Source organism: Melanerpes formicivorus, unplaced genomic scaffold (assembly GCF_026170545.1).
Source record: "Melanerpes formicivorus ecotype bairdi unplaced genomic scaffold, bMelFor1.0.p_v2 SCAF_116, whole genome shotgun sequence".
In the NCBI taxonomy this organism is placed as follows: Eukaryota; Metazoa; Chordata; class Aves; order Piciformes; family Picidae; genus Melanerpes; species Melanerpes formicivorus.
In genome coordinates, this window is record NW_027142468.1 from 1,444,545 (window position 1) to 1,551,689 (window position 107,145).

Here is a 107,145-nt window from a genome sequence, read left to right on the forward strand (position 1 = left end):
GGCTGCTGCTGGAGCAGGGCTGCTGCTGGGGCAGGGCTGCTGCTGGGGCAGGGCTGCTGCTGGGGCAGGGCTGCTGCTGGAGCAAGGCTGCTGCTGGAGCAAGGCTGCTGCTGGGGCAGGGCTGCTGCTGGGGCAGGGCTGCTGCTGGAGCAAGGCTGCTGCTGGAGCAAGGCTGCTGCTGGAGCAAGGCTGCTGCTGGGGCAGGGCTGCTGCTGGAGCAAGGCTGCTGTTGGGGCAGGGCTGCTGCTGGAGCAAGGCTGCTGTTGGGGCAGGGCTGCTGCTGGAGCAGGGCTGCTGCTGGAGCAAGGCTGCTGCTGGAGCAAGGCTGCTGCTGGGGCAGGGCTGCTGCTGGAGCAAGGCTGCTGTTGGGGCAGGGCTGCTGCTGGAGCAGGGCTGCTGCTGGAGCAAGGCTGCTGCTGGAGCAAGGCTGCTGTTGGGGCAGGGCTGCTGCTGGAGCAAGGCTGCTGTTGGGGCAGGGCTGCTGCTGGAGCAAGGCTGCTGCTGGAGCAAGGCTGCTGCTGGAGCAAGGCTGCTGCTGGGGCAGGGCTGCTGCTGGAGCAGGGCTGCTGCTGGAGCAGGGCTGCTGCTGGGGCAGGGCTGCTGCTGGAGCAAGGCTGCTGTTGGGGCAGGGCTGCTGCTGGGGCAGGGCTGCTGCTGGGGCAGGGCTGCTGCTGGAGCAAGGCTGCTGCTGGAGCAAGGCTGCTGCTGGAGCAAGGCTGCTGCTGGAGCAAGGCTGCTGCTGGGGCAGGGCTGCTGCTGGGGCAGGGCTGCTGTTGGAGCAGGGCTGCTGCTGGAGCAAGGCTGCTGCTGGGGCAGGGCTGCTGTTGGAGCAGGGCTGCTGCTGGGGCAAGGCTGCTGCTGGGGCAGGGCTGCTGCTGGAGCAAGGCTGCTGCTGGGGCAGGGCTGCTGCTGGAGCAAGGCTGCTGCTGGGGCAGGGCTGCTGCTGGGGCAGGGCTGCTGCTGGAGCAAGGCTGCTGCTGGGGCAGGGCTGCTGCTGGGGCAGGGCTGCTGCTGGGGCAGGGCTGCTGCTGGGGCAGGGCTGCTGCTGGGGCAGGGCTGCTGCTGGAGCAAGGCTGCTGCTGGGGCAAGGCTGCTGCTGGAGCAAGGCTGCTGCTGGAGCAGGGCTGCTGCTGGGGCAAGGCTGCTGCTGGAGCAAGGCTGCTGCTGGGGCAGGGCTGCTGCTGGGGCAGGGCTGCTGCTGGAGCAGGGCTGCTGCTGGAGCAGGGCTGCTGCTGGAGCAGGGCTGCTGTTGGGGCAGGGCTGCTGTTGGGGCAGGGCTGCTGCTGGGGCAGGGCTGCTGCTGGAGCAAGGCTGCTGCTGGGGCAGGGCTGCTGCTGGGGCAGGGCTGCTGCTGGGGCAGGGCTGCTGCTGGAGCAGGGCTGCTGCTGGAGCAAGGCTGCTGCTGGGGCAGGGCTGCTGTTGGGGCAGGGCTGCTGCTGGGGCAGGGCTGCTGCTGGAGCAAGGCTGCTGCTGGGGCAGGGCTGCTGCTGGAGCAAGGCTGCTGCTGGGGCAGGGCTGCTGCTGGAGCAGGGCTGCTGTTGGGGCAGGGCTGCTGTTGGGGCAGGGCTGCTGCTGGAGCAGGGCTGCTGCTGGGGCAGGGCTGCTGCTGGGGCAAGGCTGCTGCTGGGGCAGGGCTGCTGCTGGGGCAGGGCTGCTGCTGGAGCAGGGCTGCTGCTGGGGCAGGGCTGCTGCTGGAGCTCAGGCAGGACACTGAGGGCAGGCCCTGGGGCACAAGAGCCTGCAGAAGGACCTTCAGGGAGAGCTCTTCCATGGGAGGGCTGCCAGGCTGCAGCAGGGGAGGAACTGGGGGAGCAGGGGAGGAGGAAGGAGCAGCAGGGACACCAGAGACTGGAGAGGGCCTGGCTGCAGCCCCCAGGCCCTGCCCCTCTGCACTGCTGGTGGGGAGGGGGCAGCAGAGCTGGGCTGGGCAGAGGGGAGGGGGAGGGGGATTCTGTTGGGTTGTGTTTTCTGCTCTCCCTCTCTGCTGCAGTGTTGTTGGAATTAAATCATTTCCTCAAGCCACCTCTTGCCTCCTGCCCCTGCCTGCAGCTGGGCCCTGAGCCCCTCCCTGCCCCTTCTCTCAGCCCCTCCCCAGCCACTTGGAGGGGAGCATTGGAGGGGTGGGAGAAGCCCTCTGAGCTCACCCAGGCCAACCCCAACCCAACCCCCCCATGGCCCCAGTGCCATGGCAACAGCTTGCTGCAACCCCTCCAGCCATGGGGACTCCACCACCCCCCTGGGCAGCCTCTGCCAGGCCCTGACCACTCCTCCAGCAAAGACATTTTGCCTCCTCTCCAGCCTCAGCCTCCCCTGGCACAATCTCAGGCCAGTTCCTCTCCTTCTCTCACCTGAGAGCAGGGAGCAGAGCCCAGCCCCCAGCTCCCTGCAGCCTCCTCCCAGGGAGAGCAATGAGGCAGGGCAGGGATGGTGCCCCTGGGCTGGGCACTGCTGAGGCCACAGCCTGAATCCTGGGCTCAGTTCTGGGCTCCTCACTCCCAGAAGGACATTGAGGGCTGGGGCAGGGCCAGAGAAGGGCAACCAAGCTGGGGCAGGGTCTGGAGAAGAGGGCTGGGGAGCAGCAGCTGAGGGAGCTGGGGGGGTTGGTATGGAGCAGAGGAGGCTGAGGGAGACCTCATTGCTCTCTGCAGCTCCCTGAGAGGAGGCTGCAGGGAGCTGGGGGCTGGGCTCTGCTCCCTGCTCTCAGGTGAGAGAAGGAGAGGAACTGGCCTGAGATTGTGCCAGGGGAGGCTGAGGTTGGAGAGGAGGAGGAATTCCTTTGCTGCAGAGTGGTGAGGGCCTGGCAGAGGCTGCCCAGGGAGGTGGTGGAGTCCTCATGGCTGGAGGGGTTCCAGAGCCCTGTGGCCATGGTGGGGCTGGGCTGATGTTGGCCTGGGTGACCTTGGAGGCCTTTGCCACCACAAAGAGTTCTCTGGCTCTACAAAAGGAGCTGGGCTAAGGGCAGGCAGCAAGCCTCAGTCTCAGTGGCCAGCCTGAAGCCTCCCAAAGCCTCCTGCTCTGCTGTGGGGGGGACAGCCCCCAGCACTCCCTGTGCTCCCTCCTGCCTTTCCCTGGGCACACAAACACTGTGGTGGGAGCACTGTGTCCATGAGGGCCACAGGGCTGATCAGAGCTCTGGCAGCCCTCTGCCCTGTGAGGAGAGGCTGAGAGCTGGGGTTGTTCAGCCTGGAGAAGAGAAGGCTCAGGGGAGACCTTGGCACCATGGAGCAGGCCGTACAGGGAGGCTCCCAGGAGGATGGAGATTCCCCCTTGACAAGGAGTGCCATGCAGAAGCCAAGGGGTGATGGGAACAAGGTACTGCTGGGGTCATTCCCAGGGCACTCCAGAGGGAAATGTTTGCCCCTGAGCACTGCCAGGCACTGGAATCCTCTCCCAAGGGCAGCAGTGCAGTGCCCTGCACTGGGCAGGTGGAAGGCTCAGCCTGGCAGGGTGCTGGGCAGCTCAGTTCAGCTCTGCTGTCACCCAGAGAGGTTGGAGGAGGTGAGCCTTGGGGTCCCTTCCCCGCTGGCCCTCTGGGATCCTGTGAATGACTCCTCCTTGGTTTTGCAGATGGGAGCTTTGGGGAGAGCCTTCCTGCCTTGTGCTGCACTTCCACTTCTTGGTGCTCTTTTCTGCCTGGGGCTGCTGACTTCCTGCAGAGGCTCTCAGGGGGTTTGCAGCAAGGACATTCTGCAGCCCTTGGTCTCCTGAGCTGCTGGCAGCATCCAAACCACTCACTAGGAGGAGAATCAGTGAGCAGCTTGACCCTGAAGGGGAGTTTGGTGTCCCCTTGCTGGGAGCCCTCCTCCCGTGGTGCTCCCCAGCAGCCAGCAGGGCTCCCTCCCCTGCCAGGCAGTTTGGCTCCTGAGGGTCACAAGACTCAGAGGCCACCCTCTGGGTGCTGCTGCTTCCCCTTTGGCCGCTGGAGCTGCTCCCAAGGCAGCCACAGGGTCACGTCCCAGGCACTGGACAGACCACAACCCCTCCCCCCTGCACACACAGCAGTCCCCTGGCAGGGGAGGGAGCTGGGGCTCTTTCCACCCCTGCTTTGGCTCAGTCTGACTGGAAAGCCCTCAGCCAGCTCTGTACACTCCCTGCCAGCTGGGCAGGGTGTTCAGGGGCAGCAGCATGGCACAGCGAGGCAGCCCTGGGGGGTGCAAGGGTGCCTGGGCCTGCCGGGGGCCAGGGGGCAGCCCAGAGCCCCAGGGATGGGCAGGAGCCCCGGGGATGGGCAGGAGCCCTGGGGGTGAGCAGGAGCCCCGGGGATGGGCAGGAGCCCCGGGGATGGGCAGGAGCCCCGGGGATGAGCAGGAGCCCCGGGGATGGGCAGGAGCCCCGGGGGTGGGCAGGAGCCCCGGGGGTGGGCAGGAGCCCCGGGGATGGGCAGGAGCCCCGGGGATGGGCAGGAGCCCCGGGGGTGGGCAGGAGCCCCGGGGGTGGGCAGGAGCCCCGGGGGTGAGCAGGAGCCCCTCCTGTCACGTAGCACCCCAGGCAGAGCACCTCCCTTGCAAAACATCTCTCAGTTGCACAAGAGGAGCTGGGGAAGACATTTCCTGATCAAGTGACCAGAGCCAAGAAAGAGAAACAAAAAGCCTCAGCAGCTCTCTCCTCAGCTCTGCAGCACCCCCGGGAGCAGGGGCTCAGGGGCTGCCCTGCCCCGGGCACGGACCTGGGCACCCTGCTGCCCTGCACCCGCAGGAAGCAAAGCCCTGGGACAGAAGGTGGCTTGTGGCAGGCCAGGACTCAGGGAAGGCAGCAAGATGCTCAGTGCCTGCCTCTGAAGCAGCCCTGCTGGAGCTGAGGACAGAGGGGCCAGGATGCTGTGGGTGGCTCTCCTGCTGGCCTCTGGTAAGTGCCAGGAGCTGCTGCTGCAGCTGGGGAAGGCTCTGCTGAGCTGGGGAGAAGAAGCAGAGGTTTGGCTTTTCCAGAGGATTCAGCCCAGGGGGCTGGGGAGGGACTGGAGGGTGTCAGGGAGGGATAGGACTGGGGGGGATGGAGCAGCACTAGGAGTGGGGAGATTGAGCTTGGCTGTGAGGAAGAAGTTGTTGCCCAGGAGGGTGGTGAGAGCCTGGCACAGGTTGCCCAGGAAGGTGGTGGAAGCCTCCTGCCTGGAGGTGTTTGCAGCCAGGCTGGAGGTGGCTGTGAGCAACCTGCTGTGGTGTGAGGTGTCCCTGCCCATGGCAGGGGGTTGGAGCTGGCTGAGCCTTGAGCTCCCTTCCAGCCCTGGCAGCTCTGTGACTATTTGCACTGGTGTGAGCAGGGCTGGGCCAGGGGGAGCTGCCATTGACTGATTAAAAGGCACTGAGCCTTAGCAGCTCAGAGAGAGGAGAAGACATCACCATGCAGCCTGGAAGCTGCAGTCCAGGCTGCTCAGAGAAGGGCCTGGGCCAGAGCAATCCTCACTGCCAGTACAGCCTGGGGGAGGAGGTGATGGAAGCAGCCCTGGGGAGAAGGCCTTGGGGGTGCTGGTGGGGGAGAAGCTGCCCAGGAGCAGGCAGGGAGAGACTGCAGCACAGGAGGCCAAGGGCAGCCTGGGCTGCAGCCAGAGCAGTGTGGCCAGAGCTGGGGAGAGAGGATCCTGCCCCTCTGCTCTGCTCTGGGGAGACCTCACCTGCAGGGCTGTGTGCAGGGCTGGAGCCCTCAGCACAGGAAGGACCTGGAGCTGATGGAGAGGCTCCAGAGGAGGCCATGAGAATGCTCAGGGAGTTGGAGCAGCTCTGCTGTGGGGACAGGCTGAGGGGGCTGGGGGTGTTCAGCCTGGAGAGGAGAAGGCTCCAGGGAGACCTCAGAGCTGCCTGCCAGGACCTGAAGGGGCTCCAGGAAGGCTGCAGAGGGACTGCTCCCAAAGGCCTGCAGGGACAGGCCCAGGGGCAATGGCTTCAGAGCAGAGCAGAGCAGATTGAGCTTGGATGTGAGGAACAAGTTCTGCCCCAGGAGGCTGCTGGAACACTGCAGCAGGCTGCCCAGGGAGGTGGCTGAGGCTCCATGCCTGGAGCTATTCCAGGTGAGGCTGGAGAGGGCTCTGGGCAGCCTGCTCCAGGGGAGGATGTCCCTGCTGGGGGCAGGGCTGGGACTGGGTGAGCTGTGGAGCTCCCTTCCAGCCCAGAGCACTCTGTGGCTCTGTGACTTTGGGCTCTCTCCCTCCCCTGCTCCAGGGGGCACAGCACAGCCAACAAGGAGGAGATCTCCAAGCCCAAGCATCCTTCCTCAGAGCCAAACTGTCCTGGGGGTGCTGATGTAGCTCCTCACTTGCTCTCTCTCCCTCTCCCTTCTTCTGTTCCTTTGACTTTATTCTGTTAATAAACAGCCTCAGGGCCTTTGGATGTTTGGCCTCCTGTGTGCCTTTAATTTCACAGCAGGTTCCAAACAGAACAGAGTCTCTGTGCCCCTCCAGCCTGAGGCACTTTGGTTCTGCAAATGGCTGCAGAGCTGAGGAACACAGAGTGCTTTTTCCTCTTTTCTGCTGCTGCTTTTCCTCTCTCTCTGGTCTCTGGTCTCTGACCTTGGTTGCTTGGTCTGATCCTTCTTGTTCAGGCTGTGGTAAGGACAGATGGGGCAGAGCTAACTTCTTAGCTGCAACAGCAGCCCTCTGGGCTGCCCAGGGGGTGTGAGTCTGTACAAGGAGGGCACCAGGGTGCTGGGGGCTGGAAGGGACCTCTGGAGAGCTTCCAGTGCAAGCCCCTGCCAGAGCAGGAGCAGAGAATCCAGCACAGGTCACACAGGAACACATCCAGACAGGGCTGGGAAGGCTCCAGAGCAGGAGACTCCACAACCTCTCTGGGCAGCCTGCTCCAGGCCTCTGGGAGCCTCACAGTGCAGAAGTTCCTCCTGATGCTGAGGTGGGCTGGAGCTGGATGAGCCCTGAGGTCCCCTCCAGCCCTGGCAGTTCTATGTCACACAGCTGCTTTCTCTCACAGGTGCTTGGCTGGTGGCACAGAGCAAGGCTGCACCAAGTGAGTATCACCAGGAGGCAGTCAGGGAGCTTGAGCACCCCTCTGGTGTCCTCTCCCCATCCCAGGGCTCTTCCCCATCTCATCCTTGTATGGAGCTGGAGCCTGGAGCTGGGGCCTGGAGCTGGGGCCTGGAGCCGGCTCCACGCTGGCTGCAGGGCGGCTGGGTGCTGGGGACTGTCTGTCTGTCTGTCTGTCCCTGTGCAGGTGCCCCCACAGTCTCCATCTTCCTGAAGCCACCCGGGGTGATCCCACCAGGAGGCTCCACCACCATCTGCTGCAGCTGCCAGTGTGCCACAGGGCACTTGGTGCTCCTCAAGGACGGGCACCGGCTGCACGCCCTGGCGCTGCGCGGCGGCAGGGCAGAGTTCTCCATCTCCAATGCCACCCACAGGGATGCAGGAGTCTACAGGTGCCAGCACCAGGCTGGGGACACCCTGCTGGCTCACAGTGAAGACCTGCATGTGATGGTACAAGGTAAGGGGGACACAGCCTGGCATGGGGGCAGATGCCACATGGGCAGAGCAGGCTGAACACAGCCCCTTGGCTTTGCCATCCAGGGGATGGGCAGGAGGGGTTCTCCCCTTCCCTGGCTTGGGGAGGTTGGCACCACCTGGAGCCAGGGCAGAGGAGGGCAAGGAAGCTGGGAAGGGCCTGGAGAAGCAATCTGGTGAAGAGCAACTGAAGGAGCTGGGGCTGGTTAGTGTGAAGAGAAGAGGCTGAGGGGAGACCTCCTGGCTGCCTACAGCTGCCTGCAAGGAGGCTGTGGAGAGGCTGCTGCTGGTCTCTGCTCACAGGGAATCAGTGACAGGACAAGAGGCAATGGCCTCAAGCTGCAGCAGGGGACATTAGGGAAAGTTCTTTCCCATCAGGAGTGGTCAGAGACTGGCAGAGGCTGCCCAGGGGGGTGGTGGAGTCACCACCCCTGGAGGTGTTTGGAGGTGGTTTGGATGTGGTGCTTGGGGCTGTGGGTCAGGGGTGAGCCTGGCAGAGCAGGGTCAGTGCTTGGCCTTGGGGGTCCTGAGGCTCTTTTCCAGCCTGAATGCTTCTGTGGCTCTGTGGAATAAAACCTGCCCTGGAGGAAGGGACCTGGGGAGCAGGTGGTGCTTGGGAGCCCAGGGTGCAGGGCTGCTGGAGAGGGCTGTGAGCCAGGCTGTGGGGAGCTGGCCTGGGCCAGCTCTGCTGCAGCTCTGCCTCCTGCAGCATGGCTCCTGTGTGGGCACGGTGCTGGAGATGCTGCCAGCGGCTCCTGGCATCACACCAAGGCCCCCCTGCACCTTGCCATGCCCTCTCCTCTCTCCTCCCCACAGAGTTCCATCTCCCCACACCTGTCCTCTGGGTGCTGCCTGGGCAGGAGGTGACTGTGGGAGCGGCAGTGAGCCTGCGCTGCAGCACTGCACACCCCGCTGCCCGCTGCCTGCTCTACCTGCAGGGCCAGCTGGCAGCCCTGGCAGTGCTCTCCAAGCAGCAAGAGGACTTCAACATCTCCCACGTGCAGGAGGCCAATGGAGGCCACTACAGCTGCCAGTGCTTCAACAAGGATGCTTCCTTCAGCTGGTCTGCTGCCAGTGAGCCCCTGCAGCTGGTGGTGAGAGGTGAGACACTCCCCTGGGCCCCTCCTGCTCTTCTCTTCCTCCCTGGCATCTGCCACATCTTGGTGGAACAAGGCAATGGGATGTAGGGGCAGGGAGGAGCTGCAGTAGGGGTGATGCAGCTTCCTTCAGATGTGTTTGAGCCTTGCCAGCTCCTCAAGAGGCTTTGCAGAGGACCTGCAGACCCTACTGCCCCAGGCTGACATTTGGGAACAAGGGCCAGGGGGTGCCTGAGCCTGCACCTACCAGCTCTGGTTGTGCATCTCTGCTGTGCTCTGCTGAGGCCACAGCTGGAATCTTGTGTCCAGCTCTGGGCTCTCAGCTCAGGAAGGACCTCAGGGAACTGCCTGAGAGAGTCCAGCACAGAGCCACAGAGATGCTGCAGGCAGTGGGAGATCTTCCTCAGGAGGAGAGCCTGAGGGAGCTGAGGGCTCTGGAGCCTGGAGAGGAGCAGCCTGAGGGTGAGCTCCTGGCTGGGGCTAAAGCTGTGCAGGGTGATGCCCAGAGGCTGGAGCCAGGCTCTGCTGGGGGATGCCCAGTGCCAGCCCAAGGGGCAGTGGTGGAAGCTGAGGCAGAGGAAGTGCCATGGGCACAGGAGGAAGCATTGGTGCCCTGTGAGGATGAGAGAGGCCTGGAGCAGGCTGCCCAGGGGGGCTGTGGAGTCTCCCTCTCTGGAGAGATTCCAACCCCCCCTGGCTGTGTTCCTGTGTGCCCTGCCCTGGGTGCTCTGCTCTGGCAGGGGCTTGGGCTGGGTGAGCTCTGGAGTGCCAGCCCCTGGCACTCTGTGAGTCTGGGGTCCCATGGCAGCCCAGTGATGCTGCCTGGCAGTGGCAGGTGAGGGCCAGGGCTGTGTTCCTGTCCTCCTCCCTGGCTTTGGTGCCACTGGGTGGGGATCCAGAGCCTGTCCCAGCTGGCAGGGATGTGGGAGCCATGGGATGTGGCCCTGGCACTTTGGGACATGGCCCAGTGGCCACGGTGGGCTTGGGTTGATGTTTGGACCCAGCGATCTCCGAGGTCTTTTCCCACCAAAGCAATTCCTGCAGGAGTCCCTGAGCCTCCCTTTGCTCCCCAGGAACTGCCCTTCAGCCCTCACCAGCCCAGGAGAGCCCCAGGGCCAGCAGCTGGCCCTTAGGAGCCCCAGGTGTACCCTGGCTGTGCCCTTGGGTCCCTTCTTGGGCTGCCAGCTCCTGGGGGCTTCTGGCAGAGCTCCCCAGCCGCTGTCCCTTCCTGTCCCCCACAGATTACACCTTGAGCAACACGGTGCACCTGGCCCTGGGGGCTGGGGTCCTGCTGCTGCTGGGGCTGGTCCTGGCCGAGGCCACACACAGCAGCTGGAGGGGACAGCAGCAGCAGCCCTGCCCATGACTGGCACCAGAGGGGGGTCGCTGGGGCTCCCCCCCGGGGCCTCGCCGCGGGAGCAGGCCAGGAACCACCACAGCCCTTGGGGGGCTTCGGGGTGGCCTCCAGGGCAGGGAGCTCTGGCTTTGGGAGGGGACACAGCAGTGCCACCCTCCCCTCCCCCCTTTTGTGTCCCTGTCCTCCTGTCCCCAGCAGGGCCAGGCCCTCGCTGTGAGGCTCTGCCTGATGTACTCAGAGCAGCCCAGATTGAGGACAAAGAGATTTAGCAGTGGACACAGACTAAGAAGAGAGAAATTCACCTGCTGAATGTCTTCTGTAGCACAGAGAGTTTTTCCTCCCAGCATGAGGAGGAACTTCTGCGCTGGGAGGCTCCCAGAGCCCTGGAGCAGGCTGCCCAGAGAGGTTGTGGAGTCTCCTGCTCTGGAGCCTTCCCAGCCCTGTCTGGATGTGTTCCTGTGTGCCCCGTGCTGGATTCTGTGCTCCTGCTCTGGCAGGGGTTGGACTGGAAGCTCTCCAGAGGTCCCTTCCACCCCCTCACACCCTCTGAGCTGTGATCTTCTCCTCTGGGCTGCTCTTGCTCTGTCCTCCCTTTTGGCTGTGCAGGGTGCAGGGCAGAGGGAGAGGCAGGAGCCTGCAGTCAGCACAGCTCCCAGGGTCCTGTGTCCAGGGGGGGTTGGGGGTGGAGCTGGTATTGAGCTGCTGTTGAACTGTGAAATATTGGTAAGTGTGCCTTGGAGATGTTTGTGGCAATAAAAGATTTGGTCTTGGTTGGTAAATCAAATCTCATTTTGCTTCTGAAACCCTGAGCAGAGTGTGGGAAATGCACTGGGGGAGGGGGGAGCAGTGTGGCACTTTGGAGGGTGTCAGGGAGGGATAGGACTGGGGGGGATGGAGCAGCACTAGAAGTGGGGAGATTGAGCTTGGCTGTGAGGAAGAAGTTGTTGCCCAGGAGGGTGGTGAGAGCCTGGCACAGGCTGCCCAGGGAGGTGGTGGAAGCCTCCTGCCTGGAGGTGTTTGCAGCCAGGCTGGAGGTGGCTGTGAGCAACCTGCTGTGGTGTGAGGTGTCCCTGCCCATGGCAGGGGGTTGGGGCTGGCTGAGCCTTGAGCTCCCTTCCAGCCCTGAGAGTTCTGTGCCTCTATGAGAGCAGCACACTCTGTGCTTCCTGGGCACAGCCACTGCCTGGGAAGCTGCCCAGCCTCAATCAAGTGAGGCTGCATCCTGGCCTGCAGCAGGAAGAGTGTGGCCAGCAGGAGCAGGGAGCTCATCCTGCCCTGTGCTCAGCACTGCTCAGGCCACACCTGCAGTCCTGTGTCCAGCTCTGGGCTCCTCAGGTCAGGAAAGCTGCTGGAAGGTGTCCAGAGAAGGGCAACAAAGCTGGGGAGGGGTCTGGGGCACAGCCCTGTGAGGAGAGGCTGAGGGAGCTGGGGTTGCTTAGCCTGGAGAAGAGGAGGCTCAGGGGAGACCTTCTTGCTCTCTGCAACTCCCTGCAGGGAGGTTGGAGCCAGGTGGGGGTTGGGCTCTTCTCCCAGGCAGCCAGCAGCAGAACAAGAGGACACAGTCTCAAGCTGTGCCAGGGGAGGTTCAGGCTGGAGGTGAGGAGAAAGTTCTTCCCAGCCAGAGAGATTGGCCCTGGGGATGTGCTGCCCAGGCAGGTGGTGGAGTCCCTGTGCCTGGAGGTGTTCAAGAGGGCATTGGATGTGGCACTTGGTACCATGGTTTAGCTGTCAGGAGGTGTTGGGTGATAGGTTGGACTTGATGATCTCTGAGGTCTCTTCCACCCTTGGTGATTCTGTGACACTGTGAAGTGCCACAGATGATGGCAGGGAAGAGGCCAGGGGATACCCACAGCACTGCCTCACCACTGTCCCTTCCAGCCCTGACAGCTCTGTCAGCAGAATGCCTCTGCTGGTGCTGAGCTGATCCACCCAACACAGTGCAGAGGCCCAGGAGAATCTCCTGCTGCCATTGCTTGGTGAGCTGTGGCTGCTGGGCACCTGGGGCTTTGCTCCCTGCTATGGCATGCACAAGGCTGGCAGGACTCTGAGGTCAGTGTTTCAGCCAGGTCAGGCTCATGGACAGTTCCATCTGCTGCAGACAGGCAGTGCTGAGCAGAAGGCAGCACTGCTCTCAGCACCTGCACTGCCAGCCCCCCTCAGTGAATGCTTCAGAAGCATCTCTGCTGCTTGCTCCAGAGCTGCTTTGCAAACTGGCTGCACAGCAGGGCTCAGAGGGCTGCCAGCAGTGGCACAGAGGCAGCTTGGAGGCCTGTGGCCAGTGCTGCTCCCCAGGGATCAGCTCTGGGCCCACTTGTGCTCAACAGCTCTCCCAAGCACCTGGCTGAGGGCACTGAGGGCTCCCTCAGCAAGCTCTGCTGCTCCCAAGCTGGGGGGGGGCTGACAGCCCTCAGGCTGTGCTGCCATCCAAGCAGAGCTGGGCAGGCTGAGAGCTGGCTGCAGGCAAAGCTCCTGAAGGGCAAGGAGGGCAAGAGCAGGGTCCTGCAGCTGGGCAGGAATAGCAGCAGGCAGCAGGGCAGGTTGGAGGCTGCCCTGCTGCAGAGCAGCTGCATGGAGCAAGAGCTTGGGGTGCTGGTGGGCAGCAAGTTCTGCATGGGGCAGCAATGTGCCCTGGGGGCCAAGAGAGCCAAGGGCATCCTGGGGGGCAGCAAGAAGCTGGGGAGGTTCTGCTGCCCCTCTGCTCTGCCCTGCTGAGAGCACTGCTGGAGTATTGTGTCCAGTGCTGGGCTCCCCAGCTCAAGGGAGACAGAGAGCTGCTGGGGGGAGTCCAAGGGAGAGCCAGGAGGAGGCTTTGGGTTGTGCAGCTGGGGAGGAACAGCAGCAGGCACAGCTGGCACTGGAGGATCCTGGAGGCCCTTTCCAACCCTAACCCTCCTGTGACCCTGCAGGGGCAGCCTGTTGGGGTGCAGCCCCCCCCTGCAGGCCTGGCTGGGGCTGAATGAGGAGGTGCAGCAGCCCTGGGCTCCATCCATCGCTCACAGTCGTTTATTGGGTCAAACACTGACAGGTACAGCACAGCAGGGCCTCCATGGAGATCCAACTTCAATACAGAGAGAGATTTATATATACCCAACCTTCCAGCCTCTGCAGACTCAGGACACAACGTTCCAGGAGAGCTTCACAGCCCACAGGAGCAGCTCAGGGGTGGCCTGGTGGTCCCTGTGGCGTGATGCAAACAGAAAGGGGAGTCCATGGCCAGCCCAAGGCTGATGGGGACCAAAAGGAGAGCAAAAAACAAGGAATCAAAGTGCAAAAAAGCTTCAGTGGACTCCCTCTGCTCCCCAGCCCCCTCCTCCCCCCCAGGGCAAGGCAGCCTCTGGCCCCAGGGGAAGGAGTGAGGCAGGCAGGCAGCCTGCAGCCCTTGGGCCTCTCCCCACCTCCCCCCCGGGGGTCCAGGCGTGAGGAAGGGAGGAGCAGAGGTGGCCAAGTCCCTGCCCTTGCTCCCTCCCACCCTGCCCCCCTCATTGCACTCATGTCCCCGGATTTGCCTCCCCAGGCAGGAGCTGCCCCAAGCCCCCAGCCCCCCCGGCCCCGGGGAGGGCTTCCTGCTTCTCAAAGTGCTTCTGTGGTGGCCCTGGAAGCGCTGGGGGGAGGCAGGGGCAGGCTGGCATGGTGCCCCCCCCCCCCAGCTGAGCCTCCCCTGGCCTGCAGGCTGCCCCTGTCCACACCTCCCTGAGAGGCTCCACCTGCTGCCCCACACCCCCAGAGTCACTCGCAGACCCCCCCCCAAGACATCTCCTGGGGCAGGGGCTGAGGCATCCCCCAGGGCTCCAGCCAAGCCCTGCCAGCAGCACCTGCAGGGGCAGGAGGGAGGGCAGCAGAGGCTGGGGGCCTCCACCCCAACCCCATCTGACCTGGAACATTCCAGATGGGCACAGAAATGTTGGCTACAGCCTGAGAGAGCCTTCAGGGAGGAAGCTGCAGGCCTGACCCCAGCCCACCCCTCCCTCCTGGCCAGCAGCAGGGGAAGGGGAGGGAGAAACTTTGGTGCTTCAGTCTGGGTCACAGCTGCCCTCAGTGCCCTCTGAAGCAGGACTCTGTGGCCCTGCCAAGGTGCTCTGGGCACAGAGCCTGCCCCTTCCACAGCACAAGAGGCCACCACATGCAACCAGTGCCACAGCCACAGCAGGGGCAGTGGTGCCACACACACTCACACCATGCTTTGGGTTTGCTGCAGTTTGGTTGGACAGCCAGGGAGAAGGCTCAGCCCTGGCACAGGAAATAGCCCTTGGCCACCTGCAGACCCCTGACTCACCCCCAGGAGCCCACAGGCTTTGCACCCAAAGGGCTGAGCCAGCTGAGAGGCTGAGGAGCTGCTGCTCGGCACAGCAGCTGTGTGATGGAGCCCCACAGCTGGCATCACCCCTTCAGCCCCCTGAGAGCTGCCCAGGATGGAGCCCCACAGCTGGCATCACCCCTCCAGCCCCCTGAGAGCTGCCCAGGATGGAGCCCCACAGCTGGCATCACCCCTCCAGCCCCCTGGGAGCTGCCCAGGATGGAGCCCCACAGCTGGCATCACCCCTCCAGCCCCCTGAGAGCTGCCCAGGATGGAGCCCCACAGCTGGCATCACCCCTCCAGCCCCCTGAGAGCTGCCCAGGATGGAGCCCCACAGCTGGCATCACCCCTCCAGCCCCCTGAGAGCTGCCCAGGATGGAGCCCCACAGCTGGCATCACCCCTCCAGCCCCCTGAGAGCTGCCCAGGATGGAGCCCCACAGCTGGCATCACCCCTCCAGCCCCCTGGGAGCTGCCCAGGATGGAGCCCCACAGCTGGCATCACCCCTCCAGCCCCCTGGGAGCTGCCCAGGATGGAGCCCCACAGCTGGCATCACCCCTCCAGCCCCCTGGGAGCTGCCCAGGATGGAGCCCCACAGCTGGCATCACCCCTCCAGCCCCCTGAGAGCTGCCCAGGATGGAGCCCCACAGCTGGCATCACCCCTCCAGCCCCCTGAGAGCTGCCCAGGATGGAGCCCCACAGCTGGCATCACCCTTCCAGCCCCCTGAGAGCTGCCCAGGATGGAGCCCCACAGCTGGCATCACCCTTCCAGCCCCCTGGAAGCTGCTCCTGAGCAGAGCTCAGAGCCAGCAGAACCTGAGCCCCAGCTGTGCAGCCAGGCCCCAGTGCCAGTGGGGAGCACCTTGGCAGTGCTGCCCCTGCTGAGCCTGCTCTCCAAGGTGAGGTGATGCCCCTGGCCAGCAGAGCCTGGTGCCCAGGCAGAGCACCCCCCAGGTCAGAGCAGGAGCTGCTGCTGGTGCTGATGGTTGTACCCAGCCTTGGCCAGCCATAGCTTGCCTTGGTTCCTCTGCCCCTGCAGCAGGGATCTTCTGACTGCTGCTCTCCAGACAAGCTTCTCCCTCCTCCATGCTGGGTGCAGGTCTGACACCAGGGGCAGCCCCCAGGGCCAGTGCTCAGCCCCTCCCCAACAGGAGGTCTGCCTTCCCCCCGAGGAGCAGAGCAGGGGGGAGCAGGAGGCCTTCATCAGCCCTTTCCTGAGCAGCTCAGGAACCAGGTCCTGTGCAAGGCAGCCTGGAGAGGCCTCAGCACTGCTCACAGGCACTCTCGCAGCCGAAGGTCCCAGGGCTCCTCCTCTTCTACCCCAGCAGGAGACTCTCCCTCAGCTGGAGAGAGCAGCTTCAGGAGCACTTGCTGCAGATCAGGGGGGACTGGGGAGTGACTGTGGCCCCCAGGGAGAGGGCAGCTCCTTGCCCTCCCTCTCTCCACAGCTGGCCAGGCTGCAGTGCATACAGAGATGAAAGGAAACCAAAGAGGAGAGGGAGGCTTGCCTAAACCAAACCCAAGCACCGACAGAACAAACACAGGGACAGAGTTGCACGTCCTGCACGGGGAGCAAGCAGCCAGAGCAGGCCAAAGGTGACCCCAAGTGGCCACTAACAAAGAGTCCAAATGCTACATCTCCCTGGCAGCCCAGGAGAGGCAGGACAGCAGCTCCAGGGCTGTGCTGGTTGCTGGTGCACTTGCTAAGGGCCCTTTCTTCCCCTGGGAAAGGGGGGGATGCTCTGTTAGCTGTGTCACCCCTGGGAATGGGAAAGGAAGTGCCCTGGGACTCAGCTCCCAGCACTGCAGAGCCCTGAGGGCTGCACTGCCACCCCACTGCTGCAGTGACACCACAGCAGCTCTGCACAGGTGGGTGACAGGGCATGGGGAGGGCAGTGTGGGCAACTCCAGGGCACACAGAGGCTACCAGAAGCTGCCTGGGACTCTGCCAGGACCACCTGGCTCTGGAGTTGTAGCCTGCTCAGCCTCTCCTCCCCCAGAAGGGGAGGCACAGGCTGCACCCAACCGGCTGCAGCCCTGCTGGAGCTCGTTCAGCTCTGCAGAGAAGCAGCTGAGGGCCAGCAGAAGATCCTGCTCCTCAGACCTGGGGAGCTTGCAAGGGCAGGCAAGGGGCAGAAGGCAGCTTGGCAGGATTGTGTCAGCCCACTCAGCAATGCCCTCAGGAGCCAGGGGCTCTGCCTCTGGAGCCATGGATGGTTCTTGTCCTCAGCAGCTGGCTCTGCTCTAAGACATCAATCAGAGGGCCCAGCCCTGCTTTGCAGGGGCTTTTGAACTGCTGCAAGGGGGAACAAGCTCAGCAAGCATCCCTCCAGCCAGGGGCATGCTGTCCAAGACAGCCTGAAGCACAAGAAAGAGCTGGAGCTTGTGCTGCAGCCAGCCAGCCCTGGGCCTGCTGCCTCCCGGCACAGGGAACGAGGCAGCGCTGCTGGGTGGGGGCAGAGCAGCAGGCAGGGCAGGCTGCTCCCTGGGAGGAGCAGGGAGTGGGCCACCGATCCCCAGCACAGTGAAGGGGCAAAGCAAAGTCATCATCTGGCCTTCAAAGGGCAAGTCCAAAGACCTCAGAGCAAAAGGCCAAGGGAGCAGAAGCTCCTGGAGGCCATCCCCGGGGAGCGAGGCGAGCAGGGGGGCCCGAGGGAGCACCCCCAGGAGCAGGACCAAAGCCTCTCAGCTGCTGAGCCCAGCCAGGAGCAGCCCCCCAAGGGGTGCAGGCAGGAATGCAGGCAGGCAGGCAGTGCCTGCCCTCCTCCTGGTCACTTAGAGCGGCGGTGGCAGGCCCCAGCTGCCACATCCCCACACCGCTGCCAGGGCCTGGGGGCAGCTCTCACAGCGCCACAGCTGAGCCCAGCACCCACCCCCCAGCCCGGCCCCCAGGGCAGCGGCAGGAGGGGGGTGGGAGCAGGGCCGGGGGCAGAGCAGAGGGGTGGCATCCACGGGGACGAGGGCAGGAGGTGAGGAGCTGCAGGCGGCCGCGGGGGGGCACTGCCCTGGCCGGGCGGTTGGCAGCCCCAGCGCTGGGGCAGGCAGCAGCCCCTCAGGCCCGCAGCAGTCACTTCAAGCTGTCATCAGCGTTCTTGAACATGAGGATGGCATTGTAGATCTTGAGAGCAGGGCCCAGCTTGACACTCATTATCTTGACGATGTCAGCCTGGGTCAGCAGCAGGAAGGCCTCACCGTCGATCATCTGCGGGGCACAGAGAGAGGGCTGGAGCTGCTCTGCTGGGAGCACAGCCTGAGGGGGCTGGGATTCAGCAGCCAGCTTGGGTCTGCCCTGAAGGGAAGGCCTGGGGGGGCTGGGGGAGGAGAAGCTCAGCAGGAGCCAGCAGGGAGCACTTGCAGCCCAGAGAGCCAAGCAGAGCCTGGGCTGCAGCAAGAGAAGTGTGGCCAGCAGGGCCAGGCAGGGGATTCTGCCCCTCTGCTCCACTCTGCTGAGACCACAGCTGCAGCTCTGGGGCCAGTGCTGGAGCCTCTGTGCCAGGAAGGATCTGGAGGTGCTGGAAGGTGTCCAGAGAAGGGCCAGGAGGAGGAGCAGAGGGCTGGAGCTGCTCTGCTCTGGAGGCAGCCTGAGAGAGTTGGGGTTGTGCAGGCTGGAGAGGAGAAGGCTCCCAGGAGACCTTCTGGTGGCCTCCCAGGATCTGCAGGGGGCTGCAAGAGAGCTGGGGAGGGACTTTGGAGGGGGTCAGGGAGGGACTTTGGAGGGGGTCAGGGAGGGATAGGACTGGGGGGGGATGGAGCAGCACTAGAAGTGGGGAGACTGAGCTTGGCTGTGAGGAAGAAGTTGTTGCCCAGGAGGGTGGTGAGAGCCTGGCACAGGCTGCCCAGGGAGGTGGTGGAAGCCTCCTGCCTGGAGGTGTTTGCAGCCAGGCTGGAGGTGGCTGTGAGCAGCCTGCTGTGGTGTGAGGTGTCCCTGCCCATGGCAGGGGGTTGGAGCTGGCTGAGCCTTGAGCTCCCTTCCAGCCCTGCCAGCTCTGTGCCTCTATGACAGCAGCACACTCTGTGCTTCCTGGGCACAGCCACTGCCTGGGAAGGTGCCCAGCCTCACCCCAGTGGCACAGGTGATGGCAGGGAACAGGCCAGGGGATACCCACAGCACTCCCCCACCACCCCAGACCAGCCAGAGCTGGGAGCTCAGGACCTGAGTGCAGAAGGGCAAAGGCTCTTCCATGGAGCTCCCAGGGCAGCTGCACCAGAGGGCACAGCACAGAGCCAGCAGGCAGCCTGCTGGGGGCAAACACCTGCCCATGCCCTGCTCCAGGTCCTGCTGGGCATGCAGCATGCCCAGCTCATGCCCATGCAGCTCAGCTCTGTGTGCCTGAGCACCCTCAGAGCACAGAGGCCATCTGCTAACAGGCTGGGCCCTCGCTGCCCTCCCTGGCTGTGCTGCTGCAGCCCTGCTGCTGCCACACAGGGCCCAGCTCACAGGCTGCAGTGCCACCAACCTGCCCTGCTGGGCAGGGGATGCAGGCAGGGAGGGGTGAATGGGTGAGGGGGGAGCAGCTTCCCCCAGGGGGTGATGGTGCTGTTCAGGCTGCAGCACCATCTGCACAGAGCCACAGAATGGTAGGGGCTGGAAGTGCCCTCTGGAGCTGGAGTCCAATCCTCCTGCCAGGGCAGGTCTCACAGGAGCACAGCCAGGGGGGGCTTGGAAGGAGTGCAGAGCTGGAGACTCCAGCAGCTCTCTGGGCAGCCTGCTCCAGGGCTCTGCCACCCTTAAATTGAAGAAGTTCCTCCTCCTGTTCAGATGGAACTTCTGGTGTTCAGGTTTGTCCCTGTTGCCCCTTGTGCTGCCACTGGGCACCACTGAGCAGAGCCTGGTGCCACCCCCTGGCATCCTCCCCCTGAGCATTGCTCAGCAGGGATGAGATCCCCCCCAGGCTGAACAGCCACAACTCTCTCAGCCTTTCCCCACAGAGCTGTTCCAGGCCCCTCAGCAGCTCTGCAGCCCTCTGCTGTGCCCTCTCCAGCAGCTCCCTGTCCTTCCTGAACTGGGGAGCCCAGACCTGGACCTCCTTCTACTCCCTGCTCCCAGTCTTCTCACAGGGCCCTTCCTCACCCATGCCAGGAGGACAGAGCAGCACAGCCCCCTGGGGGTCAGCATCTCTCCTCCTGCCACCACAGCTGCACACTGCCCTGCAGTGGGGCTGCTGCCCCCAGGCCTGCAGAGTGGGATCCTCTGAGGTGCTCTCAGCAGCAGTTTGGTGCAGGAAGGCCACTGGCCAGTGCCTCCCTGCCCTGTCCCTGGCTCCCTGCCCTGTCCCTGGCTCCCTGCCCTCCCAGCCCTTCTCACCTCATCCTTGAAGAGCTTGGCTTGGTCCTCACACCCTGTCAGAGTCTGAACAAAGCTAAAGACCTTGAGAGAAAAGGAGGCAAACATCAGGGCAGAAGCAAAGTTCCTGGCTGGAGACACCCCAGGAGCCACCTCCTCACCTCCACAGAGGCATTTTGTGCCCTGCTGGCACCAGCTGGCTCTCAGGGCAAAGGCTGCAGCTGCAGCACCCCCACAGTGCTTAGTGCTCACCCCTGGAGCAGGGCACAGCTGCTGGCCTCCCCCCAGCAGCAAATGGCACAGCCAGGGCACTGCCAGCCAGGGGTGCTGCAGGAGAAGGGCAGAGCAGGGCAGTGAGGGCAGCAGGCAGGGCTGGCTGCTGAGGCTGCCCAGGCCCTGAGAGGGGCTAGCACTGATGCCCAGGGCAGAGAGGAAAGGTGAGGCTGAAGAGCCTGAGGCCAAGATTGCATTCTCAGGGGCACAGGGAAATGGCCTCTGGCCTGCACAGGCTGGGGCTTCCTGCAGGATCCTAGAACCAGCAGGGCTGGAGAAGACCTCTGAGACCACCCAGTCCAAGCCCCCAGCCAGTGCCTCCATCCCACCCAACACTCTGCTTCTACCTTGGCAAAGGGGGAGCTGATTTCTTTGGAAAGCCCTTAACATCCTGGCTTCAGAGGCTGCTGTCTGCCTTCAGCAGCCTGCCCTGCACTAGGGTCACACTCAGACCTAGTGAGAGGCTGGGAGCTCTGCATCTGCTCCCCAGAAGCTGCCACTGGGGCTCAGGCCTGGCAGCTTTCAACACATGTGGTAGAAGCAGAGGCAATGGCCTGGAGTTGTGCCAGGGGAGGCTGAGGTTGGAGGCTGGGAAACAGATCTTAGCTGCAAGAGTGGTCAGGGACTGGCAGAGGCTGCCCAGGGAGGTGGTGGAGTCCCCATCCCTGGGGGTGTGCAGGAACCCTGTGGCCATGGCACTTAGGGCCCTGGTGGGGTGGGGTTGAGGTTGGACTGGGTGATCTCAGAGGGCTTTGCCAACCACAGCTCTCTGGTTCCCTGATTCTTACATCCAGTGGATGTCCTTTGGTCCTCCTGCCCTGAGGAACTGGATGGTTACTCTCTACAGCTCCCTGACAGGAGGCTGCAGTGAGCTGGGGGTGGTCTCTTCTAGTCTCAGGTGATGGGGAGGAAATGTCCTGAAGCTGTGCCAGGGGAGGCTGAGGTTGGAGAGGAGGACAGATGTCTTTGCTGGAGGAGTGGCCAGGGACTGGCAGAGGCTGCCCAGGGAGGTGGTGGAGTCCCCAGTGGAAGCAGCACTGTGCCTGGGGCAATGCCCCCCGGCGCTGCCCAGCCAGGCAGAGTGCCCCCAGCCCTGGCAGTGGGAGCCCAGCAGCCTCCAGAGCAGCTTACCTCATCGATGGTCCACTTGGCCACGGTGGTTGCTGTGATGCCAGCCACCCCTGGCAGCAGCTTGCAGTGCTGCTCCCAGCAGAGCGCCAGGGAGCGGTCAGGGTGGGCAGAGAGGGCAGACATGAAGAGGGACTGGTGCATGTTGTCTGAAGCAATGGCTGGCAAGGCAAAGGCAAGAGGTCTGACAAGGCAGGAGGAGGGCAGCCCAGCCCAGCCCAGCCTGCAGGCCTCCCCAGCAGGGGAGGGCCCAGGGCTGGCAGCAGAGGGTCTGCTGGGTCCAGCTCTCAGGCTGTCCCCTGGCTCAACAGGCTATGAGGTACCCAAGTGGTCAGGGTGCCGGGACTGGGGATGGTGTGGGGAGAGGTTTAGGGACAAGCTTGGCTCTGCCTTGTTCTCCCCACCTTCATTCTCTACCCTGAACTAGGTCCCAGTGCCAGATTTCCCACCAGGATGCCAGCCCAGGCTGCCCAGCTCATTCCACGTGCTTAACAGTGCCACAGTGTCACCCAGGTTGGAAGAGACCTCAGAGGTCATCCAGTCCAACCTGGCACCACAGACCTCAGGCCATGGCACCAAGTGCCACATCCAGTCCCCTCTTGAACACCTCCACATAGCTCTTCCCTTGCTCCCTGCTCCAGGGAGTCAGGGATGGCTTCCAGGGGGGGATCCTCCTCACTCAGCCCCAGTGCTGGGGCAGGCAGCAGGGCAGCCCCTGGGGACAGCAGCTAGGCTGAACGTCAGGCACTGCCCTGGGGACAGCAGCTAGGCTGAACCTCAGGCACTGCCCTGGGGACAGCAGCTAGGCTGAACCTCAGGCACTGCCCTGGGGACAGCAGCTAGGCTGAACCTCAGGCACTGCCCTGGGGGCTCAGCAGCTAGGCTGAACGTCAGGCACTGCCCTGGGGGCTCAGCAGCTAGGCTGAACGTCAGGCACTGCCCTGGGGGCTCAGCAGCTAGGCTGAACGTCAGGCACTGCCCTGGGCTGGGTCTGGGGGCTCAGCAGCTAGGCCAAACCTCAGGCACTGCCCTGGGCTGGGTCTGGGGGCTCAGCAGCTAGGCTGAACCTCAGGCACTGCCCTGGGGGCTCAGCAGCTAGGCTGAACGTCAGGCACTGCCCTGGGGGCTCAGCAGCTAGGCTGAACCTCAGGCACTGCCTGGGCTGGGTCTGGGGGCTCAGCAGCTAGGCTGAACGTCAGGCACTGCCTGGGCTGGGTCTGGGGGCTCAGCAGCTAGGCTGAACGTCAGGCACTGCCCTGGGCTGGGTCTGGGGGCTCAGCAGCTAGGCTGAACCTCAGGCACTGCCTGGGCTGGGTCTGGGGGCTCAGCAGCTAGGCTGAACGTCAGGCACTGCCCTGGGCTGGGTCTGGGGGCTCAGCAGCTAGGCCAAACCTCAGGCACTGCCCTGGGCTGGGCCTGGGGGCTCAGCAGCTAGGCTGAACCTCAGGCACTGCCTGGGCTGGGTCTGGGGGCTCAGCAGCTAGGCTGAACGTCAGGCACTGCCCTGGGGGCTCAGCAGCTAGGCTGAACCTCAGGCACTGCCCTGGGCTGGGTCTGGGGGCTCAGCAGCTAGGCTGAACCTCAGGCACTGCCCTGGGCTGGGTCTGGGGGCTCAGCAGCTAGGCTGAACGTCAGGCACTGCCTGGGCTGGGTCTGGGGGCTCAGCAGCTAGGCTGAACGTCAGGCACTGCCCTGGGCTGGGTCTGGGGGCTCAGCAGCTAGGCTGAACCTCAGGCACTGCCCTGGGCTGGGTCTGGGGGCTCAGCAGCTAGGCTGAACCTCAGGCACTGCCCTGGGGGCTCAGCAGCTAGGCTGAACGTCAGGCACTGCCTGGGCTGGGTCTGGGGGCTCAGCAGCTAGGCTGAACGTCAGGCACTGCCTGGGCTGGGTCTGGGGGCTCAGCAGCTAGGCCAAACCTCAGGCACTGCCCTGGGCTGGGCCTGGGGGCTCAGCAGCTAGGCTGAACCTCAGGCACTGCCTGGGCTGGGTCTGGGGGCTCAGCAGCTAGGCTGAACGTCAGGCACTGCCCTGGGGGCTCAGCAGCTAGGCTGAACCTCAGGCACTGCCCTGGGCTGGGTCTGGGGGCTCAGCAGCTAGGCTGAACCTCAGGCACTGCCCTGGGGGCTCAGCAGCTAGGCTGAACCTCAGGCACTGCCCTGGGCTGGGTCTGGGGGCTCAGCAGCTAGGCTGAACGTCAGGCACTGCCTGGGCTGGGTCTGGGGGCTCAGCAGCTAGGCTGAACGTCAGGCACTGCCCTGGGGGCTCAGCAGCTAGGCTGAACCTCAGGCACTGCCTGGGCTGGGTCTGGGGGCTCAGCAGCTAGGCTGAACGTCAGGCACTGCCCTGGGGGCTCAGCAGCTAGGCTGAACCTCAGGCACTGCCTGGGCTGGGTCTGGGGGCTCAGCAGCTAGGCTGAACGTCAGGCACTGCCTGGGCTGGGTCTGGGGGCTCAGCAGCTAGGCTGAACCTCAGGCACTGCCTGGGCTGGGTCTGGGGGCTCAGCAGCTAGGCTGAACGTCAGGCACTGCCTGGGCTGGGTCTGGGGGCTCAGCAGCTAGGCTGAACGTCAGGCACTGCCCTGGGGGCTCAGCAGCTAGGCTGAACGTCAGGCACTGCCCTGGGGGCTCAGCAGCTAGGCTGAACCTCAGGCACTGCCTGGGCTGGGTCTGGGGGCTCAGCAGCTAGGCTGAACCTCAGGCACTGCCTGGGCTGGGTCTGGGGGCTCAGCAGCTAGGCTGAACCTCAGGCACTGCCTGGGCTGGGCCTGGGGGCTCAGCAGCTAGGCTGAACCTCAGGCACTGCCTGGGCTGGGTCTGGGGGCTCAGCAGCTAGGCTGAACCTCAGGCACTGCCCTGGGCTGGGTCTGGGGGCTCAGCAGCTAGGCTGAACCTCAGGCACTGCCTGGGCTGGGCCTGGGGGCTCAGCAGCTAGGCTGAACCTCAGGCACTGCCCTGGGCTGGGTCTGGGGGCTCAGCAGCTAGGCTGAACCTCAGGCACTGCCTGGGCTGGGCCTGGGGGCTCAGCAGCTAGGCTGAACCTCAGGCACTGCCCTGGGCTGGGTCTGGGGGCTCAGCAGCTAGGCTGAACCTCAGGCACTGCCCTGGGCTGGGTCTGGGGGCTCAGCAGCTAGGCTGAACCTCAGGCACTGCCTGGGCTGGGTCTGGGGGCTCAGCAGCTAGGCTGAACCTCAGGCACTGCCTGGGCTGGGTCTGGGGGCTCAGCAGCTAGGCTGAACATCAGGCACTGCCTGGGCTGGGTCTGGGGGCTCAGCAGCTAGGCTGAACCTCAGGCACTGCCTGGGCTGGGCCTGGGGGCTCAGCTAAGTCAGTCCCTGGGCTGCAGCAACCGCCGGGCACTGCACTCCCACACTGAAACTCCTGGGCACAGAGCCACAGGAGGAAGGCTCAGCACCACTGCCTGGAGGGGACTCAGCATCACTGCCTGGAGGGGACTCAGCATCACTGCATGGAGGGGACTCAGCACCCCTGTCTGAAATGGGACTCAGCACCCCTGTCTGAAATGGGACTCAGCACCCCTGTCTGTAGGGGACTCAGCACCACTGCCTGGAGGGGACTCAGCATCACTGCATGGAGGGGACTCAGCACCCCTGTCTGAAATGGGACACAGCACCACTGTCTGGAGGGGACACAGCACCCCTGTCTGAAATGGGACTCAGCACCCCTGTCTGGAGGGGACTCAGCACCCCTGTTTGGAGGGGACTCAGCACCACTGCCTGGAGGGGACTCAGCACCCCTGTTTGGAGGGGACTCAGCACCCCTGCCTGGAGGGGACTCAGCACCACTGTCTGGAGGGGGCACAGTGGCAGGGCAGATGCACTGCCATGGAGAGGGGATCCTGATTCCCTGCCCTGGAGCATTCAGAGCAGCAGGCAGGCAGGGGCCCTGGCAGACTGTGGCAGGGGGCAGGGACATTTCTGCTGTCATGGTCAGCTTCAGCAGCTGCTCACAAGGTGCTCACTGGTGCCAAGGGAGCCCTGCTTCCCCAGCCCCCCCCAGCCCCCCCCAGCTCCCTGCACCCTGTGCCCAGGCTGCTGCCACTTACTCTGGAAGTCTTCCTGCTGGATCTTCCGGTACTTTGGGGGTCGCCCTCTGGAGAGACAGAAGACTGATTGGCACCGGGGCTGGGGCCGGCCCCAGGGCTCCCTGCACAGCGCCCGGGGCAAAGCCTCGGCAGCAGGAGCAGGGGCAGCCTCCTGCCCCCTGCCCCGGGGGGCTGACGGCTACAGACACAGGAGGTGTGGAGAGGAACAGAGGGCAGAGCAGGGAGCTGCCCGCGGGGCCGGGGGGCGGCAGCATCCCCGGGGCTCACCTGCCGTGGTGCCGAGACTTCTTGCGCTGCGGGAAGCCCAGCAGGTTCCGCTTGCGGCCGGGGGCCTCGCTGTCAGACAGCTCTGCCTTCAGCCTGCTCTGGTTCTTCTCGGCCAGGGGGCAGCCCGACAGGCAGTAGTGGGCTGTGAACCTGCCCGTGACGTGCCCCGACCCGTCGCAGCCCGGCGTGGGGCACTTCCTGGGGAGCAGAGCAGCAGGGCTGGAGCCGGCTCGGGGCACGGCAGCAGGGCAGGGCTGCAGGGCAGGGCAGCAGGGTAGGGCTGCAGGGCAGGGCAGGGCAGCAGGGCAGGGCTGCAGGGCAGGGCAGGGCTGCAGGGCAGGGCTGCAGGGCAGGGTAGGGCTGCAGGGCAGGGCAGGGCAGCAGGGCAGGGCAGCAGGGCAGGGCTGCAGGGCAGGGTAGGGCTGCAGGGCAGGGCAGGGCTGCAGGGCAGGGCAGCAGGGCAGGGCTGCAGGGCAGCAGGGCAGGGCAGCAGGGTAGGGCTGCAGGGCAGGGCAGCAGGGCTGGGCAGGGCAGGGCTGCAGGGCAGGGCAGGGCTGAAGGACAGGGCAGCAGGGCAGGGCAGGGCAGCAGGGCAGGGCTGAAGGACAGGGCAGGGCAGGGCAGGGCAGCAGGGCAGGGCTGAAGGACAGGGCAGGGCAGGGCAGGGCAGCAGGGCAGGGCTGCAGGGCAGGGCTGAAGGACAGGGCAGCAGGGCTGGGCAGGGCAGGGCAGGGCTGCAAGGCAGGGCTGCAGGGCAGGGCAGCAGGGCAGGGCAGCAGGGCAGGGCAGGGCAGCAGGGCAGGGCAGGGCTGCAGGGCAGGGCTGCAGGGCAGGGCTGAAGGACAGGGCAGCAGGGCAGGGCTGCAGGGCAGGGCAGGGCTGCAAGGCAGGGCTGCAGGGCAGGGCAGCAGGGCAGGGCAGCAGGGCAGGGCAGGGCAGCAGGGCAGGGCAGGGCTGCAGGGCAGGGCTGCAGGGCAGGGCTGCAGGGCAGGGCAGGGCTGCAGGGCAGGGCTGCAGGGCAGGGCTGCAGGGCAGGGCTGCAGGGCAGGGCAGGGCTGCAGGGCAGGGCAGGGCAGGGCAGGGCTGCAGGGCAGGGCTGCAGGGCAGGGCAGGGCTGCAGGGCAGGGCAGGGCAGCAGGGTAGAGCTGCAGGGCAGCAGGGCAGGGCTGCAGGGCAGGGCAGGGCAGCAGGGTAGAGCTGCAGGGCAGCAGGGCAGGGCTGCAGGGCTCCCTCTGCCCCCCTGAGCCTGGCAGCCACAGCCCTGCACAGCAAAACCCTGCTGAGCAGAGCCCCAGGGAGGGGCAGCTGGCAGCTGCTTTGTGCCCCCAGGTGGAAGCAGCCACACCACCTCACATCACACAGGAGCACCAAGGTTGGAAGAGACCTCAAAGATCATAGAGTCCAAGCTGGCACCACAGGCCTCATGGCTAAAGTTTTGCTGAGCCCCACAGAGCCACATCTGCTGCCTGCCCTGGGCCAGCTCCATGGCTGACCTTGGCACAGAACACTCACAGAACCAACCAGGCTGGAAAAGACCTCAGAGATCACCAAGTCCAACCTAGCACCCAACACCTCCTGACACCCAAACCATGGCTCCGAGTGCCACATCCAATCCCCTCTTGAACACCTCCAGGGATGGGGACTCCACCACCTCCCTGGGCAGCACATCCCAATGGCTAACAACTCTCTCTGGGAAGAACTTTCTCCTCACCTCCAGTCTCAACCTCCCCTGGCACAGCCTGAGACTGTGTCCTCTTGTTCTGCTGCTGGCTGCCTGGCAGAAGAGCCCAACCCCCACCTGGCTACAACCTCCCTGCAGGGAGTTGCAGAGAGCAATGAGGTCTCCCCTGAGCCTCCTCTTCTCCAGGCTAAGCAACCCCAGCTCCCTCAGCCTCTCCTCACAGGGCTGTGCCCCAGACCCCTCCCCAGCTTTGTTGCCCTTCTCTGGACACCTTCCAGCAGCTCAACCTCTTTCCTGACCTGAGGAGCCCAGAGCTGGACACAGGACTGCAGGTGTGGCCTGAGCAGTGCTGAGCACAGGGCAGGATGAGCTCCCTGCTCCTGCTGGCCACACTCTTCCTGCTGCAGGCCAGGATGCCCTTGGCCTTCTTGGTCCCCTGGGCACACTGCTGGCTCATGTTCAGCTGCTATCCACCAGTTACTCTGACCTCAGGCTCTGGGCTGCCCTGGGGCCTGGCTTGAGGAGAGCAGAGGCTGCCCCTGAGCAGGGGGCAGAGGCAGGTGTGGCTGCAGGGAAGGGCTGGTTGCTGGGGGGGTGGCAGGTTGTGAGGTTGTGGAGGAAGGGCTGGCAGGGGCTGTGCCCTGGAGCCCCTCTGGAAGCTCACCTGTGGTGAAAGCTGTACTTGGAGCTCTTGGTGTGAGGGATGCTCTTGCAGCCCAGTGTTGGGCAGCCCCCATGGGCAGAGGAGGCTGCTTCCTTGGGCCCTGCACCAGGAGGAGAGAGAAGGGAGGCTGTCACAGCCCAGCCCCAGGCAGTGCCAGGCCTCTGGGCTCCCTGCCTGTGCTGCACAGGGAGGGCTTTCCCAGCTGGCAGCTCCAGAGCCAAGCCCTGCCTCCCTGCCCATCCTCAGCCAGCCCCTGCCCTCCCACTGCTGTGCCTGGGTGGCTGTGAGGCTCTGGCAGCTTCCAGGCTATGCCTAGCAAGATTTTCCCCAGCCCTTGAGGAGAAGGTGGCAGTATGTGAATAAATCACCAGTGGGTGCCAGAAGGAAGAGCAGGACCAGCCCTAAGCAAGCCACTGGGCAGGCAGCAGACACACAGCTCAGCTCTTTCTCTCTTTGGGCTTCCTCACTCTGGCTGAGGCTCCTGCTGCCTCCTGGCTGACCTGGGCTGTGCTCCTTGGTTTGCTAACAAAACAATTCTCTGCCTTTCCTCTTCTCCCTTTGCTGTGCAGGGGGTTAAGGAGGGGAGCAGGGAAGGGGAAGCTGTTGGCAGCTCCCCTGGGTTTCTCCAGGGGGGTTCCTGTGCTGTTTCTCAGTAGTGAACACCAGCAGACCCCTGTGACTGCTCTGCCTTCTGTACCTGCTCCTTGCCTTTCATTCTAGATGGCAGTGCAGCTTCATCTGCCTCCAGCTGGGCTGCTCTGCCTCATTTACTGGTGGGGGGGAATCTTCAAGCCACCAGAGGGGCCCTGGCATGCTTGGGGTGAGGCAGGGGTGGCACTCACTGAGAGGGGGCTGCAGTGGGTGCCCTGTTTTTGAGCACCAGCCTATGGGGTGGATGTCTGGGTGATCCACGTCGATCCAGAAGTCATAGATGTGGCTCCAGCCATCAAAGTGGATCTGGGGGAGACAAGGAGAGAGCTCAGCCCTCAGAGAGCTCTGCAGCCCCCCCAGTCTGCAGGTAGATCATAGAGCTGGCAGGGCTGGAAGGGAGCTCAAGGCTCAGCCAGCCCCAACCCCCTGCCATGGGCAGGGACACCTCACACCACAGCAGGTTGCTCACAGCCACCTCCAGCCTGGCTGCAAACACCTCCAGGCAGGAGGCTTCCACCACCTCCCTGGGCAGCCTGTGCCAGGCTCTCACCACCCTCCTGGGCAACAACTTCTTCCTCACAGCCAAGCTCAATCTCCCCACTTCTAGTGCTGCTCCATCCCCCCCAGTCCTATCCCTCCCTGACACCCCAGAGCAGAGGGGCAGGATCCTCTCCCTCCACCTCTGCCAATGGGCACTGGCAGCTGAGCTGCCCTTGGCCTTCTGGGCTGCCAGTGCCCATTGCTGACTCCCTGTCCCAGGCCTGATTCCTGCCCCCCTCAGAGGTGTCCCAGACCCCTATCCCTCCCTGACCCCCTCCAAAGTCCCTCCCCAGCTCTCTTGCAGCCCCCTGCAGATCCTGGAAGGCCACCAGAAGGTCTCCTGGGAGCCTTCTCCTCTCCAGCCTGCACAACCCCAACTCTCTCAGGCTGGCTCCAGAGCAGAGCAGCTCCAGCCCTCTGCTCCTCCTCCTGGCCCTGCTCTGGACACCTTCCAGCCCCTCCAGAGCCTTCCTGGCACAGAGGCTGCAGAGCTGGCCCCAGAGCTGCAGCTGTGGGCTCAGCAGAGTGGAGCAGAGGGGCAGAATCCCCTCCCTGGCCCTGCTGGCCACACTTCTCTTGCTGCAGCCCAGGCTCTGCTTGGCTCTCTGGGCTGCAAGTGCTCCCTGCTGGCTCCTGCTGAGCTTCTCCTCCCCCAGCACCCCCAAGGCCTTCTCTTCAGGGCAGATCCAAACTGCAGCACAAGGCTCTGCTGGAGCCAGGCACTCTGCACAGGGTGCTTCCACACAGCTCAGCACTGCAGCTGGCAGTGAGCTGGGAAGGTAAGGAGCAAGGCAGCCCAGTGGCTGCCCACAGGCCCAGCCCTGGGGCTCCAGCACCTACCTTGATCCTGTGGTCTTCCACGTCCTCCACGCTGGCCACGCGGATGAAGGACGGCGTCCTCCTGTCCACGGCCTCCAGCTTCATGTTCACCAGGAAGCCGTGGGGTGGGCGCTGGGGGCCAGAAGCAGCCAGCTCAGCAGGGGGCAGGGCTGTGCTCTGGGCCCCTCTGGCACCCCCAGCCCTCGAGGGCAGCTCCCAGCACTGGCCTGTCCCAGGGGGAGCCGTCCCAGGGGCCAGGCTGCCCAGAGCTGAGCTGGGCTTTGCCGAGCCGAGGAAGCTGCACTGGAGGGAAGGAGGCCTCCAGGAGGCACATTTGGAGGTCTCTCTTGCAGCCACACCTGGCTGGACACAGCTGCTGGTGCTGCAGCTGCAGACAACTGTCAGGCAAGCCTGAATGCTCCCCCAAGGCTCAGCTGCTGCCTAGCTGAGGGCTTGGTCACACTTCCCATTCTGCCCAGCTTTTTATTTACAATAAACCAAACCAGGTTGGAAGAGACCTTCAAGGTCATCACATCCAACCCATCAACCAGTCCAACCCACCCAAACAGCTAACCCATGGCACCAAGCACCCCATCAAGTCTCCTCCTGAACACCTCCAGGGATGGAGACTCCACCACCTCCCTGGGCAGCACATTCCAATGGGCAATCACTCTCTGTGTAGAACTTCCTCCTGACCTCCAGCCTCAACCTCCCCTGGCACAGCTTGAGACTGTGTCCTCTTGTTCTGCTGCTGGCTGCCTGGCAGAAGAGCCCAACCCCCACCTGGCTACAACCTCCCTGCAGGGAGTTGCAGAGAGCAAGAAGGTCTCCCCTGAGCCTCCTCTTCTCCAGGCTAAGCAACCCCAGCTCCCTCAGCCTCTCCTCACAGGGCTGTGCCCCAGACCCCTCCCCAGCTTTGTTGCCCTTCTCTGGACACCTTCCAGCAGCTCAACCTCTTTCCTAACCTGAGGAGCCCAGAGCTGGACTCAGGACTGCAGGTGTGGCCTGAGCAGTGCTGAGCACAGGGCAGGATGAGCTCCCTGCTCCTGCTGGCCACACTCTTCCTGCTGCAGGCCAGGATGCCCTTGGCCTTCTTGGCCCCCTGGGCACACTGCTGGCTCATGTTCAGCCTACCATCAACCAGCACCCCCAGCTCCCTCTCTGCCTGGCTGCTCTCAGCCACTCTGCCCCCAGCCTGTAGCTCTGCCTGGGGTTGCTGTGGCCAAAGTGCAGCCCCTGGCACTTGGACTTGTTGAATGCCATCCTGTTGGCCTCTGCCCATCTGCCCAGCCTGGCAAGGTCCCTCTGCAGAGCCTCTCTACCCTCCAGCAGATCAACTCCTGCCCCCAGCTTGCTGTCAGCTGCACATTTGCTGCTGACTGACTCAATGCCCTCCTCCAGATCATCACTGAAGATGTTAAAGAGCACAGGGCCCAGCACTGCTCCCTGGGGCACAGCACTGGGGCCTGGCTGCCAGCTGGCTGTGGCACCATTCACCACCACTCTCTGGGCTCAGCCTCCAGCCACTTCCTAACCCAGCTCAGAGCTGCTGGCCAAGCCAGGGGCTGACAGCTTGGCCAGGAGCTTGCTGTGGGGGATGGTGGCAAAGGCCTTGCTGCAGCCCAGGCAGACTCCATCCACAGCCTGCCCCACAGCCACCAGGCAGTGCCCTGGGCATGGAAGGAGCTCAGGTTGGTCAGGCAGGACCTGCCCTTCCTAACCCCATGCTGGCTGGGCCTGAGCCCTTGGCCGTGCTGTGAGTGCTGTGTGATTGCACTCAGGATGCCCTGTGCCATGATCTTGCCTGGCACTGAGGTCAGGCTGCCAGGCCTGGAGTTCCCTGGCTCATCCAACCTGCCCTGCTTGTGGATGGGCATCACCCTGGCAGCTTCCAGTCCTCTGGGACCTCTCCAGTGAGCCAGGACTGGTGGAAAATGATGGAGAGTGGCTTGGCCAGCTCCTCTGACAGCTCTCAGCACCCTAGGATGGATCCCATCTGGTCCCAGCTGTCTGCCCAGCACAGCCCTGGCTTCTGAGCCAGGAGTGCAGGCCTGGAGGCCAGGTCTGTGGCAGGAGCACAGTGACCATCACCTGGCAAGCCAAGACTTGAGCCACTTGAGCCCAGGTAGAGCAGAGCAGAGCAGAGGAGGGGCACTCACCACTTTGAAGGCCCAGGCTGGCACAGCAGATGCTCCTGTCTCCTTCAAGTACTTTTCCCAGGTGAAGTTGTCAGGGTCAGGATAATCTAGAAGGGGGAAGATGCAGAAAGTGGACTGGAAAGTGCCCCAGAACATCCTGCTGCCTTGAAGGCCCAAGCAAGTCTGTGCTAGGCACAGGGGAACCTGAGAGGCAGCAGGGAGGGCTGTTACTGGCTCATGGGCTGTGACATCCAGGTCACAAGGGGGCAGGAAGAGCTGGGCCTGCAGAGACAGCTTGGGTCCCCCTTGTGCCTCCACCCAGCCCAACACAGCCACTGTGCTCCAGCTGGACACAAGCACAGGAGCCCTGGCAGGGGCAGGCCACCATCCTGCCTGGGCTTGCAGACAAGCAAGAGCCATGGGGTCTGCACCCCCAGGCCCCCCAGTGCCACCCTGGGAAGGCTGCCCCACGGGGATGTGCCAGGTGAAGGCTGTGCCCCCCTGCTGCCGACTCACCTTGAGGAGGTGTGAGGGGTTTGCCATGCTCCTGACACCATCCCACTGGGTGGATGTATGGGCTGCTGGGGTCACACCTGGAAAACACAGCCAAGTCTTACCCAGGGCTGAGAGATCCAGCTTGTCACCAGCAGGCAGCACAGGCAGCACCCCCAGGCCTGCACCCCCCTCAGCAGCACCCCCAGGCCTGCACCCCCCCGTCCCTGGGTGACTGAGGGAGCCACAGAGCCTGCTGAGCAAAGGGCTAGGGCAGGGGGCTCCAGCCCAGAGGGGCAGGACAGGTACATGCCCCAGGTGCCAGCCCTGCAGCAGAGCTGCCCAGGGAGCAGCAGGCAGGGAGCTGCTGTGCAGGGCATGGCTGCCAGCAGCTCACAGCACCCTCAAGTGCTGCTGCTCTGCAGGTCTGCCCTGTGCCAGAGCAGTTGGCTGCCCAGCAGCAGCAAGGGAGGAGCAGCCAGGGGCACAACCTGCCCCACAGCTCCTCAGAGCACAAAGTAAGAGAAGGTCACAGTGTCACAGTGTCACAGAATCACCAAGGTTGGAAGAGACCTCGAGGATCATGGAGTCCAAGCTGGCACCACAGACCTCATGACAATTAAACCATGGCTCCAAGTGCCACATCCAATCCCCTCTTGAACACCTCCAGGGATGGGGACTCCACCACCTCCCTGGGCAGCACATCCCAATGGCTAACAACTCTCTCTGGGAAGAACTTTCTCCTCACCTCCAGCCTAAACCTCCCCTGGCACAGCTTGAGACTGTGTCCTCTTGTTCTGCTGCTGGCTGCCTGGGAGCAGAGCCCAACCCCCACCTGGCTCCAACCTCCCTGCAGGGAGTTGCAGAGAGCAAGAAGGTCTCCCCTGAGCCTCCTCTTCTCCAGGCTAAGCAACCCCAGCTCCCTCAGCCTCTCCTCACAGGGCTGTGCCCCAGACCCCTCCCCAGCTTTGTTGCCCTTCTCTGGACACCTTCCAGCAGCTCAACCTCTTTCCTGACCTGAGGAGCCCAGAGCTGGACACAGGACTGCAGGTGTGGCCTGAGCAGTGCTGAGCACAGGGCAGGATGAGCTCCCTGCTCCTGCTGGCCACACTCTTCCTGCTGCAGGCCAGGATGCCCTTGGCCTTCTTGGCCCCCTGGGCACACTGCTGGCTCCTGTTCAGGCAGCTGTCAACCAGCACCCCCAGGTCCCTCTCTGCCTGGCTGCTCTCAGCCACTCTGCCCCCAGCCTGTAGCTCTGCCTGGGGTTGCTGTGGCCAAAGTGCAGCCCCTGGCACTTGGACTTGTTGAATGCCATCCTGTTGGGCTCTGCCCATCTGCCCAGCCTGGCCAGGTCCCTCTGCAGAGCCCTTCTGCCCTCTGACTGACCAACATCTGCTCCCAGCTTGCTGTCAGCTGCACATTTGCTGCTGACTGACTCAATGCCCTCCTCCAGATCATCAATGAAGATGTTAAAGAGCACAGGGCCCAGCACTGCTCCCTGGGGCACAGCACTGGGGCCTGGCTGCCAGCTGGCTGTGGCACCATTCACCTCCACTCTCTGCGCTCAGCCTCCAGCCACTTCCTAACCCAGCTCAGAGTTGCTGCTGGCCAAGCCAGGGGCTGACAGCTTGGCCAGGAGCTTGCTGTGGGGGATGGTGGCAAAGGCCTTGCTGCAGCCCAGGCAGACTCCATCCACAGCCTGCCCCACAGCCACCAGGCAGTGCCCTGGGCATGGAAGGAGCTCAGGTTGGTCAGGCAGGACCTGCTCTTCCTAACTCCATGCTGGCTGGGCCTGAGCCCTTGGCCATCCTTCAGGTGCAGTGATTGCCCCCAGGATAATCTGCTCCATCACTTTCCCTGGCACTGAGCTCAGGCTGCCAGGCCTGGGGCTTCCAGGTTCCTCCACCCAACCCTTCCTGTGGATGGGGACCACCTTGGCAGCTTCCAGTCACCTGGGACCTCTCTGGTGAGCCAGGGCTGGAGGAAAATGATGGATAGTGGCTTGGAGCTCATCTGCCAGCTCTCTCAGCACCCTAGGATGGATCCCATCCGGCCCCATGGACTTGTGAGTGTCCAAGTGGCTCAGCAGGTCCCCAGCCCAGTGCGCTGGGGCTGTGCCTCGTTCCCCTGAGCAGCACAGCCCCCAGAGGGGCAGCAGCAGAGGCAGGGGCAGCAGCAGAGGCAGGGCAGCAGCAGAGGCAGGGGCAGCAGCAGAGGCAGGGCAGCAGCAGAGGCAGGGGCAGCAGCAGAGGCAGGGCAGCAGCAGAGGCAGGGGCAGCAGCAGAGGCAGGGGCAGCAGCAGAGGCAGGGCAGCAGCAGAGGCAGGGGCAGCAGCAGAAGCAGGGCAGCAGCAGAGGCAGGGCAGCAGCAGAAGCAGGGCAGCAGCAGAGGCAGGGGCAGCAGCAGAGGCAGGGCAGCAGCAGAAGCAGGGGCAGCAGAAGAAGCAGGGCAGCAGCAGAGGCAGGGCAGCAGCAGAGGCAGGGGCAGCAGCAGAGGCAGGGCAGCAGCAGAGGCAGGGGGAGCAGCAGAGGCAGGGCAGCAGCAGAGGCAGGGCAGCAGCAGAGGCAGGGGCAGCAGCAGAGGCAGGGGCAGCAGAAGAAGCAGGGCAGCAGCAGAAGCAGGGGCAGCAGCAGAGGCAGGGCAGCAGCAGAGGCAGGGGCAGCAGCAGAGGCAGGGCAGCAGCAGAGGCAGGGGCAGCAGCAGAGGCAGGGCAGCAGCAGAGGCAGGGCAGCAGCAGAGGCAGGGGCAGCAGCAGAGGCAGGGGGAGCAGCAGAAGCAGGGCAGCAGCAGAGGCAGGGCAGCAGCAGAGGCAGGGGCAGCAGAAGAAGCAGGGGCAGCAGAAGAAGCAGGGCAGCAGCAGAAGCAGGGCAGCAGCAGAGGCAGGGGCAGCAGAAGAAGCAGGGCAGCAGCAGAGGCAGGGGCAGCAGCAGAGGCAGGGGCAGCAGAAGAAGCAGGGCAGCAGCAGAAGCAGGGCAGCAGCAGAGGCAGGGGCAGCAGCAGAAGCAGGGCAGCAGCAGAAGCAGGGCAGCAGCAGAAGCAGGGGGAGCAGCAGAAGCAGGGGCAGCAGCAGAAGCAGGGCAGCAGCAGAGGCAGGGCAGCAGCAGAAGCAGGGCAGCAGCAGAAGCAGGGCAGCAGCAGAGGCAGGGGCAGCAGCAGAAGCAGGGCAGCAGCAGAGGCAGGGGGAGCAGCAGAAGCAGGGGCAGCAGAAGAAGCAGGGCAGCAGCAGAGGCAGGGGCAGCAGCAGAAGCAGGGCAGCAGCAGAAGCAGGGCAGCAGCAGAAGCAGGGCAGCAGCAGAGGCAGGGGGAGCAGCAGAGGCAGGGCAGCAGCAGAAGCAGGGGCAGCAGCAGAAGCAGGGCAGCAGCAGAAGCAGGGGCAGCAGCAGAAGCAGGGCAGCAGCAGAAGCAGGGGCAGCAGCAGAAGCAGGGCAGCAGCAGAAGCAGGGCAGCAGCAGAGGCAGGGGCAGCAGAAGAAGCAGGGGCAGCAGCAGAGGCAGGGCAGCAGCAGAGGCAGGGGCAGCAGCAGAAGCAGGGCAGCAGCAGAAGCAGGGGCAGCAGAAGAAGCAGGGCAGCAGCAGAGGCAGGGCAGCAGCAGAGGCAGGGGCAGCAGCAGAGGCAGGGGCAGCAGCAGAAGCAGGGCAGCAGCAGAGGCAGGGGCAGCAGCAGAGGCAGGGCAGCAGCAGAGGCAGGGGGAGCAGCAGAGGCAGGGCAGCAGCAGAGGCAGGGCAGCAGCAGAAGCAGGGGCAGCAGAAGAAGCAGGGCAGCAGCAGAGGCAGGGCAGCAGCAGAGGCAGGGGCAGCAGAAGAAGCAGGGCAGCAGCAGAGGCAGGGGCAGCAGCAGAGGCAGGGCAGCAGCAGAAGCAGGGCAGCAGCAGAGGCAGGGCAGCAGCAGAGGCAGGGGCAGCAGCAGAGGCAGGGGGAGCAGCAGAGGCAGCAGCAGAGGCAGGGGGAGCAGCAGAAGCAGGGCAGCAGCAGAGGCAGGGGCAGCAGCAGAGGCAGGGGCAGCAGCAGAAGCAGGGCAGCAGCAGAAGCAGGGGCAGCAGCAGAAGCAGGGCAGCAGCAGAAGCAGGGCAGCAGCAGAAGCAGGGGCAGCAGCAGAAGCAGGGCAGCAGCAGAAGCAGGGCAGCAGCAGAAGCAGGGGCAGCAGCAGAAGCAGGGCAGCAGCAGAAGCAGGGCAGCAGCAGAGGCAGGGGCAGCAGAAGAAGCAGGGGCAGCAGCAGAGGCAGGGCAGCAGCAGAGGCAGGGGCAGCAGCAGAAGCAGGGCAGCAGCAGAAGCAGGGGCAGCAGAAGAAGCAGGGCAGCAGCAGAGGCAGGGCAGCAGCAGAGGCAGGGGCAGCAGCAGAGGCAGGGGCAGCAGCAGAAGCAGGGCAGCAGCAGAGGCAGGGGCAGCAGCAGAGGCAGGGCAGCAGCAGAGGCAGGGGGAGCAGCAGAGGCAGGGCAGCAGCAGAGGCAGGGCAGCAGCAGAAGCAGGGGCAGCAGAAGAAGCAGGGCAGCAGCAGAGGCAGGGCAGCAGCAGAGGCAGGGGCAGCAGAAGAAGCAGGGCAGCAGCAGAGGCAGGGGCAGCAGCAGAGGCAGGGCAGCAGCAGAAGCAGGGCAGCAGCAGAGGCAGGGCAGCAGCAGAGGCAGGGGCAGCAGCAGAGGCAGGGGGAGCAGCAGAGGCAGCAGCAGAGGCAGGGGGAGCAGCAGAAGCAGGGCAGCAGCAGAGGCAGGGGCAGCAGCAGAGGCAGGGGGAGCAGCAGAGGCAGGGCAGCAGCAGAGGCAGGGGGAGCAGCAGAGGCAGGGCAGCAGCAGAAGCAGGGGCAGCAGCAGAGGCAGGGGCAGCAGCAGAAGCAGGGGCAACAGCAGAGGCAGGGCAGCAGCAGAGGCAGGGGCAGTGCCAGGGGGCTGGCTGCACCCACCAGTAGTCATAGGTGTCGTCCCAGTTGTCGAAGTGCACCAGGAAGCGGTTCTGCACCACGTCGGTCACCGTGGCCACGCAGATCAGCGAGGGGTTCATGCGGTCCACGGCCTCCAGCTTCATCCCCACCTCGAAGCCTGGGGACACCTCGTGCTGCCAGGAGAGAGGGGCAGCTTGCTGCCGGGGCTGTGCTTCCCTCACCTGCCCAAACCCTCCCAAAACCAGACCCTCCCTGGCCTCCAGGCAGGCCCAGCCCCACCTAGGCCCCCAGAGAGGCAGTGCCCTGCTACACAGGGCAGTAACTCAGCCTGGCCAGGGGAAGAAAGAGGAAGAGAGAGCCTCAGAGCCTCAGGATCTCCTCTAAGCTGTGACCCCTAGGAGAAAAGCTGCTGCAGCCACAGCTCTGAGGGCAGCTGCTGGACCCATGCAGGTTAAGTTTCTCTCATCCCACTGGACTGCAGCACTTCCCTCCCTCCTGAGCTGGGGAGCCCAGAGCTGGATGCAGTATTCCAGGTGAGGTCTCAGCAGGGCAGAGCAGAGGGGGAGGAGAAGCTCCCTGGCTCTGCTGGCCACACTCCTCTGATGCAGCTCAGGACCCCCTTGGCCTTCTTGGCCCCCAGGGCTCATTGCTGTCCCAGGCAGACCTTGCTGCCCAGCAGCACTCCCAGCTCCTTCTCCCCAGGGCTGCTCTGCAGCAGGTCCCTTCCTAACCTCTTCTGGAGCAGGCCTCCCCCAGGGGCAGCTGCAGTGCTGCTGGGAACTTGGTGGTGCTGGTGTAGGGCTCTGCTTAGCTCTGAACAGGGATTTCCAGAGGGCTGGGGGGTAGGGGCTGGGGGGTAGGGGCTGGGCAGTCCCTAGGGGCTGGGCAGTCCTTAGGGGCTGGCCCCTTGCAGGTAAGGCTCTCTCATCCCACTGGACTGCAGCACTTCCTGGGCTGTGCAGCAGAGCTCTGGGTTTGCTCTCTCTCTCTGGGCTGCCTCCTGCTTGCTCCTTGCTTCTCTCTCCTGCCTGCTGCAGCCACTGCTCTGAGGGCAGCTGCTGCATGCCTGCAGGGTGCAGGGTTCCTTAGCTGACCAATTCCTTGGCTGCCCAGAGGAAAACAACCACACTCCAGGTGTGCCAGGAGCAACAGGCTCCCCTTGGCACCCTGGGGTGGCACAGGCTGCAGCAGCCACCCCCTTGACATGCTGGCAGCTCTCATGGGGACAGGATTTGAGCTGAGCTGTGTGCTTGGGGGTTACTGGGGAAGGGATTGAGAACCAAGAGGACAGAAACAGCCACTCTGAGCAACACTCACTGGGCTTAGGGACTTAGGAGCAGCCTGGGGGGGTTGGGGCTGCTAGGGACTTCTGCTGCTGGTGGTTGGCTTTGTCTGCTGAGGGCTTTGGTGTGGGGATGCTGCTGGGGACATGCTCAGGACTGCTGTGAGCTGCTTTGTCTCTGAAGGGCTTCTGGGAATACTTCTCTGAGTGGGACTCTGGGACTCTGCTGCTGGGGATTCTGTGCTGCAGCAATGAAGGACTTCTGGGAGGCCTTCTGAGGCTCCCTGCCCTCTGCACTTCTGGAGCCCCACTGCTGTATGGCAGTGGGGTTGGTGCCTTCGTTCCTCACCCACTGGCACCTCCCCTCCAGACCAGGGGAGCAATAGAAACCAGCCTCAGGCTTAGGCTGGCTCAGATGCTGTCACAGAAGAGTTGTGCTCACACTCCTTCAGGGTCAGCAGCAACCAGTTGTGGCCTTCCAGGATCTGCAGGGGGCTGCAAGCAAGCTGGGGAGGGACTTTGGAGGGGGTCAGGGAGGGATAGGGGTCTGGAACACCTCTGAGGGGGGCAGGAATCAGGCCTGGGACAGAAAGGCAGCAATGGGCACTGGCAGCCCAGAAGGCCAAGGGCAGCTTGAGCTGCCCTTGGCCTTCTGGGCTGCCAGTGCCTATTGCCAGAGGTGGAAGGAGAGGATCCAGAGGTGGCAGCCTCCTGCCTGGAGGTGTTTGCAGCCAGGCTGGAGGTGGCTGTGAGCAACCTGCTGTGGTGTGAGGTGTCCCTGCCCGTGGCAGGGGGGTTGGGACTGGCTGAGCCTTGAGCTCCCTTCCAGCCCTGACAACTCAATGCTTCTATGATTCTACAGTCCCCTCAGCCTGGCAGCCTTGGTGCCCTCCACCCTACCTTGCCTCTACTCCATGGCTGCAAACTGTGTGCAAATCCCCTGTGCCACACACTGCAGGGGCTGTGGCAGCACTGAACAGGAGGCTTTAGGTGCAAGAAGTACCTTTGAGAGGCTACTTAGCAGGAGGCTGAGTTTCCTCTGCAGGGTTTTGCCCCATGCCATGTCCCTGCTCCCCTTCCCCTTGGCACTACACCAAAAGCAAAGGCAGGAACAGCAGCAATGAAGACACAAACCAGACAACTGAATTGTCACAGAGGTTGGAAGGGACCTCCAGAGATCACCCAGCCCACCCCCCCTGCCAGAAGCAGGTTTCCCCTAGGGTAGTCTGCACAGGAATGCATCCAGGTGGGTTTGGAAGCCTCCAGAGCCCTCAGCCTGCTCCAGGCCTCCAGCAGCCTCACACCAAAGAAGTTTCTACTCATGTTGAGATGAAACCTTCTCTGTACAAGCTTGTACCTCTTGTTTCTTGCCTCAATTTACTGTGCCCCACTCAAAGAGCCTGGCCCCCTCCTCCTGCCCCCCAGCCCTCAGCTATTGATAGCCATTGATCAGATCCCTCTCAGCCTTCTCCTCTCCAGACTCAACAGCCCCAGGGCTCTCAGCCTCTCTCCACAGGGGAGATGCTCAAGTCCCCAAAGCCTCCTCCTGGCCCTCCCTTGGACTCCCCCCAGCAGCTCTCTGTCTCTCTTGAGCTGGGGAGCCCAGCCCTGGACACAATACTCCAGCAGTGCTCTCAGCAGGGCAGAGCAGAGGGGCAGCAGAACCTCCCCAGCTTCTTGCTGCCCCCCAGGATGCCCTTGGCTCTCTTGGCCCCCAGGGCACATTGCTGCCCCATGCAGAACTTGCTGCCCACCAGCACCCCAAGCTCTTGCTCCATGCAGCTGCTCTGCAGCAGGGCAGCCTCCAACCTGCCCTGCTGCCTGCTGCTATTCCTGCCCAGCTGCAGGACCCTGCTCTTGCCCTCCTTGCCCTTCAGGAGCTTTGCCTGCAGCCAGCTCTCAGCCTGCCCAGCTCTGCTTGGATGGCAGCACAGCCTGAGGGCTGTCAGCCCCCCCCCCAGCTTGGGAGCAGCAGAGCTTGCTGAGGGAGCCCTCAGTGCCCTCAGCCAGGTGCTTGGGAGAGCTGTTGAGCACAAGTGGGCCCAGAGCTGATCCCTGGGGAGCAGCACTGGCCACAGGCCTCCAAGCTGCCTCTGTGCCACTGCTGGCAGCCCTCTGAGCCCTGCTGTGCAGCCAGTTTGCAAAGCAGCTCTGGAGCAAGCAGCAGAGATGCTTCTGAAGCATTCACTGAGGGGGGCTGGCAGTGCAGGTGCTGAGAGCAGTGCTGCCTTCTGCTCAGCACTGCCTGTCTGCAGCAGATGGAACTGTCCATGAGCCTGACCTGGCTGAAACACTGACCTCAGAGTCCTGCCAGCCTTGTGCATGCCATAGCAGGGAGCAAAGCCCCAGGTGCCCAGCAGCCACAGCTCACCAAGCAATGGCAGCAGGAGATTCTCCTGGGCCTCTGCACTGTGTTGGGTGGATCAGCTCAGCACCAGCAGAGGCATTCTGCTGAGAGAGCTGTCAGGGCTGGAAGGGACAGTGGTGAGGCAGTGCTGTGGGTATCCCCTGGCCTCTTCCCTGCCATCATCTGTGGCACTTGGGTGAGGCTGGGCAGCTTCCCAGGCTGTGCTGGCTGTGCCCAGGAAGCACAGAGTGTGCTGCTGTCATAGAGGCACAGAGCTGGCAGGGCTGGAAGGGAGCTCAAGGCTCAGCCAGTCCCAACCCCTTGCCATGCCCAGGGACACCTCACACCACAGCAGGTTGCTCACAGCCACCTCCAGCCTGGCTGCAAACACCTCCAGGCAGGAGGCTTCCACCACCTCCCTGGGCAGCCTGTGCCAGGCTCTCACCACCCTCCTGGGCAACAACTTCTTCCTCACAGCCAAGCTCAATCTCCCCACTTCTAGTGCTGCTCCATCCCCCCCAGTCCTATCCCTCCCTGACCCCCTCCAAAGTCCCTCCCCAGCTCTCTTGCAGCCCCCTGCAGATCCTGGAAGGCCACCAGAAGGTCTCCTGGGAGCCTTCTCCTCTCCAGCCTGCACAACCCCAGCTCTCTCAGGCTGGCTCCAGAGCAGAGCAGCTCCAGCCCTCTGCTCCTCCTCCTGGCCCTGCTCTGGACACCTTCCAGCCCCTCCAGAGCCTTCCTGGCACAGAGGCTCCAGAGCTGCTGTGCTGGAGGGGAAGCAGTCCCAGCTGGCAGGGAGGACACGAGCTGCTACTCACCGTGTTTCGGACCACAAAGAGATGCTTAGGAGCTGCCTGAGCCTTTGTTATCTTCAGGTAGTTTGTCCAGCTGAATTCTTCTTCCTTATAACCTACAACCCCTCAGGAAAAGAAAGCAGAGCAGCAAGGTCACAGAGAGCAGCCAGGAGGTGGTGTGGCCAAGCCCAGGCACCCCCAGCCGGCTCTCCTGGCCCCACCGCGCCACCGAGTCCCCCCTGCCAGCAGCAGGGTTGGGCAGCCACTATTTGTCCCCCCTCCCCCAACAGGAGCCACCAACTGAGGCTGGCTAACTGCTTACCTTTTGGGGGCTGGAGTTTGTGCCCTGTCTCCTCAAACCAGCCAGCAGGGTGGATGTCAGGGGAGTCAGCATTGAGCCAGAAGTCGTGGCACTCGGAGTAGCCGTCGAAGTGGAGGCGCATCCGGTAGCCACACACCTGCCAGAGGGGGAGGGGGGGAGGAGGAGAGGGCCATGGAGACCTCCTGCTCCCTTTGCCTGGGCACTGCATGCACCTGCCCTCCCACACAGTCCCAGCAGAGCCACTCACAGGCCACTCAGTGCCCAAGCAGGTGCCAGCCCCAAGAGGTGCCCAGCACAGCAGCGCAAGGCCGGCCCAGGCCAGCCCCGGGACACCTGGGGACCCTTCCCGGGTCCAGCAGGAGCAAGGATGCCCTTTGCTGCCCCAGGGGAGATGCTGGCACAGGGGCTTGGGGTGAATGGCAATGCTGCTTTAGTGAGACCCTGCCAGCAGGCAGAACAGCAGCCCCTGCAGGCTGTGTGACCAGCCTGGCTGCCCCAGGGGCACTGCAAGCCAAGGCTGCTTCAGCTGCCTCACAGATCACAGAGCTAGCAGGGCTGGAAGGGAGCTCAAGGCTCAGCCAGTCCCAACCCCTTGCCATGCCCAGGGACACCTCACACCACAGCAGGTTGCTCACAGCCACCTCCAGCCTGGCTGCAAACACCTCCAGGCAGGAGGCTTCCACCACCTCCCTGGGCAGCCTGTGCCAGGCTCTCACCACCCTCCTGGGCAACAACTTCTTCCTCACAGCCAAGCTCAATCTCCCCACTTCTAGTGCTGCTCCATCCCCCCCAGTCCTATCCCTCCCTGACACCCCAGAGCAGAGGGGCAGGATCCTCTCCCTCCACCTCTGCCAATGGGCACTGGCAGCTCAGCTGCCCTTGGCCTTCTGGGCTGCCAGTGCCCATTGCTGACTCCCTGTCCCAGGCCTGATTCCTGCCCCCCTCAGAGGTGTCCCAGACCCCTATCCCTCCCTGACCCCCTCCATAGTCCCTCCCTGACCCCCTCCAAAGTCCCTCCCCAGCTCTCTTGCAGCCCCCTGCAGATCCTGGAAGGCCACCAGAAGGTCTCCTGGGAGCCTTCTCCTCTCCAGCCTGCACAACCCCAACTCTCTCAGGCTGGCTCCAGAGCAGAGCAGCTCCAGCCCTCTGCTCCTCCTCCTGGCCCTGCTCTGGACACCTTCCAGCCCCTCCAGAGCCTTCCTGGCACAGAGGCTGCAGAGCTGGCCCCAGAGCTGCAGCTGTGGGCTCAGCAGAGTGGAGCAGAGGGGCAGAATCCCCTCCCTGGCCCTGCTGGCCACACTTCTCTTGCTGCAGCCCAGGCTCTGCTTGGCTCTCTGGGCTGCAAGTGCTCCCTGCTGGCTCCTGCTGAGCTTCTCCTCCCCCAGCACCCCCAAGGCCTTTTCTCCAGGGCTGCTCTCCAGCCAGTCCCTGCCCAGCCTCTAGCAGTGCCTGGGATTGCCCTGCCCCAGCTGCAGGACCTTGCCCTTGGCCTTGTTGAACCTCCTGAGGTTGTCCTGGGCTCAGCTCTGCAGCCTGCCCAGGTCCCTCTGGATGGATCCTTCCCTCCAGCTGTCAGCTGCAGTACACAGCTTGGTGCTGAGGGAGCCTCAGTGCCTCTGTCCATGGCACCAACAGGGATGTTAACCAAGCCTGGTGCCAGCACTGAGCCCTGGGGCACTCCACTTGGCCATGGGCCATTGGCAGCCACTCTGGGTGCAGCCATCAAGCCAGCTCTGCACCCTCTGAGTTCTCCATCCATGGAGCCCATCCTGCACCAGCCTGGAGCCCAAGGATGTGCTGCAGGACAGTGGCAAAGGCTTTGCTCAGGTATGGCACAGCAGCTCCTGTGCACTGGGAGCACACTCCCCATCTGCCTGCCTGAGCTGCTCATCTCATGCAGCACCATGCAGCTGAGGGGCCAAAGCCCACCTCCCTCCAGGGGCCAGCCTGCAGCACCTCCCCACTCAGAGCCTCCTGCTGCACAGCTGTGAGCAGGAACCAAGGCACTGGCACAGGCTGCCCAGGGAGGAGGTGGAAGCCTCCTGCCTGGAGGTGTTTGCAGCCAGGCTGGAGGTGGCTGTGAGCAAGCTGCTGTGGTGTGAGGTGTCCCTGCCCATGGCAGGGGGTTGGGACTGGCTGAGCCTTGAGCTCCCTTCCAGCCCTGACAGCTCTGTGATCCCATGAGATGAGAACCTTACCTCAGCCACTGTCAGGATGAAGTACATGGATGGGTGCTGTGGATCAATCCCCTCCAGCTTCATCCCCACTTTGAAGCCATTCTTGTGCTGGGAAGCTACTTGGTGCTGGAAACCAGAATGAAACCACAATGTGAAAAATGGCAGAGCTGGGCCTAGAAGCATCCCAGGGAGCAGCCAGCAGGCAGTGGGAGCTGCTGGCACCAGGAGACTGTGGGCCACAGGTGCTGCTGTCATCCAACTGTTACTTCTCTTCACACATTCTCCCACCTCCTGGTGGGTTTGGGTCTCTTGCTACTGGCAGGGCAGGATGTCCCCAGGCTAAGAGCTGCAGCCAGGGTGAGTGGGGCACAGGCCTGGCTTCTCTTGCCCTCTGGCCCTCAGGGAGCAGGGGTGCAGCCCAGCAACTGGGAGAGCCCACCTCTGGCTTTGAAGAAGGGCAGGAAAGGCTCAGCCACCCAGACAGAGGCACAGGGGTGCCCTAGGTGAATGTGGAGGGTGTGCTGGGGAGGAGGAGCATGGGCAGATCAAACCTGGAGGTCAGCTGGTCACCCCCAGGTGAAGCTGGGAGCTGGCTTAGCACTCAGAGTCCCACAGACCGGGGAGGCAAGGAGGACAGGAGGAGGAGGAGGAGGAGGGGAGGGGGGGGGGAAAAAAGGGAAAGAAAAAACAGATGAAAGAGGGAAAACAAAGAGAGGAAAATCCCAACTCACATCCTGGAAGAGATCTAAAGGGGCAGCCACAGCTTTCTGCTCCTCCAGGTAGGACGCCCAAGACCAGCCTTCTTTCTTCTCCTCACTGGCACCTGAGCGCAGCACAAACGCACACACAAGAGCTCTGCTGAGGGCCAGCCCCAGCCCCTGCCTGCCCTGGCCGCTCTGCAGGGCACACTCCTGCTCCCTGCCAAGCTCAGCACCCTCCTACCACGGCCCCTTCCCCAGCAGACCTGGGCTGGCTGAGGAGGGGCAGAGCCGAGGGGGTCCTGTGACCCAAGCGTCCTCTGGCGCCGTGCGGTGCTCCAGGAGGGCACCAGCAGGGCCTGGGGGCCAAGCCAGCCTGTGCCAAGCACCAGGGCACCTCTGCAACCAGCCCTGCTCCAGCCAGCACTTCCACAAGGGCCTCAGCACTGATGGACTGGGGACAGCCAGGAGGCTCCATCCGGAGGTGTGGGAATCAGTCCCAGCTGCGAAGGGCTCCCAGCCAGCCAAAGCAGCAGTGGGCTCCCCTCCTGCTGCCACTCCAGAGCCCAGCTCTGCCATCCTCTGCTCTCAGACAACCAGCTGAGCCCCCCTCAGCACACCAGGACCACCCTGATGCCCTAGAGATCCATTTACTCCTATGCTAGTCAAGAGAAGAAGCCAGCACTCCCTGGTCATGGGCAGGGAGGAGGTGCTCCAGGCCTTTGACCCCCACAGAGGCCTTGCCTGAGGCACACCAAACATAACCCAAGCCCCTTGCTCTCAGCCACTTTCTGTCCCTGCTTTGTAGCACCTGAAGGGCCTCCAGGAGGGCTGTGGCTATTCCAGCACTGAGTAATTCCCAACTACAGCCAGCAGTAGAGGAAACCCAAACCAACTCCTTGGCTTCAGGGGAATTGGAGATGTCTAAACTAAGAACTTGCAGAGGGGTCCCTGGAGGTGTTTGCAGCCAGGCTGGGTGGGGGTCTGAGCAGCCTGCTGTGGTGTGAGGTGTCCCTGTCCATGGCAGGGGGGTTGGAACTGGCTGAACCTTGAGCTCCCTTCCAGCCCTGACAGCTCTGTGACTCTGTGAGTCTGAATTAAAGCTGAGCTTCAGTCAAGAAGGTGACAGAGTCCAAATGCTTTGTGAATGCTTAGCAGTGACAAAAACCTTCATTGTCTTTTAGGACATATTAAACTAAAAAAAATGGCAGGCAGGGTTGGGAACTCCCTGAGTAGAAGCTGTGCAGCTCTGGAGAACAACAACCCCACCTGGAGACAGAGCACAGAAGCATCCAGGCATGGATTTCTGTTTGTGAGGGGGCCAAGAAGGCCAAGGGCATCCTGGCCTGCAGCAGGAAGAGTGTGACCAGCAGGAGCAGGGAGCTCATCCTGCCCTGTGCTCAGCACTGCTCAGGCCACACCTGCAGTCCTGTGTCCAGCTCTGGGCTCCTCAGGTCAGGAAAGAGGTTGAGCTGCTGGAAGGTGTCCAGAGAAGGGCAAGAAAGCTGGGGAGGGGTCTGGGGCACAGCCCTGTGAGGAGAGGCTGAGGGAGCTGGGGTTGCTTAGCCTGGAGAAGAGGAGGCTCAGGGGAGACCTTCTTGCTCTCTGCAACTCCCTGCAGGGAGGTTGGAGCCAGGTGGGGGTTGGGCTCTTCTCCCAGGCACCCAGCACCAGAACAAGAGGACACAGTCTCAGGCTGTGCCAGGGGAGGTTCAGGCTGGAGGTGAGGAAGAAATTCTTCCCAGCAAGAGAGATTGGCCCTGGGGATGTGCTGCCCAGGGAGGTGGTGGAGTCCCCATCCCTGTTCAAGAGGGGATTGGATGTGGCACTTGCAGCCATGGTTTAGCTGTCAGGAGGTGTTGGGTGCTAGGTTGGACTGGATGATCTCTGAGGTCTTTTCCAACCTGGTTGATTCTGTGATTCTAAGGTAGGAGACACCAAAAATGCTGAAAGGAGAAGGCTCAGCACTGCTCTCTTGTGTGCTGCAGGGAAGGTTACAAGATCAGGGCTCAGAGTGTAGAGAAGAGGACCTGGCAAATGAGTATGAGATCCCTTTTGGATGCTGCCTGTCCCAGTGTCCCATCAGGCAGTAACAACACCTGGCCCCTGCTGCTGTGCCTGGGTTTGGCTGTGGAGAGCAGCCTGAAGCTGGAACAGTTTCCTTTTCAGAGTACTTTGAGTCTGACCTTCAAAGGCTTCCCAGAAATGGTTATTTTCAGGGTTTTTTCCCCCCCCAAATTTTCCTTCCCCCTCACCAGATAGCAGGGGAGGACCACAAGCAAACCCTGCAGCACTCAGGGGGCTTCCTCTCCCCCTGTGTCAACAGCTCTGTATCCAAGACCTCCTCTGAGAAGGTCCAGCAAGAGATCCCCATGATGGGTGGGAGGCAGAGGAAGTTCCATGGAAACAGGAGGAGGAATTATTTCCCTGTGAGGGTGACAGAGGCCTGGAGCAGGCTGCCCAGGGGGGCTGTGGAGTCTCCCTCTCTGGAGATACTCCAGAGCTGCCTGGATGAGTTCCTGTGTGAGCTGGTGTAGGTGATCCTGCTCTGGCAGGGGGGTTGTCCTGGATGATCTCTCAGGGTCCCTTCCAGCCCCTGACAGTCTGTGATTCTGTGACATGAGACAACCCCAACTCCCTGAGCTTCAGAGGCACCACCAGACCTACAGGAGCAGCTCCAAACCTGTCAGCTCCTCATCAGGGGAGGCAAGTTCCCACTGAGACCATCAGGTGTCTGGGAGCAAAGCCATGTGTCTGACTGCCCAGGGCAGTGCCTCTCAGGGCAAGCATGGCATCCACCAGCAAGTCACAAACCCTGCTCCCAAGGGCAGGGACCAGAAAGGACTCTGCAGAGCAGCCCAATGCCCGAGGGAGCCACAGCCACATCCAGAAGAGTGCACAGTTCCCAGGGAGAGAAAGAGAGGAAAGGAGAGAAGTGGAAGGAGACAGGGAGCAGGATCAAGCAAGCAGAGGAGCTCAGGAGCCTTCAGGAACTTGTGCCCCTGCAGTGATGGCACTGGGGGTCTGGCTCCAGTGGAGCACCAAGGTGTTGGCTCAGCCCTGCCAAGGGACCCCAGCCCCATGGCAGAAGCACTCAGCCCCCTGGCTGCCCTCCGTACCGTGCTGGCTCCCATTCCATGCCTCGGGCTCGGGGTTGCTGAGGGCAGAGTCTCCTGCTGAGGTCTTCCTCTCCTCCTGTTTTTCCTCCTAGACATGAGAGCAAACAAAACAGAAGCCCATGGTGCTGGAGGCTGAGGTGCAAAGGGCCCCACTGAGCTGCTGCAGTGTCCATGACTTGACCAGCACTTGGCCCGGAGGACCTGACGGTGGGAGCCCGGGAGGGGGTTTGGTGCTGAGTGGTCACTCCTGGAGTGGATCTGCTCCAGGCAGGGCTGGCAAGCAGAGCTTCCTTGCCATGGCAAAGCCATTCTCATGCAGGCAAGACACTCTCTTCCTTCAACACTTTGCTGGCCCAGACCCCCAAAAGCAGTTGGGAGTGCTTCATGCCTCCAGTCCAATCAAGACAGCACAAGAGGCAATGGGCACAAACTCAAACACCAGAAGCTCCATCTAAACAGGAAGAGGAACTTCTCTAAGGGTGATGGAGCCCTGCAGCAGGCTGCCCAGAGAGGTGGTGGAGTCTCCATCTCTGGAGACATCTAGAACCTGCCTGAATGTGTTCCTGTGTGAGCTCCTCTGGGTGATGCTGCCTTGCAAGGAGGGCTGGACATAGAAAGCTGGGGAGGGGTCTGGAGCACAGCCCTGAGAGGAGAGGCTGAGGGAGCTGGGGTTGCTTAGCCTGGAGAAGAGGAGGCTCAGGGGAGACCTTCTTGCTCTCTGCAACTCCCTGAAAGGAGGCTGTAGCCAGGTGGGAGTTGGTCTCCTCTCCCAGGCAGCCAGCAGCAGAACAAGAGGACACAGGCTCAAGCTGTGCCAGGGGAGGTTCAGGCTGGAGGTGAGGAAGAAATTCTTCCCAGCAAGAGAGATTGGCCCTGGGGATGTGCTGCCCAGGGAGGTGGTGGAGTCCCCATCCCTGGAGGTGTTTAGGCAGAGCCTGGATGAGGCCCTTGGTGCCATGGTTGAGCTGATCAGATGGTGCTGGGGGAGAGGTTGGACTGGGTGATCTCAAAGCTCTTTTCCAACCTGGTTAATTCTGTACTCTGTATCTCCAGAGGTGCCTTCCAACCCCTCCCATCCCCACCCCTCCCATTCTGCCAGGCTGTGTCTACCATTGCCCAAGCCAAGCAGCCAGCCACGTGTCCAGAAGCCCTGCTGCTCCACACACCCAAGGCTTTTTGGCCTGAGCAGCCAAGGGCTGGCAGGGCAGCGGGAGGCAGGGCTGGGAACCGTGCCGTGCCCCCGGGGCGGCCCCCCGCCTGCCCTCGCCGTCGGGCAGCTGCCCTCCCTGCCCCCTTCCTACCATCTGCTCAGATTCATATTCCTCCTCTGAGGGGCTCTGGTAGTCCTTCCTCTTTCGTTTCTTCACTGGCTTGAGGATCTCAGTGGCAATGGTGCTGCTGGCAGAGTTCTCCACGATGACAGACCTGCAGGGAGCAAGGGAGGCTGAGCCGCCGGGGCCTGGCCATGGAGCAGCTGGGTGCCAGTGAGCAGTGGCTGCTGCAGCGTCCCTCTCCCTCCCCTCTGCCTCACCTGCTCCCATCCCTCCCGACTAAGCTCTGCACAAGTTGGCAGGAGGTCAGAAGCAGGGTGCAGACCAGAGTCACCTTCACACACTTGGGTGTCAGAGACCTGAGCCCAGGGATGGATCAAAAGCTACCTGGCTTCAGAGCAGGGCTCAGAGCTGCCTCAGAGTCCTGCACAGGCACGGGAAAACAAGCCCCAGGAGTCACACACCAGCAAGCAGAGGGGCTGGAAACACCCCTGTGACCCACAGCTCCCACTGCTACTCAGCCTGGAAGCATCCACTGCCCCAGCAGGGAGATGTTTCTTCCAGGATCTGCAGGGGGCTCCAGGAAGGCTGGGGAGGGACTGCTCAGGATCTCAGGCAGTGATAGGACTAGGGGGAATGGAATGAAGCTGGAGGTGGGGAGATTGAGGCTGGAGGGGAGGAGGAAGTTCTTCCCCATGAGAGTGGTGAAGCCCTGGAATGGGTTGTGCAGGGAGGTGGCTGGGGCCCTGTCCCTGGAGGTGTTTAAGGCCAGGCTGGCTGAGGCTGTGGCCAGGCTGATCTAGTGTGGGGTGTCCCTGCCCATGGCAGGGGGGTTGGAACTGGATGATCCTTGTGGTCCCTTCCAACCCTGACTGATTCTATGATGATACTATGATACTATGATACTATGATACTATGTTTGTGAGGCCAGAGGCTGGGCAAGGAGGAAACCTGGCTCCTGCGCTTCCTGCTGGCCCCTGGGACAAGTCTCCATCCCCAGGGCACTCTGCCTACAAGAAAGAGGGAAAGGTGTGGGGTCCTCAGCACCTGGAGCACGGCCCAGGGGAGGGAGGACAGACAGACAGACAGAGGGCCGTGGCTGTGCAGGGAGCAGGCTCCCCTGGCCTCACCTCTCCTTGAACTGCTGGTGGCAGTGCTCGCTGCAGAAGCCTCTGCCCTCCCGCGCCACGTCCAGCACGTGTCTGCGCCCGCAGGTGTCACAGTGGCACAGCCCTTCTGCTGCGGGCACCTTGCTCTGCTCTGGCACATCTGGGGCAGAGAGGAGAGCAGCACTGAGCTGCCAGGCACAGCACAGGAGAGAGAGCAGCAAGCAGGAGACCGCTAGCTCACCCAGGGCCTGCACCAGGCAGTGCCCACAGGAGGATGGCTCCCACCCCAGACGTGCTGCCACGGTGCCCTTACCCTGAGCCACAGAGGGATTGTCCCTGCTGCTGGGTGCCACCTCTGAGTCCTCATCTTTCTCCCTGTGAACTTCCTTTAGAGCTTCCACTGGAGGCATCTTGTCAGCACTCACCACCTTCAGCGTCCCATACTCATTGATTCGGAACTGGGGCATGGAGCCAGAGCACAAGGAGAGAGAGTTAGAGAGGGAGAGGGGAGGGGATGGGAGAGGGGAGGAGGGGGGGGGAGAGGAGGGGAGGAGGGGGGGGGAGAGGGAGTGAAAGAGTTAGAGAGAGTGAGAGGGAGGGAGAGGGAGCGAGAGGGAGCAAGAGAGTGAGAGAGAGAGAGTGAGAGTGAGAGTGAGAGAGGGAAAGAGAGGGAGGGAGGGAGAGGGAGGGAAGGAGGGGAAAGGAGAGGGAAGGAGGGGGAAGGAGGGGGAAGGAGGGGGAAGGAGGGGGAAGGAGAGGGAAGGAGAGGGAAGGAGGGGGAAGAAGGGGAAAGGAGGGGAAAGGAGGGGAAAAGAGAGGGAAGGAGGGGGAAGGAGAGGGAGGGAGGGGGAGGGAGGGAGGGGGAAAGAGGGAGAGGGAGGGGGAGGGGAGGGGGAAGGAGGGAGAGGGAGCAAAAGAGTTATAGAGAGATAGTGAGAGAGAGGGAGGGAGAGGGAGCAAAAGAGAGAGAGTAAGAGTGAGAGAGAGAGAGGAAGGGAGAGGGAGGGGGAGGGGGGGAAAGGAAGGGAGAGGGAGAGAGAGAGAGAGAGGGCTAGAGGGAGAAAGAGCTAGAGAGAGCTAGAGAGAGTTAGTGAGCTAGAGTTAGAGAGAGCTCGAGTTAGAGAGAGCTAGGGAGAGGCAGGGAGAGCTAGAGTTAGAAAGAGTTACAAGGGGTTAGGAAGAGATAGGAAGAGCTAGAGAGAGGCAGAGTCAGAGGTAGAGATAGGGATAGGAAGAGTTAGAGCTAGAGAGAGTTGGGAAGAGTTGGGGAGAGTTGAGCTAGAGAGACTTAGAGCTAGGAAGAGTCAGAGAGAGAGAGAGAGTTACAAGGAGTTAGAAAGAGTTAGCGCTAGAGGGAGTTGGGAAGAGCTGGGAAGAGTTGGGATGAGTTGGGAAGAGTTGAGCTAGAGAGACCTAGAGAGAGCTAGAAAGAGTCAGAGAGAGAGAGTTACAAGGAGATAGAAAGAGAAAAGAGCTTTAAAGTTAGTTAGAAAGAGCTGGAAAGAGTTAAGAGGAATTAAAAGGAGTCAGAGGGAGTCAGAGGGAGTCAGAGGGAGTCAAAACACAGTTTAAGAGAGTTAGTTAAAAAGAGCTAGAAACAGTTCCCAAAGAGCAGAGGGGTGCAGGGGGTGTGTGAGCTCTGAGCTGCAGGGCCATGGGCACTGTGTCTAACACCAGGAGAGCTGTTATGAGCACAGCACCGAAGCCCCCAGGCCCCCTGGCTGCCTGCCCTCGGGCAAGGCCAGCACCGGTGGGCACCAGGAGCAGCAGGGAGCTGGCTGCAGGCTGTGGAGCTCTGAGGCTGAGAAACTGGGGCTTTGGGGGACAGAGGAAGGCACTCACTGTCTGAGGAGTGCAAGGCCACCGTTTCCAGGGGGAGGGCAGCAGTTTGGTGAGAGCCAGCCCCAGGGCACAGCTTGGAACCAAGGATGCCCTGCACAGCACTCCCTGTGCAGGGCAGCCCTGCTGCAGCCAGTCCCCCCAGGCACCAGGGGGGTGTGCTCCCTCTGCCAAGCTCACAGGAGGAGGGGCATTGGGGTGGGGGCACCAGAAGAGCCTCCCAGAGCTGGAAGAGCTTGGGCATGGGTGCTGCCAAGTGCTGTGTCACATCCTGGGCACTGCCACTTCCAAGGTGTGCTGGGTTGAAATTTCCCCCCCCCCCCAGCATTAACTTTGCCAGCCCAGCCCAGCAGGAAGCAAATGCAGGCTGTGGCTGCAGGCAAACTCCAACCTCCAGTGGAGTATGGACAAAACACCCAGGAGGTACAATGTTCACAGGGATCTACAGTTAACAAACAGCACAAGAACCTCCTGGCCAGAGACCAGGGGAAGCTCCTGGCTTCTCCTCCCCAGCCCCCACTGTACAAGAGGGAGAAAGGAGCAGAGAAGTTGCTGCCAAAAGAATGCAGCCAAGGTCAAGCAGAAGCAAGTTAGGATCTCTCCAGAGCCACAAAGGGAGAGGAGAGGAGAGGAGAGGTTCGGAGAGGAGAGGTTCGGAGAGGAGAGGTTCGGAGAGGAGAGGTTCGGAGAGGTTCGGAGAGGAGAGGAGAGGTTCGGAGAGGAGAGGTTCGGAGAGGAGAGGTTCGGAGAGGAGAGGTTCGGAGAGGAGAGGAGAGGAGAGGAGAGGAGAGGAGAGGAGAGGAGAGGAGAGGAGAGGAGAGGAGAGGAGAGGAGAGGAGAGGAGAGGAGGGGAGAGGAGGGGAGAGGAGAGGAGAGGAGAGGAGAGGAGAGGAGAGGAGAGGAGAGGAGAGGAGAGGAGAGGAGAGGAGAGGTTCGGAGAGGAGAGGAGAGGAGAGGTTCAGAGAGGAGAGGAGAGGAGAGGAGAGGAGAGGAGAGGTTCGGAGAGGAGCGGTTCGGAGAGGAGAGGTGAGGAGAGGAGAGGAGAGGAGAGGAGGGGAGAGGAGGGGAGAGGAGGGGAGAGGAGGGGAGAGGAGGGGAGAGGAGGGGAGAGGAGGGGAGAGGAGAGGAGAGGAGAGGAGAGGAGAGGAGAGGAGAGGAGAGGAGAGGAGAGGAGAGGAGAGGAGAGGAGAGGAGAGGAGAGGAGAGGAGAGGAGAGGAGAGGAGAGGAGAGGAGAGGAGAGGAGAGGAGAGGAGAGGAGAGGAGAGGAGAGGAGAGGAGAGGAGAGAATTGTGTGGGTACAACCAGCCTGCTGGCACAGATCTCTCCAGTGGCATTGGTTAGAGTTATCCTTGTTCTCCTTTTTACACCCAAGAGTCATTTATTGACACTCTGCCACTCTTCTGTTCAAGATCTGCCTAAAATTCCCCCACAAGGGCAAGCATCTGAGCTGGGGGTGTTCAGCCTGGAGAAGAGGAGGCTCAGGGGAGACCTCATTGCTGTCTACAACTACCTGAAGGGCATCAGCAGAGCACACACTCCCCAGCTTGTCCCAGGCAGTGTGCCCAGGGGGCCAAGAAGGCCAAGGGCATCCTGGCCTGCATCAGGAAGTGTGGCCAGCAGGAGCAGGGAGCTCATCCTGCCCTGTGCTCAGCACTGCTCAGGCCACACCTGCAGTCCTGTGTCCAGCTCTGGGCTCCTCAGGTCAGGAAAGAGGTTGAGCTGCTGGAAGGTGTCCAGAGAAGGGCAAGAAAGCTGGGGAGGGGTCTGGGGCACAGCCCTGTGAGGAGAGGCTGAGGGAGCTGGGGTTGCTTAGCCTGGAGAAGAGGAGGCTCAGGGGAGACCTTCTTGCTCTCTGCAACTCCCTGCAGGGAGGTTGGAGCCAGGTGGGGGTTGGGCTCTGCTCCCAGGCAGCCAGCAGCAGAACAAGAGGACACAGTCTCAAGCTGTGCCAGGGGAGGTTCAGGCTGGAGGTGAGGAGAAAGTTCTTCCCATCAAGAGAGATTGGCCCTGGGGATGTGCTGCCCAGGGAGGTGGTGGAGTCCCCATCCCTGGAGGTGTTCAGGAGGGGATTGGATGTGGCACTTGGAGCCAGGGTTTGGGTGTCAGGAGGGATTAGGGATTAGGGAACAGGTTGGACTGGATGATCTCTGAGGTCTTTTCCAGCCTTGTTGATTCTGTGACTGTTCTATGCCAAGGTCCCCCATGGAGCTGCCCATGTGTTAGGGATTAGGGAACAGGTTGGACTGGATGATCTCTGAGGTCTTTTCCAGCCTGGTTCAACTCTGTGAGGGCACAGACAGCAGCCCAGGGCTGCCCTTACCCGCAGGTTGCTGCCGGGCAGCGTAGCCACCCCGTCCTTCCACTCCAGCACACGGACAGTGCTGCAGGCCTGCACCCCACTGATCTGGGGGATGACAGCAGCTGTGATGGGCTCAGCCCCTGCTCCCCTCTCAGGCCTCTCAGCCCCTGTGCTCCGCTGTGCCTCGCGGGGGAAGCGCTGGATCTCCAGGGTGCTGCTGGGAAGGTTGATGGTTGTGGCGTTTGCTGGAGAAGGCAAGAAAGGAAACAAACAACCAGAGGCATGCACACAGCACTGCCTCCTGCTGCTGCTGCTGCTGCTGCTGCTGCTGCTGCTGCTGCTGCTGCTGCTGCTGCTGCTGCTGCTGCAAACCAGCCTCCATGCAGCACACAGTGACAGCAAGCACGCAGCTCCCCCCCCAACCCCCCGGTGAGGGCTCAGTGCTGCAGGGTAAAGCACCCAGGGGCAGGCAGTGTGAGCCAGCAAGCTCTGCAGGCAGCAGAGGGCTGGGCTGGGGCACTGCCCACAGTCAAGAGCTCTGCTTCAGAGGAGGCTGGAGCCAGAGGGGTTTGGTCTCCTCTCACAGGCAACAAGTGAGAGGAGGAGGGGAAATGGCCTCAAGCTGTGCCAGGGGAGGCTCAGGTTGGAGCTCAGGAACAATCTCTTCCCAGAAGGGCTCTCAGGCACTGTCCCAGGCTGCCCAGGGCAGTGGCAGTGAATCAGCAGCAAGAGAGATTGACCATTGGGATGTGCTGCCCAGGGAGGTGGTGGAGTCCCCAGCCCTGGAGGTGTTTCAAAGCTGCCTGGATGTGGTGCTGAGGGCTGGGGGGCAGTGGCAGTGGCTCAGCACCAGTGGTGGCTCAGCAGGAGTGAGCTCTGGGTGAGGGAGTGGACTTGAAGGCAGGTTGTAGCCAGCTGGGGGTTGGTCTCTTGTGCCAGGCAACCAGCAGCAGAGCAAGAGGACACAGTCTCAAGCTGTGCCAGGGGAAGTTCAGGCTGGAGGTAAGGAGAAAGTTCTTCCCAGCAAGAGAGATTGGCCCTGGGGATGTGCTGCCCAGGGAGGTGGTGGAGTCCCCATCCCTGAAGGTGTTCAAGAGGGGATTGGAGCCCTGGTTTGGGTGTCAGGAGGTGTTGGGTGCTAGGTTGGACTTGGTGATCTCTGAGGTCTTTTCCAGCCTGGTTGGTTCTGTGAGTGTTCTGTGCCAAGGTCACCATGGAGCTGGCCCAGGGGAGGCAGCAGATGTGGCTCTGGAGCTCAGCAAAACTTTGAGCACTGTGTGCCACACTCTCCCTCTGGACAAATCATCCAGCCAGATCAATCCAGAGGACAGGGGGGTGAGCACCTGGCTGATGGGCCAGGCTCAAAAAGCACATGGGGATGCCCCAGGCTGTTGCTCCATCTCACAGCCAGTGCTCTGACAAAGGCTCCTATAAAGGATCTGGGTGCTGGAGGTGAAGGTACACAGAGGCAGTGTGCTGCTGAGGCTGCCTCAGGAGGGGCTCTGGGTAGAGCAGAGAGCTGGGCAGCCACCAGGAGTGTGACATACATCCAGGGCAAGTGGCAGATTCTGCAGCTGGCACAGCTCAGACAGGAGGCTGCAGAGCAGCCCCACAGAGAGAGAGCAGGCTGTGGGGTGCTGGCAAGGTGAGCAGCAGTCAGCAGGCTGCCCTGTCCTGGGGGGCATCCAGCACAGCACAGGGAGCCAGGCCAGGAGGGTGATTGTCCCTCTCTGCACAGCACTGCTGTGGCCTCACCAGGAGTGCTAGGAGCAGGTTTGGGCACCAACACACAAAGGACAGTCAGTGGCCAGAGGAGGGAGACCGAGGTCAGGACAAGACTTACAAGGAGCAGCTGAGGTCATTTGGCTTCTTCAGCTGGGAGAAGAGAAGGCTGAGGGAGACCTCCTGGCAGGCTGCAGCTCCCTGAAGTGGGGCAGTGGAGGGGGAGGTGCTGAGCTCCTCTGGTGCCCAGCAACAGGACCCAGGAAAGGGAGTGAAGCTGCCTCTGGGCAAGTGCAGGTTGGGCATTAGGAGGCTCTGGGTGGTAGGTCCCTGGAGCAGGGAACAGGCTCCCCAGGGAAGTGGTGGAGGCACCAATCCTGTCAGAGACCAAGCGGCATCTGGGTGATGCTCCTAGTCCCATAGCTGAGGTCTGGGCAACCCTGCAAGGAGCAGGGACTTGGACCTGATGATCCTGTTGGGTCCCTTCCACCTGGAGATGTTCTGTGGTTCTGGGAGGATGTGGCAAGTCAAGAAGCCACAAGCTCTGCAGAGCTGGCACCCAGCTGACTGTGCAGTGCTGGCATCCAGCTGACTGTGCAGGGCTGGCACCCAGCTCACTGTGTAGGGCTGGCACCCAGCTCACTGTGTAGAGCAGGCACCCAGCTCACTGTGCAGGGCTGGCACCCAGCTCACTGTGCAGAGCAGGCACCCAGCTCACTGTGCAGGGCTGGCACCCAGCTCACTGTGCAGTGCAGGCACCCAGCTCACTGTACAGGGCTGGCACCCAGCTCACTGTGCAGAGCAGGCACCCAGCTCACTGTGCAGTGCAGGCACCCAGCTCACTGTACAGAGCTGGCACCCAGCTCACTGTACAGGGCTGGCACCCAGCTCACTGTGCAGGGCTGGCACCCAGCTCACTGTGCAGAGCAGGCACCCAGCTCACTGGGCAGGGCTGGCACCCAGCTCACTGTACAGGGCTGGCACCCAGCTCACTGTGCAGAGCAGGCACCCAGCTCACTGTGCAGTGCAGGCACCCAGCTCACTGTACAGAGCTGGCACCCAGCTCACTGTACAGGGCTGGCACCCAGCTCACTGTGCAGGGCTGGCACCCAGCTCACTGGGCAGGGCTGGCACTCAGCTCACTGTACAGGGCTGGCACCCAGCTCACTGTGCAGAGCAGGCACCCAGCTCACTGTGCAGTGCAGGCACCCAGCTCACTGTACAGAGCTGGCACCCAGCTCACTGTACAGGGCTGGCACCCAGCTCACTGTGCAGGGCTGGCACCCAGCTCACTGTGTAGAGCAGGCACCCAGCTCACTGTGCAGGGCTGGCACCCAGCTCACTGTGCAGAGCAGGCACCCAGCTCACTGTGCAGGGCTGGCACCCAGCTCACTGTACAGGGCTGGCACCCAGCTCACTGTGCAGGGCTGGCACCCAGCTCACTGTGCAGAGCAGGCACCCAGCTCACTGGGCAGTGCAGGCACCCAGCTCACTGTACAGAGCTGGCACCCAGCTCACTGTACAGGGCTGGCACCCAGCTCACTGTGCAGGGCTGGCACCCAGCTCACTGTGCAGAGCAGGCACCCAGCTCACTGGGCAGGGCTGGCACCCAGCTCACTGTACAGGGCTGGCACCCAGCTCACTGTGCAGAGCAGGCACCCAGCTCACTGTGCAGTGCAGGCACCCAGCTCACTGTACAGAGCTGGCACCCAGCTCACTGTACAGGGCTGGCACCCAGCTCACTGTGCAGGGCTGGCACCCAGCTCACTGGGCAGGGCTGGCACTCAGCTCACTGTACAGGGCTGGCACCCAGCTCACTGTGCAGAGCAGGCACCCAGCTCACTGTGCAGTGCAGGCACCCAGCTCACTGTACAGAGCTGGCACCCAGCTCACTGTACAGGGCTGGCACCCAGCTCACTGTGCAGGGCTGGCACCCAGCTCACTGTGCAGAGCAGGCACCCAGCTCACTGGGCAGGGCTGGCACCCAGCTCACTGTACAGGGCTGGCACCCAGCTCACTCTGCAGAGCAGGCAACCAGCTCACTGTGCAGAGCTGGCACCCAGCTCACTGTACAGGGCTGGCACCCAGCTCACTGTGCAGAGCAGGCACCCAGTTCACTGTGCAGAGCTGGCACCCAGCTCACTGTGCAGGGCTGGCACCCAGGTGACTGTGCAGGGCTGGCACCCAGCTCACTGTGCAGAGCTGGCACCCAGCTGACTGTGCAGGGCTGGCACCCAGCTCACTGTGTAGGGCTGGCACCCAGCTCACTGTGTAGAGCGGGCACCCAGCTCATTGTGCAGTGCAGGCACCCAGCTCACTGTGCAGGGCTGGCACCCAGGTGACTGTGCACGGCTGGCACCCAGCTCACTGTACAGGGCTGGCACCCAGCTCACTGTGCAGTGCAGGCACTCAGTTCACTGTGCAGTGCTGGCACCCAGCTCACTGTGCAGTGCTGGCACTCAGCTCACTGTGCAGAGCAGTCACCAGCTCACTGTGCAGTGCTGGCACCCAGCTGACTGTGCAGGGCTGGCACCCAGCTCACTCTGCAGGGCTGGCACCCAGCTCACTGTGCAGTGCAGGCACTCAGCTCACTGTGCAGGGCTGGCACCCAGCTCACTGTGCAGAGCAGGCACCCAGCTCACTGTGCAGGGCTGGCACCCAGGTGACTGTGCAGTGCTGGCACCCAGCTCACTGTGCAGAGCAGGCACCCAGCTCACTGTGCAGAGCAGGCACTCAGCTCACTGTGCAGGGCTGGCACCCAGCTCACTGTGCAGAGCAGGCACTCAGCTCACTGTGCAGGGCTGGCACCCAGCTCACTGTGCTGAGCAGGCACAGGGCTTTGGTTTAAAACTCAAGATGTCTGATCAGCCACAAACCACCCCAAGTGATGTGGGCTGGCCAGAGGCAACCTCTAAGACAGCAAGGGCCAAGTGTCCCCAGGTTTGGGAGGAGCAAAGGTCCCCAAGGATGTGTCAGTGTGGAGGGGGAAGGCTGGGGGGCCCCAGCTAGGCAGGACAGCTGCCCATACCTGGTATGATGAAGGCAGTTGTTGGCAAGTGGGTGCTCTGCACAGTGCTCTCAGTGGTGACCACATGGACGCTGACCTCCCCAGGGGCACTCCCCTTGGTGCTCCTCACAACCTCCATCTCTGCTCTGCTGTCCATCACCTTGCCTGGGCACACAGCACCACACTGGAAGACAGCAAGAGAGAAAATGAGTCAGGAAGAAGTACAAACAGGGCAGGGGGAAAGAGTGAGAAAGAGGCTGTGGAGGACAGTCCCTTCCTGCCCCATCTCAGAGTCTCACAGTGTCACAGAATTACCAAGGTTGGAAGAGACCTCAAGGATCATCAAGTCCAACCTGGCACCACAGACCTCATGGCTAGAACATGACACCAAGTGCCACATCCAATCCCCTCTGGAACACCTCCAGGGATGGGGACTCCACCACCTCCCTGGGCAGCACATCCCCAGGGCCAATCTCTCTTGATGGGAAGAATTTCTTCCTCACCTCCAGCCTGAACCTCCCCTGGCACAGCTTGAGACTGTGTCCTCTTGTTCTGCTGCTGGGGGCCTGGGAGAAGAGCCCAACCCCCACCTGGCTCCAACCTCCCTGCAGGGAGTTGCAGAGAGCAAGAAGGTCTCCCCTGAGCCTCCTCTTCTCCAGGCTAAGCAACCCCAGCTCCCTCAGCCTCTCCTCACAGGGCTGTGCCCCAGACCCCTCCCCAGCTCTGTTGCCCTTCTCTGGACACCTTCCAGCAGCTCAACCTCTTTCCTAAGCTGAGGAGCCCAGAGCTGGACACAGGACTGCAGGTGTGGCCTGAGCAGTGCTGAGCACAGGGCAGGATGAGCTCCCTGCTCCTGCTGGCCACACTCTTCCTGCTGCAGGCCAGGATGCCCTTGGCCTCCTTGGCCCCCTGGGCACACTGCTGGCTCCTGTTCAGGCAGCTGCCAATCAGCACCCCCAGGTCCCTCTCTGCCTGGCTGCTCTCAGCCACTCTGCCCCCAGCCTGTAGCTCTGCCTGGGGTTGCTGTGGCCAAAGTGCAGCCCCTGGCACTGGGACTTGTTGAATGCCATCCTGTTGGGCTCTGCCCATCTGCCCAGCCTGTCCAGGTCCCTCTGCAGAGCCCTTCTGCCCTCTGACTGACCAACATCTGCTCCCAGCTTGCTGTCAGCTGCACATTTGCTGCTGACTGTCTCAATGCCCTCCTCCAGATCATCACTGAAGATGTTAAAGAGCACAGGGCCCAGCACTGCTCCCTGGGGCACACCACTGGGGCCTGGCTGCCAGCTGGCTGTGGCACCATTCACCACCACTCTCTGGGCTCAGCCTCCAGCCACTTCCTAACCCAGCTCAGAGTTGCTGCTGGCCAAGCCAGGGGCTGACAGCTTGGCCAGGAGCTTGCTGTGGGGGATGGTGGCAAAGGCCTTGCTGCAGCCCAGGAAGACTCCATCCACAGCCTGCCCCACAGCCACCAGGCAGTGCCCTGGGCACGGAAGGAGCTCAGGTTGGTCAGGCAGGCCCTGCCCTTCCTAACCCCATGCTGGCTGGGCCTGAGCCCTTGGCCATCCTTCAGGTGCAGTGATTGCTCCCAGGATAATCTGCTCCATCACTTTCCCTGGCACTGAGCTCAGGCTGCCAGGCCTGGAGACTCCAGGTTCCTCCATGGGACCCTTCCTGTGGATGGGGACCACATTGGCCAGTTTCAGTCACCTGGGACCTCTCTGGTGAGCCAGGACTGGAGGAAAATGATGGAGAGGGGCTTGGCAGCTCATCTGCCAGCTCTCTCACATCTCCCTCTGCAAGACTCATTCCAGCCCCACTGGACTCAACAGAGGGCAGCATGAAGGTCCCAGCTGGCACCAACACGACCTAGCAAAGCCCCTGCTGCAAGCTCCCAGCTCAGAGCCTGCAGACCATGAGAGTCTTTTCTTACCTGGCACCACCATGAAGGTCCCAGCTGGCACCAACACGACCTAGCAAAGCCCCTGCTGCAAGCTCCCAGCTCAGAGCCTGCAGACCATGAGAGTCTTTTCTTACCTGGCACCACCATGAGATGGTAGAAGCACAGCAGGTCCACCCCAAGCTGTGACTGCTCCTGGCTCCTGCTGAGGCCTACAGCACTCTGAGGCAGGCTGCAACTGAGGGCTGGCAGATCCTACCCTGGAGATGAAGGAGGTCCCTGAGGCTGCCCTGCCAGGTCCCCTGTTGAGCTGAGATCCTTGATCCTCTGGCTGCCTGCAAGAGAGAATTTCACAAGTGGCAGGAGCTCACTGGGGAGAGCACTTGAGTTCCTCACAGCCCTGGTGATGCTCAACCTCTTTAACCATGAATCTCAAGGAGCAGATAAGGTGTGGGGGCCCTGAGGGCACTTCTGGACCTTACTGGCCATGACCAGCCTGCCCTTGAACCCCCCCCATGGGCCCAGGGGCTCCATGGCAGCCACTGCAGCAGTATTGGTCTCCAGCAGCTGTCTGGCAGCAGTGGGACCTGCCCTGCTGGCTGCCATCCTGGCTTGGTCTCAGACCTGGTGACTGAGCTGGACCTGGCCAGAGGGGCTGCTCCAGCTGCCTGCCACAGCTCCCTGGCCCTGGAGCAGCAGCTGGCCCCTGCTGTGCCCCAGCAGGCAGGACAGCACCTACAAGAGGATGTCCTCACAGCAGGACCTGCCTCCAAGCAGGAGGCAGAGCATCACTGCCTGCTGGGGCCCAGGCAAGGGAGGCCTCTCCTGCCCCAGGGACAAACAGAATGGGCACAGGGAGCTGAGCACAAAAGCAGCAGCAGGGATGAGGTCAGGGCAGGCAGATCTCTGTGTGCCTGCTGCTAGCCATGGTCTCAGTGACCCAGAGACTGGAGTCTGAGGTCTGCAAGAAAGATGGGGAGGGACTCTGGCCAAGGGCTGGGAGGGACAGGCTGAGGAACAATGGCTTTGAGCTGGGAGAGGAGAGACTGAGAGTGGAGAGGAGGAAGAAATTGGTGAGGGTGAGGGTGGGGAGAGCCTGGCACAGGCTGCCCAGGGAGATTGTGGCTGCCTCCTGCCTGGAGGTGTTCAGGACCAGGCTGGATGAGGCCTTGAGCAGCCTGTGCTGGTGGGAGGGGTCCCTGCCCATGGCAGGGGGCTGGAGCTGGATGAGCTTTAGGCTTCTTTTCAACCCAAACCACTCTTGGATCCTCTGACCCTGGGCTGGGGAAGGCTTTTGGCTCTGCCCCATTCCCCACATCCTCCTCAGAGCAGCTGATGCTGGCCTGGAGGCAGGGCTGCTGTGGGGCTAAGCAGGGGACACTGTGCTCATGCCTTGGCTGCTTTTGATGCATCCTGAGCTGCAAGAGAAGAGAGCCACGTGGAGAAGAGGCTGACTGCTTCAGGCAAGCCCAGTTAAGGAAGGCCCTGGCAAGGAAGGCTGAAGTCTGGGGTTTGAAACCCTGAGACATCAGAAGTGTTACAGCCAGAGAGGAAGGAGTGTGGAGAGAGCTGCTGCTTCCTCTCTCAGCTGTGCCATCAGAGGCAGCTGATGTCCAGCTGCCAGGGGGGGACCCTTGATCCATCACTCAGGGCAGAGGGTTCAAAGACAATTACTGACTCAGAAGAAGAGTGAAGAGGTGACTGGGAACAGTCAGCATGGCTTCACCCAGGGCAAATCCTGCCTGACCAACCTGGTGGCCTTCTCTGCACAGGTGACAACATCAATAGCTGAGGGGAGAGCAACTGATGTCCTTTGCCTGGGCCTGAGCACAGCCTTCAGCACTGTCCCCACCACATCCTGGTCTCCAGGCTGGTGACACATGGGTGTGATGGGTGACCACCAGATGGATAAGGAACTGGCTTGATGGCTGCACCCAAAGAGTGGCTGTCAATGGCTCCATGTCCCAGTGGAGGCCAGGGACAAGCAGAGTCCCTCAGGGATCAGTCCTGGGACCAGGCTTGTTCAACATCTCTGTGGGTGCCAGGGACAGTGGCACTGAGTGCACCCTCAGCAAGTTTGCTGATGACACCAAGCTGTGTGGTGCAGCAGAGAGCTGGAGGGAAGGGATCCATCCAGAGGGACCTGGACAGGCTGGAGGGAAGGGATCCAGCCAGAGGGACCTGGAGAGGCTGGAGGGAAGGGATCCAGCCAGAGGGACCTGGACAGGCTGGAGGGAAGGGATCCAGCCAGGGGGACCTGGACAGGCTGCAGAGCTGGGCACAAGCCAACCTCAGGAGGTTCAACAAGACCAAGGGCAGGGTCCTGCAGCTGGCTGGAGGCAATCCCAGGCACAAATGCAGGCTGGGCAGGGACTGGCTGGAAAGCAGCCCTGAGGAGAGAGCCTTGGGGGTGCTGGGGGAGGAGAAGCTCACCAGGAGCTCTCAGTGTGCACTTGCAGCCCAGAAAGCCAACCAGAGCCTGGGCTGCAGCAGGAGAAGTGTGGCCAGCAGGGCAAGGGAGGTGATTCTCCCCCTCTGCTCAGTCTGGGGAGACCCCACCTGGAGTACTGCCTCCAGCTCTGGAGCCCCTATGACAAGAGGGATCTGGAGGGGCTGGAAGGTGTCCAGAGCAGGGCCAGGAGGATGAGCAGAGGGCTGGAGCACCTCTCCTGTGAGGACAGACTGAAGGAGTTGGGGCTGTTCAGTCTGCAGAAGAGAAGGCTCCCAGGTGACCTCATTGTGGCCTTCCAGGATCTGCAGGGGGCTCCAGGAAGGCTGGGGAGGGACTGCTCAGGATCTCAGGCAGTGATAGGACTAGGGGGAATGGAATGAAGCTGGAGGTGGGGAGATTCAGGCTGGAGGGGAGGAGGAAGTTCTTCCCCATGAGAGTGGTGAAGCCCTGGAATGGGTTGTGCAGGGAGGTGGTTGGGGCCCTGTCCCTGGGGGTGTTTAAGGCCAGGCTGGATGAGGCTGTGGCCAGGCTGATCTAGTGTGGGGTGTCCCTGCCCATGGCAGGGGGGTTGGAACTGGATGATCCTTGTGGTCCCTTCCAGCCCTGACTGATACTGTGATACTGTGACACAATTTCCTTCCTCTCAGTCAGCTGTAGGCTTGCTCAGTGTCACCACAGCCTGGGACAGGAAATGCCTGGGAAAGGAAACAAGAAGAACCAGTGCCCAAGCTGGGTGATGCTCCAGCTGCCCTCTCGGCAGCAGCCCCTGCTATGAACAGAGGAGCAAGCAGGGCACAGGACACCATCAGCATGGGCCAAACCCCCTCCAAATCCCTGGGGATGCTGCCAAGCCTGTGCCCGAGAAGCTCAGAGCTCATGTGGGTAATAGATCATGGTGCTGCTCCTGAAACAGGAAGAACTAAACTGAGGCTTTACCTCCAGGCAGCCCTTCCTCCAACAACCTCCTGGGAAGGCCCCACTGAAGCAAAGGAGCTGTCCCCCAGCACAGCACTGCTGGGCAGCCCAGCCCACAGAATCAGAGCTCTTCAAAGCCTTGGGGGTTGTCCACACAGACCTGCAAAAGGCCTTTGCCACCCACAGAGCTCTTGTGGACAGCCTGGCTGCTGCTCAGGGCTTGGCTGAGCAATGCTCTGCTGCACACAGCCCTGGCACACACAGTGCTGCTCCATGGAGTCAAACTGTAGTGATAGGACCAGGGGGAATGGAATGAAGCTGGAGGTGGGGAGATTCAGGCTGGAGGGGAGGAGGAAGTTCTTCCCCATGAGAGTGGTGAAGCCCTGGCATGGGTTGTGCAGGGAGGTGGTTGGGGCCCTGTCCCTGGAGGTGTTTAAGGCCAGGCTGGATGAGGCTCTGGCCAGGCTGATCTAGTGTGGGGTGTCCCTGCCCATGGCAGGGGGGTTGGAACTGGATGATCCTTGTGGTCCCTTCCAACCCTGAATGATACTATGATACTATGAAACCCAGCTGGCAGCTGGGCACCAGAGGTGCTCCTCAGGGCTCAGTGCTGGGACTACTTCTCTTTGACATCTTTGTGATGACGGCACAGAGTGTGTCAGCAGGGAGTTCACAGAGAGCACCAAGCTGGGGGGCAGTGCTGGTCTGCACCAGGGCAGGGAGGCTCTGCAGAGGGGCTTGGATAGGTTGGGTCCATGGTCAGTGCTACCAGGAGGAGCTTCAACCAGGCCAAGTGCCAGGTCCTGCACTTGGGGCACAGCAACCCCAAGCAGTGCTCCAGGCCTGGGGCAGTGTGGCTAGAGACTGCCTGGCAGAAAGGGACCTGGGGGTGCTCCTGGCCAAGCAGCTGAAGAGGAGCCAGCAGTGTGCCCAGGGGGCCAAGAAAGCCAAAGGCCTCCTGGCTGGGATCAGCAATGCTGTGCCCAGCAGCAGCAGGGAGGGGATTGTCCCCTGGCACTCAGCTCTGGGGAGGCCACACCTGGAGTGCTGTGCCCAGTTTGGGCTCCTCAGTCCAAGAGAGATGTGGAGGTGCTGGAGCCAGGGCAGAGCAGGGCAAGGAAGCTGGGAAGGGCCTGGGGAAGCAATCTGGTGAAGAGCAACTGAAGGAGCTGGGGATGGTTAGTGTGAAAGAGAGGAGGCTGAGGGGAGACCTCCTGGCTACCTACAGCTTCTTTGGTGTGAGGCTGCTGGAGCCCTGGAGCAGGCTGCCCAGAGAGGCTGTGGAGTTTCTGCTCTGGAGGCTTTCCAGACCCACCTGGATGTGTTCCTGTGCAGACTACCCTGGGTGATGCTGCTCTGGCAGGGGACTTGGAGTAGATGATCTCTGGAGGTCCCTTCCAACCTCTAGTGCACTGTGATAACAGCAGCTGGGATTACTAGTTACCTGCAGTGGCAGAACTGAGCCTTTAAGGCACCAGCTGGGATCATGCTTAAACTGCAAGTGGTCCACCAGAGCCCTGCAGAGACATGGTGGGCTGGGAGCTGCCCCCCTGGAGCTTCCTCTGTCTTCTGCTATTGCCCAGGTCAGGCAATTAAGAGCCTGGGTGGCACTGCAGGAACACACAGGAGCACACCAAGATCCCCTCTGCACAGGCAGCTGGGCCAGCAGAGAGAGGCAAACACACACAGAATCCTACAATGGGTTGGGCTGGAAGGGAGCGCAAAGCTCATCCAGCTCCAGCCCCCTGCCATGGGCAGGGACCCCTCCCACCAGCACAGGCTGCTCAAGGCCACATCCAGTCTGGCCCTGGACACCTTCAGGGAGTGGGCAGCCACAGCCTCCCTGGGCAACCTGCCTCTTCCTTCCCAAGTCTGACTGCTGATTCAGACTCAGGAGGCAACATTCCAGAGTTCCTGCCCCTGGAGTATCCAAGGAGCCACAGAGTCCTCCTGGGCTCCTGCTGCAGCACAGAGTGAGGTTTGGAAAGGACCATGGCATTGATCAGCAGATCTCAGAAGAGGATGGAATGTCCTTCCATGCAGTCACAGGCTGCTCAGGTTGCACATCTCAAAGCAGCAAATAGATTCTGTGTAGACAGAGAGCAGAAGGTGAAGGGCAACTGGCCTCCAGCTTTAGGTTCAGTCTCAGCTCACAAAGCAAAGATGCTTGAGCTGGGTTAGCACCTGCAGGAGGTTCACTGCCACCAGGATTACCTCTTGGACACAGTATCACAGAATCACCAAGGCTGGAAGAGACCTCAAGGATCATCAAGTCCAACCTGGCACCACAGACCTCATGGCTAGACCATGACACCAAGTGCCACATCCAATCCCCTCTTGAACACCTCCAGGGATGGGGACTCCACCACCTCCCTGGGCAGCACATCCCCAGGGCCAATCTCTCTTGCTGGGAAGAACTTTCTCCTCACCTCCAGCCTCAACCTCCCCTGGCACAGCTTGAGACTGTGTCCTCTTGTTCTGCTGCTGGCTGCCTGGAAGAAGAGCCCAACCCCCACCTGGCTCCAACCTCCCTGCAGGGAGTTGCAGAGAGCAAGAAGGTCTCCCCTGAGCCTCCTCTTCTCCAGGCTAAGCAACCCCAGCTCCCTCAGCCTCTCCTCACAGGGCTGTGCCCCAGACCCCTCCCCAGCTTTCTTGCCCTTCTCTGGACACCTTCCAGCAGCTCAACCTCTTTCCTGACCTGAGGAGCCCAGAGCTGGACACAGGACTGCAGGTGTGGCCTGAGCAGTGCTGAGCACAGGGCAGGATGAGCTCCCTGCTCCTGCTGGCCACACTCTTCCTGCTGCAGGCCAGGATGCCCTTGGCCTTCTTGGCCCCCTGGGCACACTGCTAGCTCATCTTCAGCCTACCATCAATCAGCACCCCCAGGTCCCTCTCTGCCTGGCTGCTCTCAGCCACTCTGACCCCAGCCTGTAGGTCTGCCTGGGGTTGCTGTGGCCAAAGTGCAGCACCTGGCACTTGGACTTGTTGAATGCCATCCTGTTGGGCTCTGCCCATCTGCCCAGCCTGGCCAGGTCCCTCTGCAGAGCCCTTCTGCCCTCTGACTGACCAACATCTGCTCCCAGCTTGCTGTCAGCTGCACATTTGCTGCTGACTGACTCAATGCCCTCCTCCAGATCATCAATGAAGATGTCTTGCTGAGGTCCAGGCAGACTCCATCCACAGCCTGCCCCACAGCCACCAGGCAGTGCCCTGGGCATGGAAGGAGCTCAGGTTGGTCAGGCAGGACCTGCCCTTCCTAACTCCATGCTGGCTGGGCCTGAGCCCTTGGCCATCCTTCAGGTGTGCAGTGATTGCCCCTAGGATTGCCTCTGGATCTGCTCAGACCCACAGGTGGGGAGCAGGAGCAGCTAGCAGGGATCTCAGGTGCCACCCCAAAGGGCTGCAGGTGACACCAGACAAGCTCAGTGCTGAAGCCAGAAGGTAGCCTGAAGCCTGGGCAGCTACAGGCTGGGTGCAGACCCCAAGCCACCAGTGAGAGCAGCACAAAAAGGGGCACCCACACCCCACCTTCCAGCCTGCCTGCTGATAGAGGTAGCCCTGCTGTGAGGACAGAACTCAGGGCACTTCCCCACGAGTGCAAGTTACCCTTCTGAGCACTTCCAAGACCCTGAAACGTTTCCCAGTGTCCACTCTTTTCTTTAATAACTAGTAAGGAAAGAAATGCAGAACCTGGCCCAGACCACGGGGAGCCTGGGGGCTGTTTGCCCTGTGCCCTGCTAGGCTGGACCAGAGCCCTCCCTGCGGCAGGACACTTCGCAGGGCTGCAGCGCTGTCATCTTCAGGCGCCGGGGCGGCATGAGCGCAGGTGGGGGGCTGAGGAACAGCTGCAGGAACAAGCAGCCTCTCCGGGAGGGACCTGCAGCCTCTGTCCCGGGAAAGCCAAGGAAGCGCAGCCCCGTTCCCCGTCTCCGCCGAGCACCCCCGGGTGCCGCCGGGCCGCTGCCGGGCAGCGTCACACGCCCGGGCCGGGAGCCGCCGGCCCCGCGGGGGCTGCGGGACGGAACTTGTGCCAAGCAGATAGGCAGCGGCGCGGCCGCGGCAGGCGGCTGTGGGCTTTTCTGGGCAGATATCCCGCATCGCCGGGCGTAGCGCCCTGCCTGCCGAGAAAAACACTTCGCAGCGCACAAACCCTACCGTGCCAAAGCCACGCAGAGCCGGCAGCCCCCGGCCCGCCAGGGAGCGGCAGGGGAGGGCAGCCCCCGGCCCGCTCTGCGCATCCAGGTGGAGCAAGGCGGGAGGGCAGTCCCCGGCCCGCTCCGCTCCCCGGGATGGAGCAGTGGGGAGGATACAGCCCCCGGCCCGCTCCGCTCCCCGGGATGGAGCAGGGGGGGAGGATACAGCCCCCGGCCCGCTCCGCTCCCCGGGATGGAGCAGGGGGGGAGGATACAGCCCCCGGCCCGCTCCGCTCCCCGGGATGGAGCAGGGGGGAGGGCAGTCCCCGGCCCGCTCCGCTCCCCGGGATGGAGCACGGGGGGAGGATACAGCCCCCGGCCCGCTCCGCTCCCCGGGATGGAGCAGGGGGGAGGATACAGCCCCCGGCCCGCTCCGCTCCCCAGGATGGAGCAGGGGGGGAGGACAGTCCCCGGCCCGCTCCGCTCCCCGGGATGGAGCAGGGGGGGAGGATACAGCCCCCGGCCCGCTCCGCTCCCCGGGATGGAGCAGGGGGGGAGGATACAGCCCCCGGCCCGCTCCGCTCCCCGGGATGGAGCAGGGGGGGAGGATACAGCCCCCGGCCCGCTCCGCTCCCCGGGATGGAGCAAGGGGGAGGGCAGAGCCCCCGGCCCGCTCCGCTCCCCGGGATGGAGCAGGGGGAGAGGATACAGCCCCCGCTCCGCTCCCCGGGATGGAGCAGGGGGGGAAGGCAGAGCCCCCAGCCCGCTCCGCTCCCCGGGATGGAGCACGGGGGGAGGATACAGCCCCCGGCCCGCTCCGCTCCCCGGGATGGAGCAGGGGGGGAGGATACAGCCCCCGGCCCGCTCCGCTCCCCGGGATGGAGCAGGGGGGGAGGATACAGCCCCCGGCCCGCTCCGCTCCCCGGAATGGAGCAGGGGGGGAGAATGCAGCCCCCGGCCCGCTCCGCTCCCGGTCTCCGGGGCCCGAACCCCCACGCCCCGCCGCGGCCCGCCCAGCGCCGCCCGCCCGTTTCGGCCAGGCAGCGGCGCCGCCGGCCCCGGCGCGCCCCGGGAGGCTTTGGATGAAGGGCGGGGATGGAGCGGCCCTCCCCCGCCGGGCCCGGCGGCCCCAGCTGCAGGGGGCGGCGCGGAGCGGAGCGGGCCCGGCCCAGCCCTCCACACACCTGCAGGCCCCGGTCCCGCTCGCCCGGACGGAGCCTCCCCCGCGGCGGGGACAACCGGAGCGGGGACAGCCCAGGGCTGGGCAGCGGCGCCCGGGCTGGGCAGCGCCTCGGCCGCGCTTCTTACCTCCGCGGCGGGGCTGGGCGGCCGGGGCCCGGCCAGGATGGTGGCTGCGAGCCGCAGCGGGGCTCTGCCCGGCTCGGCCTGCGGCGCCGGGAGCAGCGGCACGGCACGGCGGGGCCCGGGACGGCACGGCGGGGCCCGGCACGGCCCGGCGGGGCCCGGCACGGCACGGCCCGGCGGGGCCCGGCACGGCACGGCTCGGCGGAGCCCGGCACGGCTCGGCTCGGCACGGCGGGGCCCGGCCCGGCACGGCTCGGCGGAGCCCGGCACGGCGGGGCCCGGGGCTGCGGGGTGCGCGAGCCGGGGCCGCACCGGGAGGGGCGCGGGGCCGGGCCGGGCGCGAGCGCGCGCGAGGGTGTGCGCGGCGGGAGGGGCGGCGAGCGGGCAGGTTGGCACTGCCGGCACTTAATGGGGGCTGTCGCCATGGCAACCCGCGCGCCGCTCCACGCCGCAGCGCCGGGGCCCGCCGCGGGGTTTTGGGGCGCGCGGGGGGCGAGGCAGGGAGGTCGCCATGGCGACGCCCGAGCCGCCGGGACGGGCGTCCCGAGGCCGCCACCCCTCCGCTTCCCCCGCCCCTCGCCGCGGCTGGCGGCGAGCGCCTGGCGGCGAGCGCCGGGCTCCCGGGTCCCGCCGTCCCCGTCCCCGCCTCGTACGGGGGCTGCGAGGTGGCTGCCGCTCGACTGCGGCTGGGCTCTCCCCGGGATGAGAGGGGGCAGGGGTCACCGGCGCCGAGCCGAGCCCAGCCCCTCGGAGCGCGGGGCAGCATCGCTGGTGGCAAGGTGCCTACAGGCGGCCGCAGAGACCTCAGGGCTGCCCCAGCGCTTCTCTGGCACAGGCGTGGGTGCCTCGGCAAGCAGGGAAGCCTCTGCTGGGCGCTTGTGCCACAGGGGCAGAGCCAACCACAGCACAGAGCCACAGAAACATTCAGGCTGGAAAAGAGCCTCAGGACCCCCAAGGCCAAGCACTGACCCTGCTCTGCAAGGCTCACCCCCGACCCACAGCCCCAAGCACCACATCCAAACCACCTCCAAACACCTCCAGGGGTGGTGACTCCACCACCCCCCTGGGCAGCCTCTGCCAGTCTCTGACCACTCCTGATGAGACTTTTCCTACTGTCCAGCCTGAGCCTCCCCTGCTGCAGCTTGAGGCCATTGCCTCTTCTCCTGTCACTGATTCCCTGTGAGCAGAGACCAGCAGCAGCCTCTCCACAGCCTCCTTGCAGGCAGCTGTAGGCAGCCAGGAGGTCTCCCCTCAGCCTCTTCTCTTCACACTAACCATCCCCAGCTCCTTCAGTTGCTCTTCACCAGATTGCTTCCCCAGGCCCTTCCCAGCTTCCTTGCCCTCCTCTGTGTTCTCTCCAGCAAATTAACTTGGAAGTCCACAAGGTCACTGGGAAGCAAATGGATCACTCAAAGTGGTTCTCTGGAGGAAATGCAGGAGGGAAATTGAGATTGGAGCAGTGGAAGAAATTGTTGGCAGTGAGGCTGGGGAGAGCCTGGCACAGGCTGCCCAGGGAGGCTGTGGCTGCCTCCTCCCTGGAGGTGTTCAGGACCAGGCTGGATGAGGCCTTGAGCAGCCTGTGCTGGTGGGAGGGGTCCCTGCCCATGGCAGGGGGCTGGAGCTGGATGAGCTTTCAGCTCCCTTCCAACCCAACCCAACCCATTACAGGATTCCATCACTTGCTGTTGCACAGCACTGAGCACTGCTTCCTAGGAGCTCTGCTCCAACACCTGTGCCCCTTTCCTGCCCCCCTGCAGCTCCTGCTGACCACACAAGCAGTGTGCCTTTTAGATGCTTACCCAATGTCTGTCCCACTGGCCTGCAGAAGGTGGAAGTGGAAAGAATGGGGATTGGGAACAGGGAGCAAAGGCACAGAAAAAAAAGGCCATCATCAGTAAATTTTCTGACGACACCAAGCTGGGGGCAGGAGTTGATCTGCTGGAGGGCAGAGAGGCTCTGCAGAGGGACCTGGACAGGCTGGGCAGATGGGCAGAGGCCAAGGGCAGGAGATTGAACACATCCAAGTGCCAGGGGCTGCACTTTGGCCACAACAACCCCATGCAGAGCTACAGGCTGGGGTCAGAGTGGTTGAGAGCAGCCAGGCAGAGAGGGACCTGGGGGTGCTGGTCGATGGTAGGCTGAACATGAGCCTGCAGTGTGCCCAGGGGCCCAAGAGTGCCAATGGCATCCTGGCCTGCAGCAGGAAGAGTGTGGCCAGCAGGAGCAGGGAGGTCATTCTGCCCCTGTACACTGCATTGGTTAGGCCACACCTCGAGTACTGTGTCCAGCTCTGGGCCCCTCAGTTTAGGAAGGAGGTTGACTTGCTGGAAGGTGTCCAGAGAAGAGCAACAAAGTTGGTGAGGGGCTTGGAACACAGCCCTGTGAGGAGAGGCTGAGGGAGCTGGGGTTGCTCAGCCTGGAGAAGAGGAGACTCAGGGGTGACACTCTCTACAACTACCTGAAGGGAGGTTGTAGACAGACAGATGATGGTCTCTTCTCCCAGGCAGCCAGCACCAGAACAAGAGGACACAGTCTCAGGCTGCGCCAGGGGAGGTTCAGGTTGGATATTAGGAGGAAGTTCTATACAGAGAGAGTGATTGCCCATTGGAATGGGCTGCCCGGGGAGGTGGTGGAGTCACCATCACTGGAGGTGTTCAGGAGGAGACTGGATGGGGTGCTTGGTGCCATGGGTTAGCTGTTTGGGTGGGTTGGATTGGTTGATGGGTTGGACACGATGATCTTGAAGGTCTCTTCCAACCTGGTTTGGTTTATTCTAATACAGGTTTATTCTAAAAAGCTGCTGAGGACAGCACTGGATGCATATTGGAGTAGCTGGGCACAGGCACAGCTGCCTGCTCAGCCTGCAGGCCAGGCCAGCTCCTCCAAGACTTAACCCAGGGCAAGGGTTGGAGAGGGCAGGAATGGGCTTTGGGGTTCTCATGGGAGCATCTGTCAGTTTGGGAGTTTTGTACTCTTTCAACCTTTTCATTCCACTAAAAAAGGTGATGTCAGCAGTCAGAACCTGAAACCCAGGAAGGAAGAGGTTGGGGGGGGGGGGGGTTGTTTTGCTGCCACTGCCTTCTTTCCCCACCCCTCCCCTTCAAATAAGCCTTCAGGGACACAGTGTGGAAAGAAGGTCTTTCCAAGTGCTGTGGTGGGAGGGTTGAGTCGATTGAGATCAGGAGCAGAGCGAAGCTTACTTGAAAAGCAGCCAAGCATTCACCTTCTTCCTTTGCTTCCCTGCTCCTGCCTGTTCAGAATGAGGAATCCCTGGGAAGCAGGGGGGAAATAAAGGCAAAAAGAGCAGGAGGCATCCCTGGGATCCCAGCTAGTCCTCTGGCTGATGTGATTGCCAGACCTCTCTCTCTCACTCCCCTGCCTCAGCTTCCATTTCCATGAGCTCTCTGGCATCTTCTGTGTACAGACTGGAGGAAGAGAGGAGAGGAGAGGAGAGGAGAGGAGAGGAGAGGAGAGGAGAGGAGAGGAGAGGAGAGGAGAGGAGAGGAGAGGAGAGGAGAGGAGAGGAGAGGAGAGGAGAGGAGAGGAGAGGAGAGGAGAGGAGAGGAGAGGAGAGGAGAGGAGAGGAGAGGAGAGGAGAGGAGAGGAGAGGAGAGGAGAGGAGAGGAGAGGAGAGGAGAGGAGAGGAGAGGAGAGGAGAGGAGAGGAGAGGAGAGGGAGGGGAGGGGAGGGGAGGGGAGGGGAGGGGAGGGGAGGGGAGGGGAGGGGAGGGGAGGGGAGGGGAGGGAGGGGAGGGGAGGGGAGGGGAGGGGAGGGGAGGGGAGGGGAGAGGGGAGGGGAGGGGAGGGGAGGGGAGGGGAGGGGAGGGGAGGGGAGGGGAGGGAGAGGGAGGGGAGGGGAGGGGAGGGGAGAGGGGAGGGGAGGGGAGGGAGGGGAGAGGAGAGGGAGAGGAGAGGGGAGGGGAGGGGAGGGGAGAGGAGAGGAGAGGGAGAGGAGAGGAGAGGAGAGGAGAGGAGAGGAGAGGAGAGGAGAGGAGAGGAGAGGAGAGGAGAGGAGAGGAGAGGAGAGGAGGAGAGGAGAGGAGAGGAGAGGAGAGGAGAGGAGAGGAGAGGAGAGGAGAGGAGACCAGGTTGGAAGAGACCTTCAAGATCTTCACATCCAACCTATCAACTAATCCAACACCACCTAATCAACTAACCCATGGCACCAAGCACCCCATCAAGTCTCCTCCTGAACACCTCCAGTGATGGTGACTCCAACACCTCCCCAGGCAGCCCATTCCAATGGGCAATCACTCTCTCTGTGTAGAACTTCTTCCTCACCTCCAGCCTCAACCTCCCCTGGCACAGCTTGAGACTGTGTCCTCTTGTTCTGCTGCTGGCTGCCTGGGAGAAGAGCCCAACCCCCACCTGGCTCCAACCTCCCTTCAGGGAGTTGGAGAGAGCAAGAAGGTCTCCCCTGAGCCTCCTCTTCTCCAGGCTAAGCAACCCCAGCTCCCTCAGCCTCTCCTCACAGGGCTGTGCCCCAGACCCCTCCCCAGCCTTGTTGCCCTTCTCTGGACACCTTCAAGTGTCTCAATGTCCTTCCTAACCTGAGGAGCCCAGAGCTGGACACAGGGCTCCAGGTGTGGCCTAACCAGTGCAGTGTACAGGGGCAGGATGAGCTCCCTGCTCCTGCTGGCCACACTCTTCCTGCTGCAGGCCAGGATGCCATTGGCCTTTTGGCTGCCTGGGCACACTGCAGGCTCATGTTCAGCCTACCATCAACCAGCACCCCCAGGTCCCTCTCTGCCTGGCTGCTCTCAGCCACTCTGACCCCAGCCTGTAGCTCTGCCTGGGGTTGTTGTGGCCAATGTGCAGCCCCTGGCACTTGGATGTGTTCAGTCTCCTGCCCTTGGCCTCTGCCCATCTGCCCAGCCTGTCCAGGTCCCTCTGCAGAGCCTCTCTACCCTCCAGCAGATCAACTCCTGCCCCCAGCTTGCTGTCAGCTGCAAATTCACTGCTGACTGACTCAATGCCCTCCTCCAGATCATCAATGAAGATGTTAAAGAGCACAGGGCCCAGCACTGCTCCCTGGGGCACAGCACTGGGGCCTGGCTGCCAGCTGGCTGTGGCACCATTCACCACCACTCTCTGGGCTCAGCCTCCAGCCACTTCCTAACCCAGCTCAGAGTTGCTGCTGGCCAAGCCAGGGGCTGACAGCTTGGCCAGGAGCTTGCTGTGGGGGATGGTGGCAAAGGCCTTGCTGCAGCCCAGGCAGACTCCATCCACAGCCTGCCCCACAGCCACCAGGCAGTGCCCTGGGCATGGAAGGAGCTCAGGTTGGTCAGGCAGGCCCTGCCCTTCCTAACCCCATGCTGGCTGGGCCTGAGCCCTTGGCCATGCTGTGAGTGCTGTGTGATTGCACTCAGGATGCCCTGTGCCATGATCTTGCCTGGCACTGAGCTCAGGCTGCCAGGCCTGGAGTTCCCTGGCTCATCCAACCTGCCCTGCTTGTGGATGGGCATCACCCTGGCAGCTTCCAGTCCTCTGGGACCTCTCCAGTGAGCCAGAGGCTGGAGAACAGCCCCACACAAAGAGATCTGAGGTGCTGAGCTCTGTTCTCTGCAGCCCAGTGAGAGGACTCAGGAAATGGAATGAAGCTGCATCAGGGGAAGTTCAGGTTGGACATCAGGAGAAGGCTGTGCAGTGAGAGGGTGCTGGTGGGTCCCTGGAGCAAGGAACAGGCTCCCCAGGGAAGTGGTGATGGCACCAGTCCTGTGAGAGGCCCAGGAGGACTGGTTTAGCTCTAGGTAGCCCTGTGAGGAACAGAGAGTTAAATTCAGTGACCCTTTGGGTCCCTTCTGTGCTTCTGTGAACTTTTGTTGGTTTCATCCTGCCTCTTAGTGATGCTTCTGTTGTTCAGTTTGCCCTGGCATGGTTTATCAGCCCCCACCATGCCATGAGCACCACTGGACCTAACTGGTGCAGCCTGCAGCAGGGCTGTGCTTAGCAAGGGATGCTCTGGGACACATTTGGCCAGGATTCTGCTGTACACAGGCTGGCAGCACCTGCAGCTGCTTGTCTCTGCCACTGCTGTGCTCACCCACAGTCATGGCCTGTGCTCATTTCACCCAAAAGCCTGACAGAGGCCTCACAAAACATAAAGCAACAGGAGTTAAGTCTGAAGATGCTCAGAGGGCTGCAGACCCTCCCCTGTGGGGCCAGGCTGGGAGAGTTGGGGCTGTGCAGCCTGGAGAAGAGAAGGCTGCAGGGAGACCTCAGAGCAGCCTTGCAGGACCTGAAGGGCTCCAGGAGAGCTGGGGAGGGACTCTGGCCAAGGGCTGGGAGGGACAGGCTGAGGAACAATGGCTTTGAGCTGGGAGAGGAGAGACTGAGAGTGGAGAGGAAGAAGAAATTGTTGGCAGTGAGGCTGGGGAGAGCCTGGCCCAGGCTGCCCAGGGAGGCTGTGGCTACCTCCTGCCTGGAGGTGTTCAGGACCAGGCTGGATGAGGCCTTGAGCAGCCTGTGCTGGTGGGAGGGGTCCCTGCCCATGGCAGGGGCTGGAGCTGGATGAGCTTTCAGCTCCCTTCCAACCCAAGCCATGCCAGGGTTCTGGGAAGCCCAACCTGGCATCTGCAGCCCCCCCTGGGCACTCCCTGTAGCTCTGTGCCTCAGTTTCACAGCCTCTGGGAGGCTTTTCCATGGGCAGAGCTACAAAGCAGCTCTGCTCTGGGTTGTCAGCAGCATGTAGGTGCCACAGATGATGCCAAGTGGGGGATCACACCTCCCAGAGGAGCAACTTCTGCCTGTCAGGAGGCTGAGCCAGAGGAGCTCAGGGGAGAGACTCTCACAATGCTTTCTCCTGGCAGCACTCACTCCACACACTTGTGCCAGAGCTGAGCACTGCAGGAGATGCCAGCCCAGGGCAGCTCCTGCACCCCCCCTTTGCCCTCCAGCTTAGCTGTGCAGCATCCCTGCCATGCCCCTGTGCCCAGGGGAAACTCAGGCTGGGCTGCTTTCCTCTCACGCTGATGCAGAGGAACAGAGGGCTGGGACTGGATGATCCTTAAGGTCCCTTCCACCCCAAGGGATGCCAGGATGCTGTGGCTTCAAGGAATGGACTTTTGTGAAGCTCTCCTTTAGTTCTGTGTGTACAGCACCCATGCAGTGCACTGCTGCTCCCTGCAGAGGCTCACAGAGGCTATTCCAGCTAAAACACAGCTCCCATGGACCTGGGGAAGCTCTGGGGCTGCAGACCTTGTTCTCTAAACCCAACAGCTCAGAGTTGAAGGGCACAAGGGGGAGAGATATCCCAGCTCTTGTTTTCCTCTCAAGCTGGTGCTGAGCAGGGGTGCTGGCAGCTAGCACTGGGCAGAGCAAGGAGCACAGACACCACACAGGGCAAAGCTTTTGGCACTTGGCCATTTCTAGGAGAAGCTTTACTCTTTGCCTAGCAGGCCTGCAGGTCAAGGCAGGTTCTCCCCCTCTACTCTGCCCTGGTCAGAGCCCACTTGGAATGCTGTGTCCAGTTGTGGGCTGCCCAGATTCAAGAGGGACAGGGCACTGCTTGAGAGTTCAATGGAGTGCTGTGAGGATGATGAAGGGACTAGAGCATCTCTCTTACAGGGAAAGGCTGAGAGCCCTGGGGCTGTTCAGTCTGGAGAAGAGAAGGCTGAGAGGGGATCTGATCAATGCCCATATATATCTCTCAAGGGTGGCTGTCAGCAGGAGGGAGCCAGGCTCTTTGCACTGACACCACGAGGGGCAATGGACATAACCTCAGGTAATTCCACCTCAACATGAGGAGAAACTTCTCTGGTGTGAGGCTGCTGCAGGCCTGGAGGAGGCTGCCCAGAGAGGTTGTGGGGTCTCCTTCTCTGGAGGCTTTTAAGCCCCACCTGGCTGTGTTCTGTGTGCCCTGCTTTGCAGGGGGCTGTGTCTCAGTGTTCTCAGGAGCTTCCTTCCTACCCTTCTGTGACATCTTTGTGACATCCCAAAGGCAAAGCACTGGAGCAAGACCTAAGCTCCTGTTTTCCAGCTGAATACAGGTCGAGGACTCAGTCCTGGGACCTGTCTTGTTCAACATCTTTGTGGGTGCCAGGGACAGTGGCATTGAGTGCACCCTCAGCAGGTTTGCTGATGACACCAAGCTGTGTGGTGCAGCAGACAGCTGGAGGGAAGGGATCCAGCCAGAGGGACCTGGACAGGCTGGAGGGAAGGGATCCAGCCAGAGGGACCTGGACAGGCTGCAGGGAAGGGATCCAGCCAGAGGGACCTGGACAGGCTGCAGAGCTGGGCACAAGCCAACCTCAGGAGGTTCAACAAGACCAAGGGCAGGGTCCTGCAGCTGGCTGGAGGCAATCCCAGGCACAAAGCCAGGCTGGGCAGGGACTGGCTGGAAAGCAGCCCTGAGGAGAGAGCCTTGGGGGTGCTGGGGGAGGAGAAGCTCACCAGGAGCTCTCAGTGTGCACTTGCAGCCCAGAAAGCCAACCAGAGCCTGGGCTGCAGCAGGAGAAGTGTGGCCAGCAGGGCAAGGGAGGTGATTCTCCCCCTCTGCTCAGTTTGGGGAGACCCCACCTGGAGTACTGCCTCCAGCTCTGGAGCCCCTATGGCAAGAGGGATCTGGAGGGGCTGGAAGGTGTCCAGAGAAGGGCCACAAGGATGAGCAGAGGGCTGGAGCTGCTCTGCTGTGAGGACAGACTGAAGGAGTTGGGGCTGTTCAGTCTGGAGAAGAGAAGGCTCCCAGGTGACCTCATTGTGGCCTTCCAGGATCTGCAGGGGGCTCCAGGAAGGCTGGGGAGGGACTGCTCAGGATCTCAGGCAGTGATAGGACTAGGGGGAATGGAATGAAGCTGGAGGTGGGGAGATTGAGGCTGGAGGTGAGGAGGAAGTTCTTCCCCATGAGAGTGGTGAAACCCTGGAATGGGTTGTGCAGGGAGGTGGTTGGGGCCCTGTCCCTGGAGGTGTTTAAGGCCAGGCTGGCTGAGGCTCTGGCCAGGCTGATCTAGTGTGGGGTGTCCCTGCCCATGGCAGGGGAGCTGGAACTAGATGATCCTTGTGGTCCCTTCCAACCCTGACTGATACTGTGATACTATGATACAGGCAGGTGTTCCTTAGGAAGAGCACTTGAGGTGCTCTCAGTCAGAGTAGGTCACCTGCAGAAGTCACTTTCTGTGAACACGAGGCAGAGGATGTGGTCCTGGAGTCAGAGAGTGACCCAGAATCATGGCCAGAACTTGAGCATTAGTGGGAGGTGTTGTGAAGCTCACCCCAAAGCCTGCAGCAGCTGCTTGTTGCCATTGCCTCTGCAGTGGCACAGCTCCCATCAGCTGCTCTGGGCAATTCCTTCTTCTGTAGGAGCACATCCAGCCACCAGGTTCATCACAGTCATCTGATTCACAGGAGGGACTCATGGAGTGGGTTGGGTTGGAAGGGACCTTGAAGATCATCGAATTCCAACCCCCCTGGCATTGGCAGAGACACCTCCCACTACAGCAGATTGCTCAAGGCCTCAACTTCCAGAGGTCACTTCCAATCCTAACCATGCTGGGATTCTGGGATAGCTTCCAAACCAAGTGCTCCACCAACCTACAGCTCTCCTCTGGAGTTCTAAGGCTCTCCAGAGGTCACTTCCAATCCTAACCATGCTGAGATTCTGGGATGCCTTCCAAACCAAGTGCTCCACCAGCCTACAGCTCTCCTCTGGAGTTCTAAGGCTCTCCAGAGGTCCCTTCCAATCCTGACCATGCTGAGATTCTGTAATGCATTTCAAACCAAGTGCTCCACCAGCCTACAGCTCTCCTCTGGAGTTCTAAGGCTATCCAGAAGTCCCTTCCAATCCTAAGCATGCTGAGATTCTGGGATAGCTTCCAAACCAAGTGCTCCACCAGCCTACAGCTCTCCTCTGGAGTTCTAAGGCTCTGCAGAGGTCCCTTCCAAGCCCTAGCCATGCTGAGATTCTGGGATGCCTTCCAAACCAAGTGCTCCACCAGCCTACAGCTCTCCTCTGAAGTTCCAAGGTTCCCCCAAGGTTCCTCAAAGGTTTATGGAGGAATTCCATGCCAGAAGCATTTTCCACCACTAGTTTCTACCTGCCAGCTGCCCAAAACCCACCCAGATGACTTCAGCAGGCAGTTGCCACCACCATCACCTGCATGAAGGTATGGTGAGCAGGTTTTTCTCCACACAGGACAAGCTGGAAGGGTACTTTATGAGCTACTTCAGAGCACTTTGCTTCCATGAGTCGAGGTGGAAAGGACCTTAAAGCTCATCCAGCTCCAGCCCCCTGCCATGGGCAGGGACCCCTCCCACCAGCACAGGCTGCTCAAGGCTTCATCCAGCCTGGTCCTGAACACCTCCAGGCAGGAGGCAGCCACAGCCTCCCTGGGCAGCCTGTGCCAGGCTCTCCCCAGCCTCACTGCCAACAATTTCTTCCTCCTCTCCACTCTCAGTCTCTCCTCTCCCAGCTCAAAGCCATTGTTCCTCAGCCTGTCCCTCCCAGCCCTTGGCCAGAGTCCCTCCCCAGCTCTCCTGGAGCCCTTCAGGTCCTGCAAGGCTGCTCTGAGGTCTCCCTGCAGCCTTCTCTTCTCCATGCTGAGCAGCCCCAACTCTCCCAGCCTCTCACAGGGGAGGTTCTGCAGCCCTCTGAGCATCTCTGTGGCCTCCTCTGGAGCCTCTCCCAGCAGGTTTTCAAATCACCTTCTAGGTGAGGACAGAAGTTGCATTTCTGTTGAACCCCAAGGGAGAGGGAGTCTGCTCTTCTAAATACAGGGAAAGAGTGAGAGCAGCCTCCAAAGGCAGCCCCAGACTCTCACTTCTGCCTTTTCAGATGTGCTGCTGGTTGCTGCCTCACCACCTGCTGCAGGGCATGAAGGTTTTCAGCCACTCCTGCACTCCACTTATGCTCAGAAGTCAACTTCTCTTTGGGCTTCTTAGGAACAGCTTTGGATTGGTTATACCCAAGCCAGAAAAAAAAATAAGCCAGGTGCCCTGTCCCAAAGCATATCCCTGAGAAGATGGCTCCAGGGTTGGGTTCCAGATGGAGATGGTTTTGCCCTGGGCTCTTGCCACTGCTGCAGGGCAGAGCAAAGCAGAGGTTCCAGCTGCAGAGGGCAGCCAGCAGGCAGGGCCTTGGTGGAATCTGTGAGCTTTGGCTAAGCCAAGATCTCAGGGAGCTCTGGAAGAGGATGGAATGGAATGGAATGGAATGGAATGGAATGGAATGGAATGGAATGGAATGGAATGGAATAGAATAGAATAGAATAGAATAGAATAGAATAGAATAGAATAGAATAGAATAGAATAGAATAGAATAGAATAGACCAGAAGAGACCTTCAAGATCATCAAGTCCAACCTATCATCCAACACCTCCTGATCAACTAACCCATGGCACCAAGCACCCCATCAAGTCTCCTCCTGAACACCTCCAGTGCTGGTGACTCCACCACCTCCCTGGGCAGCACATCCCAATGGGCAATCTCTCTCTCTGTGTAGAACTTCCTCCTCACCTCCAGCCTGAACCTCCCCTGGCACAGCTTGAGACTGTGTCCTCTTGTTCTGCTGCTGGCTGCCTGGGAGAAGAGCCCAACCCCCACCTGGCTCCAACCTCCCTGCAGGGAGTTGCAGAGAGCAAGAAGGTCTCCCCTGAGCCTCCTCTTCTCCAGGCTAAGCAACCCCAGCTCCCTCAGCCTCTCCTCACAGGGCTGTGCCCCAGACCCCTCTCCAGCTTTGTTGCCCTTCTCTGGACACACCTGGGGCTGCACAGATGCATGGAGCAAGGCTGCCACCTCTGCACAGCTGTGGTGCTGCTGGAGCTGCAGGGATGACCATGCTGGGGGTTTAGAATCACAGAGCTGCCAGGGCTGGAAGGGAGCTCAAGGCTCAGCCAGTCCCAACCCCCTGCCATGGGCAGGGACACCTCACACCACAGCAGGTTGCTCACAGCCACCTCCAGCCTGGCTGCAAACACCTCCAGGCAGGAGGCTGCCACCACCTCCCTGGGCAGCCTGTGCCAGGCTCTCACCACCCTCCTGGGCAACAACTTCTTCCTCACAGCCAAGCTCAATCTCCCCACTTCTAGTGCTGCTCCATCCACCCCAGTCCTATCCCTCCCTGACACCCCAGAGCAGAGAGGCAGGATCCTCTCCCTCCACCTCTGCCAATGGGCACTGGCAGCCCAGAAGGCCAAGGGCAGCTGAGCTGAGCCTTCTGGGCTGCCAGTGCCCATTGCTGGCTTTCTGTCCCAGGCCTGATTCCTGCCCTCCTCAGAGGTCTCCCAGACCCCTATCCCTCCCTGACCCCCTCCAAAGTCCCTCCCCAGCTCTCTTGCAGCCCCCTGCAGCTCCTGGAAGGCCACCAGAAGGTCTCCTGGGAGCCTTCTCCTCTCCAGCCTGCACAACCCCAACTCTCTCAGGCTGTTGGTGTGTTCCTGAGTCACTGCAAGCCTTGCACTGAGCTGCACTGGCTCAGTGTCTGGCCCTACTGAAATCCTTCTGGCTTTGCAGAGGAAGCAAATCCAGAGGGCTGTGAGGCACTGCTGTTTGCTTTGCACAGCAGAGGGCTGTCCCACTTTGCAGAGCAGCCAAAAGCAGCTCCAGCACCAGAAAAACACAGCTCTGGTGTTTAAAGGCAAGTTGGTTGAGTCCAATGTAGGCCTTCCCTGTGAGCAACAACCAAACTATTGTCATAACAACCTGACTGCAGAAAGCCAGGAGCATAGCTACCAAACCCAGCCTTCTGCACACATCAGACAGGGCCAGGCTGGAAGGGACCCCAAGGACAGTGGCATTGAGTGCAGCCTCAGCAGGTTTGCTGATGACACCAAGCTGTGTGGTGCAGCAGACAGCTGGAGGGAAGGGATCCATCCAGAGGGACCTGGACAGGCTGGAGGGAAGGGATCCAGCCAGAGGGACCTGGACAGGCTGGAGGGAAGGGATCCAGCCAGAGGGACCTGGACAGGCTGGAGGGAAGGGATCCAGCCAGAGGGACCTGGAGAGGCTGGAGGGAAAGGGATCCAGCCAGAGGGACCTGGAGAGGCTGGAGGGAAGGGATCCAGCCAGAGGGACCTGGACAGGCTGGAGGGAAGGGATCCAGCCAGAGGGACCTGGACAGGCTGCAGAGCTGGGTACAAGCCAACCTCAGGAGGTTCAGCAAGACCAAGGGCAGGGTCCTGCAGCTGGGTGGAGGCAATCCCAGGCACAAAGCCAGGCTGGGCAGGGACTGGCTGGGAAGCAGCCCTGAGGAGAGAGCCTTGGGGGTGCTGGGGGAGGAGAAGCTCAGCAGGAGCTCTCAGTGTGCACTTGCAGCCCAGAAAGCCAACCAGAGCCTGGGCTGCAGCAGGAGAAGTGTGGCCAGCAGGGCAAGGGAGGTGATTCTCCCCCTCTGCTCAGCTCTGGGCAGACCCCACCTGGAGTACTGCCTCCAGCTCTGGAGCCCCTATGGCAAGAGGGATCTGGAGGTGCTGGAAGGTGTCCAGAGCAGGGCCAGGAGGAGGAGCAGAGGGCTGGAGCACCTCTCCTATGAGGACAGACTGAAGGAGTTGGGGCTGTTCAGTCTGGAGAAGAGAAGGCTCCCAGGTGACCTCATTGTGGCCTTCCAGGATCTGAAGGGGGCTCCAGGAAGGCTGGGGAGGGACTGCTCAGGATCTCAGGCAGTGATAGGACTAGGGGGATGGAATGAAGCTGGAGGTGGGGAGATTGAGGCTGGAGGGGAGGAGGAAGTTCTTCCCCATGAGAGTGGTGAAGCCCTGGCATGGGTTGTGCAGGGAGGTGGTTGGGGCCCTGTCCCTGGAGGTGTTTAAGGCCAGGCTGGCTGAGGCTCTGGCCAGGCTGATCTAGTGTGGGGTGTCCCTGCCCATGGCAGGGGGGTTGGAACTGGATGATCCTTGTGGTCCCTTCCAACCCTGACTGATTCTATGATACTAGGATACTATGATTATCTGCTCCAACCTTCCTAGGCAACATTGGAGTTGAAATGAGCTGGCCCAGCACCCTTCCAAGCTCAGCCTTAATTGCCAGGCAAGGCTGGGGTGCTAATTGCTACTCTAAGGGGCAAGGCATTCTCCTGCTGGCAGTGGTTTAGGACAAGCTGCTACACCTCCAAGCAATTGCCAGCCCCCTGGTTCTTAACTTCTTATCACCACAGGCACAGGAGGTCCTTCTGCTGGCCTCCACCCTTGTTTTGAGGGTGAGGCTTTCTGCTGAAGCCCTCATGGAAGCTCAGCAAAGAGGAACTCTGACCTATGCTCATAGAATGGGGGGTGGGAAGGGAGCTCCAGAGATCATCCACTCCAAGCCCCCTGCCAGAGCAGCATCACCCAGGGCAGGGCACACAGAGCACAGCCAGGTGGGGCTGGAAAGCCTCCAGAGACTCCACAGCCTCTCTGGGCAGCCTGCTCCAGGCCTCCAGCAGCCTCACACCACAGAAGTTTCTCTCATGCTGAGGTGGAACCTCCTGGGCTGCAGTTTGTGTCCCCTGCTCCTTGTCCTGTCCCAGGACAGCACTGAGCAGAGCCTGGCCCCTGCTGCTTGGCACCACCCTGCAGATGTTTACAGACAGACAAAATCTGCTCTCAGCCTTCTCCAGCCCAATCAGCCTCAGCTTCCTGCACCAGCACAGCCAAGGAGGGCTGGAGCCTGGGTGTGCAGAGGGCAGGGCAGGCAAAAGCCTCCACAAGCACAGCTTAGGGCTGCAGAGCTGCACCAACCTCTTCTTGCAGAGTCCAAGCTCTGTGCAAGCCCCAGTGCTCCCCTGCCTGTGCAATCCAGGGCAGGAAAGGCATCAGCTGCAGTGAGCAGCAGCACTGCATCCCATTGGCCTGGGCATGGTGCTGGGATACAGCTCAACATCAGCTCCAGCTGTGACAACAAGGGATTCCTTCACACAGATCAACCAGAGGAAGGGAATCCATCAGCTCACTGCAGGGCAGGAATCCATCAGCTCACTGCAGGGGCAGGGAATCCATCAGCTCACTGCAGGGCAGGGAATCCATCAGCTCACTGCAGGGCAGGGAATCCATCAGCTCACTGCAGGGCAGGGAATCCATCAGCTCACTGCAGGGCAGGAATCCATCAGCTCACTGCAGGGCAGGGAATCCATCAGCTCACTGCAGGGCAGGGAATCCATCAGCTCACTGCAGGGCAGGAATCCATCAGCTCACTGCAGGGGCAGGGAATCCATCAGCTCACTGCACAGGCAGGGAATCCATCAGCTCACTGCAGGGGCAGGGAATCCATCAGCTCACTGCAGGGCAGGGAATCCATCAGCTCACTGCACAGGCAGGGAATCCATCAGCTCACTGCAGGGCAGGAATCCATCAGCTCACTGCAGGGCAGGAATCCATCAGCTCACTGCAGGGGCAGGGAATCCATCAGCTCACTGCAGGGCAGGGAATCCATCAGCTCACTGCACAGGCAGGGAATCCATCAGCTCACTGCAGGGGCAGGGAATCCATCAGCTCACTGCAGGGCAGGGAATCCATCAGCTCACTGCAGAGCTGGGAATCCATCAGTTCACTGCAGGGCAGGAATCCATCAGCTCACTGCAGGGCAGGGAATCCATCAGCTCACTGCAGGGGCAGAGGCTGCAGTGTTAGCACTGAATGCCCTCTGCAGAAGTGCAGATTTAGCGATGCCAGAGCTCACAGAATCACTGAAGCTGGAACAGAGCTCTCAGCTCATCCTGCCCAGCCTTTGACCCAACCCCACCACCTCCTCCAGCCCAGCCTATGACCCAACCCCACCACCTCCTCCAGCCCAGCCTTTGACCCAACCCCACCACCTCCTCCAGCCCAGCCTATGACCCAACCCCACCACCTCCTCCAGCCCAGCCTATGACCCAACCCCACCACCTCCTCCAGCCCAGCCTATGACCCAACCCCACCACCTCCTCCAGCCCAGCCTATGACCCAACCCCACCCCCTCCTCCAGCCCATGGCACTAAGTGCCACATCCAATCTTCTCTTAAACTCCTCCAGGGGTAGTGACTCTGTGACCTGCCTGGGCAATCCATCCCAGTGTCTGATTCCCTTTCCCTGTGGAAGTGCTTCCTAGCATCCAACCTAAGCTTCCCCTGGCACAGCTTCCTGCCCTCTCCTCTTGTCACAAGTTGCCTGGGAACAGAGCCCATCCCCCACCTCACTACAGCTTCCCTTTGGGTAACTGTGGAGAGTGATAAGGTCCCCCCTGAGCCTCTTCTTCTCCAGGCTGAACACCCCCAGCTCCCTCAGCCTCTCCTCATCAGACTTCCCCTCCAGCCCCCTCCCCACTCTTGTTGCTCTCCTCTGGACCTGCTCCAGCACCTCAAGATCTCTCTTGCAGGGAGGGCCCAGAGCTGCACAGTGCTGGAGGTGAAGCCTCCCCAGTGCCCAGCACAGGGCAGAACTCCATCCCTGCTCCTGCTGGCCACACTGCTCCTGATCCAGGCCAAGATGCCACTGGCCTTCTATGCCCCCTGGGCACCCTGCTGGCTCCTGGCCAGCCAGTTGCCAACCAGCACCCCCAGTCCCTCCTCACCAGGCCTCTCTCCCAAGGCTGCACAAACAATCCCAGGGAAGCTTGGCTTGCAGCTGCACCAGCATGGAGCTGGCAATGCAACAGCAATGCTGCCCTAGCCCCTGGCAGCCAGAGCCAGGCCCTCACCTCCCTGCAGGTGCCATTGAGAGCCTGGGCAATACACTCCCCCTGGGCTCCCCTCTCGCTGCAGCACAGCCACCTGTGAGCAGCAGGCAGCAGCTGAGGCCTTCCCAGGGTGATCAGGCAAGAGATGGAGAACTGATTCTCAGCTGCTCAGGTCACAAAGTACTGCCAGCAAAGCCCAGCTGGCACCCAGCTGGCACCCAGCTGCCCTCCAGTGCTGCTTGTGCCTGACCTGGACAGAGGCAGCCCTCCCTCAGCTGCTGCCTGCAGCCAGCCGCGCCGCGACGACAATGCACTGGGACAGGCAGTGCTTGGCTGCTGAGAGCTGGGTCTAGAGCAGAGGCTACAGCTGGGGCCTAGAGCGGGGTCTAGAGCTGCATCTAGAGCTGCTGAGAGCTGGACCGAGAGCTGGGTCTGAGCTGCTGAGAGCTGGACCGAGAGCTGGGTCTGAGCTGCTGAGAGCTGGACTGAGAGCTGCATCTAGAGCTGCTATGAGCCAGGCCTAGAGCTGCTGCAAGCTGGGTCTGAGCTGCTGCAAGCTAGGCCTAGAGCTGTACCTAGAGCTGGGTCTGAGCTGCTGCAAGCCAGGCCTAGAGCTGCATCTAGAGCTGGGTCTGAGCTGCTGCAAGCTAGGCCTAGAGCTGCACCTAGAGCTGGGTCTGAGCTGCTGAGAGCTGGACGGAGAGCTGGGTCTGAGCTGCTGCAAGCTAGGCCTAGAGCTGCACCTAGAGCTGGGTCTGAGCTGCTGAGAGCTGGACGGAGAGCTGGGTCTGAGCTGCTGCAAGCCAGGCCTAGAGCTGCATCTAGAGCTGGGTCTGAGCTGCTGCAAGCCAGGCCTAGAGCTGCATCTAGAGCTGGGTCTGAGCTGCTGCATGCTGGGCCTAGAGCTGTACCTAGAGCTGGGTCTGAGCTGCTGCAAGCCAGGCCTAGAGCTGTACCTAGAGCTGGGTCTGAGCTGCTGCAAGCTAGGCCTAGAGCTGTACCTAGAGCTGGGTCTGAGCTGCTGCAAGCCAGGCCTAGAGCTGCATCTAGAGCTGGGTCTGAGCTGCTGCAAGCTAGGCCTAGAGCTGCACCTAGAGCTGGGTCTGAGCTGCTGAGAGCTGGACGGAGAGCTGGGTCTGAGCTGCTGCAAGCCAGGCCTAGAGCTGTACCTAGAGCTGGGTCTGAGCTGCTGCATGCTGGGCCTAGAGCTGTACCTAGAGCTGGGTCTGAGCTGCTGCAAGCCAGGCCTAGAGCTGTACCTAGAGCTGGGTCTGAGCTGCTGAGAGCTGGACGGAGAGCTGGGTCTGAGCTGCTGCAAGCTAGGCCTAGAGCTGCACCTAGAGCTGGGTCTGAGCTGCTGAGAGCTGGACGGAGAGCTGGGTCTGAGCTGCTGCAAGCCAGGCCTAGAGCTGCATCTAGAGCTGGGTCTGAGCTGCTGCAAGCCAGGCCTAGAGCTGCATCTAGAGCTGGGTCTGAGCTGCTGCATGCTGGGCCTAGAGCTGTACCTAGAGCTGGGTCTGAGCTGCTGCAAGCCAGGCCTAGAGCTGTACCTAGAGCTGGGTCTGAGCTGCTGCAAGCTAGGCCTAGAGCTGTACCTAGAGCTGGGTCTGAGCTGCTGCAAGCCAGGCCTAGAGCTGCATCTAGAGCTGGGTCTGAGCTGCTGAGAGCTGGACGGAGAGCTGGGTCTGAGCTGCTGCAAGCCAGGCCTAGAGCTGCATCTAGAGCTGGGTCTGAGCTGCTGCATGCTGGGCCTAGAGCTGTACCTAGAGCTGGGTCTGAGCTGCTGCAAGCCAGGCCTAGAGCTGTACCTAGAGCTGGGTCTGAGCTGCTGCAAGCTAGGCCTAGAGCTGTACCTAGAGCTGGGTCTGAGCTGCTGCAAGCCAGGCCTAGAGCTGCATCTAGAGCTGGGTCTGAGCTGCTGCAAGCTAGGCCTAGAGCTGCACCTAGAGCTGGGTCTGAGCTGCTGAGAGCTGGACGGAGAGCTGGGTCTGAGCTGCTGCAAGCCAGGCCTAGAGCTGCATCTAGAGCTGGGTCTGAGCTTCTGTGAGATGGCCTACAGCTGCATCTAGAGCTGGGTCTGAGCTGCTGCAAGCTAGACCTAGAGCTGCATCTAGAGCTGGGTCTGAGCTGCTGCATGCTGGGCCTAGAGCTGTTAATCAGTATCACTAAGGTTGGAAGAGACCTCAAAGATCATCACGCTGCTATGAGTCACGCCTAGAGCTGCTGCACACTGGGCCTAGAGCTGCATCTAAAGCTGGGTCTGAGCTTCTGTGAGATGGGCCTAGAGCTGCATCTAGAGCTGCAATGAGCCAGGCCTAGAGCTGCTGCAAGCTGGGACTAGAGCTGCATCTAGAGCTGGGTCAGAGCTGCTGCATGCTGGGACTAGAGCTGCATCTAGAGCTGGGTCAGAGCTGCTGCATGCTGGGACTAGAGCTGCATCTAGAGCTGCTATGAGCCAGGCCTAGAGCTGCTGCAAGCTGGGACTAGAGCTGCATCTAGAGCTGGGTCAGAGCTGCTGCATGCTGAGACTAGAGCTGCATCTAGAGCTGGGTCAGAGCTGCTGCATGCTGGGACTAGAGCTGCATCTAGAGCTGCTATGAGCCAGGCCTAGAGCTGCTGCAAGCTGGGTCTGAGCTGCATCTAGAGCTGTTTTTAGAGCTGCTGAGCACTGGGCCTAAAGCTGCTGCAAGGCAGGTCTGAGCTGCATCTAGAGCTGTGTTTAGAGCTGCTGAGCTCTGGGCCTAAAGCTGCTGCAAGCTGGGTCTGAGCTGCACCTAGAGCTGTGTTTAGAGCTGCTGAGCACTGAGCCTAAAGCTGCATCTAGAGCTGCTGCAAGCCAGGTCTGAGCTGCATCTAGAGCTGTGTAGCGCTGGGGCCCAGCTGCCCAGCACAGGAAGTGCATTGGCAGAGCTCTCCAAGTCTCTCCCTGGAGCTAAGCAGCTGGAGCAGGCCAGGAATGATCTCCCCAGCAGAAGTTGAAGGCCACTGCAGTGCAAGAACCACACCAGTTTGAGTCACCAGTTTAATTGTATACAAGTCCAACTACACATGGTAGAAAGAGTACAAGGCAGTTCTAATGCTTGCTATGGCATGTTACAAAAATCAGTTCCAGCTAGAAAGGGGAGTTTGGGGGTGGGGGAGGAGGGGTGCTGAGTGCTAGCCCACAAGAAGTGACTTGGCAACTGTGGTTTAGCAAAGCCTTTGTTGGTTGGTGGTTGTGGTTGTTGTTAAGACCAGAACTCTAGCTCCAAGATTCCATTGGCCAGTAAGGTTCAGACTTACACACCAGAAGGGTTTTAGTTCTCCCAGTCTGAAGCAAGAGGTTAACAGAAGGAGGGGAGAGTCAGAGAGGTTTTCTTTCCCTAGGTTTTCTCCTATGTCCCATAGGTGTTTGGAGGCTGACAAAGGAGAGAGCAGTGACTCAGAGCACAGCCCAGAGCCTGGCAGTGCCACCTTGAGATCCAAGCAAAGCAAAGTCAGAGAGCTTCCATCCTTTCAAGTCTGAAAGGGAGGAGGAGTTTGGATCAATACTGTAGGAGAGAGGTCCCAGAGTACCTTTAATACAGTCCCAGTATGGGGGAAGGGAAGGGGAAGGGGAAATGTTCTTTTTGGCTAGATCCAACTCCTGCCTCCACTCCACAATTTATTGCTGGTCTAGAAAGAAACCTTCCTGCCCCTTACCTATTGATGTAGTTTGCAGCCTGCTCCTAATCAAGAGAAGAGAATCACCTGAGCTGCCCAGCAAGGCTAATTCTAACCAGCTGATGACAGCCACAATCCTAAAACCCATTAAAAACAAATCAGGGGAAAAACAACAGCAAGCCCCCAAGCCCCTCCCCCAGCCCTCCCCCACCCCCCCCAATAAAGCCCAGATGGAAGCCTCTTTAGATTCAGTTTTATTTTTCATATAAAAACCACTTTGCACTTCAGAGTAGATAAGTTAAACTCCTGCAGAAACGCTAGAAAACCAAAACCCTTGAGCTGGATCGCTACAAAAAGAGGGATCTGGTGCTGGGTTGTCTTGTTTTGTTTCCCCTTGTCCCTGCTGGGTACCACCCATCCCATCCCATCCCATCCTGGGATAGCCAAGAAGCCCTCTGAAGCCTCGCGGCTCAAGTTCTTAGGCCACGGCCTCCTGCAAGAGCGAAAGGAAAGCCCCACTCCGGAAGTACTAACATAACACTAACGGCCTGAGGGGGAGGAGAGCGTCCCCTGAGGGTGTGCCAGGGAGCAGGAGCGGAGCCCTGCCCTTAATCCCTCGAGCTGGATCTCGATCTGGAGCGGGACTTCGAGCGGGATCTGGAGCGGGAGCGGGAGGCGGCTCTCTTGGGCGGCGACTCGGAGCGAGCCTTGGCGGAGGGCTGCTGCTGGGGGGAAGCGGAGCGAGACCGGCTCCGCGACCGCGACTTGGACTTGGCGTCTCCTTTACCGTTCTCTTTGGGAGACCTGGACCTGGACCTGGATCTGGAGCGAGACTTCTCCGACTTCTCCTTGGACCTGCTGTGGGAGCGTGAGCCCCGGTCAGACTTGGCTTTGGACTTGCTCTTGGACCTGGACTTCCTGCTTTTCGAGCGGGAGCGGGAGCGGTCTTTGCTTCGGGACCTGGATTTGGACCTGAGGAGAGGGGAGAAAAACACCAAAGCAGCTTTTACTCCTCCTGACCTGCCAAGTGCAGGGGCCTGGCAGCACTTTGAATGCCCACTCCCTGCCCTGCCAGCACCCCAGGCATGGCTTACCTGGACCTGCTTTTGGAGATGCTCCGGGACCTGCTGCGGCTGCTGCGACTCCTGCGACTCCTGCTCCTAGATCGTCTCCTGGAGCGGGACCTGGGAACAGGGCAGGTGCAGGGGGTCACTCCTCTGGCTGCTCTGCCCTGCTGTACCAGCTCAGAGCTGCTGCACAACTTCTGCAGAGCAAGTCTGGCCCCGTGAACACACACAGACACGTCCACCTGGATTCAACACCTGGGGTCTCACACGGCAGAAACTCTCAGCCTGGCTGCTCTGCATCATCCTGTTCCTGCAGCCCCCAGCTGCGTGGAGAGGCAGCCCCAGCCCCGGGGAGAGGCAGCCCCCGGCCATTCTCAGTCTCAGCCTCAATGCAGAAACTGACATCTCCCCAGCAGGTCAAAGGAGGTTCTCCTTCTGCTCTACTCTGCCCTGGTGAGACCACAGCTGGAGTACTGTGTCCGGTTTTGGGCACCCCAGTTGAAGAGGGACCAGGGACAGACTGGAGTGTCCAGGGGAGGCTGTGAGGATGAAGGGACTGAACATCTGTTTGAGCAGGAAAGGCTGAGAGCCCTGGGGCTGGTTAGTCTGGAGGAGACCAGGCTGTGAGGAGATCTGGTCAAGGGTTAACAGTATCTGAAGGCTGTCAAGCAAAGGGTCTCTTTTTGCTGGCGTCCTGGGACAGGACAAGGAACAATGGACACAAACTGCAACCCAGGAGGTTCCACCTCAACCTGAGGAGAAACTTCTTTGGTGTGAGGCTGCTGGAGGCCTGGAGCAGGCAGCCCAGAGAGGCTGTGGAGTCTGGAGGCTTTAAAGCCCCAGCTGGCTGTGCTCTGTGTGCCCTGCTCTGGCAGGGGGCTCGGAGTGGATGATCTCTGGAGGTCATAGTATCATAGTATCAGTCAGGGTTGGAAGGGACCACAAGGATCAGCCAGTTCCAACCCCCTGCCATGAGCAGGGACACCCCACACTAGATCAGCCTGGCCACAGCCTCATCCAGCCTGGCCTTAAACACCTCCAGGGACAGGGCCTCGACCACCTCCCTGGACAACCCATTCCAGGGCTTCACCACTCTCATGGGGAAGAACTTCCTCCTCACCTCCAGCCTCAATCTCCCCACCTCCAGCTTCATTCCATTCCCCCTAGTCCTAGCACTGCCTGAGCAGTCCCTCCCCAGCCTTCCTGGAGCCCCCTGCAGATCCTGGAAGGCCACAATGAGGTCACCTGGGAGCCTTCTCTTCTCCAGACTGAACAGCCCCAACTCCTTCAGTCTGTCCTCACAGGAGAGGTGCTCCAGCCCTCTGCTCATCCTCCTGGCCCTGCTCTGGACACCTTCCAGCCCCTCCACATCCCTCTTGTCATAGGGGCTCCAGAGCTGGAGGCAGTACTGCAGGTGGGGTCTCCCCAGAGCTGAGCAGAGGGGGAGGATCACCTCCCTTGCCCTGCTGGCCACACTTCTCCTGCTGCAGCCCAGGCTCTGGTTGGCTTTCTGGGCTGCAAGTGCAGACTGAGGTCACAGCTCCCCAGGCGGTTACCTGGACCTGCTGCCCGAGTAGGAGCGGCGGTGGCTGGAGCGGGGCTTGTCCTCCACCAGCCGGATCTTCCTGCCGTTGATCTCGGTGCCGTCCAGCTTGTCCAGGGCGCGCTTCATGTCCGAGTAGGAGCGGAACTCGATCACGCCCTCGTTGGTGCGCTCCTTGTGAGCGTCCGCATAGGTCACCTCCCCAGCCTGCCTCATGAAATCCTTCGGGCAGGAGACACAGCGTTAGCGCACCACCCCCCAGGCAGGAGCCCTGCAAGAGCTTCAGACAGGTCCAGGCAAGCACAGGGAGCAGCAAGTGCACTCATGCACCCCAAGAGAATAGTTAACCAGGCTGGAAAGGGCCTCAGAGATCATCCAGTCCAAGCTCTCCCCCAGCACCATCTGATCAACCAAACCATGGCACCAAGGGCCTCAGCCAGGCTCTGCCTGAACACTTCCAGGGATGGGGACTCCACCACCTCCCTGGGCAGCACATCTCCAGGGCCAATCTCTCCTTCTGGGAAGAATTTCTTCCTCACCTCCACCTGAACCTCCCCTGGCACAGCTTGAGACTGTGTCCTCTTGTTCTGGTGCTGGCTGCCTGGGAGAAGAGCCCAACCCCCACCTGGCTACAGCCTCCCTTCAGGGAGTTGTAGACAGCAATGAGGTCTCCCCTGAGCCTCCTCTTCTCCAGGGTGTTACTTCTGCCCTTCCAGCCTGCATACCCAGGAGTGGTCTCTGTGTGCTTTCTGTTCACTTAAGTGATGCAGGTTCATTACAGTTCTGGGAGATGGTTACCCATGCATGGAGTCATTTCATTGGATAAAGTCCTTTCACTTCTTGGTCTCTTCTGTCACTTTCTGACCTTCCAGCAGCATTACAGTCTCTTGTTGATGTCTCCTGCCAACTTCCCTATGAAGGTGGTGAGAGACTGGCAGAGGTTGCCCAGGGAGGTGGTGGAAGCCTCGTCCTGGAGGTGTTTGCAGCCAGGCTGGAGGTGGCTGTGAGCAACCTGCTGTGGTGTGAGGTGTCCCTGCCCATGGCAGGGGGTTGGGACTGGCTGAGCCTTGAGCTCCCTTCCAGCCCTGCCAGTTCTGTGGTTCTTAGTGTGTGAATATTTTGGCCCCTGTGTCCTGCAGCTGCAACTTTATCTGATCTCAAGGCTTTACCAGCAGCTATGGCATAAAGTGTTTTAAATGGCTAAAAACCTCTCTTTTCTAACAGAAAGAACAACACAGTGAAAAACAACTTAGTGAAGAACAACCCAGGGAAACTCCTTACTCCACACCCTCAGTCAGAAGGCTCTGGGGAGACCTTGCTGCTCTCTACAACTACCTAAAGGGAGCTTATAGCCAGATGGGAATTGTTCTCTTCTCCCAAGCAAGCAGTGACAGAACAAGAGGACACAGACTCAAGCAGCACTGGGGGAGGTTTGAGCTGGATTTGAGGAAAAAATTCTTCCCAGAGAGATTGCCCATTGGGATGTGCTGCCCAGGGAGGTGGTGGAGTCCCCATCCCTGGAGGTGTTGGAGTCCCCATCCCTGGAGGTGTTTAAACACAGCCTGGATGAGGCACTTGGTGCCCTGGTTTAGTTGATTAGATGGTGCTGGGTGACAGGTTGGACTTGATCTGTGTGGCCAGCAGGAGCAGGGAGCTCATCCTGCCCTGTGCTCAGCACTGCTCAGGCCACACCTGCAGTCCTGTGTCCAGCTCTGGGCTCCTCAGGTTAGGAAAGAGGTTGAGCTGCTGGAAGGTGTCCAGAGAAGGGCAACAAAGCTGGGGAGGGGTCTGGGGCACAGCCCTGTGAGGAGAGGCTGAGGGAGCTGGGGTTGCTTAGCCTGGAGAAGAGGAGGCTCAGGGGAGACCTTCTTGCTCTCTGCAACTCCCTGAAGGGAGGTTGGAGCCAGGTGGGGGTTGGGCTCTTCTGCCAGGCAGCTAGCACCAGAACAAGAGGACACAGTCTCAAGGTGTGCCAAGGGAGGTTTGGGCTGGATATGAGGAAGAAATTCTTCCCATCAAGAGAGATTGGCCCTTGGGATGCGCTGGCCAGGCAGGTGGTGGAGTCCCCATCCCTGGAGGGATTCAAGAGGGGACTTGATGTGGCACTTGGAGCCACGGTCTACTCATGAGTTCTGTGGTATGACACGCTGGACTCAATCTTTGAGGTCTCTTCCAACCTTAGTGATACTGATACCATGATACCATCCCTGGAGGTGTTCAAGAGGGGATTGGATGTGGCACTTGGGAGCCATGGTTTACCTGTCAGGAGGGGTTGGGTCATAGGGAACAGCTTGAACTTGAGGTGTTGGGGGATAGGGAATAGGTTGGACTTGAGAAGGAGGTGTTGGGTGCCAGGGAATAGGTCGGACTTGAGGAGGAGGTGTTGGGTGCCAGGGAATAGGTTGGACTTGAGGAGGAGGTGTTGCGTGCCAGGGAATAGGTTGGACTTCATAGTATCATAGTATCATTCAGGGTTGGAAGGCACCCCAAGGATCATCTAGTTCCAACCCCCCTGCCATGGGCAGGGACACCCCACACTAGATCAGCCTGGCCAGAGCCTCAGCCAGCCTGGCCTTAAACACCTCCAGGGGCAGGGCCCCAACCACCTCCCTGGACAACCCATTCCAGGGCTTCACCACTCTCATGGGGAAGAACTTCCTCCTCACCTCCAGCCTGAAGCTCCCCACCTCCAGCTTCATTCCATTCCCCCTAGTCCTATCACTGCCTGAGATCCTGAGAAGTCCTTCCCCAGCCTTCCTGTAGGCCCCCTTCAGATAGGTTGGACTCGAGGAGGAGGTGTTGGGGGATAGGGAATAGGTTGGACTCGAGGAGGAGGTGTTGGGGGATAGGGAATAGGTTGGACTCGAGGAGGAGGTCTTGGGTGATAGGGAATAGGTTAGACTTGAGGAGGAGGTGTTGAGTGATAGGGAATAGGTTAGACTTGAGGAGGAGGTGTTGAGTGATAGGGAATAGGTTAGACTTGAGGAGGAGGTGTTGGGTGCCAGGGAATAGGTTGGACTCGAGGTGGAGGTGCTGGGTGCCAGGGAATAGGTTGGAATTGAGGAGGAGGTGTTGGGTGCCAGGGAATAGGTTGGACTCGAGGAGGAGGTGTTGGGTGATAGGGAATAGGTTGGACTTGAGGAGGAGGTGCTGGGTGCCAGGGGATAGGTTGGACTTGAGGAAGAGGTGCTGGGTGATAGGGAATAGGTTGGACTTGAGGAGGAGGTGTTGGGTGCCAGGGAATAGGTCGGACTTGAGGAGGAGGTGTTGGGTGCCAGGGAATAGGCTGGAATTGAGGAGGAGGTGTTGGGTGCCAGGGAATAGGTTAGACTTGAGGAGGAGGTGTTGGGTGCCAGGGAATAGGTTGGACTTGAGGAGGAGGTGTTGGGTGCCAGGGAATAGGTTGGACTCGAGAAGGAGGTGCTGGGTGCCAGGGAATAGGTTGGAATCGAGGAGGAGGTGCTGAGGGATAGGGAATAGGTTGGACTCGAGGAAGAGGTGCTGGGTGATAGGGAATAGGTTGGACTCAAGGAGGTGTTGGGTGCCAGGTTGGACTCGCCGATCTCTGAGGTCTCCTCCAACCTCACTGACTCTCCGAGGCCTTTCCCATCCCGGTTAACTGGGGGATTCTGTGCCAGCAAGCATGCCCCTGAGCAAGGCCAGGGAGCAGCAGAGCAATACCTACTTTCAAATCCTGCCAACTACAGCGACTGGACAGGTTCTCAACAATCAGCCTGTGCTCTGTACGGACGGGGGGGCCGTATTTATCTCGTCCAGACTGCCTCCGGCTGCTATAGCCTCCACCTCCCCCACCTTGATGGTGCAAAGAAACAAAGTTAGCTGGCCTGCAAGCCACCAGGGCAGACCGAGAAAAAGTTAGTTCACAAAAAAGAAACAGTTACTACTTTACTGGAGTAAGGACTATTCTTTTATTGCTGTTTGGTTTGGTCGTTGGTTTGGTTTTTTTGGTGTTTTTTTTGGGTGCTCTAAGCCTCCAAACAAAAACTCTTTGCAAATTGGTTTTGGGGTTTTTTTTTTTTTGCCACAATGAATGGCAAAAAAAACCAAACTTGGTCACCAAGAAAACAGGCTGAGAATCAAGAAATCATCCCCAATAAACCATCCTCCAAGCCTGTGGTTTGTTGTTTTCCTGAGATCTGTTAGAAGAGTGACTGCTCCTTGTTACTTTTTGTTCTTCTCTCTCCTTTTTTGTTGTTAACTTTTTTGTTGTTAACTTTTTTGTTGTTAACTTTTTTTGTTGTTAACTTTTTTGTTGTTAACTTTTTTTGTTGTTAACTTTTTTTGTTGTTAACTTTTTTGTTGTTAACTTTTTTGTTGTTAACTTTTTTTGTTGTTAACTTTTTTTGTTGTTAACTTTTTTTGTTGTTAACTTTTTTTGTTGTTAACTTTTTTTGTTGTTAACTTTTTTTGTTGTTAACTTTTTTTGTTGTTAATTTTTTTTCTCTCCTTTTTTTTTCGTTCTTTTTTTTTTCTCTCTCTCTCCAATTTTCATCAAAGCTTTTTGTGGTTTGTTTTGCTTTGTTTTCCTCTCCACCTGGGCTTAAGTTTTTTTTTGTTTGTTGGTTTTGTTTTTTTTGCACTTTACAGAACAGTGTAAAGAAAAAGATCAACCTTAACTGAGCACATGCATCACTCTCTACAGTCGGTTTGTGGTTACAAAGCACGGTTCAACGCTAGGTTCGTTTACACTAAGTACTTACATCACAGCATGAGGCTTTGGGTGGTGGTCTGGCCACAACACACGCCAAGGTTAACAGTCCCCTAGTTCAGTTTAACCAGTTTTGGGTCTAACCCTTGGGATCCTCACCATCACCCTGCGTCTAATGGCAAAAGGCTGCTGTCGTCATGGCTTCCGGTAAGGTCAGCCAAAGGGTCATAGGGCAAGGGTCACACAATGTATGGAAAAGCCATGGCCAATCAGGAAAGGCAGTCATCTTAGCCTCAGTGGACACAGCCTCAGCCCCACTGGTCACTTTTAAATTGAAACATCAAGGACTTGTTAAAAAGGTTTGAAATCGAACATGCAACAATTTTCAAACAAACAAAACATTCTGATTCTCTTTCTCTCTCTTTCCTCTTTCCTCTCCTTCATTCCTAAATATATTTACCCTAAAGCACAGCCCCCACCACCACCCCCCCCCCTCCCCCCCTCTTCCCCTTTCCCCCTTCCCCCCCCCCCCCCCCCAAGCTGCTAGAGACTACTGAGAGGCAAACTTCAGTACTTGTCATTACAGCACTAGTGCCAGCTCAGTTCTAAGAGCTCAGCTCAAGTCGTTAAGAGTTACAAAGGCAGCTGAGCACAAGAGACGTTCACAACCTCCCCCACATTCGTTCGGTTAAAAACACATCGCTGCCTGAAACCCTCCCCCCCCCCCCCCCCCCACCCTGCCCCTCCTATGGCTGCAGCTGGGAAAGGTCACAGCCCAGCGCCCCTGCCCCGAGGACACGACGGTTATTTACTTGCTAGCATCAGTGATGCAACACCACAGTTCCAGCTAAACGCCCCCCAGAACGCCGGGGCCCTGGAGTTAGCAGAGCACACCGCGCAACACTACCTAGAGACCCTTCTCCGGGCTACGGTTCCGCAGCCAGAATCGCTTCTCCTTTACCCTCTAGACGTTATTCGGTGTGTTTTTGTAGGAGATACCCAAGTGCAGCGCCGGCGCCGGGCAAAACCGCCCCTGCAAGCGCTCTGCCAGCAGGCAGCTCGCTCCGAGCGCTGCACCGGGCATCCCCTCCTGCCCTGCCCGCAGAGACAGCCACCCCCCCCCCCCACCCCGGCCCCCCGGGACTCGGCCCCCTACGCTCCACCTCCCTGCCAAGAGCCGACCTCCCCCAGCCTCCTGCGCCTCCCGCCCGCAGCAGCTTCCCGACCGCGCGGCACGGCGGGGCCGTACTCACTGCGACTACTGTAGCTGTAGCCGTCCCTGTCGCGGCGCGGGCCGCGGGCGTGCTCCACGATGACGCGCTCCCCGCACAGGTCCTTGCCGTTCAGCTCGTAAACGGCATCGTCGGCATCGCGGGAGTCCTCGAACTCCACGAAGCCGTAACTGAGAGGGAAAAGGGAAAGGCCTCGTCAGGGCCCGCCGAGACCGAGCCGCCCGCCCGCGGCTGCCGGGGCGGCAGAGCCGGGCCGGGACAATGGGCGCCGGCCCCGCCGCAGCGCCCCCGCTCCCCCCCGCGCCGCCGCCATCTTGAGCCGGGCGCCACGCGGCAGCGCGGGCGGGAGCGGCCGACAACATGGGGCGCGGAAAGCAAAGGAGGGCGGCGGGGGCGGCCCAGCCCGGGCCCGGCGACGGCAGGGCCGGGGGGGGCAAAGGGGGTAGGGAGAAGCGCCAGGCGCCGACATCGGCTTTCAGGGCTCCGGGACGACGCTCACCCATTTTTGAGGTCGACCTCGAGCAGGCGGCCATAGCCGCTGAAGAAGCGCTGGATGTCCTTCTCGCGGACGTGGTAGCTCAGGCGGCCGATGTAGACGCGCGGCATGTCCGCGGCGGAGCGGGGAAAGGGAGGGAGAGGAGAAGAAAGAGAAAGGGAAGGAAGGAGAGAAGAGAGAGAAAGTCGGCGAGAGAGGTCCGGGGCGCGGCGTCGCAGAACCACAAACTGCCACCGCCGCGGCCTGCTCCGCAGCACAATGGCGCCCGCCGCCCGCCGCCGCTTTTATGGCGGGGGGCGGGGCCCGGCGCGGACGTTGCGGCGCAGGCCGGGAGGGGAAACGGGGCGCGGTGACGACGTCATCACGTTGCCGCGAGCGGGCGGCGGGGAGGCGCCACGGGGGAATGCTGGAAGGAGTGGGGGCGTGCCGCGCGTAAGCGGCGCCGCGCGTGCGCGAGGCTGCGTGCGGCCGCGTGCGTGCCCTCGCGAGGCGCCAGCTCCCGCCGAGCACGCGCCGGGCGCCGGGGCGGGGCCGGGGCGGGTCCCGTCGCGTCGCGTTCCGCGCTTGCGCAAGCGTCGCTTCCCAGGGGGCCCGCGGGGGCCGTCCCTGGGCCGGGCGGGGCCTCGCCGCATGCCTGCGCGGCGGCCGCCACGCGCCGTGCGCCGCCCGGCCGCTGGGGCGGTTGCTGCACGAGCTCGGGCCGCGTCCCCCGTGGCTGCGCGCGGCGGCGGCGCCAGCGCTCTCTGCGCTTAGGCCTTGTCAGGCAGGGCGGCGGCGGCGGCGCCTGCGCGCCAGCCCCTCGGCAGCCCCTCCCCTCGGCAGCCCCTCCCCTCGGCAGCCCCTCCCCTCCTCAGCAGCCTCTCCTCAGCAGCCCCTTCTCAGCCCCCCCTCCTCAGCCCCCCCTCCTCCTCAGCCCCTCCTCAGCAGCCCCTCCTCAGCTGCCCCTCCCCAGCTGCCCCTCCTCAGCTGCCCCTCCTCAGCTGCCCCTCCCCAGCTGCCCCTCCTCAGCTGCCCCTCCTCAGCTGCCCCTTCTCAGCCCCCCCTCCTCCTCAGCCCCTCCTCCTCAGCCCCTCCCCAGCTGCCCCTCCTCAGCAGCCCCTCCTCAGCCCCTCCCCAGCTGCCCCTCCTCCTCAGCCCCTCCTCAGCAGCCCCTCCTCAGCTGCCCCTCCCCAGCTGCCCCTCCTCAGCTGCCCCTCCTCAGCAGCCCCTCCTCAGCAGCCCCTCCTCAGCTGCCCCTCCTCAGCCCCTCCCCAGCAGCCCCTCCTCAGCAGCCCCTCCCCAGCAGCCCCTCCCCAGCAGCCCCTCCTCAGCAGCCCCTCCCCAGCAGCCCCTCCCCAGCAGCCCCTCCTCAGCAGCCCCTCCCCAGCAGCCCCTCCTCAGCAGCCCCTCCTCAGCAGCCCCTCCTCAGCCCCCCCCTCCTCAGCAGCCCCTCCTCAGCCCCTCCTCAGCAGCCCCTCCTCAGCAGCCCCTTCTCAGCCCCTCCTCAGCAGCCCCTCCTCAGCAGCCCCTCCTCAGCCCCCCCTCCTCCTCAGCCCCTCCCCAGCAGCCCCTCCTCAGCTGCCCCTCCCCAGCTGCCCCTCCTCAGCAGCCCCTTCTCAGCCCCTCCCCAGCAGCCCCTCCTCAGCAGCCCCTCCTCAGCAGCCCCTCCCCAGCAGCCCCTCCTCAGCAGCCCCTCCTCAGCCCCTCCCCAGCAGCCCCCTCCTCAGCAGCCCCTCCTCAGCAGCCCCTTCTCAGCCCCTCCCCAGCAGCCCCTCCTCAGCAGCCCCTCCTCAGCAGCCCCTTCTCAGCCCCTCCCCAGCAGCCCCTCCTCAGCAGCCCCTCCTCAGCTGCCCCTCCTCAGCCCCTCCCCAGCAGCCCCTCCTCAGCAGCCCCTCCCCAGCAGCCCCTCCTCAGCAGCCCCTCCTCAGCAGCCCCTCCCCAGCAGCCCCTCCTCAGCAGCCCCTCCTCAGCAGCCCCTCCTCAGCCCCTCCCCAGCAGCCCCTCCTCAGCAGCCCCTCCTCAGCAGCCCCTCCTCAGCCCCTCCCCAGCAGCCCCTCCCCAGCAGCCCCTCCTCGGCAGCCCCTCCTCAGCAGCCCCTCCTCAGCCCCTCCCCAGCAGCCCCTCCTCAGCAGCCCCTCCTCAGCAGCCCCTCCTCAGCCCCTCCCCAGCAGCCCCTCCTCAGCAGCCCCTCCTCAGCAGCCCCTCCCCAGCAGCCCCTCCTCAGCAGCCCCTCCTCAGCAGCCCCTTCTCAGCCCCTCCTCAGCCCCTCCCCAGCAGCCCCTCCTCAGCAGCCCCTCCTCAGCAGCCCCTCCTCAGCCCCTCCCCAGCAGCCCCTCCTCAGCAGCCCCTCCTCAGCAGCCCCTCCCCAGCAGCCCCTCCCCAGCTGCCCCTCCCCAGCAGCCCCTCCTCAGCAGCCCCTCCCCAGCTGCCCCTCCCCAGCAGCCCCTCCTCAGCAGCCCCTCCCCAGCAGCCCCTCCTCAGCCCCCCCTCCTCCTCAGCCCCTCCCCAGCAGCCCCTCCTCAGCAGCCCCTCCCCAGCAGCCCCTCCTCAGCAGCCCCTCCCCAGCTGCCCCTCCCCAGCAGCCCCTCCTCAGCAGCCCCTCCCCAGCAGCCCCTCCCCAGCAGCCCCTCCCCAGCTGCCCCTCCTCAGCAGCCCCTCCCCAGCTGCCCCTCCCCAGCTGCCCCTCCTCAGCAGCCCCTCCTCAGCTGCCCCTCCTCAGCAGCCCCTCCCCAGCTGCCCCTCCTCAGCAGCCCCTCCCCAGCTGCCCCTCCTCAGCAGCCCCTCCTCAGCAGCCCCTCCCCAGCTGCCCCTCCTCCTCAGCCCCTCCTCAGCAGCCCCTCCCCAGCAGCCCCTCCTCAGCAGCCCCTCCCCAGCTGCCCCTCCTCCTCAGCCCCTCCTCAGCAGCCCCTCCCCAGCTGCCCCTCCTCCTCAGCCCCTCCTCCTCAGCCCCTCCCCAGCTGCCCCTCCTCAGCAGCCCCTCCTCAGCAGCCCCTCCTCAGCAGCCCCTCCCCAGCTGCCCCTCCTCAGCAGCCCCTCCCCAGCTGCCCCTCCTCAGCAGCCCCTCCTCAGCAGCCCCTCCCCAGCTGCCCCTCCTCAGCAGCCCCTCCCCAGCTGCCCCTCCTCCTCAGCAGCCCCTCCTCAGCTGCCCCTCCTCCTCAGCAGCCCCTCCTCAGCAGCCCCTCCCCAGCTGCCCCTCCTCCTCAGCAGCCCCTCCTCAGCAGCCCCTCCCCAGCTGCCCCTCCTCCTCAGCCCCTCCTCAGCAGCCCCTCCTCAGCAGCCCCTCCCCAGCTGCCCCTCCTCCTCAGCAGCCCCTCCTCAGCAGCCCCTCCCCAGCTGCCCCTCCCCAGCAGCCCCTCCCCAGCAGCCCCTCCCCAGCTGCCCCTCCTCAGCAGCCCCTCCCCAGCTGCCCCTCCTCAGCAGCCCCTCCCCAGCTGCCCCTCCCCAGCTGCCCCTCCCCAGCAGCCCCTCCTCAGCAGCCCCTCCCCAGCTGCCCCTCCTCAGCAGCCCCTCCCCAGCAGCCCCTCCTCAGCAGCCCCTCCTCAGCAGCCCCTCCCCAGCTGCCCCTCCTCAGCAGCCCCTCCCCAGCAGCCCCTCCCCAGCTGCCCCTCCTCAGCAGCCCCCTCCCCAGCTGCCCCTCCTCAGCTGCCCCTCCTCCTCAGCCCCTCCTCAGCAGCCCCTCCCCAGCTGCCCCTCCTCAGCAGCCCCTCCTCAGCTGCCCCTCCTCAGCAGCCCCTCCCCAGCTGCCCCTCCTCAGCAGCCCCTCCCCAGCAGCCCCTCCTCAGCTGCCCCTCCTCCTCAGCCCCTCCTCAGCAGCCCCTCCCCAGCTGCCCCTCCTCAGCAGCCCCTCCTCAGCTGCCCCTCCTCAGCAGCCCCTCCTCAGCAGCCCCTCCTCAGCTGCCCCTCCCCAGCTGCCCCTCCTCAGCCCCTCCTCAGCAGCCCCTCCTCAGCTGCCCCTCCTCAGCAGCCCCTCCTCAGCAGCCCCTCCGCAGCCCCTGGCAGCGGCAGGCCGTGGGACCTCACCTGCGGGGAGCTGCTCCCCAGGCAGGTTCCCCTGAGGGCTGACCCCAGCCCCTGGTGCCCGAACGCTGAGCGCTGGCTCTGTCCTGCGTGACAAAAGCCCTCTCCATGTGTTGGTGTTGCAGGCCCTCTGCAGCCTGCTGGGCTTTGCACTCTGGCACTGCACCTTGGGCACTTGGTGCCAGCTGTAAATGCATATCCCAGCACGATTTTGTATGCTAGGTGATTGAGATTCTGCTTGGGGGGAAGGTCACATTCACTGCTGCTCCTGGGATCCTGGGGCACAGCCCTGTGAGGAGAGGCTGAGGGAGCTGGGGTTGCTTAGCCTGGAGAAGAGGAGGCTCAGGGGAGACCTTCTTGCTCTCTGCAACTCCCTGCAGGGAGGTTGGAGCCAGGTGGGGGTTGGGCTCTTCTCCCAGGCAGCCAGCAGCAGAACAAGAGGACACAGTCTCAAGCTGTGCCAGGGGAGGTTGAGGCTGGAGGTGAGGAAGAAATTCTTCCCAGCAAGAGAGATTGGCCCTGGGGATGTGCTGCCCAGGGAGGTGGTGGAGTCCCTGTGCCTGGAGGTGTTCCAGAGGGGATTGGATGTGGCACTTGGTGTTATGGTCTGGTCCTGAGGTCTGTGGTGCCAGGTTGGACTGGATGATCCTTGAGGTCTCTTCCACCCTTGGTGATTCTGTGAAAGATGCTGTACATTGCCTTGAGCCTCCTGAAATGAAAGGTCTCCTGGAAGAGCTGGGATATCTCTCCCCCTTGTGCCCTTCAACGTTGAGCTGTTGGGTTTAGAGAACAAGGCCTGCAGCCCCAGAGCTTCCCCAGGTCCATGGGAGCTGTGTTTTAGCTGGAATAGCCTCTGTGAGCCTCTGCAGGGAGCAGCAGTGCACTGCATGGGTGCTGTACACACAGAACTAAAGGAGAGCTTCACAAAAGTCCATTCCTTGAAGCCACAGCATCCTGGCATCCCTTGGGGTGGAAGGGACCTTAAGGATCATCCAGTCCCAGCCCTCTGTTCCTCTGCACCAGCTTGAGAGGAAAGCAGCCCAGCCTGAGTTTCCCCTGGGCACAGGGGCATGGCAGGGATGCTGCACAGCTAAGCTGGAGGGCAAAGGGGGGGTGCAGGAGCTGCCCTGGGCTGGCATCTCCTGCAGTGCTCAGCTCTGGCACAAGTGTGTGGAGTGAGTGCTGCCAGGAGAAAGCATTGTGAGAGTCTCTCCCCTGAGCTCCTCTGGCTCAGCCTCCTGACAGGCAGAAGTTGCTCCTCTGGGAGTGTGATCCCCCACTTGGCATCATCTGTGGCACCTACATGCTGCTGACAACCCAGAGCAGAGCTGCTTTGTAGCTCTGCCCATGGAAAAGCCTCCCAGAGGCTGTGAAACTGAGGCACAGAGCTACAGGGAGTGCCCAGGGGGGGCTGCAGATGCCAGGTTGGGCTTCCCAGAACCCTGGCATGGCTTGGGTTGGAAGGGAGCTGAAAGCTCATCCAGCTCCAGCCCCCTGCCATGGGCCGGGACCCCTCCCACCAGCACAGGCTGCTCAAGGCCTCATCCAGCCTGGTCCTGAGCACCTCCAGGCAGGAGGCAGCCACAGCCTCCCTGGGCAGCCTGTGCCAGGCTCTCCCCAGCCTCACTGCCAACAGTTTCTTCCTCCTCTCCACTCTCAGTCTCCACTCTCAGTCTCTCCTCTCCCAGCTCAAAGACATTGTTCCTCAGCCTGTCCCTCCCAGCCCTTGGCCAGAGTCCCTCCCCAGCTCTCCTGGAGCCCTTCAGCTCCTGCAAGGCTGCTCTGAGGTCTCCCTGGAGCCTTCTCTTCTCCAGGCTGCACAGCCCCAACTCTCCCAGCCTGGCCCCACAGGGGAGGTTCTGCAGCCCTCTGAGCATCTCTGTGGCCTCCCCTGGCCCTGCCCCAGCAGTTTGGTTGCTGTCTGATGCTCTGTTTGACCTGAAAGGGACCTTCTGCAAAGGGCAGCAGGGGTGCAGCAGCGTTTTCATGTCCCTGGGCTGCTCTCCAGGACATTTCTGTGCCCCCTGCTTGGGTGTCTGATGGCCAACTTTCAGCACAGCTGCAGGGAGGGGGCAGATGGCTGCTGGCACTGCACAGCCCCCTGGCACCACGTGGGGAAGGGCACCACAGCAAAGCCAAGGGGTACCCCCCAGCCTCCCCTCTCCCCCAGGAGGGATGTGAAGGGTGCAGGGGCACAGGGCTGGCTCTGTGCTCCAGACTCACCTCTCAGCATCCCAGCAGAGCTCCACAGGCACTGTGCTGCCTGCCCCTAGGGCTGCCAGCTCTGTGCAGCAGCAGGCTGAGAGCTCTCCAGCCCCCACTGTGCTGGCAGGTGGAAAGCAGCTGTGGTGAGCTCAGCCCAGAGGGGAAGCTGAGGCAGGAGCTCAGCCTCATCCAGCCTGGCCCTGAACACCTGCAGGCAGGAGGCAGCCCCAGCCTCCCTGGGCAGCCAGGGCCAGGCTCTCCCCAGCCTCACTCTCCCTGAGTCTCAGTCTCCCCTCTCCCACAGGATGTGGGGAGGAAGCCAGCTGGCCAAGAGCTGCTGCCAGGGCACTTCAGTGCTGCCAGTGAGTGGTTTTTGGCCCTCCAGCTGCACCAAGCTCTTCACACATCAGAGCTCCAAGAGCTGTCCTCACCCTGCCACAACATGACCACAAAAGCAATGTCTCTAAGGCAGCCCAGGCCTGGGAGATGTTAGCAGCTCCCAGCAGCTGCTGCTTGTGCAGCCTGGTCGTGGGCTGGGCTTGAACAGCTCCTTCAGAGTGCCCAAGCTGCCAGCCCAGCCCCTCACCCCTGGGCACCAGAGTGGCTTAGGGCCCAAAGGAGACATCCTGCCATGTGCAGGGCACTGCTGGGCTGTGACTGCTTCTGGGCTTCAGTGGCTGGGGTGTGACCTTTTTGTCCCCTGCTGGTTTCTGCCCTGTGTGAGGGAAAGTCCTCCTGTCCCTCATGGCCAAGAGGGCAAAGGTGCATTACTTATACAGGTTTTTCCTCAGCCAGAACTTCTGCATCCCCAAGAGGAGCTCAGAGGGCTGCCAGCAGTGGCACAGAGGCAGCTTGGAGGCCTGTGGCTAGTGCTGCTCCCCAGGGATCAGCTCTGGGCCCACTTGTGTTCAACAGCTCTCCCAAGCACCTGGCTGAGGGCACTGAGGGCTCCCTCAGCAAGCTCTGCTGCTCCCAAGCTGGGGGGGGGCTGACAGCCCTCAGGCTGTGCTGCCATCCAAGCAGAGCTGGGCAGGCTGAGAGCTGGCTGCAGGCAAAGCTCCTGAAGGGCAAGGAGGGCAAGAGCAGGGTCCTGCAGCTGGGCAGGAATAGCAGCAGGCAGCAGGGCAGGTTGGAGGCTGCCCTGCTGCAGAGCAGCTGCATGGAGCAAGAGCTTGGGGTGCTGGTGGGCAGCAAGTTCTGCATGGGGCAGCAATGTGCCCTGGGGGCCAAGAGAGCCAAGGGCATCCTGGGGGGCAGCAAGAAGCTGGGGAGGTTCTGCTGCCCCTCTGCTCTGCCCTGCTGAGAGCACTGCTGGAGTATTGTGTCCAGTGCTGGGCTCCCCAGCTCAAGGGAGACAGAGAGCTGCTGGGGGGAGTCCAAGGGAGAGGCAGGAGGAGGCTTTGGGGACTTGAGCATCTCCCCTGTGGAGAGAGGCTGAGAGCCCTGGGGCTGTTGAGTCTGGAGAGGAGAAGGCTGAGAGGGATCTGATCAATGGCTATCAATAGCTGAGGGGTGGGGGGCAGGAGGAAGGGGCCAGGCTCTGTTTGGTGGTGCCCAGAGACAGGACAAGGAGCAGCAGGCACAAGCTGGAACCCAGCAGGTGAAACCTCAGCATGAGAGAAACTTCTGTGGTGTGAGGCTGCTGGAGGCCTGGAGCAGGCTGCCCAGAGAGGCTGTGGAGTCTCTGGAGGCTTTCCAGCCCCACCTGGCTGTGCTCTGTGTGCCCTGCCCTGGGTGATGCTGCTCTGGCAGGGGGCTTGGAGTGGATGATCTCTGGAGCTCCCTTCCCATTCCAGCACTGTGCTATGCCTTCTGAGTCTCCTCTGGGCACAGTCTCTGAAGCATGCAGTGCAGCACAGGAGCCAGGCACAGAGGCATGTAGGCATCAGTGGCTTTCAGGCTCAGGCTCTCTTCTGCACAGGTTTCACTCTCCCAGGGCCCCTTGCTGTGAGCAGGGGCATCCAGCTTGGGTCTGAGAGGCTGCTTGTAC

General features: G+C 61.9%; 3 protein-coding genes and 1 long non-coding RNA gene across 6 annotated transcripts; 1 reads left to right on the top strand and 3 right to left on the bottom strand.

Moving 5' to 3' along the window:
* The first annotated feature begins 4,338 nt into the window (after positions 1–4,338).
* LOC137456090 (osteoclast-associated immunoglobulin-like receptor) lies at positions 4,339–10,705 on the top strand. 2 transcript variants are annotated; one of them, XM_068167393.1, is made up of 5 exons: positions 4,339–4,845; positions 6,915–6,950; positions 7,155–7,424; positions 8,258–8,542; positions 9,780–10,703. In XM_068167393.1, exons 1-5 carry the CDS (start codon positions 4,815–4,817, stop codon positions 9,902–9,904), a joined length of 747 nt encoding a protein of 248 aa, XP_068023494.1. In that variant the 5' UTR covers positions 4,339–4,814; the 3' UTR covers positions 9,905–10,703. The 2 variants fall into 2 exon arrangements, with proteins under 2 accessions (XP_068023494.1, XP_068023493.1); XM_068167392.1 differs by lacking the exons at positions 4,339–4,845; positions 6,915–6,950 and having other exon boundaries at positions 6,967–7,424; positions 9,780–10,705.
* A 2,180-nt stretch (positions 10,706–12,885) lies between these two features.
* Positions 12,886–61,213, bottom strand: L3MBTL1 (L3MBTL histone methyl-lysine binding protein 1). Of its 2 annotated transcripts, none has more exons than XM_068167384.1 (22): positions 61,082–61,213; positions 59,069–59,231; positions 54,340–54,563; positions 50,493–50,637; positions 50,201–50,339; positions 49,101–49,224; positions 47,800–47,887; positions 44,714–44,805; positions 44,004–44,108; positions 41,806–41,941; positions 41,508–41,599; positions 37,082–37,233; positions 32,212–32,288; positions 31,717–31,802; positions 29,579–29,689; positions 28,390–28,504; positions 27,548–27,647; positions 25,203–25,400; positions 24,936–24,982; positions 20,877–21,034; positions 19,494–19,556; positions 12,886–17,390 (listed from the first exon to the last, which is right to left on the bottom strand). In XM_068167384.1, the coding sequence occupies exons 2-22, from the start codon at positions 59,202–59,204 to the stop codon at positions 17,256–17,258; spliced, it is 2,523 nt and encodes an 840-aa protein (XP_068023485.1). In that variant the 5' UTR covers positions 59,205–59,231; positions 61,082–61,213; the 3' UTR covers positions 12,886–17,255. The 2 variants fall into 2 exon arrangements, with proteins under 2 accessions (XP_068023485.1, XP_068023484.1); XM_068167383.1 differs by having other exon boundaries at positions 41,508–41,608.
* Positions 61,214–89,313: 28,100 nt separating this feature from the next.
* LOC137456091 (serine/arginine-rich splicing factor 6) lies at positions 89,314–99,225 on the bottom strand. Its single transcript, XM_068167394.1, has 6 exons — positions 98,958–99,225; positions 98,480–98,628; positions 96,243–96,370; positions 92,571–92,779; positions 91,042–91,131; positions 89,314–90,919 (listed from the first exon to the last, which is right to left on the bottom strand). Exons 1-6 carry the CDS (start codon positions 99,062–99,064, stop codon positions 90,556–90,558), a joined length of 1,047 nt encoding a protein of 348 aa, XP_068023495.1. The 5' UTR covers positions 99,065–99,225; the 3' UTR covers positions 89,314–90,555.
* Positions 96,513–96,914, bottom strand: LOC137456092 (uncharacterized). Its single transcript, XR_010990951.1, has 2 exons — positions 96,839–96,914; positions 96,513–96,761 (listed from the first exon to the last, which is right to left on the bottom strand). It is a non-coding gene; the product is annotated as an uncharacterized lncRNA (long non-coding RNA).
* Positions 99,226–107,145: the final 7,920 nt, after the last annotated feature.

Coding starts and splice junctions, on each gene's coding strand:
- LOC137456090 (XM_068167392.1), top strand. CDS start 7,040: ATGGAGCTGGAGCCTGGAGCTGGGGCCTGGAGCTGGGGCCTGGAGCCG. Junction 7,425..8,257: donor CCTGCATGTGATGGTACAAG/GTAAGGGGGACA, acceptor TCCTCCCCACAG/AGTTCCATCTCCCCACACCT. Junction 8,543..9,779: donor CCTGCAGCTGGTGGTGAGAG/GTGAGACACTCC, acceptor TGTCCCCCACAG/ATTACACCTTGAGCAACACG.
- L3MBTL1 (XM_068167383.1), bottom strand. CDS start 59,204: ATGGACAGCAGAGCAGAGATGGAGGTTGTGAGGAGCACCAAGGGGAGT. Junction 27,648..28,389: donor CCCACTGCAGCCCCCTCTCA/GTGAGTGCCACC, acceptor CTCCTGGTGCAG/GGCCCAAGGAAGCAGCCTCC. Junction 17,391..19,493: donor CCAAGCTCTTCAAGGATGAG/GTGAGAAGGGCT, acceptor TGTGCCCCGCAG/ATGATCGACGGTGAGGCCTT.
- LOC137456091 (XM_068167394.1), bottom strand. CDS start 99,064: ATGCCGCGCGTCTACATCGGCCGCCTGAGCTACCACGTCCGCGAGAAG. Junction 98,629..98,957: donor GAGGTCGACCTCAAAAATGG/GTGAGCGTCGTC, acceptor TTTCCCTCTCAG/TTACGGCTTCGTGGAGTTCG. Junction 92,780..96,242: donor GTAGTTGGCAGGATTTGAAA/GTAGGTATTGCT, acceptor TCCTGCCCGAAG/GATTTCATGAGGCAGGCTGG.